This window comes from Sinohyriopsis cumingii, chromosome 15 (assembly GCF_028554795.1).
Source record: "Sinohyriopsis cumingii isolate HCF-2022 chromosome 15, ASM2855479v2, whole genome shotgun sequence".
Taxonomy (NCBI): Eukaryota; Metazoa; Mollusca; class Bivalvia; order Unionida; family Unionidae; genus Sinohyriopsis; species Sinohyriopsis cumingii.
Genome location: NC_142975.1, coordinates 47210100 through 47354278, shown reverse-complemented (window position 1 = coordinate 47354278; position 144179 = coordinate 47210100). Strand labels below are relative to the sequence as shown.

Sequence of the window (144179 nt, the reverse complement as noted above, 5' to 3'; positions counted from 1 at the left end):
GGATAGAGAATGTAAGTACAGATTAAAGTGATAGAGAATATAAGTACACATTAAAGAGGTAGAGAATGTAAGTACACATTAAAGTGATAGAGAATGTAAGTACACATTAAAGTGATATAGAATGTAAGTACACATTCAAGTGATAGAGAATATAAGTACACATTAAAGTGATATAGAATGTAAGTACACATTAAAGTGATAGAGAATGTAAGTACACATTAAAGTGATATAGAATGTAAGTACACGTCAAAGAGGTAGAGAATGTAAGTACACATTAAAGTGATATAGAATGTAAAAACACATTCAAAGGATAGAGAATATAAGTACACATTAAAGAGAATGTAAGTACACATTGAAGTGATAGAGAAGGTAAAAACACATTCAAAGGATAGAGAATGTAAGAACACAGTCAAGAGACAACTGGCACGATCTAAGTGTTTGTAAATGACTTTGAAAGAGGAGGAAGAGGTAGCAGAGACATTAGAGGTAGTCACAGTGCAGGGAATGTCACTTTTGACACGATGACAGACAAGACCAGAGTATCTATACTTTTTCATGACATGTTTATTGTTAAAATGGAACAACACGAAAGACAAAAATTAAATAAAAGACAAATGGTTAAGTACAATGATAAAAAAGTGGAATATAAACAAGTCTTTGTACAACATGACTTTTGTAACCAATGTGTCATAGGGACAGTGTGTAATGTTCTTAAAGTCTCTTCATTGGGTACATTTAAACAAGTGTCCTCCCGGAATGATCTTTCGGGAATGTCTTTGACAATTCTCTAATGAAGGGAGTGGTTGTCCTTGGTGACGGGTTCTTCTAGCACTGTCACTAACACAGGTTTTAAAGTTACTTTTTAAAATGGACGCTTGAATTGAGGTACACAAATCTTGGGCATAATTGGCCACTTCTTTGGCCCAAGCCTCAAAACCCCAACTTTTCCAGTCACGTACATCTGTCCAATGTGTGCGTAAGTCACAAACTACACATACATCGTCATACACATTTTCAGTACCTAAAAGTTGACGAATCTTTTTTGCCTGTAGAGGTCGAGAAATATCCAGATGAAAACGCAAGGCTTTGAACAAAATGAGTCTCGTGGACATTTAAAGCGGACACTTTCATGTTTTACTTGGTGGTAAGTACTGCTCGAAAAGGGTCCACAGTGAATTGGCTTGCAAACGACATCCCAGAAAATAAGACACTAAGACACACACCACACATGGATCACAATTCAATAGAGACAGTTCTCGTAATAAGTGTTTGTAATCCTCCACTGTCTGAATAGTGTCATTGATTTCTTTCCACGGAATTTGTTGCATCAAGAATGATAAAGGTTGTGGCATGGTGGCCTGTTTTTATACCATCTTTTGTCGGAGGTAATAAGTGTAACTTTTGCACAAAACTGATCGTACTCCATTAGCGAAACCAAATTGTTTAGCCACTATTTCACACACCACAAATCGCATAGAATTTTCCTCTAGAGACAAAATTTGATAGAGTAAAATATTTTGGTAATCCATTTACTCTTCCTATGGTACTCGTTGTAGTGTGGGCAACATGTAACCAGTAGAATGAGTAGACACCAAAGTCTTCTGGTCCTCGTTCAGTTGAATAATGTCATACCATTTGAACGTTTTCAAATGAATCAGTCCTCTTATAGCATACAGGTACCAGTGGTTTAAACATCGGTGACGTAACGGATGCAATTGTTCTTTGCGTTTAACTTGTTGTGAAGGGGCAAATTTCTGGTGATCTATGAAAATCACGTTAGTTTGAGCCCAGAGAACAATTAAGTAAATTTATAGAGACAGTCGCGTATCAAATCATCATACTCTCATGATAGGTAACATCTTTTCGATCTTTTTAATTAAGCATTCGTTTATTTAGCCAACAGCAGACTGGTGGAGACAAAGCTAAATTCGATTCCATAGTGTAAATATCAAGATTGAAAGATCTCAGTACACTGTTACTCAGACTACAAGATCAAGTTGACCCTGACTTTGGCGCCTCTGGAAAAAGGCGACATATGTATTTGATTCTGATTGGTTACGCTAAATACGGGGCGTGTTTCTATAATAAATTTCCTAGTTTTAATATCGCCACATCGAACCTTTTAATCAGTCTAAGAAAAACAATTGTAGAAGACCTCGAAGTAATTTGGGAGAAACTCTCTAGCAAAACTGTTGTAGAGAAAAACCGACGAACAAATTTGGCGGTAGAAGCGAGGAGCGCTGAAATCTCAAAGATATTTGTAACAATTCCATGTAATTGTTGATGCCATATATAATGCTTTGCTGAATTTATTTACTTATATTTGCATGAATTTGTTTACATTCGTATATCAATTTTCTTTATGAAGTATAACTGTGTTGAATTTATGCATAGGAAGTCGTACATTAATCTTCTTTAGATAAGTTTGACGAATTGTTTGACTTCGTCGTCTAGTTTGCATAAGAATTAGATTCAAAGAATTTCATGCATTACATTAGTTAATATGAGTTACGAGAATCTGTTTGAATTCACCGAATTTAGAAGATTTCACTTATGATTAAGGGATAGTGTGTATTGACTGAAATGACGTAGTAAGGCATATAATGTATCTCATTTATTCACTTGTGTAAATTGAGGCTGGCTCGGAACCGTTATGCCTCGTGTGGTGTTAATGTATGATATTAATGCGAGATGAGTTAGCCCTTAAATTAATTGGGGTCATTATAGAACATGTGGTGCCGACTGATAGCCTTAGCATCTGTTTAGCACCGATAGTAAGATCTGATAACGATGGGGAATAATGCAAAAGCCTCTGAATCATAAACAACAGAACATTTAGGTTGTCTCTATTTATATTTTTTAAAGGGGAGAAAACAACTCCTGCGACGTATCCTGTGATATATTAATTATGAGACGTATCTTGTGACGTATCTGTGAATATACGTGATACGCACAGAGTGAGGACCGAAAGAGGCAAGACCGACAAAAGTCGAAGGAACAGCTACAGTGGAAGTGGAGTAAACTGAAATGACGCAGTAAGCGATATAATCTATCTCGGAACCGTTATACCTCGTGTGGTGTTAATGCGTGATGAATTAGCCATTAAACTAACTAGGGTCATTATAGGACATGTGGAGCCGACTGATAGCCTTAGCATCTGTTTAACACCTATAGTAAGATATGATAACGAGAGGGGATAGTGCAAGTCCCTGTATAATAAACAACAGGAAATTTAGGTAGTCTCTATTTATATTTTTTTAAAGGGAGAAAATAGATCCTGCGACGTATGGTGCGACGTATTAATTCTGCGACGTATGAATTATGAGACGTATTCTGAGAGTATCTCTGATACGTATAGTGAAACGTACTTATCCTGAGATCCAGTTATCTGTGAATCTACGTGCTACGCACAGAGTGAGGACCGAAAGAGACAAGACCGAGGGAAGTCGAAGAAACAGCTACAGTGGAAGTGGAGTAAAGAAACAGGTTATGCAGTTGTACAAGGCATTGACTTCGAATGTTCACTCGATCCTATGATGAACTAAATCTATCAGTAAACAGATCGGCTACTTTATATAAATATATTTGTGTTCCTTGTAATTCTGTGAAAGTTTTATATCTAAAAACAGAGTATATTCCTGATGGAATTAATTCTGACAGTTGTTTTATGTAATTGATTAAATTGTTTGTTTACATGTACGGGGGCTCGTGTTGGTTTGTTCTATATATCTGCCCAAATCTCTATCTATTCCATCTATAAGTTTCACCACTTCTGTTTATATTTACTCGAACCGGGCAATAATATCGAGAGCGGTCAACCTCTAGATAAAGAAAACCAAATTAAGCGGACACCTTGAAAGAAGGTACAATCCGCCAACCCACACCTCTTGCAAGAAGAGGGGACTTTATGTAAGGTTTCTACAAAGTGGACAGTGGGTAGCTTGACACCAGCGCTTACACTTGTTTTTTGACCAGCTCTCGGTAAATGCGTTCTCTCAGCTCCACATGCAAACCACGAATGTTCTCTTGTAAAGTATCTATGATCATGTCAGTCAGTATTATTATATTTAAAATCTTCTCCTACAGCGAAAGTAATGGATATAGTGAATAATTTCTGACCACGACCATTCAGGGTAACGGTCGAGAGTTTCAATAAAATCGCGTTAACGGTATAGAGCGGACTAATCGAATGAACGCACACTTGATCCAGAGAAATCTGATACGTTTGTTGACTTTTTTCATTTTCCTCTTGTGAATTTCTCGACACAAAAGTTCTACAGTCACCAATTGAGATTTTGTTCTAGCAAGTCCCTGCCAAACTTCCTTGCAGATCTTCTCTTGCAGTTCGTTTGGTAATCCTTGAATATTATTTTTAAACAAGGTTTAAATACTTGTCTAGGTGCTGTCCAATGTTTGATTCATAAAAGAGCTGGTTTCTTAAACGACATGGTAAGCCACTTCAATGATTCGGTCCCACTAAAGGTATGTAGTGACATTCCAGAGAATATCGAGCATGTTTCAGACAAGCCGAGTCTTTCTGCTCCCACTGGTGTAGTGACACACCACAACTGAAGCACTTCCGTTTATCCCCCTTCACGCAAGTAGAAAATCCGGCTCTGGCTAATTCTTCGGGGGTAGGTCCTCCTAGATATTTAGGCCGTCTTCCTTGGAAGGTTTCGAATTGACTTTCAAAGCTGAAGTACTCAGACAAACGCACAGGGAACGAATACTCGTTTTTCACAAGTTCATTTCGATTAGGAAAGGGTGAAATCCGAAGAAGTTTGCTCAGTTTTGGATGATATCCGTATGGTGATAGCTGCCTGGTTTCACGTGGAGGATAATATTGACCATGAAAACCAGTAATGAGCCCACGATAACGAGTGGCATCGCTTTCGCATCCATCAAGTTTGACACGGACAACATCTCTTTTCATGGTAGGTGTAGTGGTAGTAGTAGTAGTAGTAGTAGTAGTAGTAGTTATAGCAAAGTTCCCATGCTGCTTTACTGCATCGCTGAGGTCACAGCTTACGACATCGCTCTCATCGCAAGGCACCGCATCGCACTCCACTTGAGAAACACCGAACTTGAATGATGACTGTTTACAAGGATTCGTCTTTCTCGCTTGGCCTTGGTAGTAACAATGAACTATCGGTCTTGGACTTTGTCCCTTTTTATATGCTGACCAATTTTGACGTGATTGTACGGCAAAGTGAAGTTGTTGGGAAGCCGCACTAGCTCCTGGTAGACAATTTGATAGTTTTTCCAAGGGTCGACTGACGATTTGGTGAGTGGGTAAACGTACAATTTTGTGCGGCTCGTAGGTGGTCACTTTAAAGTTTCCATCCTGTTCAGACTGCAAGGTTTCTTTCAAAACGCCAAAGTTCACCACTCGACTGTTGAGATAATTGAGAGTCAATCTTTTCACTTTACACTCCATGTGCACTTCTCCTTGATCGTCCCGGTATTCGTAGCCGTAATTTTAGGGCCACCACTAGCAAAAGTTAAAATCTTGTCGTCGGGGTGTTAGTCTGTCTAGGCTCCTAAACGGTATCCTTAGATGTCAGGGTGAAGTTCACCCAGGCGATCGATGTAGATGCAACTGTGCGTGTCAAAGTACAGGACACGATATCCTAACAGTTCTAAAGTTTCGTACAATTTTAAGCGAGCATGGGCTGTCACGTAAGCCGCAATGATGATATTTCCAAATTCGTCAGCTGCTACAAAGTCCAATTCTTCTTCGTAATTTACTAAGATCAAGTCCTCACGATTTACTTCCACGTGTTTCATGTATTTGATTTTGTCGTGAATCATCTGCAAGTAACGGAAAGATTCTGTCAAATACTCTGTCTTGGGTAAATACGGTCTTTGTGCCATTTGCCCCACAAGCAATTTAACATCACTTTGGCAAAGGATCACCTTCCTTCGTTTTCTCGACGTGAACTAAAGTGATGCCTTCCTGTTCCCAGTATTTCTCTTTGAATTTATTTTGGTATTCGGATGTGTGTCACCAAGAAGGATAGCCATTGTCTTCTTGTTTCAATTCATGCTTTTCTGAGTCTCTTCGCTCTTGTGGCACTGTTCTATCTTGGGAAAGTTGTAGATTTCTTACACTTCTAACAGTTGGTATCCCAGGTCCAGAGCCTTAAAGAATACCACGCTGACCAACATTCTCGTCAAGGCGCGTTCTTCCTGGGTGTGCTGATAAGGCCAGTCTTGGTTGCACGTTTCGGCACATGGGAAATATCAGTTATTCTTGGCAAGTGTGATGTAAAACGGGATGGTACAAGTCAGTGGGAGGCAAGATCACTTGATCAATCCTTCGTATTGTCGAATGGTGTCCAGGTCAACGATTTCCGTCATTAATTGCGAATGCCCTGAAGGAAAGCGACAATATTTGCACACGTATGGATACAGCGAACACAATTGAAGTATTTGATTTCCTATCCTTTCTCCTAGTCGACTTGGTAAAGCAAACAGGTAGCATTTGTCCTTCCGCCGTAGAAACTGTCCCGCTGGTTCGGTGGGTCCACCAACTTGTAACTTTCCACGATGCGTTTAAACTCAGGATCGGTTTTCAAACGGTGATCGTACTCGTGTTCCCACATTTCAACCAATTGGTATCCTTGCTGGCACAATCTCAAGAGTTAACAAGCACTTTTCAGCTGTGAACCTTGCATCTTTAGATGTTGATGTTAACAGGTTGGACTTACAAAAGTGCGCTGACAAGCAGAGCAATGCACTCGTTCTTGTCCTTTGACCAGACAGGCTTGAGGCGCCAAACATCCTGAGCATTTCGATCCACAACGCTTGTGTTGCTCTTGATTGTTGTAGCCATATTCACATTTTTCACAGTAATAACCTTGTCCCAGGAATCCGGTGATAAAGGTGATGGCATCGAAATGTTCATAGTGATAATAAACTTGAATGTATTTTCCGTCTTTGAAATATTTGCCTCAAAACAATAGAGGTCCACGCACTTCTTGAGGGTGTAGTTTCAAGATATAGCATGGAGCTAGGACATCTTGCAATTTTTGCATTTCAGGAATGCCACAGGGTGTGTTTTTGTTGAGCCCCGCTTTGTAACAGTTCTGCTTCACCCAGACTCTTTTCCATTCTACCGTGTCGTTCTTATCGGCATGTGTTCGTCCCATTACGATGGCCCTGGCTAAACACATCTTGTCTTGAGGTTTGTTAATTCGGACGAGACTCATTGTGATGCTACGAAGGTCGTCAACCAATAACACCTTATGCGACCGGTTCCTTGGGAAAGAGACACCTGGGTGATGAACAGTGTCGCTTTTCCATCGGTGATGTGAAACTTGTCGTTGCATTCTTGCATGTGTTAAAACTTTGGAAGGTGTTAATTCTTCTGGGCTGCTAAACTCGATCCAAACGGGGGACTGTTGTCGTTATGAATGGAAAGTCTCAAGCTATTGTCTTCTTTGGCTTCACATTGTCGTTTCAGTGTGGTTAACAAAGAATCCGACACCTCGGTGATGAAGCCGCATGCTTTCTCCAGTGGTAGTTGGACTTGAAATCTTTAAACTTCACCTTGTAAGTGTAAGCCGTCGTTCTAAATTTTCTAAAGGAGAGCTTTTTTTGTTACTCGAATGTGGTATTACGTTTCAGGGTTTACTAATGGTGGTCACCTTTGGCTGTGTGTAGGATATTTAGGTCTGGATTCTGGCTCACTCATGTCATCTTCAAAATCACTGGCATTAATTTGTTCCAAGACTTCAGGTACTGTACGAGGCAATAAATCACGTTTCTGCCTCCTACTTTCTTCTCCTTTGTCCAAGACATGATGCGATCGTTTCATCTTGACTGCGAAAAGTCAAATGGCTACATTTTAAACGCCATGGGTCACTTTATATCCATGTCAGACCAGCGTATATATAAAGGGTGTGTGCCTTCTCTTCCAATATTCATTTCACTCTCAAACCGAGCTGAACGATGGAAGAGTCCACACAGATCGAATTTCTGATCGGATCTTTGCGAGGTGTCATAAGAAAAGTTTCTTCAGACAAGCCGACGTACTACTCACCATCCTTTCGAGATAAAAGTCGATACTTGCTATATCTGTAAGAAGAAAGGGAATTGGACTGCTTCTTCTTCTTCTCGTTGTTGCTATTGAAGGAGAAAAGCTTGTTCTACTTCATTCTGCGGTTGTAAAAATTTCTCCAATTTTTCTGTCTGTCTCTGTTTAAAATCCTCGACGTGTGGTAAAGAATGAGAAGGTGGCGAAGGTATTGGTACCAGAACAAATTCTTGAGAAGAAGAAAGAAAGTCGACTAATTCCCAATTAAAATCTACCTCTTCTGGAAGCATGTCTGTGTTGACATTGGTAACCGCTGCTATGCCATCGCTTCTCGTCTCCACTGCTAGTGCCCCCCAATTCATCGTCTTCCTTGGTTCCATCATGTTTGAAAACTCTTTCGCATGGATTGACCTCACATACGCTAGCGCACCTATATATCGAATGTCACGTCACAGTCCGCTCTCTTCGGATTGAAAGACAGGCTCCGGCCTGTGACTGAATTTTGTAACGAGTCTATCTATCTATCTATCTATCTATCTATCTATCTATCTATCTATCTATCTATCCAGCCAGCCAGCCAGCCAGCCAGCCAGCCTGCCATCCGTCCGTCCGTCTGTCTGTCTGTCTTTCTATCTATCAGTCTATTTATCTATCTATCTATCTATATGGGGCCCCAAGTGGCCGAGTGGCCTAAAGCTCTCATCGTTACGGATCACTGCGATCTCACCTCTGTCTGCGTAGATTCGAGTCTCGGATTCGGCCTTTGTGGGTATGTGAGAAAGATTGCCAGTTGCTTCTCGTGGGTCGGTGTTTTTTCCCCGGGGTTTTCCCGGGTTCTTCCTCCACCATTAATACTGGCAGCCATGTATACCCTATCATGTGCTTAAAATAGCGTTAAACCCTACAATCTATCTACCTACCGATCTATCTACATATCGTACGTGCGTAGAACCTGAAAACGAGACAGAGGTCTCTGATAACGGGTGATACTTTAATGCAAGTTGTCTGAGCATCAAAAGTATCAAATACACAATCACATTATGTTGTCTCCTAGGACATGTGCTTTGACAACGGATTGACAATCTATATGTTTGTCTGTTCGCCTGTATATTTATGTGTAAGGGTACGTGTTCGAAAAGTGTTCTCATGATTTGTAAGCACATGAGATGTGTACGTTCATTTGTCTCGGTTATTTCCGGGAGAAAGTTGATATGCTTGACAAAATATACACGAGTCTGAAGACACTTTTTTAACCGACCAAACATAGACTTGCGATTCTGACGTTTCTTCACTTTCCTTTCTTCACAGTTTGATTTTCAAACATTTTTTTTATGGATCTACTTGTATGGTTACCTTGTAATTTCAAATTATTATTATTGTTATTATTATTAGTAGTAGTAGTAGCATTGTTCATGTTGATATTATTATTATTATGGGTGAATGAAGTTAGTTGTTCTTCACTCATGAGTTACTGGGGAAAATGTAACAACATGTTCATATTAGTAGTAGTAGTATTGTTGTTGTTAATTGTGGTTTATGCGGTTTGCTATTTGATAGTGAATTTCTTGGCAAAATGTAACATGTTTTCTTACATAAGCAATTATTTCCTTTTATATATTTTTTTTACCATGACCTTTATCATGTAATGTCGCAAATCTACGTAAATCATATTCAAAGAAATTTAACCGCAATGTTTGTCTTTCCGGAAATATCACAAACAACTTTTTTGACGTCATATATATATATATATATATATATATATATATATATATATATATATATATATATATATATATATATATATATATATATATATATATATATATAGATAGATAGATAGATAGATATATATATATATATATATATATATATATATATATATATATATATATATATATATATATATATATATATATATATAAATGTATTGTTATGTATATTTAATTTAATTGTTTGTTTGTTTGTTTTTTAAAATTTGATTCCATTACATGCTATTGTAATGTAACATTGTTTACTGGTCTTAACATAATCCAGAATTGATTGGGGGGGGGGGGCATTTTTGACATAAACAACTAATAATAGAAACACTATATCTAGTACCTGCCCTTGTTCCAAAATCAGTGACAGTTTTGGTAATCACGTTTTTAAAAAAAATTATTATCTTTCTCAGAGTAAGAATCTTTAAGCTGAGTCAAGGTTATACCTGGACTAGGTGTAATTAAGCATGTATCAATTGGTAAATAAACTTCTATTGTTTCCAGAAGGATGAACTTTTGATTCTCATCCGGGAATCTGTTTTGCGTCCTAGTTAGGTGTATAGCTGATACTCTCATAAAAGTTCTATCAGTCGTGCTTTAACATCTGACAAGTTAAGTTATATTATGTTGTAACCATTTTGTCTTTAAAAAAATTCTTCAAATTATGAAATTCAAGTGATTGTTTTCTCTGGAAATACAAAAGTGATCTGATATAATTCTTGGACAAAGGTATTCACTGGAATTTATACTAAATTCAAGAAAAGTGGAATAATATTTATCTGATTCAACAAGAGACTGTTGACAGGTTTGCACTTCGTAGGTTATTACAGACGTCATCGACTTCCATCTTGAATTTCATCGAGATTTGAACTGAGATTCACTTAGAACTTCTCATTGATAGAACTTGTGTTTTTTAATTCTTGGATTATTTTTGGATTTAATTCGCAAAATCGTAAGTTCATTTTTCTCATTTTTCACTTTGTATTCTTGGTAAATAAATTCTTTGTTAAAATTTACAAAGCTGGTTGTCTTCATTCTTTTATGTTACTTATTTTAAGACTGTAACAGAAAATTGGGCGCTTGTCCTTGGGATACGAATTTTGGCTTAAATATTTCAGAAAACTTTGTTTCTGAAATTTAAATTCCCCTACTTTCAGAATTTTTAAATCCCACGCATTATTTCACATTTTAGAAATCTTTAGTGAAAAATACCGGCTTTTTACAATGTCATAAACAGTGGAGATTTTTCTTTCAGATCCTAACCAGGCGCAGTTAGGCTGTTTGAAAAAAGATGCATTGATTCAGCTTGCCAGAAAATACGATCTTTCTGAGGCAAAAACTTCTTTAACGAAGCAAGAAATAAAAATATTTTGGTCCAGTATTTGGTGGAAAATAATGTTTTGGAGAAATGTGCTTTGGTTTTGATTAGTAAGTCTGTATCAGACTCTAACATAAAAGTAAAGGAATTAAAATTAAAATACAGATGGAATTAGAGTTAAGAAAGTTTGAACTTCAGCAAGAAAAAGAAGAAAAACAAATGCAAATGCAATCAGATAAGGAGGAGCGAGACAGCTGCAGTTATAATCGGAGAAAGAAGAGAGAGAGAGAGAAACAAATGCAGTTACAAAAAGACAAAAGCAGTTACAGAAAGAAGAGAAACAAATGCAGTTGCAATTGGAAAAAGAGGAGAGAGAAACAGATACAAATGCAAAGAGAGAAGGAAGAAAAGGAATATCAACTTAGAATAAGAGAATTAGAGCTGGTAAGTGAAAAGCACATTCCCACTTTACATACAAATTCAAGTTTTGATGTTACTAAGAATATTAGGTTAGCCCACCCCCCTTTAGAGATAAAAAGTAGACAGATATTTTCCTCATTTGCAAAAAAATATTGACGAAAATTTGAAATGGCCGAGGGAGCACTGGACTCTTAACAGAGTGCAACTTTTTGGCAAAGCCCGAGACATCTATGATCCCGGTCAGTACAGCAGAGTGCTGACTGTGATATGGTTAAGGAATGCATCTTAAAGGGTTATGAGTTAGTCCCTGAGGCTTATCGGCAAAAATTCAGAAACTATAAAAAAAGAACCCAAACAAACTCATCTCGAAATTGCAAGAGAAAAATGGCAGTTATTTGATAGGTGATGCTTAGCTAAGAAAGTTGATAAAGAATATGAAAATCTAAGACAACTCCTATTACTTGAAGAGATCAGGAGCTGTGTCCATAGTGACATTAAGATTTATCTTAATAAGCATAAGATCTAAACCTTGGAAAATGCTGCTCGTACTGCTGACGAGTATTCCTTAGCTCATAAAGTTTCTTTTGTAAGCAAGTCTTCCGCTCAACAGTCTTCTGAATGAACAGTATTTCGGCCTAATACGAGCTCTTCTACATTTCAATTTGGCACAACTTTTAGAAATCGAGTTTCTGATAAGAATGATCGGAAATCCTTATCTCTTCCTACGCTTACTTATTGCATGAAGTAAGGACACGATATTTCTGATTGCTACAAACTGAAAACTAAGCAACATAATAAAAACAGACCTATTCCAAATGCTCTTATTTCTAATATGTATATACTTTATAACTTACAAAATATATTTTATTTAATATAATAATAGAGAAAGTAAAACATTAAATTTTCCAATGAAACAAGGTTGCATTCAGCAATAGAAATAAGAAGTTAGACATTGTCAAAAATAAGCATTCTTGCAATCTCAGGTGAAACTGTTGAATTGAAACGTGTATCTATGCAACTGTCAGAGCAGGCGAAACTGTACAATTATTTGGAACACGTATTTATATAACTGTCAAAGGAGGTAAAACTGGACAATTATTTTGGAATACGTATTTATATAACTGTCAAAGGAGTTAAAGCTGTCGTTCAATTCTTCAAAACACGTATTTGTATAACTGTCAAAGGAGGCAAAACTGTACAGTTATTTTGGAACACGTATTTGTATAACTGTCAAAGGAGGTACAACTGGTCAATTTTTTGTAACACGTATTATAGATAACTATTGAAGCAGAATGCATTCAACCTGTAAAAAGCGGTCACCTCTGGAACATAAACAGACCCTTTTAAACAAGAGGTTTTTATGCTGTGTAACACCTAACCGCTTAAGATGAGACATAAAGGACGAAAAAAAGCAAGACATATAAAGCAAAAGGTAATGCAATACTTAGAAGAGTACAGAAATGGAAAATACGTTTGTTTCTATATATTTTGTACTAAAAGCAGTAAAATTAATTCTGAATTTTTAACACTTACGAAAAAAATAATATTTAAATTTAACCAGCATGAATGTAGTATACGGAAACCATTTGGGACCATATAACACGTTGACCATTTTGACCTATTCACCGCTGTGCACAAAACATTAACAGAGTACAAACGTATCGCACCAAGACAATCTGACTTACTAGCCATGACCTTTACGTGGATGCTTCCGATAAAATAGGTCGACTGTAATTGTCTTAAATAAGGGTTCTTCTAAACTCCACGAAGTTTAAAAAAAAAATGCTGATGTCATTTACATTGACGCTCTTTTAGGACAATAAAATACAGATCAGTGAATAAAACAGCGAAAAGATGACTTTTATTTGCATATGATTAATCGCTTATGTAGAATAACGTAGGTTTTCTTTTGTATGCAAAGAATACTTATCTGTATTCAAGCCTTATCTAACACCTGGAATAGGATGAAAGAAAACCAATCTGTCACACTTGACTCGTGCATCAATTCATGTCAATTTAGAGTTGTGTGCTTTTATCAACCTTTTAGTACCATTGCACAATGCAATCAGCACTTCTTCTAGTCACCCATCTAAATCACGACGGAATTTACAGTCCCAAACCTATATACCGTCTTAAGATCGTTTGTTGTTGTTGTTGTTGTTGTATCCTTGTGCAAGACTAATTTTCTCCTATTTAAAAAAATTGTACTTCTTTGCGTTGAAATGTAGCGATTTTTTTATAGAAATGAGTCGTTTAGAGTGGGAGTGTGAAAGTTCTGCAATGCGAAGTGTTTTCTCAAATACAAGGTTCCTACTCTACCAACCAATCCGTGACGACTATGCACGTGCCAGGAAAATATATACATTGCTCACAAGTCAATTAACAATATATACTAGTTACATTTCAAGATGAGGTACATTTGCATCTAAGGTTTGTGGTTTGCAGGGTTTAACACCATTTTTAGCATATTATAGGCTATACATGGTGACCACTATATTTGTGGAGGAAGAACCTATGAAGAACCACCGACCCTCAAGAAGCTACTCACATACATGCTTTGATCGTGTTCAGTCCGAGTTTCCTCTGACCCTTGCCACCCCATTTTTGATATTTGGACATTGATGTTGGGGTGTAGGGTCAGAGTTCACTGCCTATCGAAAAGTTGGAACTCGCCGGCACCATGTGGTGTCGGCATATGGTAGCTGCTTTCTAGCCGGCCTAGCAAATTTGAAGACCTTTCATCGAGATATACCTGTGGCATGAAATTGATAGGAATATGATTTATTTTCTCAGAAATTCCGAGCATAGCATTTGTTAGATGTTTAATCCGCTGACAGACAAGACGAAAGTACATCGTTGCTTAAATTTGACCTGGATCTCACCATTTGCATTCCGAGTCACATGACTATACAAATCTGGCAGCCTTCATGTCGATGTATGATCATGGCAGTCCGAAGTCTTGCATTTTTACAAAGTATGTATCATCATGGATCATTACATGCAATCTCCGTACCCATGGTTAATTGGAGGAATAGAGCGGTGGTTTCCAACCCCCGGGTCGCGAGAATGTCTGGAATGTCTTTTTTTTGGGGGGGGAGGGGTGTTTAATTTTTTTTTTCTTTATCTTTGTTTTGCGTGTTTGTTTTGCTTTTGGTTTCTTTTAGGGTGGCAATACTTATCAGAATGTGGAAACAGGTTAGTGCGGATCAGAATGTGGAAACAGGTTAGTGCGGATCAGAAAAATGTATTTTGTTGAGTGTCGGGAAAAAAAAGGGTTGAAAATCATTGGGCTAAAGCTTGATGTGAAATAATGCAGTCTGCTTTGGGAAACTGGTTATATAAACTGGATTAAAGTAGAGGAAGTATTTAGTACCTGACATACATACATACATACATACATACATACATACATACATACATACATACATACATACATACATACATCGGTATGTATGTTTAACGCTAAGTCGCTGTTTTAAGCTTTTAAGCTTTTATAACGGTTATGTAGACACAAGTTTCGTATTACCTATTTTTCATCTCAATATAACACTCCTCGTCGAGTGCTAAAACGAAATATGTTAACCAACATGAAACACGCATCAAATACGTTAAGAATGTAAGTTTGTAGATCCATATATCTATATTCCTATCTTGCGTACCACTAACTGCAAGCGCGACATGTGCATTTTTATTTATCTCTGTCTATAAAATGACTTTCTCTTCTCTAGCACTGAAGTGAGTTATAAATTGAATGTGTCCATGAGATAATCAATTTAACGCACTCATTTACTACACAATAAGATATAATAACAACTTTTATAGCATCAAGGTAATTTAAATATCTTTGGACTACTTTATTTCTGCATAGGTGACGTGGGCGTCACTTTCAATTTTAGCTTTCAAACCTAACTGAATAGTTTGGGCCCAACCTAACATTGCACGTGTCTAACCTTGTCTAAATTTATGCGAACTCACCCACACTAGTTGGTGTTTCATAATGTCGAGAAGATCAATAAAATTTCCCTCCAATTAATTTAATAAAATTAAAATGTTGCCGATCTGCACAAAGATATTACAAGTTTCTCCCAATAGTTAAATTCTTTTTTTAAATATAATATTTTTAAATTAATTTGTACATATTGAAATTCAAAAAGCGTTTTCAAGACATCATTTAAAGTTAACCAAACTTACTTTGTACGGGATTAACCTGTATTAATCTCTCTCCCTATATCGAACACAGTACAATTCTTCTTCAATGTGGGTATGTGAGAAAGCTTGCCAGTAGCTTCTCGTGGGTCGGTGGTTCTTCCTGAGGTTTTCCCTGGTTCTTCCTCCACCATTAATACTGGCCGCCATGCATAGCCTATCGTGTGCTAAAAAAATGGCGTTAAACCCCACAACAAACAAACAAACATTCTTCTTTCACATAGTGCTTCCACTGATAAAGGTATAGACTGTATTCAGTTTGGTGGTACTTTTACATTGGGAAATGCATTATATCACTTGCAATGTTTTGACTGTCAACCAAATTATTGTAGACATGTTTCATGTGGAGCACGTGTATTTCTTGAAAATTATTCAGTAATAAATCGTGGGAGCTAGCTTAAAAATACGCATTGTATGCAGGGTTTTGAATCTATGGTATACAGTCCACGGCTAGTTGTCATATATTCGCCTTTTGTGAGCATTTTGTGAGAAGGTTGACAACGCGTATTTGAAGCAAAGGCCACGAGAAATTAAAAAAAAAAATATGCTGCCATTTATTTCTCTTCAATTCCTACGTGATAAATCAGGGTCTGAGATCAAGCTGAATTTCAATTATATCAATTCTATTCCTGTAGCACTTAAATAAATAAAACTTTCTAAAATATCGTAAATTCACACAAATTAAATAACACCATATATCTCTTTTTTATTGACTTGTTCATGGCGAGGTGTATGATGCTGTGTATTCAGTCCATGTTGTAGTTCGTGTGTGTGTGTGTGTGTGTGTGTGTGTGTGTGTGTGTGTATGTTGGATGTCTGCAGTGTGGCAGTTTATGGTGATGTCTAGCACCAGACCGGCCAGTTCTTACACTAACCTCTTAATGTTGAGCGACAAGCGAGTTCTTCGTAGCATTTTTATAAGGCTTTGGTATGACTTGGCGCTGGTTCAAATCCAGCGACCTTCCTCATCCGAGGCGGACTCTCTAACCACTTAGGCCACCGATGCGGTCCTGATAGCTTGTAGTTTCAATGATTTAAAACAAGTTCTCTACTGCAATAAACTTTACGAAGTGTCATAGAAACTAAATCAGCTGTCATCTTGAGGTTAAATATTAAATATTATGTTTCTATCAAGTGACCTTGGTATATATTTTTGACTGATACCTAAAGTTAAACTGAATATAGCCTTCACCAGCCACTACAGATATATAACCCTTCATCAGCCACTACAGACAGAATACCCTTCACCAGCCACTACAGGTATGATACACTTAACCAGCCACTACAGATATGATACACTTATCAGCCACGACATATATAATACCCCTCAACAGCCATTACAATTATGATACACTTAACCAGCCACTACAGGTATGATACACTTAACCAGCCACTACAGATATGATACACTTAACCAGCCACTATAGATATGATACACTTAACCAGCCACTACAGATATGATACACTTAACCAGCCACTACAGATATGATACACTTAACCAGCCACTACAGATATGATACACTTAACCAGCCACTACAGATATGATACACCTAACCAGCCACTACAGATATGATACACTTAACCAGCCACTACAGATATGATACACTTAACCAGCTACTACAGATATGATACACTTAACCAGCCACTAAAGATATGATACACTTAACCAGCCACTACAGATATGATATACTTAACCAGCCACTACAGATATGATACACTTAACCAGCCACTACAGGTATGATACACCTAACCAGTCACTACAGATATGATACACCTAACCAGTCACTACAGATATGATACACTTAACCAGCCACTACAGATATGATACACTTAACCAGCCACTACAGATATGATACACTTAACCAGCCACTACAGATATGATACACTTAACCAGCCACTACAGATATGATACACTTAACCAGCCACTACAGGTATGATACACCTAACCAGCCACTACAGATATGATACATTTAACCAGCCACTACAGATATGATACACTTAACCAGCCACTACAGATATAATACACTTAACCAGCCACTACAGATATGATACACTTAACCAGCCACTACAGATATGATACACTTAACCAGCCACTACAGATATGATACACTTAACCAGCCACTACAGATACCATAAACTTAACCAAACACTACAGATATGATACCCTTCACCAGCCACTACAAATATGATACCCTTCACCAGCCACTACAGATATAATACCCTTCACCAGGCACTACAGATACGATACACTTCACCAGCCACTACAGATACGATAGCCTTTTGCAGCAATTACATATATATTAGCCTTCACCACCCACTAGAGATATGATACCCTTCATCAGCTACTGCAGATATTATAGCCTTCGCCAGTCACTATTGATACGATCCACTTTACCAGCCGCTACATATATGATCCACTTTTCCAGCCAATACAGACACGATAGCCTTCGCTAGCCGCTACATATATGATCCACTTTTCCAGCCAATACAGACACGATAGCTTTCACAAACCATTACAGATATAATAGCCTTCACCAGCTACAACAGATATAATTTCCTTCGGCAGCCATAACAAATGAGATAGACTTTACCAGCCACTATAAACATTACCAGCCGCTACAGATATGATGGCCTTCACCAGCTACTACATATTTGATAGCCTTCACCAGCCACTACATACATGATACACTCTACCAGCCACTATATATTTAATACCCTTCAGCAGCCACTATATGTATAATACCCTTCATCACCCACTACATATAAGATACACTTTACCAGCCACTACAGATCTGATGCACTTAACTAGTCATAACAAAAAGAATGCCCTTCACCAGCCACTACAGATATGATACCCTTCATCTGTCGCTGCAGATATAATACCCTTCACCTGTCACTACAGATATGATACCCTTCACCAGCCACTACAGACAGAATACCCTTCACCAGTCATTGCAGATATGATACACTTAACCAGCCACTATATCTTTAATACCTTTCACCAACCACTACAGATAAGACAGCCTTCACTATTCAACACAGATATGATACACTTTACCAGCCACTATAAATATGCTATCCATCACCATCTACATCAGATATAATGGTCACGAACGTAAAAAGAAGTTTCTTAAACACATTTGCCCTCATTGAGTTGAGAGCAACTGTCAAAAGGGTTTAGAACATTTGAATTGGTGTCATCAAACTTTCATCATATGTTACCAAGTTTAAGTATCTAAAAAGGAATCTGTAGTTTTTAAGCTTGCTTACTGCTGCAATCAGTCAATCTGCCCACAGCAATTCAGTCTTCTTCTCATAGTAAACAGTCATCGCTGGAACAAAGACTGGTCCCACTTTAAGTCGACAAACGTGTATGCTTTTATTATTTTCATGTTTCAGTACGATTTCTCCCAACTCATAAATTTACCGTCTTAAATAGAGACCAGAAAAATACAGTAACCTAAATTATTGGGGACAATGGACTAGTATATATTCCACCTGATTTCATTCTTATTCAAGAATCTTAATAATGTACCCCCATCATCATTATTTCGTAATTGCTTTTAACATATAATTCTGGTTTGATGTTATGTATATTTAATTTGCATTGTGTATTTGACCTTTGTCCATGATTGAGGGTAGAGAACTCATGGATTTGTGACCCACACCGTGATCATTTTGTTGTGCCTTAGGTCAGTGGAATTATTTTATAAAGTTGTCGTACACAAACTTATTCACTCCCGTTTTAAGTTCAGTCTGTGGAATCATTTACTAGTGTGTTCATATATAAATTGAGAGGAATCATTTATTTAAAAATTAGACATTGGAATTAAAATGTGCTCATTGACTTTTTGGGACTAAAACACTATTTTTAGGATTATTGTGAATTCATTCAAGGACATTATGGATTATATCATTGTGAATCATAAAGAATGTTGGTGCATCAATTATTCAAGGATACTGGTATACCAGCACATTCAATATTGGAATTCGTTCAGAAAACTGTACACCTTTGTACATGTGATAGAACTTTTAGAATTATTTGGGATTTAATTTACAATAGTGTTTCTTTTGTATTTTCATGTTGTAACTTACAGAAATAAATAAATTATTAATTTTAATAAACTTGCTGTTTTTTATTGTTTCTTTTATTTAGTTTATGACCTTAGATTCATACCATAAATTATGGGCTCGTACGGGATCTGAATTTCTTTAAAACATTTCAGAGATTAAAAAGACATTAAATTACAAAATTGTTTTTTTAAAATATTTAAATTGACCTTGTTTCTGAATGTTAGCTTATAGTAATGTCTAGCACTTGGGCATTAAGCCGCAGACATGTAGCATCATGTCCATCCAGTCACATTTATCCTGACACCAGGCTAACCATTCCTAGCACTAACCTCTTAATCTTGAGCGCAAAGCGAGACAGTTGCCAGTATCATTTTTATCAGTCTTTAGTGTCACTTGGCCGGGGTTCGAACCCGCGACCTCCCGCATCCGAAGCGGACGCTCTGAACACTAGGCCACCGATGCGGTAAAAAATTGTATTCATTGTAATTTCAAGACCTCTCTTGACCAGCACAAGATAGAAACATTGGAAAATGCTGCTCGAACAACTGTTGATTATTCCTTGACTCACAACGTTTAATTTGTCAACAAGTCTTCCTCTCAGCAGTTCTTTCGGTAAAAGAAACATCGGTCTTATACGAGTACTTTCAAATTTTATCCTAGCACAGCTATTAGAAATCAAACTTCTGATAAGGATGATAAAAAAAATCCCTTTCTCGTCCTACGTACACTTATTGGAAGGAGATCGGGCACGTTGTTTCTGATCGCTGCAGGCTGAAAAATAAGCAGCAGAATAAAAACAAGTCTATTCTAAATGCTCTTATTTCTTAGAGGTCAAGGCCATGGCAATATATTGAAAGCAATACATTGGTTGTGTAAAACAAACTCCATTCTGATTTTGATTATAGTATTTAGAAGTATGAACCTTTCATAATGAATTATTGTATTGGTTATCTTACCAAGACTATCCCAATTAAACTATTAAGGATCACTGAAGTTTCTTAGAGTCACTTTATATCAGGTAATTTACCTTTGTCTGAGAAGGTTTCTGTTAATTAAAGTGTTCTTATTGATGGTGTAAAATGCGGCTTTGTTAATGTTCCTCTCCACTGTGTCAAATTGATATCAGACTTAGCCGCTGAAGCCATGATTCTCAGAGCCTTCTTTACCTATTAAAGGTATTTCATTTAGTACATGCCAATTACCTAGCTGGAGATAAGAACATGATTAATCCACTTATAACTGACAAACCTTGTTTTGATCAAAAAGTTGATTCAATTGAGAATTAAATCCCTGATTTATATCCTGCTTGTGCAGTTATCATACCTATTATACTGAAAGTTCTTGAGAAAGATGTTGTTCAGGAAATTATTCCTGTAGCTGACATACTTATTGGTCAGTCTTTTGATGATATCACTTTTGCTAAAAGTATTGATCAATCAAAAGATACTGACCACAGTGGTCCTCTTTTTATTACTCATTTTCTTTATTCTAATCAGGGTGACAAGATACAAACATTCGTTGTCGACCTGGATCCGTATCCTGAGATCACCTGTTTGTCGCACAAAGTTATTAGCGAACTTGAAGTCCCAGTTTGTTATTTTGTGAAAATTGGGGTCCTGATTTGGAAATGGAGACCATCTGTGGCATCCGATGGTAACGAGTTTTCAGTGAGTTTTCAAATTTTAGTTCCAAAATCATATCGACAGGAAATTCTTAGTCTAGGCAATAAAACTTCCTTGGCTGCTCATTTAGGAGTCAGTAAGACTTATCACAAGATCTTACATAATTTTTATTGGCCAAAACTTAAAAGTGATGTTTCTAAAGACTAGATCTTGTCACACTTGTCATATGGAAGGAAAACCCACTCAGAATTTCTCAAGGCAATCAATTGCTGCATTTGACGAGCCATTTAGCAAGATAATGGTAGATTTTGTCGATCCCTTACTTAAAACCACATCAGGCAACCAATACGTGTTGACCTGTGCGCGTCCACAAAATGTCCAGAGGCAATTCCTTTGAAAAAATATTAAAACTAAAACCACAGTAACAGTCTTGATAATGTTTGTTTATATACGCTTTGGCCTTCCCAAATCCGCCCAGTCTGATCCAGAGTAAAAATTTTACGTCTGGAATTTTCTAACACATTATGCATGATATAGGCATCCGACAGTTTATCTCTTCAGCATATCACCCTGAAAGATAAGGTGCTTTGGAAGGATCTCATCAGGAATATGTTTCGGTCATATTGCTTCGATACAGAAAAAGATTGGGATGAGGGTGTACATTTGCTGCTTGCTGATAGGGAATCCGTTGAAAACTCATTAGGTTTTAATCCTTCTGAACTAGATTTTGGACCACCGAAGTTTTAAAACGAAATGCTTCTTTCAAATGAAGAGTGCAAACTTAATCTTCTTCACTATGTTTCTGGTTTCACATATAAATTGTCAAAGAAGAAATTTTTTTTATCCTGGTGATACTGTCGTGGCTTTCTTGTCCATACTTCAAAATCCTCTTCGGGCTAAATTTCATGGTCCTTGTATATTTGTAAAGAAACCAAATTACTTAAATTACTTCATTAATACTCCTGGAAGGTGGACACATTAAAAACTTTGTCATATAAATATGCCAACGGGGTACTCTGGTAGAGACTGCCCAGTTAATCAGTCCACACACACACACACACATAATATATATATATATATATATATATATATATATATATATATATATATATATATATATATATATATATATATATATATATATATATATATATATATATATATATATATATATATATATATATATATATATATGGCATGGGTGATTATTCAATAACCAACAAGTATTATCACTAGTTGTCTGACAAGAATCTCATATCTCCAATTTCATTTTAAATCTCCAATTCCAATACAACAGCAAGAGGCAAATGACTTGACACAAGGACATCACATACGAAGTATGGGCTGTAACATAGCTTGTTATGGCGGTAATCCCCCCTCCATATATGCGAACATCAATCAAACTGACAAAACTCTCGTTGATCTTCCAGATTTTAAACGAAAAGTTATTGTGGATAAAAGAAGTAACCTATAACCTGCCATCTTAGTAGTACAAATATTTTCATTCCAAATGTTATGTGTGGCATAGTAAACTTATCGTAAACTTACACGATGTGTTCACAAGATAGTCCCAAACAAAGGTGAATACGTATTATTGTTTAAAAGGAGATTTTTCTCTTTTGCAAATTATAAATCAAAGAACAAGTTTCCTTCCGGATAAACTGATCATTTAACACAGACAAAATCATTTGTCAACACAGAATGCAGAATGTGTGTGATGTCACATTGTTTGATACAGTACTGGTTAGAGTACAGTAAACGGTCCTTATTTACCCTAAAATGTCACTTTCACAACTAAACATTACACTGTTGCGATATTCATGTGAAAGGAGGATTACTGGATGCAGAAATTCCATACTTATTGTAATGTATTTGTGACCAAATATTTACATTAATTGATCGGGATAAGTAGACTACAGAAGATATAAACAAGTTTAATTTTTCAGTAGGAAATTGTATCATATTTACCGGGAAAATATGTTGTGGTTTGATGAAGTTATGTCAGCTCGGAAAACGGTTTATGTCCACAATCTTCAGTGAACAGAGGTAAGTATGTTTACCTCTATAAAATAATATTTAAAACACGCTTGAAATATAGGGTGGACTCCTTCTTACAGGTATAAAGCTCACTCGTACCCCCACACTCGCTATCAACAGAACAATACCCTTAGTTTTACTTGTTTTTGTTCTTTTCTTGGGGTTTTACGCCAATTTTCATAGCAATTTATGCTATACATGGTACAAGGAGCCCTTGTGGGCGTAAATTCGCCACATTCAGAAAGATGTGACCTTCTTTCCCAGTTCCCTTTGGTCAGTCGTTTCGAAAATGGCCGTCAAAATATTCATAGCAATAGTCGAAAGAAAAAAGTTCTATAAGGTGTGGTAAAGAAAATTTTCCCACGATCGCAGCCAACCAGAAAAGAGAATACTGCACACAAACTTCATGGGCTTCTTTGGGCCGATCAGAATCACATAAAGTGACATGTTACCGTTTAGCAATATCATCAAAATTAAACTGTACAAACTAAATATAAAGGGTACAGACTATATGATAAATATGTATTTTGTTTACCAAATGACGTCATACAATTTTACAGCGTCCATTGCGACGGCTTATAAATTCGAATACTTCCTCAGGGCCGAAATACTGCAAAGTTTAACTTTTTTCTTAACTTCTGCCAATTATTCCAAACAGAATTATTTTGGCATGATACAATTTTGCCTAACGTACTTCATCGTGTGAAAGAGTTCTGGGCCTTTCGATGGCAATTTAAACTTTTTACATTGTGTAATTTCATCGAAGTGTTTCAGAACTTTGATCAGCACCCGGTTTGAATTAGCAAGTCAGTAATATCATAGTCCGATAACTATTACATTTTCTGTCTCTTATTTGATTTATGAGGTCATTTTCACGAGTGACGTCATTCTCATCGCGGCTAGTCTGAAGTCTTGGAGTTCCCCCTGATATGTACAGAGTGGTTGGTTGCGGCACATTGGCGCGATGCATGATGGATAAGAAGTCTGAGTTTTCCATATGGACTCAGGTCACAAGTATTACTTCCGGTTCGATACCCACAAATGTTGTTCTATTCTATTTTAAGACTTTTTATTGTCTCATTTTGGTGGTTATATAAAAGTTAGATTTATGCATTCTTTGCGTTGATTTAAACATAATTCATTATGTTTTATAACATGAGCATTATTATGTGGTTGTCAGTGTGTATTTTGGTCAGTAATAAGGCACTGATGCTGATCTGGAAGTGAATTCTGAGGCCAATTGCATATTGCTTTGTTTACATTCCAGCCTCTTTTCAAAAAATGTCGGATAACTTATGCCAAGCACTTCATCGCGAGTTCATCTTTGAGAATATTTTAAATTAGCATAGCATTTATTAGGATTTGGACAAAGTAGAAATGTCTGTACTAAGAAACAAATGCAGAGACTATATAGGAAATATATTTTAAGAAATGGCGGATGATAGTATTTGCGGTCTCACGAATACCGGGATTATAACGCAGTAATCAGCGAATTTTAGAGGTCAATTTTAGTAGGAAGGTCACGAGGTGTTCTGAATGATATAAGGTCACTATAAATTAAAAGAAGAAAGAACAACTTTGACCTGATTAGTATGTAAAATATAGTAATTAAATCAATTACATAAACAAAATGAAATTGAACATGACATTTGAATGATACACATTCTCGTAGAAATAGAATTACAAAATCTATAAGAAATGCAATTAGCCGTTCTGTTATACCGACAAAACAAATTTTATCAAAGAATCGAGTGAACGATCAAACTTGCTCAGCATGCCTCCATAACCTGGTTGCTCCCGGTCCTTCCAAAATCAAAGTTGGTGACAGGCCAGCGTCGCTGTATTAATTTTCCTCTTCTTTCTATCCATCCAGCCTCTTTCGGATCATCATCTTGGTTGTCTGCTCTCATCCTGAAACATTTTTCTTCAAAATTCACTTAGTTACATTAATTGTGCCTCACGGCTGTATTTAGGATGGGTAATTGTTCCCCAAGTATTATTTTAGGGTAGATAATTATATCATATGTCTGTATTTAGGTTGAAAAATTGTACCCCATGCCTTTATTTAGGATAGGTAATTATACCCCATGTCTGTATTTATGACGGATGATTGTACCCCATGTCTGTATTTAGGATAGGTAATTATACCCGTGTCTGTATTTATGATGGATAATTGTACCACACGCCTCTGTTTAGGAAAGGTAATTATACCACACGTCTGTATTTAGAATAGGTAATTATACCCGATGTCTGTATTTAGGATGGATAATTGTACCCCATGCCTGTATTTAGGATAGGTAATTATACGCCATGTTGTATTTAGGATAAGTGTATAAGTCTGTATTTATCATGGATAATTGTCCCCCAAATGTTAAAATTACAACTTTATACTTTACTATTTCATTCAGACTTTCAGCTATAAATGCAAATTTCTTATTTTAATCCAGAATTTATTTGCAAAGAATCACTCTATACATATCTACTGGTAATTATTTTCCTACCCCACTTGGTCATACATAATACGATTGAAGGTGAAACTATTTCTGGCATACAATAACGCTGTGCTTTAACAAAGAACACGAGATGCATTCAAATTATAATGTATTCCTAATCCTATAAAGTTCAGTTAAAGGGAAAATGTCGTATAGTTTCTCATGTTAAGAATTTAAAGATTTTTTTCTTTCCTACTTATGTGTAGCCATTGTAGCCTTATTTTTCATCTGTCGTGTTTTTGGTTATTATAACATAAAATCGGCTCTTATTTTGATATGTTATTCGTACGTAGTACACAAACAGGTGTGGATCATTCCTCTCCTGACATCGCACCTCGATCATCCAGTCCACTCTCTTTCATCGCTATACAATGGAAAGCCAAACCACCGCATGGAGAAGAAGAAAAAACACAGCAAACAACCAACATGAGACGAAAACAAGACGACCCAAATTTTGGGTCACAAGACTGCGAAGTTAGCGATGACTAATATAAATTAAATTTATAGAATGCAAACAGCTAATGCAAATTCACGCTTTCATGGTAACAAATATTTAAATATTTATCATTTGTTGCTAGATCAATTAGGTTTAGTTGTATTGTGACGTAATTATATCGATGAAATAAACACACGCTTAATGGATGAGATCAGATTGAATGTTCTTAATGTAACCGATCCGAAAAGAGGCGTAGTTTTCATCGTATTTTCCCCAGACTAAGATCTGCAAATTCTGTACAAAACTAGCTTAAAATCGATTGTCATATTCATTTGGATATATTCGGCATTTCATGGTAATGAATCAACCGTGGCAATTTCCTAGTCATCCAAATTGAAAGGGAGTTTTAGAAGTCATTAGTCAAAGGTCTGTGAATTACAAATAATTCCTTTACAATTTAATCTTATTAGAAAAGTAACTTGTTCCATATTTATAGTCTAGGCACGGTGTCCATGAAATCTAGTTCTATTTTGGGCGCAGCTTCAGTGAATTAACTGCATTAAAATATAGCTCGTTCGGAGTTGATCTGTGGAGGTTTTATTTCATGCAGATGTCAGGTGTTTGCCTAAACGTTTGTTGTCAAAACAGTAACTACAATAAACATGTTCTGTTATCATTCAGATGATAAATAATATTAATGGGATGCGTGAGTGAGAGTAAAAATAATTTATTGCCGATAGTAAATATTCAAGAACGTTGTTGGGTGTATCTAAATAGACGATTGAAAATTACAGTAAGTCGACGCCAGACTGTCATTGACGGGTACACATACATAATTCTCCATGGCAAATGTCTTCGTAAGCCTAGTTTAATAAAGCCCCAAGTTCACAACGTAAACTCTACGTTTGAGGGTAACCTTGGCGCAATATCGACTTTTAATTAAGGCATAAGGATTTTCTATCCAAGTAATCTGCTCAGTTATACAAAACTATTGAAATGGTTCGGGTTACAACAAAAGGTTAATTCCGAATGCAAAGATATAATTAACTTTGCACTCTGCATCCTCGTCAGTTTCATGAACATTTTAATGATTACTGCCAGCATTTGAAAAACGAGTTTAATCTGCAATATAAAGCAAAAATCAAGTTGGCTGATTCACCAAAATGGGGACGTCCTCCGGTAAAGCTCAAGTCGCCCCAAAAAGGGACACGCCAGTAAAAACTGAAGTGAAAAATGTGGAACAAATTGATAATATTACAGAGATAACAAAAATGGACAATGAAGAACATAAAGAACAGGATAACAATATCAAAGAAAACTATCAGATAATAACAGACGGTAAGGCAAAGTGTCTCCCAAACGACAAAGAGGATGCGATCAGTGTTGACAGCAAAGATAGCGGGGACACTTACTCAATGTTCAAGAAATGTCAGGTTTATCCTGAAGTCCACAAAGAGACGAATTCAAAGGGACTTGTAATGAAATATGTGCGTGCCTCCTATACTAGTAATGATACAAAGGGACAACGCCCAAAAGACTCTAAACAGACCGCCAAAAAAAGTAGGAACAAAACCAAAGAAGGGAGTTTCAAAATGGCATCTTCTGAATACAGCAGTAACAACATAGGCGGTGTCAAATACCAAATGATATTTATCCCAAAAGGTAAGGTTCGGCTTGTAATGATCATTTTTTACGCGGTCATGGACGGCGGCGGCAGTTTTTACGACTTTTTGTTGCATTTACCTGATGTCGTGCGTGTATTGATTACTATACATTTAATTCTGCTGCTCGTATCGATAAGAGCTGTATCGATCGGAGCGACCTGTTCGGATAAAGAGCAGGAGATAGCACGTCCAACGATATTGGACGTACTGTCTTAATTGGGTGTCTTTTTACTGTTCTGACTCCGCTGTATTGGTAAAGGCATTATTCTGTCTGCACGCACCTCTTCCGAGATATCTACCCTTCTCATTTGGAAGTCATTTTCTATCTGTTCTGACGCACGAAGATAATGCAGAAATATGCCAACCATAAATGAAAATATTTCGAATTCATCGTTTACATTCACGCAGACCTTGGCTCAGGTGTTATTGCTGTACAGATGTAACAGTAAATAGAAAGTCAGCATGCCATTCGTTCAAAATCTTCCTAACGTCATCATAAATTCTGCATCTCAATCACTCGCAAACACCAGTCATGATGGGATATTTTGTGCAAAATAGATAAAACTCACGTTTACCTATAGTTCATGGGCATGTGCAGTGCTTCGTTTTAAATAATCGTAAATTCGAAGTATAGTGGGCGCCAAAACTAATATAGCTGAAACATCTTAGTATAAACTACAACTTTCCCTAAAGTACGCCACATTGCGTTCCAACCAAGAGATTAATTTTCACGTTTTTCACTATAGGCTGGTCCCCTTATAGATTTTTTGTGTGGCTAAAGCAGCTGCTTGTGTAATAGCTACAGCGGACCAAGTTATGTTTATTACTAAATTTTCAATTTTACGCCTGTCATTAGTGCTGGATACCACGAAAAATGTTGTACCACCGTATCTCTGAACATACCCTTATGTACCATGGTAGACCAGTAATTCAATGTTCGTGGGCAGGGGTGTGTGTTTAATTTCCTTTTGTCAATAGCTGGAAAAATATCTTCATCTCATTAAAACCAAAATATTTCCAACAAATCCTTACAGACGGATACTGCAAACGTACCGGTACAGTGAAAAAAGTACCGTAGTACGTAGAACCGGGAATAATATCATAGTAAACCTGTATATTGTAATACTGTGTCAAAGTCCCGTTTCTGGTAAGTGAAAGCGTTCAGTTGCTCAGCTCTTCTCCACGGTCTGGTATTAATATAATATATATTTTTTATTTCTTATTTATTTCAAATAAATTTTACAGAAACACGAGAGCTTAAAGTTGTATTGCTGACTAGGACATATATTACACGTAAAGGACACCCAGAGGTGTTTTACCGTTAACTCTGTCTTTAAAGTTAGATAAACTTTGAGGATAAACACTGAACCTATCACCTCTTCAAATGAGGCAATATCGGTTTCCAAGTAGTGTCTCACAGGGGTGAATTCGACATGGAAAATACTTATTCCCGCAGACAAGCTCATCTCGTCAATAGATTCACTCGATGTTTTTTTTTACCACAGCAATATTTTGAACGGACTCGATGTCTTGTACCTTAGTGATATCCTGGTGAACTGATTCGATGTTTCGTATCTTAGTGACAGTCTTTTGAACTGACGCGACCTCACCTTTCTGGCCCCTCTTTCATTACACTTTCCTGGACTTAAGAATTTAATCGAATTTATTCGATCAATCAAACAGCTGTATTTTTACATTTGTAGCAAGATTTCCAGGTCTGGATTAACATTTACTAATCAAAATGTTGAGTATTGTTGTATGGACACTGGTTCTACCATGTAAACTGTTAATATCTAAAATAATATGACGATGACCACATATATCTATCTTTTCACATACCGGGGATTTTAGTTCCATTTGCGAATTTTCCGAGAATAAGCCAATCTACTGTTTCAATTAAATAAATAATAATGCCCTCATGAATGCCTGGGTGTCTCAGTAAAGCTGTAACAAGTAGATTAAACGCTGCAATTCGTGTATTATTTATAGAATGAAAGCCTCTTTCTCTTCATAAGCAGATTGTTTATCTATCTCTGCATATTCTAATTTGCAGGGTTTTTCTAAAATTTTATGTTTCCTAAAGCTTCTTTCCGCATTCTTTATCTGACCCAGTTGGGAATGATACTATAAACTAGCAACAGCGTATTAACTTAAATATCAGATAGGAACGTACATAACCACTGATATCAGATACATTTAATAGAGTTGCAGACAGTGTAAGGCTAGAGGACATTTCAACATGTTAATTTATCTCGCGTGAAAATACGGAAAAGCGTTTAGAAGGTGGGAGGATGATGTCAGATCCCCCACTCCTTATGGTTTTTGGTTATTGCTATCTAGGAGATCATCGCCCACGGAATTACTGGATTAACAGGGACTTGAGCAAAGATATAGAATAGAACAACGCAAGAACCCGCATCTAAAATATAAAATATTAATCGATTACATAAACAAAATAAAATTGAACATGACAATTGAATGATCCACTTTCCCTTAGAAATAGAATGACAACATTTATAAGAAAGTTAATTAGCCGTTCCGTTATATAATTATATCTCATCATAGAATGAGTGAACGATCGAACTCAAATTGCTGCATGTCAGTATCACCTGGTTACTTCCGGTCTTTTCCAAATCACTGTTGGTGATAGGTAGGCGTTGCCGTATTTCTTCTTCTACTTCTTCTCCTTCTTCTCTCTCTCTCTCTCTCTCTCTCTCTCGCCTCTTCAGGTAATCAAACTTCTTGGCTTGCGCTCTTTTCCACTAACATTACAGGTATGAAACCAGTATTTCCTTCAATCAAAGAAATAATACACATCCTAAATACGTGTCAGGTTTTTTTTTCTTCCTCTGCGATCAAACAATAATTCCACTCATTTTTACGTTAGACATCTTCTATCATAATTTAACAGAACTAAGCTATGGACAGTTCGTCACCTGATGCTGGTACACAATCCTATTCACGAGAATTTATGTCTTTTCTAGCAGCAACTCGCATTCTTAACTGGAACCATGACATAATTAGCCCTCTTAGATAAACCATCACACCGTGCTGTGGCTATGAATTACTGCCTGAACTATGCCTGTCGACACACGTTCCTAATGCTAACACCATCGATTCTCCGTTGAAGAAAAACATCACAACTTAATGACACATATACATTCATAGACTTCATTCCTTATCCTAACGATATTACGTTGCTAATTAGCTATTCATTGACATACATTTCCAGACACAGAAAAAAAAAGTTCTCAGCATACATGATACAAGTCATTTGGGAAAGATAATTTGCTTCTCACAATCCGTATAAGAAGAAAGTCATACGAAACCACTAAATCCACACACAGCCATATAATGCATGAGATATATAACATTTTAGACAAAAGCATGACAACCCTTAGCTTCTGAAATCAATGAAAAAATGTATGCAACTGAGACTAAATTTGTGCTTTATTAAGACTATATGTTACTATGAAGCTGTATCTCCCACCTCCTACCTCCCTCCCTCCCCCCCCCCCTCTCCGTATCCTCATTTACGAGACATGTCCCTTGGACAATCTAACGAGAAATACTAAAGTCTTGCTTGCCTCAGAAACTTTGTCTACTTTCGTGATCGAGATCACTTTAAAACCTTGAATTTCGTCTGGCAAACACACACCCTCGTTTACCTTAGCCAATCAGGATTACTTTCTATAACCGCTCCAAAATTGTGTCAGAATAATCCTATTAATAACGATTCTGGAAAATATTATTTTATAATACTTGTTTCAAATTGTCCCGAATTTTTTAAAATTTTTATCTGTATTTTCTCAATTGGTTATTCCTTACACTTAACCCTACACTGACATATCTATCGAACTGTTATCGAACGGACTCTAATTAAAATTCAGTTCATGACCCAAACAGGGCAGATGCCATCCATTGCAGGCCCATAGGTCAAACTTAATGGTTATGTGTCACGCTGACCATGACATAATGTACTGCGAAATTATCTCTACAAAATTTGCACCATTACACGTATTAATAAGCAATATATACATATACAACAATCGAGTTGCTTACACCGTTTGAGTCGTTAAAAGAAACCCGCCAATAGGACATAATCTTTCTTAAATGAAAGAAAAATTATGATCAAGTTTTATATCGTATTTAGCCTCCGTAATGCGAAATATTCGATTGCTACTTGAAGTCTGAAATCCGGTCAAAATTTGACTACCTTATTACAAAATGGATTCTCTTCTCCGCAAATAATGCTGGTGATAATTTTTTTATCCTGAGCGAAGGCAAACATGGATTCGATAAAATGTAGTTTAGAGAACTTCTGTACATACATACATACATGCATGCATGCATGCATACATACATACATACATACATACATACATACATACATACATACATGCATGCATGCATGCATGCATGCATGCATATATACATACATACATACATACATACATACATACATACATACATACATACATACATACATATCGCTCTAAAAGAAAGTCTGATTTAGAGCATTAAAAATGATTGGCATCCTAAGCAAATAAAATAGATCACTTTGATACATATATTTTGAATATAAACATGTTGATCTTTGTCGAGGTATAAATGTTGAAATCCTCTGTGTCAAACTTTAAACTCTGCAACTAATAAATTGAGTGTGGTGGGGTACAATAGTTGCCTACGGTGCAATTTGTTATAATATAGTAATGAAACCTACATGATTGGCGCCATATTGATGTATGATTCAGTGAATCTACAGTTCTTTTTCTTTTTCCTTTTAAGATCTTCCCACGCATATATTGCAGAGATAGATCGGGATGAAGAAAAAAAAAAGATTATTTCACATTGCTATGCACCGTTTGGCATGTATAGGCAGCAAATGAGTCATTTTACTTCGGCTACGTGCGTTAGTTTTATGAGCAAACATTAGCGTTCATTTACGAAGTCCTGGTGATGCCTGTCATTGTATATTCAGATAAATGTCGACCTATCATTACGTTAAAATAGATTTTATCTTGAATTTTCCATGCGTTTCATCAAAGTTGATGCAGTCGTTTTATCTGCACTAATTTCAGTTGAAGCAGACACACAAATAACAAACATACATCCATCGGAATATCACACATGACCGCTCTGGTGCATGGACGTACGCAGGTTTTTAAAGGGGGGTGGGAGGCAGTCAGTAACGGCCGGCCCGGGACGGTAGTATTAGTATAGTAAGCAGTCTGAAACTAAAGCTAATATTTACTAATTTACTAAGCGTTTGGAACAGAATCTTGTGACGTAGTTTCTGCTTCATTTGCATGCTTAAACTTGTCGGAATATATATATATATATATATATATATATATATATATATATATATATATATATATATATATATATATATATATATATATATATATATATATATTTGCAGTATGATTTCGGGGGGGGGGAGTGACACCACTTGACCTATGTTACGGGCGCCCATGCTCCGGTGGCCTAAGTAGTAGAGCGTTAGCCCGGGATGCGGGAGGTCGCTGGTTCGAATACCGGCCGAATCATACCAAAGACTAATAAAACGGGTACTAGCAAGTGCCTCGCTTGGCGCACAGCATTAAGAGATTAGTGTTGCGACTGGTCAGCATGGTGTCAGGATAATGTAACTGGGTGGGACATCATGCTACATGTCTGCGGCATGATGCCCCAGTGCTTGACTTAAAAGTTTGATGATGTTCCGATTGACACACACTCGGAAATCGTAGATTCCTTGCATGGAGGCATCATGGCTCAGTGGTTAGCGTATCAGACTCATAATAGCTGGTTGCGGTTTGAATCCAGACCAAACCAAAATGAGTTGGATTCCATGATACGGTTTTCGGAGAGAAAAAAACAAACAATATTTTTCCCATTGGCTCGGCACTATCCAGTCGTTCGTGTATTGATTTACCACTAAACATGAGACTGAGCTTAAAGGAGGAATTAATAATTTTGTTTACCGGAGCCTTATATCAAAACGCGAGACACCATAAAATGACCAGGATGTGGGTCACAAGTTCTCTGCCAGAACATTCAAAGTTTCTAAATAAGGCTAGGCCTTGAATTCAGATATCTCTAAACAACTTATTTATAACTTACACACATGACAACATGATAATAGCCAGATATGCCATACTCTGCCCTTAATTACGGATAAAAGTCAAGCACACAATACAACTTTAACATACATGAAACAATTTTAATTGCATCATTAAATATTTGTTTAAAATAAATAATTTCTCCCTATCCCATGTAAGTGTGGCCTTTTATTTAGTCATTGCAACACTTTCTTTCGGAAAAGTTGATGGTTTGCATCAATGTGTTCTTGTATGGAATTCAATAATCCGTATGAATTGTGACGCGGATCGGAAGTAAACATTTACTTTCAGTCACAAGGTTTAAAAAAAAATTCATATACACGTGCAGTACATTACTATTGTGATATACCGGACGGGAGAGACAGAGACAGACAGAGAGACAAACAGAGAGATGAAATTATTTGCTTACGTTTATTACATATTGGTTATATTGACTGCACCTACTCAGTAAGAATTAATATGACGCAACAACTGCCAGATCAGTGAATCGTGAGTTCTTTGACACGTAGTCATCTTTCCACGCAAATTTATGCAGCAACATTTCATTTTTGGAACGAGAAAATTTTAATCTGATTTGAGGTAAGTTATTTTCCTTATAATAAAAATAGTAATCACGGGGAAACGAGTGCTCTGAAATGAAGTAGTACATTGATACCATTACACAGACGTGCAATCATTTGAGTTAATGCAAGGTATTGGAGTGTATTCCCTTTTCTCATAAATATATTACTTTTATAACCAATAATAAAGAAATAATCTGACTTGAAATATGCAAATTTCCGGAAAGCTTTTCGAGTCGATTTTTTTTATATTGTTTCCTTCATGATTCGAATAATCTTTGGAAAAAATAATCTAACGGGTTGAGTGATTCTCTTCACAAGCGACTTAATATTTCGCACTGGTTTCATTCCATGAGTCAACGAAAACCAAAAGCCTGCTGGCAAAACACTCTAATAGATGGCCAAACCCAACCAGATTGTTCCAGATGTTGGGAACCTAAGTCTTCTCCCCAAAATCTCCAGCTTAACATAGCTAAAGAATGGAGAGGGGTCCACAAGTATACCATCCAGAGCCGTTGTTGCAAATGACACACAATGATAACACCTTGAAAGCTCCTTGAATTTTAAATAAGTTTGACAAAATGTCTTATCTTTCAAATGTCAATACACTTTCTTTAAAAAGTCTTGAATTTTGCTAAAAGTTCTTTGAATTTGTCTGAAGGAACTCATTGTTTACACTTGCTAAAATATATCTAATATTAGATTCAGAATTTTGTTTCTGTTTGAGTATTTACCAAATCTATTTCAACAGAATAATATGAGTTAAAACTGCGAGACTCAAAAGACCCACGACAGTGGAAATTATCACGTGTGTATCGTCCCTATGCTGTAGTGTTCCAGCTGCGAGAAGTTCTTGGACGTGTTGCTTCTACTTTTGTGCCTGTGTATGCAGTGATAAAGTAACATGTGGAGAAAGTTCAAGTTCCGTAAGAATAAATAATCCTTGTAAACTTTTATGTCCTTGAAGAAAAGAAAAAGTTTTGTACATTCAGATGAGAAAACTTGATATTTACATGGTGTTTCAAGATGACCGCTATCGCATAACCGGCTCGAAGCAGCTGTTCCTATTTTTGTGCCGTTTTCATGATATATGTGCTTGTTGCCTGTCTTCGTCTACGTTATTGTGTTCATCATTTATTGGCTGTTCTGTTCGTATGTGTTTCTTCATTTCCTTGTTTTGGAAACGAGAACAATTAGACTTTTTCTCAGCTGTCTTGCTCCACTGCTACAACTTCCTTTGTTATTGAACAAACCGCGTCACGTGATACTCACCAGTCAGCCCGTTTATGCTATGATGGACCCCTATTAGTTGCTTTAAACGACCACTCCTTGGCTCTCATCACTACATTGTGCTCTAGACTAAACGAACTGGGGCTACATTCGTCATTACCTGAATGTAAACAGAAGCCAAAAAAGAAACGTTGTTTCAAAGCTGGCCGGCGTAGAACAGGAATAAGAATTCCAGTTATCTCCCTTATGCCCTTTCCGGCTCAACAATTTAAAAATTCGACCGTTAATTTAGATAACCTAATTTAAATCCCTTTTAAATTAACAATATTTGTGTCAACTATCCAAGAGATACCTCTGCGTATTGCATTATTCAATGCCCAATCAGTAGGACCACCGGAAAAGCGCACAGAAATAGTTAATTTTATCAACGACCAGCATATCAACGTCTTTTTCCTGACAGAAACATGGCTAAAAGCATCAGGCGATGAGCCCAAGTGCGCGGATTTAACACCCACTGGTCACTCAATCAAGTCGTTCCCCCGTAATTCTCAAAAAGAACTCCATGATCAAACGTCTTAACCACACCACAACATTCAGTTTCGACCATACATCGTTTGAACTAGTCCAAACTACACTCACACTGGAGCAAAGGTCAGTCCATTTTTTCTGCCAATACCGCCCTCCTCCTAGTAGAAAAAACAAGCTGACTGAATCTCTCTTTTTGGAGCAGTTTCCGAATCTCCTGGAGTATGGAAATTCGATAGGTGGCAACCTGATTATTCTTGGAGATTTCAACTTTGACTTTGACTGTCCCGGAAACCCAAACACATCAAAATTCCTAGATTCCATTAATGTTTTCAACCTCAAAAGGTCAGTTAACCAACCCACCCATAAACATGGTCACATTTTAGATTGGATTCTTGATAGACCTGATGATAACATTCTTCGGTCCTCCATGGTATCCCATGAACTTGAATCAGATCACCTCTGCATTATATGCCATCTTGACCTAACCCTCCACTTGTATCTGCTACTAAGAGAAATCTACATATGATAAATAGAACTAAATTACTCGTATGATTGTTCTTTTTTCAAAATCATGCTCGCGTCAAGCACCTGTGATGCAGTCTAAAGTTTTTCCTCTTGGTCTTTGGGCACTTCTGGACAAAATATTTCGGAGATCCTTCTGTTTTTCAGACTAATGCATTAAAAGGTAAATTATGAATCAGTGTTGTTGTTGTGGGTTTTACGCCCATTTCCAACACATGCGAGGCTATACGTGGTAGCCAGTAATGTTAGCATAGGAAGAAGCCGGGAAGACACCTGCACGAACATCCGATACACGTGGACTTCAGATACTAGCAATCTTTCTCAACATACCCATATTGGCTGACCCCGAGACTAGAACCAACGCGGACTGAAGTGAGTTGGCAGTGATCGCTAGAGGCAAGCACTATAGCCCACTCGGCCACCAGGGGCCCCTATGCAATTTCAGACCAGTGTTTATTGATATTGCGATATATTTGCAATAGGAGAGGAACTTATAGCTCATCTGAAATGTCAACATCCTAAAAGAAAGAATGTATTGTTATTATGTTTTGGTTTTATTTGGTGTCCGTGTATATATATATATATATATATATATATATATATATATATATATATATATATATATATATATATATATATATATATATATATATATATATATATATATATATATATATATATATATATATATGTGTGTGTGTGTGTGTGTGTGTGTGTGTAAGAATTGTGTGGAAAATCACACTATTTGTAGTTCAATTGGTAAAGCGCTACATTCGCAATCCAAAGGTAGCGGGTTCGATACCAGCCCAGGACATCCCGAGTCGGCTATATTGGTGTTGCCTTGAAAAAGATACTTAGCTCCCGTTTGGATAGCCAATCATGTGTTGAAACCGCCGCTCCGAACCAGTTTCCACTTACATTTATGAGAATCCAACAATGCAAGGTAACCGAAGCTCTCGAATCGAGAGGATAAATTCAAACAAAAAACCGAACCAACTGTACCTTATTACATTTTGGCATTTACGGTGACATAATAACCGTACCCTAGATTTTGGCATTTACTGTGACATAGTAATAAATGTAATAGCTATGCAAAATGCAAGAAATGTAATTTCCTTGTTGTTTTTCGTGGTCTTTGATGTGCCAAAACGGACTTTATCAATATGGAGGATATCTGATGGTAAATTGTTACTGATGTGATCAAAGAGAACACTGCTCTAATGTGACAAAGCATATCTTAATAGTGTCTTGCATGATTATTAATATAGTAATTAGCAAAGGAAAAACTAAATCAGTCATTTAAGGCAGTCTAAATGTTCTGGCAACATAAAAGCATGGTAAATAGCTTCATACAGCGGCAATATATATATATATATATATATATATATATATATATATATATATATATATATATATATATATATATATATATATATATATATATAGTGGACTAATCGCTAGCGGAGGCGTATGTTGCGAGGCACTGTAAGTCTTTAACCGTCCAGTTGTAAAACTTACTCTGGGAAATGTTCCTGTTGTCTCGCTCTAAACGTTTTGAGGATGGCGGCACCGGCGTAGTGTTGTTTTGATGTTCTGAGTTTTGTAGGTGTTGCATTTGCAGTCCATATTGCTTGTCAGCTTTAGAGTTGGTACAATTTATAGCTAGAGGGTGATTAAACTCCACAGCTTTAGAGTTGGTACAAGTTATGATTATGAGTGTGGGGAAACTCCACAGCTTTACAGTTGGTACAATTTATAGCTAGATGGATAGTGGAACTCCACAACTTTAGAGTTGGTACAAAATTATGGCTAGGATGAAACTCCACAGCTTTATAGCTGGTACAAGTTATGGCTAGGAGAAGGGGAAACTCATCTGAGCTGCAACATTACAACTGTTTTCTTAAGTATACCAATGAATATATCTGATCAGATTCTCCGTACGTAGCAATTCACATCAAAAGAAGTAGATATGGACGCGGCCTTAGGTTAGAAATCGACATGCGATAAGCTGTTAGTGGTTGATGGGTTCTGATAAAGATTGGATAAAGTATTCTGTTTTATAAAAAGTACTACATCACAATTTTAAAATGAAGTATATACGTTAAGATATATATGTAATGATAAGCTCTAAACAGGAACACACACGTGTGTGTGTGTGTTTGTGTGTGTGTGTGTGTGTGTGCGAGCGCGCGCGCGCCAGTCAGCCAAGTGTGAAATTGAAAAAGAAAAAAGAAAAAAGTTAGAAATTACATAATTTCTCTAGAACAAAAATTAGTAGCGATGCTTAATAGAAATATTCCTTCTTTACCATGGGTACAATTTGGTAACTGATTTACACGAGGTACGTTGTATGGTACGAGGGTATATTCTGGTAACTGATTTGCACAGGTTAAATTCAATGGTATAAATGTAGAACTTATAAAAATCTTAGGCATAAGTGATTCAATGAAACTCGTCCATTATAGAAAACTTAAGAGCACAGGTTATTCATTCAACGTTTATCTCTTCAAGCATATGTCCTATTTGAATGAAATAGTTAGTTCGTCCTTTTTGATAAACGTGTTTTTTGCATAAAAATATTTCACGTTGGGTTTGCCACACTGCCGAGCAACCGCCCAAACAACCAATGGGGGCCCATAATTCCCATCAGGCAACTTTTATTGGGCGGGGACATATACCTTGCCACGCTACTGATTTGAAGATTCTGTTAAACTTTGGCAGTTATTTACTAGGTTTTCTAGTATCGGTATTTAAGCGGGAATTTGAGATGGGCGTTTACATGTCTTTATCGACGATAATTCCGTTTGGATCGGAACCGAGGAATTAAATATGATACATTTATTATACTTTTTCATTTTTCTTTTCTTTAACCGGGTACAATGTTTGAAGTGTAGTAAGGGAAAAAAAGTCACACAATTCATTTAAATTCGATAAAAAAAAACTCCCAAGTGACTTTGATACATCTTTGTATAAACGTTTAACACACACACACACACACACACACACACACACACACACACACACACTATATATATATATATATATATATATATATATATATATATATATATATATATATATATATATATATATATATATATATATATATATATATATATATATATATATATATATATATACATACATACATACATACATACATACATACATACATATATATATACATATATATATACATATATATATATATATATATATATATATATATATATATATATATATATATATATATATATATATATATATATATATATATATATATATATATATATATATATATATCAGAGGCGGTGTTAGGAGTACGCGGGGCCTAGGGCCGACCATGACCGAGTGGGGCCAGAGTATCGGTATCTCGATTGGTATGCTACTGAATACACTGATTATGTCTAGACTAGATCAACTATCGCGATTTGACGCAACTTTGCGTGCATTACGTGCGGCCTGTGTCAGCGTTTCCAATTTATCGGAAATATAGCTTGACAAACTCATAAGGATGACCTTCGGCCTGAAGCACGGGGGCCCCATCAAGAGCGGGACCTGGGGTGGTCGCCCCACCTGCCACCCCCAAATGCCGTTCATTATATATATATATATATATATATATATATATATATATATATATATATATATATATATATATATATATATATATATATTACTTTCATGATTAATACGATTTTATTTTTAATTTGTCTACAAACGTCATGTATTTTCAGCTTGAGAATGGAATCAACATGAAAAATTGCTGAAATATTGTCCAGTGTATGCCGTATAATGTAATTTACCCGGTGTAAGGCCTTTTTTCAGCTTACGCTTTGTCACTCTCTAGCATGATGTGTCTTACAGAGAATTGATTAATAATAAAAGATTAAACAACCTGATATAAAACCTCTTATCTGTCGCTTTCATCGGGATACATCTTGGCTAATTACACCACAAGAGATAATTGATTAGGTTGGTACTAAAATATTTAGCGTTTCCTTGGAGAGAATCGCATGTTGTCCTTGGATCAGACAATATCCGAGATTCGTCAACACTTTAAATCGTACACCGTAACGTGCATCAGGTTGACTTAGGTCAATGTACGAATAATAAACTTTGCATTCCTGTCAAGTTCAGGGTAAAAATTTCGATATGTACAAATGTAGATATATAATGGGAACGCCTGCTTAGATAGCAGATTGCCCAGATACGTAAAATTAAATTGTAAGTTAACTTGTAGTAAGGAAAACCTGTTGGTATTTGATGAGAACGGCAGTTCCTGTTTCAATGTTACAAGAAACTTATTTGTATGTTAACTTCGTGGTCTTCTTTGTGATAAAATCCTAAAACAAAATATTATTAATTGATGATTATGTCCAAATTAAATTAAAAGAGCTAGTCTGTGAATCAACGATAACTTGCTGCATATAAAACACAGTTCTATGTTCCATTGTTTCAATGTGCCGAACGCTCATCATGTATTTCTTACAAAAAGCAAATAGCCTAAGTTTTCTGGCCACTCCTATTTTCGTGTCATTTGATAATGGATGCTTTTAATATGTAAACATGTGTGCGTGCTTTAGCATGATTTTATAATATATACTTATTAACTTTTAAAGACAAAAAATTACCATATTTAGTTTTCAAGTTACAAAGTTCACCTCCAGAGAAAACACCATGTAGCAGACGTCACCATATCTTGCGTAAAGCAAAGGAACCAATCCAGTTTGGCGGTACTGTGAATATTTAACACATCAAAAACCAGCTGGTGACATTTTTGCTACTACTACTACTACTACTACTACTACTAATAATAATAATAATAATAATAATAATAATAATATTTTTATTATTATCGTTATTATCATCATCATCATCGTAGATCGTCATCATAATCGTCGTCATCATCATCATCATCATCATCATTATTATTATTATTATTATTGCTATTATTATTATTATTATTATTATTATTATTATTATTATTATTTAACTAGTTCTCAAGTTTTGGGAGATTTTGATCTAAGGGAATCGTAAAAACTAAATTAGGTTAATAAATCAACTTATATTAATTTAAACTGTAAATGGATTAAATCAATGTCAAAAACAAGATATTACCATAAAATTAGTTTCTCACTTTTTAAGTTCCTTACATCATATTTAACATAAAATTTAAATGTTCCATTTTATATTGCTTCTTTTATTTGTGCCAGGTAAATGTTACATGAGAATGTATTAACATCATCTACAAATGTACCTTTTCTATCCAATGTGATCGCTCCCAGCCTTTCTTAATGTACTTTGTTGATGTTGTCATCAAATTTAGAAAAAGTATCTACTTTTTGTTTGGTTTATCTGCGTCATATCGTCGATACTTTTTAGGTTTTGTATCATAAAAAGAAGATCGATTTGGTCCGCACACCAATACTACCGAGACAGGAGTGATAAGCAGACAGAAAGATATATCATTTCTGGCGAATGCATTGATCATACAGACAGAGAGTTAGATTCACGTTGATAAGACACAGATATAGTTTTTATAACATGAATGTATTACTTAAATCTGTATAAAGCCTTAAAAGCCTGAAAATAGACTTATTTTATTACATATTGGAAATAAAAACAGTAAATAACCCGTTAATATTCCGCATTTCGTTCTCCGATGGGACAGTTATCAAACTATACGTGAATCACGTGATCAGAGCACAGCTGACGCAAGCAATGGAAGCAGACGATGGGACACTTATGTGATGAGGGTTATTATGAATATTCTGGTTCATTTTGTGGAGGGGGTATTGAAGGGGAAAAGACGAAAACTTCAAGTAATAGGCTAATACACTTGGTTTTGTTTTCATTATCTGTCCAGGGGACGAATTCTTCTGCTACTTAGAACTTGCACGACATGCATTATGTGTTAAGTGACTATTGCAGCAAAGGAAGCGGAAGTACGAAATATGCAGCTGCTTCTGATTATCGCGAATTTAGGCAGTACGCGAAATTATGAATGGAGAGGATGTGCCTGATTGTTTTAATTATTTGTTTGATGGGAATTTTTAATCCCCACTGGGCTGCTTGGGTGGTTGCTACAACACTGTGAGCATTCTCATTCCTTACTGAAATGAAACTTCACGATTTACCTACATGATCGAAATGTATATCTCTTGTCGAAGATTTTAAAGATGGCTGGCTGTTTTCAAGCGACTTTATTTGAAATGAATTATATTTTTGAATGTAAGATAAAACCTGTTTCCATGAATGCTGATATATTTGCATTGCGGAGTATTTAGTCTTGGGATGACGTGGGTTTGGTGCGGATAAACATCAACCATTGAACTTGCATAAATGATTTAACTTGAATTCGAATATTTTCTTAAATAAATAGACGATATATATTCGTGAAAATATAAAATGTTTCAACTTCACTCGTGAAATATTTCCTTACATCTACTAAAACAAAAAACGTTGACTTTTCTTTCATTATGTATTATTTCAAGGCAGGAACCTTCTATTTGCATGGTTTTGATTCTCAGTTCTGTGTCAAGGCGATTAACGGCTGCGTTACTACTTCGATAAAAGAAGTTCAGACATTTTATAACAACTTTAGCAGAGATACATTTTATTAATTTAAGCTTTACATACAGAGTCTTAAATTGTGCATTTTGTCACTTTTTTATACCAAAATGAAGAGATTTTTATTTTCGTTAACACATTGCGCGGATTGATATAGTGGACATTGTTGAGATGGGGATGCTGTAGCAACATGACAGAATCTCCAACAGACTTCAGAGTGCAACATCACTAAACATCATATTTTAACGGTTTGTGGGTTCAGGTGTATGGGATTTTGGTTTCTGTGGGGTTTTTTAATAAATTTATTTCTGCATTCAGTAGTGATTTTTGTGTTATCAAGGTTACAGTCTATTTCGATAACAGACGATGCACGCATATTTTGATTGTCACTTAATTTCGGTTTGCAAACAACGCTAATACCTTATGTCTCCGTCGTTTTAAGACATGCTATGATTGTAATGACAGTTACAATCGCTACTTGAACAAGTTTATTACTATATGTAATTAAGAATTTTTCTTACAATGAGTACCGTTTGTCGTTGAGTGTAAATGTATGCGATGCTGTTTGCGTGACAGAAGAATCACGAATAGCAACAAGTCTTGTATGTTCAGTCACTGACAATTTGCATGATTCAGGTGGAAAAACTGATTATAAAAAAGTTAATACGTGAAGTCTGCTTTTTGTTGTTTGGGGTTCATTTCACGTATTATTCATGTCGCCTTCTCATTTATTATATAAAAGTATAGATTTTCAACAGTATTGACACATTTTGAAATTTATTTGTACTAAAGGGGAGAGAGAGGACTGGATAGAGAGAGAAAAAAGGTCTACAATTGTTTTATAATATTTTTTTGTAACTTCATTTGCTTTAAACTTACACAAGTGACATTTTAAGTTTATTACTTAACGTTATGACGTTAGATACAATCAATGACGTCATTACCATTGTATTCTGCTGTTTTTTTTATACAGAAAATGTAAACAGTTACATAATTTTCCTTCCCAATTCAAAGTAAAATAGTACATTAAGAAAAAAGTTAATCGCGCATCGTTGGATTCAAACTAGACTCGGTTGTATCGCGAGAGAGCCAATTTACTACCCGGTCACGGGAGCATGCAAGAACAGCTTTGAATTTCACGCTTATCTTGACATCCACGCGGCAGTGAAATGTTTCTTGTAAGTCACTCCAGTAAATTATTATTTTTATTTAACTTGGAAAATTCAGTAATAAACGGCCTAGCATATAATAATAATAATAATAATAATAATAATAATAATCATCATCATTATTATTATTATTATTATTATTATTATTATTATTATTATAATACATTTTGTTCTAAATCAAACAACCACTCATACATGTAGTCCCAATAATAGAATATTAAAACTACAATGTCTGACACTCATACATAATCATAAAATGTACATGTACACATCCATTAGATTAAACGATAAGTAATATATACATGTAGAGTTGGAAGTTAGAATTGGTTGGGTGGGGTATCCAAGTTAAATTCTCAATATTTTTAGATTTTGGCATAATCAGAAAAAAAAATACATTTGTGAAGCACTAACTAGAAAGAATATTTCGTTGGTGTTTTTTTAATATCATTGTGAACGATGTTCCACGGAACTTCTGTTGAATGTGTAAAAAATGATTTCACACAGGAATCATGTAATAAATAAAGTTTATTAACTGACTATTGAAGCATAGTAGATCCAAGGTTATGTGGAACAAATGCACAGGCTTGATAGGGCATTTGCACCATTTGACCGCGGACTCGGGTATTCAAATATCTTCACTTACACGCCTGATTTTATAAGGTCATATAAAGTATAGATTCAATGTCCTTTGCTTTCGGATGTACTTCAAGGTCATTTTGCTTTTGGATGTACTTCAAGGTCAATTTGTTTCGAATGAACTTCAATGTTAATTTGCTATTTCATTTTTGGTTTCTGTTGAATAACATGAATGGCATTTATTATGTCCAAAATATAATCTTGCATGATCGCTGATTAAAAATGAAGTTTTAATCACATTGAATAACTTAAATATCTCTTTTTCAAAGACTCTCACAGGATGAAATTTGTATGATACAATAAGGGACGACTACACCTGTCCAGAACCAGCAATAACCTATAAATACAAACTAGAAAAACTAGATGGTTCAGACAAATATAAAAGTTTAAACTTTCTCATCAGTGAGTGCAGTTAAATAAGAAATGAGTATTTAAAGCTAATGATACCAAGTACAATGTAAGACAATATGATTGTAAGAACAACTTCATATGGGTAGAAGTTCAACGTACGACATTAGGAGTGTAAAAACAACTACATATCAGTATAAATACTAGTTAAGACATTATGATTGTAAGACCAACTACATTTGGGTATCAATACAAGGAAAGACATTATAATTGTAAGAACAACTACATATGGGTATCAATACTAATTAAGACTTTATGAGTGTAAGAACAACTACATATGGGTATCAATACAAGGTAAGACATTATAATTGTACGAACAACTACATATGGGTATAAATACTAGTTAAGACATTATAATTGTAAGAACAACTACATATGGGTATCAATACAAGGTAAGACATTATAATTGTAAGAACAACTACATATGGGTATAAATACAAGGTAAGACATTATAATTGTAAGATCAACTATATATGGGTATAAATACAAGTTTGGACCTTAGGATTGTAAGAACAACTTCATATCGATATAAATACTAGTTAAGACATTATGATTGTAAGACCAACTACATATGGGTATCAATACAAGGAAAGACATTATAATTGTAAGAACAACTACATATGGGTATCAATACAAGGTAAGACATTATGATTGAAAGAACAACGACATATGAGCATCAATACAAGGTAAGACATTATGATTGTAAGAACAACTACATATGGGTATCAATACAAGGTAAGACATTATAATTGTAAGAACAACTACATATGGGTATAAATACAAGGTAAGACATTATAATTGTAAGAACAACTACATATGGGTATAAATACTAGTTAAGACATTATGATTCTAAGAACAACTACATATGGGTATCAATACAAGGTAAGACATTATGATTGTAAGAACAACTACATATGGGTATCAATACAAGGTAAGACATTATAATTGTAAGAACAACTACATATGGGTATCAATACTAGTTAAGACTTTATGAGTGTAAGAACAACTACATATGGGTATCAATACAAGGTAAGACATTATAATTGTACGAACAACTACATATGGGTATAAATACTAGTTAAGACTTTATGAGTGTAAGAACAACTACATATGGGTATCAATACAAGGTAAGACATTATAATTGTACGAACAACTACATATGGGTATCAATACAAGTTAAGACATTATAATTGTAAGATCAACTATATATGGGTATCAATACAAGGTAAGACATTATGATTGTAAGAACAACTACATATGGGTATAAATACTAGTTAAGACATTATGATTGTAAGAACAACTACGTATTGTTATAAATACAAGGTAAGACATTAGGACTGTAAGAACAACTACGTATTGTTATAAATACAAGGTAAGACATTAGGACTGTAAGAACAACTACGTATTGTTATAAATACAAGGTAAGACATTAGGACTGTAAGAACAACTACGTATTGTTATAAATACAAGGTAAGACATTAGGACTGTAAGAACAACTTGGTCAAAGGCATATCCAGTTATTGCTTCTTTTCATCATTTGGTGTTCATCTTGTTCATTTCGGTTATCTTTTCTGTTTGACATCAACGAAATATGTAATATGTACACAAATTATAAATATAAACTCATTGAGCATATCCGAGCCAATGCTTCTCGCTCTATTAATAGTATGGAAGAAAAGCAATTTGATAAAGAAGAAAAAAATCGTTATCAAGCAGTTTTCAGACAGAAATGTTGAACACGTGGAAAATATATTGCCTGGATGCAGTCATTGATCAATCTCGAAACGAATGCGATTTTTCGCTGTTATTTAACAAATTCGGAAAGTGTTTACCATGCCCGATTGCTTTGCCATCACGTCATGGAAGAGATATTCTTCAATGAATTTTTGTCTGATTTACCTATCTATGAAACTCATTAAAACACTATATTTTAAGCCCACTCCCATTTCTTCCCCACGCGGTACTGATGCGACAAATGGGTCAGAGTTAGGTGATCTGATTTTATTCGTATATTATGAAAATGTTGACAGTTTCATACATTTTTATCATTAATGTATAGATGTACAAACACTTTCGGTAAAAATAATTATGAATTTGTTAGATACATACAATTAGCAAAATAGTAAAAATGTGTGTCCTTTTCTTGACCTTTGATAAATTGCCCTTATTGAATCAACACTGTTAGCAGATCATATTTGTATGGAAGAAAACATCCTTGTGCTAATTCGAAATTTGTAGACTTCAAAACCAATGGGATCGTGTTTATATGACTACGATTCATTAGCTCTGGAGATACTAAAGGTGCATATTGAACATTCCAAACACTTCTATTAGAAACAATAACAGAGAAAGAGGATTCGATTGTCACACATATACACACAAATAAAACTCTCACACACAAAGAGTCACAAGGGCTTTATTGGTCCTTACATTACAGTGATCAGTGTTCAATCAATTTTACATGACTGAGAATTGCACGAATCTCCAAAGTCAAAGAAAAACTTGTGAATTTGGTATACTTTGAAATGTATTCAGGTGAAATTCGCAGGAAACCATTTTCATTTTGTATAAAATATAAGTGGAAGGCTAAATGTACCGTTGCATGAACCGAGTGAAATTTTGGCCAGACGAATGTTGTGTTCGATTTGCAATGACGTCAGCAGATTGCCATGGACCTCAAAGTGTCATATGATTCAAGATGAAATTTTGAATATCCTAGAGACTCTGGAGCATAATTCCATTAAAAACAACAAGTTTTTAGAAAGTGTTTGCAAAGATCATTTACCATTATCGTTTATAGGAAATTGAAAGTGTGCATTTACAAGTTGAATAATAGATATATGTATTCATTAGTTAAAAATGTGTCGTCTCCTTTGTGTGCGTGTGTGTGTGTGTGTGTGTGTGTGTGCGTATTATTTGTGGTGATATTTTAGTTTAATTTGTCCAATTTGTTATCAATTAGTTTTGCCTCATACATGATAATATACGATTAAGTATATTATTCGGATATGATATTTGGCGTAAGTAAAAAATATATAATAGCATAATAATGTTAAGAATAAGCTCAGAAATGCAGTATGTGTTCCAGGAATCGTTTATTTTATTGCGTTTATCTATTTCTGTGTCTTTTGCAGCACTGTACTACTGTTAAAAGTAACCATTCTTTCCAGCTTACTGCAATCCCCCCCCCCAAAAAAAAAAAAAAAAAACAAACAAACAAACAAACATGTAACGGCTTGAAGTTGTAATGTCTGCTCATTTGTACAGATTCATTAATAATAAACTACAAGGTGCCACGTAACACTTGTCAATATTTATACATATTTCAGGGTGATGTTAATTAGAAACGTCCTGTATATTAAATTTCACAGACTGGTTCTAAAAAACACTCCCTATTGCCGCTAAGCAGTTAGATCAGAGATATGAATCACATAATATTAATTCTGTGGAAATAATGTGCTTAGCGTTATTTTAATGGAGTAGCAAAAATGAAAAAAAAAAATTTTATATCTCATAACAAGCATTTTTATCTTGTGTTAAAAATAGAAGAAAAAAATAATGAAGCAGGAAATCCGAAATTCCACAATACGAATGTCATTTTTTATAAATTAAGTGCCAGGCATTGGTTTTTGTTTGTTATCACCAAAGGCCGACTGAAATTTTCTATTCTCCCCAAAAGTAATGTGTTTCTGTGTATTAATTAAATGCTATCTGGTAAATTCCTAAAGGACTTAAATCATATTATAAATATTGTCTATTGAAGGTATTGTTGCCCTTTTATGTTGTGAAGATAAAACGTTCATACTTATTTTAAATTTATGATACACATATTTATTGTCCTATATTGAAATGAAAGATTATGTTAATGGGTTGAAACAATTGACAAGCAATATGGTTTTCAGAAGAAAATGACCACTGGATATGAAGATGTGAATCGCTGACTGGTGCAGAACAGAAGCATTTAACGTGTAGTTTTTGTCGACACTAATAGGGCGTGTTACCTGGCAAGCGTATTTACGAGTCCATATCATGTCTAACATTTCCGAACATTCTAAACTTGCCAAAAGTCTTATAAAACATAAGTGTTAGTTACACTCAGTTTACAGGATCTGCATCAAAGGAATTTCGGAAATAACTTTAATGGCATGGCATTAGACAAGATCTGTACCAAAAAAAATTCGGAAATAATTTTAATGATATGGTACTAGACAGAAATCTGTATCAAGGGAATTTCGGAAATAACTTTGATGGCATATCATCAGACAGGATCTGTATGAAAAAATTTTCGGAAATAACGTAAATGGCATGGCATTAGACATTTAATATTTCGACTGTTTCCGTTGGACATGAGGTAATTAGACATGAAAGAAACCGAACATAAGATAGTACTGCCCTATCCAGCCTGCATACAACTTATTCTGAAAAAAAAAATGCATACATTATAGCAAAGCATAGCAAACTCGCCCATATGCTCAAATTACAAGACTATTCATGCTTTAAATAGACTAATTTACCTAGTTCTGTTCTTTGTCACTTATTATATGTAAGGATTTTTCTTTGCAAACCAAATACGACTTAAACAAAGAGGAGCCTTTACGGAAAGTTATTGTTTTTTTTTTTTATTTTATATACCTTATCTAAATCCCCTTCTGTAAATGTATGGAAAATAAAGTAAAACTTTTTTATACTTTCGTTGGATCTGTGCTTAAATATCAATCAGAACTTTGATGTTTCCACTCAGGGCATGATGTTGAAGCAATTTAGGCCATTGTAGAAGTGTATTAGGCGTGAAGGAAACAAATCAGCTATTTTGGATATTCTTACGGTGAACTGACGAAATACAAGCTGATGTGAATTAGCGAAACATACGTCATTTAAAACTTTGGATTCGAGTTATACGATATAAGTCTTGATAATACGAATGTTTACTATATTCAACAAATGAAGCTGAAAACGTTAATTCTTAAAATGTGAAAAGTGGGTTTTACATGTTAAATACCTATCATACGTATAGAATAATCAGTCAGAGTATGTCATTCCTTTCAGTGAAATAAGAGAGTTTCAGATTGGTATAAGGACAACTGGACAGCTTCTGTATAGTCATAAAATAAGTTCGAGTATTATTAAGTTGTAATATTTAGTAGTTGGGTGTGATGAATGAACCTCATTTTAGAATTACTGCATCTAGATTTATTGCGTAACTTTAATATAGTTGTCAGAAAAAACTACAAAGGCAAGAGCGGCAATTCGCTGATGAAATAAGCTATTTTTCTTACTTTTTACCTTATGTGCAAAGTTTAAAAACACCTAAGATACTTATAAAATTTTGTCTGAATTTGAACCATAATGGATTTAACTGTTTTTATATTCGACCATGAACAAAGAAGACGTGGTAAATATTTTCGTTTAAAATAATGATTCTCGATTTTTGACTGCTAGATAATTTTGTAAAGCTAATTATTAATTAAATTGCATTCCACAACTATTGTGATTAATTATAATCTCGTCTTTACATTTTATGTAAATTTGTTATGTTATTTTTCTTATGAAATAAAATGCGTATTATACCCCGTAGAGTGATGTTCCGTATTATTGTAGCATGACAGTTTTCATCCTTGTGTTTATGGTCATAATGTTTGTACGAAATGTAAATGTTAAAACAGTGTGTTTTGTTCTGTTTTATCTTGGACAGTCTGGATTGTGTTTCGAGAAGAATTTTAGGAATTTTACTCGAAAATTTAAATGAGTTTTGATTCCGTTTGGCATACGACTTGACTGGTCTCTAAGTCTTAGATTAACTGAATTCCAAGCCCCTTTCACATATAACTGAAAATATTCGAACCAGCCAGCATAGTGAACTTGTAGATTTCGAGTAAGATTTTCAAGTCCGGAATAACGTACTCAAAGTAATGAGTACAAGTTTATAGCGAATGGGCGAAGAGCTGTGCAGTATGTGAAAATGAATAGTGTGAGCATAAAATCGTTAAAAAGAACCAGACAACCGTAGAAATTTAACTTTGATGATGAAGCAACATCTGTCTAAAATCTTGTGACTGAAGTATTGTAATTTATTGACACTGTATCCATGGCATGATATGGCTGTACAGCTGGTAACAAACGATGCATAACTACGCTAGCTATCCGAAACCATCCATCTGGAACCATTATTTTAAATCTGGGAAATCCTTTGTTTAACTTTATATCATGTGAAGTAAACTTCTACCTGTATTTGTCCAACTGGGAAACCAGGGTTTATAAATATTATGCAGAAGTAATATGAAGTTTGCTTTGTCGCTATGGTGACGTAAGTGTATAAGATGGAAGCGTAATGTTAGAATCTGATTTGTGCGGAACAATGGCCTTGTATCGCTTCGTTATGTCGAAATTGAAACAAAGGAAAAAGCATATACTGGTCGTATAACAAAGACAATTCGGATGAAGTGTGTCTCAGGGTCTTGAATGCTTTAAAAGTGGAAATTGAGGTAAGTAGATTATGTTTAGTTTATTACATATATTAGTCACATTTTATTCCAATATAAAATATTTAATGATAATATTTTTATTTTTACATTTAAAAACTGTTTCTTTTATGCAGTAGTATGTTCGTTAATAGTTATTTCTTAATAATTATTTGTGACTGTTGAAAGTTTTTTTGAAGACAAATGCACGAAAAACCCCTACAAAATTGGACCATATTCATCAAAATTGTATACCTTCAATTAATTGTATTGGTCATGTGTGTGTGTGTGTGTGTGTGTGTGTGATTTCTACTCAGCATATGACAATGAGAAATTGCAATTATTTGTTATATGTATTCTAACAGAATGTAAATGCTTATGATAGTAAAAACCTATTGAATTTACTTGAATTACGTCTATCGAAGAATGAGGTAAATGTTATGTTTCTCATGTATGTCGTGCAAGTAACTAAAATATGCATTTAATGAACATTTATGATAGCCACATTAAAACGCCTTTGTAACCGTATGAAACTCTGCTCGATGGATATTTCCCGCTAAGACGTTTCAATGCGACGTTAACACATTTTTATCTGTCCAACACAAAGAGCAAAAAATACACACAAGTAAAAATTAATGTGTAGAATTCATTTAAATCAGTAATCATCATATAAATGTTCACTGTCTATCAAGAAAGTTTTATAATTATAGTCTCCACTTATCCATATACACTTGGATAATTTGTATTTACTTTAATTTTAATTTATTTCATTTTCATGTCATCGTTGGTTTTGAATGAAAACCTTTACACTGCTATTCATTATCTTCGTCTAATTCTCTATTTACAGATATAATAGAATAATGACTTCCTGCCCATGAAAAGATGCTAAAATTGTTATTTTATAAGGAAAACGCTGGTTTTTCATAAACTATAAATCTATTTATTCACACTTGTCCACAATATTAATTTTCTCTTTTACAGACTATGTTCTGACTTTCAACTTACAAATTGGTGGAATTTCAGATTTCTAACTTTAGAAAAATTAGTATTCATATGAACTGTAGGACTTTTAAAAAGGGACTTTATGATTCATGGTATGACTTTAAAGAAAGGGACTTTATGATTCATTGTAGGACTTTAAAGATAATGACTTTAAATGTTCTTTTTCACAATAGACAGGAGAGCAGCATGGCTAGGCAATAGCAACGGATGAATCAAATTTCTCATAATATTGTCAAATCTGCTCGCTTATAATTTGACTTTTAACAAATTCTTGAAAATGACATTTCAAAAATGTTGTGCTGCAATAAAATACGGATAGGTCAGTCATTTCATGAAATGAAAATTTTCTTATCTAGGCTGAGCAAATTATCGGTATAAAAGATCGATTCCTGAGAAAGGATAACATTAATATTCAGTGTTATTTGGAATAAAGGCTGATTGAAACGCATGTATCTAATTAAAGCTTAATTAACAGGCAGGTGGTTTGGGGAAGAAATGTGATGCCACTTCACTGTGAAGAAAGACGGATGGGACAATCAAGAGAATTGGTGTTAAGAAGTATGAAAAACGCCACCAAGATGCCATCCAAAAATGATATACACTTGCTAACTTCGCGTGGACATCTTGTCCATGTACACGATGGACAGTCCAGACGTAATGACTTTGGCACAATATCCAATATGCAGTCGGTTTATGAACGCCATCCAAAAAGCACAGCCATGTCTACGCAGTAGTTTTGCCTTAGCTAGTGGCCTAACGGTCAGTCCATCGCAAGACATGCACGTCGTTAACTGGTTGGATGGACTCTGAAAAAGGTAGGTAATAATTTTTATTCACAATGATTAACAGTATCTTGATTTTTTGTGAAGAAACAAAACTTTTTCCATGAAATCCCCCACAGGAACTTATGAAATTCCGAACGTGCAAGATTTTGCTGGCTGTTTTGTAGTTACAAATTTCGACGTATGGTAGTACTAATCATTCGATACCTACATTTTGTAAGTAAGTATGGTATTTTACAGTTATGGACAAAGACACTATTTAATAAGGACGTTATTTTTACAGGTCCATACAGTGAATTGCATTCTTCTGGAAAACAAAAATAAGAATGTTTGAATGAATCCCACTTAGTTCGCGTATAACAAACACTATCTACAAGAAAGAAAAACAATTCACACATTTAGATGTGTTAATTTTCTAACAGTATGTCTTTGCCCGATCGATCGATGCTTAAATGTAAATATATTTAATTTAGTGGAAATTATTGTTGAATTGTTTTCACGTTGAATTTCAATATTTCATAATAGATTTACAGAAATAACTCAGAGTTGAAGAAGGATTCAACTTTTCCTTATCATGTATACCATTGTTTTGTTGTTTTTATTGTTTGTTTTTTTTTCAGAAATGAAAATGACTCTCTTTCATATCTTATTTTTGTAAGTGCAAAGCAAAAGTGTGGAAAAGACATTTTGTATATTCCAGCTATATAAAACATTTACAATAGTTGAAGTATACAATATGTCCATGTAACACTATTTGTTTTTTTGGTTTGTTTTTTTTTTCTTTTGTTATTTGCGTTGTACATTCAAAATAAATGAAACAGAGTCATTTCGGAAATAATTGCGTAAATAAATTCTCCGTATTAAAAAAAGAAAAGAAGAAATTTTTCCATGGAAACTTCATGTCCAGATTATTTTAAAGCTGACGTCAGCTTATAATTATATGGAGACGATAATAAGGACATTAGAGAATTAAATGAAATACACCAGTCCCCCAAAAATTAAAAAGATCTGAGAAAATTAGAGATTTAAGTTCTAACTGTTTCTAAGTATAAATTGGAATCATACAAAGAATTATAAACAGTGGATTAATTTCTTCGTTTCATTAGAATCTTAATAGTTTTTATTGAGCGTATAAACATATTGTTGCATGTTTCGTGTCAGTCTTGTTTGTTAATATTTTAAACTTTGCACAAACGAAAATCCTAACTGTGATCACATACATATACACATATGTATGATACGAATCCACACACTTTCAAACTGGTAGAAATGTCATATCTACGCTTTTATTTCTTGATTAATGTACAGATTTCGATTTGAATTTTAATTTTCCAATTCTGAAGGCAACTACAGACCAACAAACTTTTCTTGTAGACATTTGAAATAACAAATTCATTACAAATATATCCTTGATAACATCACTGTCGATATAATATACCAATACAAAAATATATATACCAATACAAAAATATATATCTAATACGAAGACGTTGTAATGAGTATGATTTATACTATAATAACGCTGGCTATCATAAATTGCCGTTAATATTGTGTGCTTTTAGATCTAATGATTTGCTGTTAAAACTCTGAAAAACTTCGCCATGTTTTTTTTATGTTTGTAAGGACGGTGGATTCCAAATAGTTACAAAAACGTTTATTCACGACATGCTGCTGTTTGTGCTCGTTTCCATAACAATTGCACAGTCTAATAGCTTTCAAGATCCTTATCTCGTGGATGTTTTCCTGTTTGTACTGCGATGTTTGTTTTTATATATGGCAATATTTGAGTTGCCTGGCCAATTTTCTTTACTGAAATCGACAGAGGACTTTTGTAAGTAGTTAAATTATTCAGTTCGTATACCTTACAAAGATGATAGTGGTATAATTGGTATAATAATAATAATAATAATAATAATAATAATAATAATAATAATAATAATAATAATAAATTATTATTATTATTATTATTATTATTATTATTATTATTATTATTATTATTATTATTATTATTATGTTTATGTTAAGAAATGTAACGTTTCCTATAAGTATAGGTAGGTATAAAAATATCGCAGTGTTGAAAGACGGGCTTTTTATGCAGATATAGAAAATTAAATTCACTTTGCTGTTAAATGTCCCAATATGATAATTTTTAAAAAATGCTTATTTACATACAGGCATTCATTGTATTGCATATAACATGAAGTTGTACAAATGTATGCTGAGAACCAATTCTAACATGAATACCCCGCGTAACGTTGCTCGTTATCTAGCAAAATCATTGAAAATTAGATAGTCATTGTGTTGATCCTAGGATTATTATGTTTCGTTTCGTGTTTTTTGTGTGTGGGTTTTTTGTGGGTTTTTTTTACATTTGAGCCGGTTGCCTGTGTTACAAGAAATAACGACGACGACGATGATGATGATTAGCAGTAGTAGTAATTTTAGAGGAAATATAGTTTTGTCCAAGATATTAAAAATAATCACCTGAAACAGTCTTAAATTATCCTTATTTTTGTTAAAAGAAATGAAAAGACAGTTCACTACACAGTGATTTTTATTCAGATATCTTTGAAATCTGATTTAAATTAACAACTTTTCGGGGAACTAAAAGTTGTATTTGGACTTTTGAGATACAGACAGTTATTTTGGAAAGACAAAAACAACATTACTTTGAATAGACACGCGATATTCGGAGTGCCTGTAATTTCATGCTTCAAAATTTTTGTACCAATTTGAATCAATCATTAAAAAGTGAATTACGGTAAGGTGGGGTATTATTTATTGTAATGTCAAGAAGGTATCTTCTGGAAAGTTTAAACTCGATTTACAAGCCAACGAGACAAACAAACGAAACTATATTTCCTACATAATTTGATCCAAAATTTGTTTCCATGTTTGTTGTCGCACCAAAAGGAGAATCTGGTCAGATAAAGCGTTTTTCTTTGAAATTTACTTGTGATAGTTTAAGCTCATTGCATCACGGTTTTAGAACACTATTTTTCCGTTTCTAATTCAATATCCAGTCCACGTCATCTCTTATAAAAGAGTGAACACACTTGCAGATTTTGTTTTGTTTTGTAAATTGGCCAATCTTTACAGAGTTTGCGGTGAGCTGGCAATGAATGGAAATTGTTCTTACTCCACATTTTGAGTACAACTGTCGAATAGTAAATGAATGGAAATTCTTAAAAATGCACGATTTGTGTGCATCTGTCCCGTTTGTTTTTAATGTTGGATTCTGGACCAGACGCTGTTGATCAGAGACGATTTTTTGTCTCAGCATTTATTTGTGTGTTTCGTTAAAACGTTTCAATTGTACAAATATTTACGTCTGGTGACATAATGTGCATGTTTTGTGTCAGTTTGTTCGTATATGATAAAGACTTGTGTGACAATTACAATGGCAACGTAGAATGTCAATAATTCGAGGCGAGTATTTGCTGATACAAGGTAAGGTTGACGAAGCACACATTCGCAATGATTTCTTGTTTTTTTGGGTATTTAGTTAGGACTATGGATTTCAAATCTTTATCAAAATTTTGTATACTTGCTTTGTTAGTTCACGTCTCAATCACAGTGGAAATGTTTAACACCGCAAATGTTCTTGGTAGTCATCTCATTAATCATCTGCCTAACTTGTATTTACAAATGTCAATGTTTGAGTTGCCTTGTACATTTTGTGTATTTACATTAACGGGGAATGGTTTTTCAGTAAATTAATTTATCAATTGGTGTAATAATAATAATAATAATAATAATAATAATAATAATAATAATAATAATAATAATGATAATAATAATAATAATAATAATAATAATAATAATAATAATAATAATAATGATAACAATAATTTTAAAATAATAATAATAATAATAATAATAATAATGATAATAATTATTATTATTATTATTATTATTATTATTATTATTATTACGTATCTTTTATTTAGATTTAACTTTTAAATTTTAAACTTCCAAGGAAAACAAGTGTTGAGGTTAGACTTTTGGAGATATTTTTTCTAAAAAGAAAAATTGAAAGACATAAATATTTTGAAAAATAAAGGATAATCGAAGGTAGTTTTCGGCTTCAGAACTCACACATCTTGAACAAGAGTACTATCAATGAGTTGGAAATTAAACTTAGGAAGAGTTCGGGGCAAAAACATTATATCAACGAATCATGCATGTAATGTCACGAAATGTCCTAAAAACTTCATTAAAGTCTGAATACAAGCCAAAGAAAACACGACAAAGAACAATATTGTACTTGGGGACATGGACATAAAATTTGTCTTCCAGTAAAACGATCTGATAAATTTTACAAAATGGATGATAAATTCTATTTATTCACGTTTTGAAGCCCGTAACAAAACTTAGCTCATTGCTGGATAATAGGGACATAAATAGAATATAAATACCTAATAATTTGCCTTTAGTGCTGATGTTGAAACGATACTTTTTCTATGTTCGTTGTCGCGCTCCCAGAGTCGATAAACGCTTCTCTGTCGCCATCTAGGATAATCTAAAATAAATATACTGTAACTATTATCGTGAACCTTGTTTGCACGAAATATTTTGTGGAATTTTTGCAAAGTCAAAGGATCGCCCGTACTCTCCGTACAGATGTATTGGTAATTAAAATTGGCTAGATCGACCATTTGTCCAATTGTTTAGTACTTAAAGTTACTCGTATCCCATGACGAACATTGATCTTTGTTCTTATTAAGAACAAAATATAAATGTTAAATAGTACTCTGTTCCTAAGAAGAATTAAAACAAATGTATTTATTAAAGCAATTATTGTGAGAATTTCTGGAAGAATTTTACTTCTTGAGATAGTCTGAACACAGAGCAGAATAGCTTTATGTCACTAAATTTTTCCTCTTCAAAGTCAATATTAGTACCAGGTCCTGCTTAAAAGTCAATATTAGGGCCAGATCCTGCTTGAAGGTCAATATTAGGGCCAGGTTCTGCTTCAAGGTCAATATTAAAACCAGGTCCTGCTTCAGAGTCAATATTAGGGCCAGATCTGCTTTAATGGGGGTACAAACTCTCACGACTGAGTGCCTTTTCCCGGCACTCGATATTAAACATACATGGATAGCGGCGCAGACTTACTATGGTTCATAAATTATATACAAATATATACCATTCACGAGAGAGAGAGAGAGAGAGAGAGAGAGAGAGAGAGAGAGAGATTATATGAATTAAATTATAAATGAAGAAATTAATTATGAGAGTAGATATCGAACAAAAGCACATTCACCAAAATGTACCCCACAAGGCGGTGAAGAGGTAAAATACGAAGAGCATCATGTCTTTATCAATATGGCCGTAATTAACGTAGTAAAGAGGTCACATTTTGAATACTCCAGAGTTATATAAATTAATCGTATAGTGCAGCTGCTTTAGGGTCTTGGGTATATGTTTGTAAAGATCAAGTAAACAAGTGTTAATATTTGCACTAAAACCGGATGATGAATATAACAACAAATATTTATTGTCGTTGGTATGTAGAAATGATTGAGATTCTAAAGCAATTTTCTAACACGGTACAAGATGCAAGTAAATATGTGCTAATCACAACTACGCAGTGGATATATATGTCAAATAGAATATAAGCCTTTATCTAGATCACTACAGTTATTTCTAATTCTAGTTTGTAGAATAGATTATTTCCTATTACCAGCTAATAAATTCGCCCGCTTTATAATAGGGTGATCACACTTGTGTTTTATTTCTTCTGATAATTTTTACAATTTTCACGGAGCCTGCGGAGCCGCAGTGGACATGGCTATTTGGCTATTTGGCGCATCTTTCATCTGTATTCTGAATTTAGTGTACATTTTTCAGACCATATACAATCTCCCCGTGCCTCTGTACAATATTGCAAAAATAATATTAGATCTTGGAACATGTTCATCTGTTCAGAGATGCATTGGTGTCATAGTTGCCTTAACGCTGTTGATTATTTGTATTCCTTATTTCACTAATTTGACTCGGAATGCCTGTTGATTATATGTATTCCTTATTTCACTAATTTGACTCGGAATGCCTGTTGATTATGCGTATTCCTTATTTCACTAATTTCACTCGGAATGCCTTGCCTGTTGATTATGCATATTCCTTATTTCACTAATTTGACTCGGAATGCCTGTTGATTATGTGTATTCCTTATTTCACAAATTTGACTCGGAATGCCTGTTGATTATGCATATTCTTTATTTCACTAATTTCACTCGGAATGCCTTGCCTGTTGATTATGCGTATTCCTTATTTCACTAATTTGACTCGGAATGCCTGTTGATTATGTGTATTCCTTATTTCACTAATTTGACTCGGAATGCCTGTTGATTATGCGTATTCCTTATTTCACTAATTTCACTCGGAATGCCTGTTGATTATGTGTATTCCTTATTTCACTAATTTGACTCGGAATGCCTGTTGATTATGCGTATTCCTTATTTCACTAATTTCACTCGGAATGTATTGCCTGTTGATTACGCGTATTCCTTATTTCACTAATTTCGCTAGGAATGCCTTGCCTGTTGATTATGCGTATTCCTTATTTCACTAATTTCGCTAGGAATGCCTTGCCTGTTGATTATGCGTATTCCTTGTTTCACTAATTTCACTCGGAATGCTTGTTGATTATGAATATTCCTTATATCACTAATTTCACTCTGAATGACGGTTGATTATGGGTATTCCTTAGTCGCACAGACAAGTAATGTGAAATTAGGCTAACGAAGAGAAAGCGTTGCAGTACACTGTAATTGTTTCACTATTGGAATTTATACGGTCAAATCCGTGATTGTTTTACTGCTGGAATTTGTACAATCAAATCTGTAATTGTTTTACTGTTGAAATTTGTACAATCAAATCTGTAATTGTTTTACTGCTGGAATTTGTTAAGACAAGTAAATCTTAAGCAACCACCTTTGCCAAAATGGACTCTTAACAAATGTGAACTTTCAGAAGAACACCTCTCGAACTTCGTTTTGAAATAAATATCATGCACTAACTACTACTACTACTACTACTACTAATAATAATAATAATACAATCATCATTATCATCATCATCTGAAGTAGTAGTAGCAGTGGTCTTTGAATTATTCTTGTCTAGCTCACGTCATGGATATTCTTACCAAGGTGTTCATGTTTTATACAGTGACGAAATCAAACTATCCATGTGAGGAGATTTTAATTTGCATTTCTCAGAAATTAGCGACAAGGGATAATATCTGGACTATATCTGCATATCGAGCCTAGGGTTTTGTCGTTACTCGTCAGTAGGACTGTTTTCTCTTCACGGTTTTATTTGACCATCTTGTGCATCTGATGCACTAATACAGTCGCACAATTCAAGATCGGACATGGTGTGACTCGTTTGTTAACATGTCTGATTCCTGTAACTCGTTCGTTAGAGTGTCGGATTCGTATGATTCGTTTGTTCACGTGTCGTACTCGCAACCAGAATTGTGCGGACTCACGTCCTTTCCAGACCAAACCTTGTCAGCCGCCATGATCCATCTCTTGGTGGAGGGGTGGTGGATCAAACACTGTACCCAATTACCACAGAAAGAACAAACTTTCGTGTGTCGATGTGTCGGTACACATCATACAGTCAAGATTTCAGCTGACAAGGCTGGCTTATGACGAAGGAAAATGTTATTATCAAGCGTTGTCATTATATATATTTTAATGGAACCCACTTGTACATAAAAGAGACATTTTCCGGATGTATGGCTAGTTCTCATATAATGTCAAAGGGTTTGACATTTTCTAATGAAAGTAATGTTCGTTGTGTCCTTGTCGCATAACCGATATACGGAGAAAATGATTCCATAAAGTTCTTTCAAACTGGCGGGCGTGCCTTGAAAGAAATGATAAGTCGTCTACATCTGTAACAAAAAATACAGTATTGTCTCTAATTTGCATGGACATTTTATTCATTATTTTGTGTAGCTGGCAAATTATTATAAGTAAAAAGATCGATAAAAAATTTCTTACGTAAATACAATTTGTCCATTTTATAATAGCATGCGAAAAGAGGGTACTAAGAATGACAGGCAATGCATTACATGTATATGCAAATTATAATAAAATGTGCAGTAAGTCAGGAACCCATTTCGTGTACTATTAGTACATAACACCCTATGTTAAATGTTAAATCCTTTTAATGTAAAGTTTTGGATACGCAAACAAAAGGAAGATATCAGAAGTTATACTTATCTTTGCATATATGTTTAAAAACGTACAAATGGCTGTTGCATTTTCAACTCGCTTCACGCAGAATGCCTATAATGGTTCTGCTAAATGTATCGTACATTGACAAAATACAGTGGCGTAGCAACTGCTCAAGCCACCATAACAGCTGCAGAGAAACGGGAAAAGTCAAACTTCTCAAGAAACATGCGAAATTTTATTAGATACCCCAGAATTAAGTTTTGCATTGGGAGGGGGGGGGGAAGGAGACTTTCTTGCTCCGCCATTGATTGGATAGTACAGGAGTATCAGTCGAAGTATGTCCAAATAACCGTACCTATTGGTCAATGCCTAAGAAAGGTTGACCCAGAGAATGGGCTTTTCGGGAGGTGACATACATGACAGGAACCCAAACATGGGAACTGCATATACCCGTGTAAAATCTGCCCCCAAACGTCATGGAATGAGATCTGCCGTCGAATAATGCGCTGTCAGAGTTTGGTCTAGGCACCTTTTGATGACTGACCAGTACAAACAAACAACGTAGACCCTGATATTCCATTACTTAAATGGTAGATCTATGGTCTGTGTTGTTTTCAGTTGGATCGATGTTCAATAATAACACTAAAACACGCTTTGAATGATGGTCTTGTTATTTCCAAACATACCTGCATATGAAAAATTGTTTGAAACTAAATTGTGGTTAAACGCTGTATTTTGTTTCCTACAGATTTTTAAGACCGCTCTGGTGGTCTAGTGGTTAGAGCGTCCACCTCATATGTAGAAGGTGGTGGGTTTTTCGATCACCGACTGAGTCATACCAAAGACTTACAAAAAATGGTACTAACAGCTGCCTCGCCTGGTGCTCAGCATTAAGAGGTTAGTGTTAGGACTGGTCGGCCTGGTGTCAGGATAATGTGACTTGGTGGGACATCATGCTACATGTCTGCGCCATGATGCCTCAGTGCTAGACATCACTATAAACTGCCACACTGCAGACATCGTAGGGATATGACTGAAAAATTATTAAAGCTACTTTAAAAATCCAAATCACACACACACACACACACACACACACACACACACATTTTTTTAAAGGGCTGGTGTTCTTAAACGCAGATAACAAGGGTTGGTGCATACGTTCATATGATTATAAATACTGTCGTTTAAAAAATCTTTTACACGTTGATCACCTGTTCGTATTAGCTCTTTGACCACGTTCTATATAAAGAAAAAATAAAAGCAGCTATTATTTCTAATGGAAAAATCTGACATTTGGATTGTAAGATGAATATGTTTCTAATTTCAACTCGTTTCTCTTATTCATCAAAAAATCCTTTACAGTTGTGCGTTTTAGTACATGTCTCTTCCATGCCATTGTAAGACGAAAATGAATGTATTGATGCCTTAAATAATCTTTTCATCTACAAATAAACTCGGAGAAAGGCAATCGTCCTTTGATGTCAAAGCTAAAATATAAGATTCTATCATAATTATAAAAGAGCTCTCTCTCACACGGGTTTGATTTTATCTGGTTCCTGTTCACGTGATTTGGTTTTTATTTATCTTCTCGCATAGGCTTGATAAAATCATTTCTGTGTAACTCAGTAGCTATGACTGTCACCTAGGCGACCAATGGCGTGTTGCGGCGGATTTGGACAGTTAATACACAAGGTTCGGAAAGTGTATATCGTGCTGCAATATTTTGTTACAAGACTACCTTCTTCTCTGTATGAATGTAGCTAGCACTAGCAGTAAAATACTGTCAAGCTAAACAATAACAGTAAAGCATGGCTAAGTCTACATATTCTCGATTTCGACATTCGGAAATCACGCAGAAAATTATATCTCGTTTCCACGAGATTTCAAATGGTGGGGTGAATGTAAAATACTTATTAAGCTTGTACTTGCTAGCAATAATGTATATTATTTAAGTTTAGTTTTCAATAAGTTGTGTAAATATGGATGTTATCTCTCCAAATTTAAACCGATAACTATAGTTAACCGGCGCAGCAATACGAACCAAGAATTATAACTCTAAAATGGGTTTAACTCTATTCATCAATGCATATATCTGCTGATGTTATTTCGTCATTTCTATCATTTAATTGGCTTTTTAATAAATATTCATTCATATATTATAATATACTTCGTTAAGTTTTTAATATAATTTTTTAAAAATTCTTTAGCATTGCATATTATCAAAAGATATTGATTGGATATTATGGTAGACTTTAAAATTTAATTTTGGTTCCCATATTTTAGATTGAATATTGATAGAATCATGGTGATAAATTGAATTGGAACCAATTATCTTTCAAAGCATAATTGTAATCAACCACAAGCAATATCATCTTGCATGATATAAATTTTTTTAAATAAGCAGAATGTTTTCTAGTACTAAAAGATAATATCCGCGGACTGTGAAAGTAACGAAAAGTGACATTCAACATAAAAACATACAAATCAAACTTTTAGTTTGTATTGTTCATCTCATAAAATCGATATTTTTGCACAGCGATCAATATACTCCTGTTGGGGCCTTGATGAAAACGGCCCCTTCAAGGTCATCATGTGTAATATATATATATATATATATATATATATATATATATATATATATATATATATATATATATATATATATATATATATATATATATATATATATAGAGAGAGAGAGAGAGAGAGAGAGAGAGAGAGAGAGATACATACATATATATATAGATTATATAGATACATACAACCATATATATATATATATATATATATATATATATATATATATATATATATATATATATATATATATATATATATATATAATTCGTCTGATTTACTCTGCAGATACAATAATATTTATAGTTTATTGACTGTATTGTTTTGTTAATAATTACAATGAGTCCGAAGACTCGGTCCAAATATATTTTAGTGTCTTAATTGGTAATTGATTCAAGGATTACTTTGATGGACCCCAAAAAATAATGCCCAACATTTTGGCCAGATGAAGTGAAAACTTTTACATATATTTTAGAGAATGTCTATAATACCACAATATCTGTACAGCATTGCAGAAGAAAATACATAAAAACAATGCAACATTAAGAAAACGATTGGTCATTTTAAAATTTAAAGGGTCGTCAAGAAAATTGTATTGACTGAATATCTCAACAAATGCCAGTTGGTAATAGAGGGGACCCATTTATAAATTAAATCAGCTTAACTCATCTGCAACACTTTTACCTGCACATTAATGCCTTTTCAAAGAGATCAAAGATTTCCTATCTTTTGCAATAATAATAATAATAATAACGTCCTTTTGATTGCGAGATTCGAGTTTAAAGTAACCTTTCAATGGAAAAATATCGAGCCGAAAATCAACTCAAAATAACATCCCAAAACACAGAAAACTGCAAATTTATCTGTAAAAAATACAAAGAATGACATGAATGTAAAATAATACAAGAAAGGAACCACAAAAATAAATAATTCTACAGTTGAACACAATGGAAATGCAATATTCTCGAAAACATAAGTAAACATAATTCATGGCTGTTATCATTTACTAACAATAAAGTAGATTCAAATCGGTAACGCGGCAATTGGCTATATTATCCTTCTGACTTAAAAGTCTCGTGATCTAACGCGGTTCACAAGAGCATAATTTCGTAATGTTGAAATGGTCAATATATATGTATCTATCTGTTAAGAACAATCCAATGTGGCTTTAGCAGCCAACGCCAGAAAAGAATAAAGTAGCAATACATGGGATCTTCAAGTGAGACATCTGTTACTGAATAAATTAAAATAATGATCTAACAAATAAAATCACACAGCGTACTAATTGTGTCACCGGCTATACTCGCATATTAGAAGAGAACAATTGCACACAATATAGACTATGATCGGCCGTTGCATAATGCGCCAGCAGATCAGGGTCCATGTTGTTAGTTCCAATTATCACTCTTAAGTAAGTGCATCGACCCATATTTGCCAGCGCATTGAGCATAGGTGGACCTAGATCATTGTGGTATAATGCTGGTGCCGTCTTATAAGTAAGTATATACGGTTATAATTGTCAAAAGTTTCTTCAGCAGCCGTCTCTGGCGATTTAAAAGGTGCATTCCTAAGACAGGTGGTCGTATAGTAGCGTTTTTGTTGTTGCAAGAGTAATATAGTACAGTGTCCATTAAAATATTTGTTCAGGAAAGGTGGTCGTTTAGCAAAGGTTCATTTCAAGAGCAATATAGTAATAGTGTCCTGTACAATGTCTGCTTTAGACAGGCGGTTGATTGCAGTTATGACCTTTAAGAAAAGGTTTGATGAATACTTTTGCCAGTAAGTACAAATGACATGCTGTGAAATTGCGAGGAAAACAAACTATGGCAGTTTTCAAGAATCTTTTTTGGCGTCCCTTTTCCTTTTGATCAGGTGTTTGACTTACAATTGTCGTAAATAGAGGACATTATCAAATTCGGGGTGGGGACTGTTAATGAAGTTCATTAATGTTCGGATCTAATATTACAAACAGCTTATACTGTGAAAAGTGATTTATATATAAAATTGCTTTCTTCCTTTCTTTTTTTGAGTGGTTCTTAAATTTGGAGAGAAATTCCTTATAAGAGTTATTAAAAATGGAAAGATTTGTTTTGAATGTTTTTCCTTCATGCAGAATAAAAAGTACTTTGGGTTGTTTGAGAAACCTTTTTTGGGGACTGTGCAAATATGAAACAGTTTTTGATTGATTAGCCAGTAGATTAGAAATAACACTAATTTCTTCCATAGCGGTACACTTATATGAATAATTGTAGGTGTATTACAAGCAGGCAATGTTATTATTATTATATAGCTGATATATATATATATATATATATATATATATATATATATATATATATATATATATATATATATATATATATATATATATATATATATATATATATATATATATATATATATGATGCGCCAGGAAGTAGAATAAAAAGGTTTTTAATACTGCTCATACCTATGTGTAAGTGTGTCTAGATGTGCATGCATATATATATATATATATATATATATATATATATATATATATATATATATATATATATATATATATATATATATATATATGTGTGTGTGTGTGTGTGTGTGTGTGTGTGTGTGTATCTATATGTGTGTGTGTGCGTGCGTGTGCGCGCATGTGTGTGTCTGTCTGTCTGTAGCATGGGTTTAGGAGCATCATGTTCGCTTTGTAGCTGACAGAAACGCATACATACTGTATTTTTTATTTTGATAATAAAACCATTATCAGTTGTGCCCAACTTCGAATCTTGTTTATATTTTGTTGTAATTGTCAATCAGTTATGTGCATATGTTTGGATCGATACCATATTAGCAAATCATTAACACATAGTAAGCAATCAACACCAGGTTGTCAAAGACTTGGTAATTTTATTTTGAAGTTAAGAAAGCGTAACAGATAAATTGCTACCGTGAGACACACCCATCTCTTGTTCGTACATATACAAAAAGGCGGAGCCCAAACGTACTTTGAATTCCCTATCTGAAAGAAAGTTCGATATAAAGTGGGTAGACCCAGACTGTGCAGGTCATTAGTTATGCCATACTTCCATGTTGTACCATAGACCTTTTCCAGGTAAAAGAAGACGGTTACATCATGATCTTTCTTGAGAAAGAAAAAAAGCATCACGAATGAATGTTTTAAGTAGTTGGTACTACAGCCATATCGGAAGCCACATTAGAATGGAAATATTCAATTGTTAGTTTCCAAATACGAAACGACTCTTGCATTAATCATTCATTCCATGAGAGTAAAAAAAAAAAATATCGGATACTATTCTATGTAGTTTTGCTAATACTTTTGAATTTCCTTATGACATGCAAGCTTCATCGAACATCTGTATCAAAGCTTACAGGTAAGTTTACAAAACTATCCTTAAAATGCATAACGCGGCAAACCTAGTGTTCCATTCAGTGATAAAGGATCTCTACAATCTTAAAATACATTCAACTAAAGTATTTTTCATACAATTCCAACAAGCCTTTTCCCATGAAACGACCTTTAAACCGCCCGGAAAAATGAATTATCCACTATATTAGCATTTAAGGAGTTATTTAGTCTCCCTATCGAGTTCCATTGCACATGTTCATTTGTCCGTAAGAATCGTCTACGTTCTATTTTAATATAATCAAATTAGACGCAATTCAGTCAAATTCATCCGCTCCAGCTTGCTACAAGTTAACTCAAGTTGAACTATTCAACTACCGTACCAGGATCTATACGCACAACTCAAGCGTAACGCTATTCAAATACGGCAGTGGGGAAGGGTAAATTCGTCGTTTTTCACTGGCATATCCTGTAAATTATCACTTTTTATATGAATATTCAATCTACATACCGGTTAAATAACTATTCTTTACATAACAACAACCCCCATAAATAAATTAAAAAAATACAACAGCAAAAAAAAAAAAAAGAAAAAAGGAAAAAAAGAGAAGCCCAACACAGAGTAAAAAGACAATAGATGAGAGACGAAAATATTCCGATCACGAATTGGCTTGAAAGCATAATATAAATAGCACTAGACGTCAAGCTACATCCATTAAAAGTACGATATAATAATATATTTGATAAACAACGTAATTAGTTTTAACCCTGTTGCTGTTACACTATCTCCAGCGATGTTGACCGTAGTTGCATATTCACCGCTTTCGTACCTGATAAAGACGTTGCGGCAAAATTGCGACAGCAACGTTGAAAACTGACTACGTCCTAAATATGGACATATTTTTTAAGCTAATTATATAGCATTAATGCCTCGTTAACACATATAAGTATATTTATGTGGTTTTATTCGTTTGTGACACGCAACCACTAAGAATCTGAAATTTGAATGTGCCAGCTGGGTATTAATTCAAAACAAATGACTTTCACTTTAAAGCAGGTCTTGTAATTCTGAAAGAAAAATGTTTACCGCAGAAGAAGGATGCCTTCGTTTTGCTAAGACGAGTAAAGATAAGGACTTCCGTCTTGGAAACACTGTACACGAGTTTTGTCTATATTGAATCGAGTGCGAATCCACTTTTACCCATGTCCAGACAGTGGGTTATAAACTAGCAGCAAAAGCATTGTCATGGTTAAAGGACAGAAATTAGCCACAATTAAAGGAGATGGGGGGGGGGGGATTTTAAACCTATTTCAGAAAAAAAAAACTGCTAGTCATTGTCATTAATGGTATATTTATTTGTTAAATGTTTCTTTTTTGAAGGGACATATTACTGGGTAAGAGTTGTGACATTAAAAAACGGTAATGCCCTTATTGGAATGGTTATACATCCCTCTATTTTCCTTTTCTTTATGTCATTTCCTTTTTCATGAACATATATATATAGGGTAAAAAGGGTAAAGCGCAATAGACAGGTTCACATGTTCCTTTTCATGATCGCAACATCTAAGATGGGAAAGAAAGAAAGAAAGAAAGAAAGAAAGAAAGAAAGAAAGAAATCCAAAAAGGAGGAACATTATTTGCAAACGAATATATCATACATATTTGGTACATAGCCAGGCCGGTTGCAGTTCACTCAGCCATTCAGTCTGTGCTAGATATATGAATAATGTTGGACAATGTTATTGGCAATAATTATTCTTCAAATAAAACTTTATAAATTCACTTGCAATCATCAACGATGATTCATTTGTATGAATAACCGACATGAAATGTTCATTAAGTTCAGACATTTGCCTGAACGCGGTGGGTTTGGGGTGGGCTGATTGTACCATTTACGAATCCGGTCTTCCAGGCACCAGGACACATCTCGGGCACTGTTCAGATAACGACCCTAATATCCGGTGGGAAAAAAAAAGCTTAAGTACCCTCACAGCCTCAGCATCGCGCTGGGGACCCCTCGTGAAATCCTGCTAAGCCATTCTGACCCAGTATCAATGAAGTGTTGCGTCAAACGTCGGAACCTAATATACCGTGCGTACAAAATCTTTGTTTTCAAATTATAATACGAGGTTCCTCAGTTTTATACACAAAACAGAAGATATCGAGATCGTGGTTTACAACCTGATCTTAAATGTTATTGACTCTTGTAAGGAACCATTCCTTTAATTATCCGGGTGGGGATTCTTCGAGAGACGACCCCCCCCCCCCTTTTATCTCAAGATGAATTATTTTTAACTGATAAAGGATATAGTACATTCTGTGTATTATATAATCAAAGCAAGATTTATTAGTTATTCGAGAGTTGCAAAAATATCCAAGTTTTTCCCAACCAATTACCCACCCTTCAATATTAAATGTTCCCCAACCTAGAAAACATATGAAATCACCGAGTATTATGTTTGATGACCTATGGCCGCTCAAATCTCAAACAGTATTTATTTCATCGTTATGTAGAAACATAAAATTTTCTCACGATAGTAATATGGGTGAAGGGATATAAAGATTCCCTTCAGGTTTCATTGCCCATGCTCCCTCATCCGTGAGAACTGTTGACATTTTAATCCAGTTGGGCTGTAAAAATACCCATCCATCATGTTCCAAATGGCTACATTTTTTAATTGGCTTTTGCTATTAAACCATGTAGAATAGTTTTTTTTATTATTTAAAAAAACAATTTAAAAAAAACAGTTTCTATACATACAACTCTGATGTATGTGTACCCTATAAATGCCACGTCTTGTTGGTGCCGGGCAATACTATTTCTGGCAGATCACGTGTATGGCAAGCCATGAATATTTTATTGAGGTATTGACTTTTTGTTATATTTTGGGGCACAAATTTAGTTATGGCCCTTTGATTTGAACATTATCATTTATTATTTTACACGTATTGTATTGTTATTTTAGTGACACGTGTTTATGGCATCCAAATGTTCGTTTCTTTATGTCTGTTGTCCAGACCGACCTGTGTCACATTATACATTTTCTTCACTTGTATATAATTGGGATTGTAATAAATAAAAACAAGGAGTGAGGAAAGAAATATCTATCGATTAACCATACATGGTTTATATCTTATATTACTGTTGTTTCCTCTTACCCTCGATACGAATTTAATCAACTGAGACACGAGTCTAATTATCTCTCAGCTAATACTTTGGCAGGTGGAGGCCGACAAATTTTTTCTAAAAAATAGCAGATTCATTTGATGTCCCTGCCGTATCGATATGGGCCCATGATCATGCAAACCGTTTGCTGGGTTTGTCTTTGCCTTGCAACTGAAATGTGTGAATTTTTTCTTCTTTTAATTTTCTCATTTTTGTTCAAATTTCCGAGTGAGCAGAGAAAACGTCGACGTTGTGTCGCAAGCTCGTTAATTTTTTTTGAAACATATGCAGCCCTTTCAGTGGCTGCATATGTTTCAGAAAGGAGAGAAGACCTTGAATAATGGATATTAAAACATGTATATTGGCGACATATAATATCTGACGGTGTCAGTTGATAGCGTTTGCTTTATTACCTGTTATGCATATTGCCACATGCCTCTTCTTTGGCGATCGTAGTTAACCAATTTCAAGAAAATAATTTAAAATTATCTCGTTCTAACGGCAGGTAGAGTCTCACTTAAATTATTCCCTAGGGGGTCCGTAAAACTGGTAAATTAGAATTGGCCCGTGGCTTATCAAAAACCTGATCCATCATTTATATGCAGGTCAGGAAATCATTTTACATACCGATAGATGAGAGAGAGAGAGAGAGAGAGAGAGAGAGAGAGAGACGGGGGGGGGGGGGGGGGGAAGGAGAGAGAGAGAGATGCGCGGTATTAGAAGTTTACCGGTTTATTTGTTATTTCTATGTTGGTACTTACAACGGTACTTTTTCACTGTACCTACAATTCGGTAGTTTCTCTTAGTAATGAATGTACGGAAATCCAGGAGTAATCTTGTTACGTATTATGATATTAACATCATATTTTTATTTACCATTACAAAATAATTCCCCCAATTACTATTGTTGTATTTGTCACAATTATTTTTTGAAGATTACAATTATAATTATATGCATGATCACTTAATCACATGTTTGTCACATGTCATGTATGCCAAAGCGCGGTGACCTAATGGGATGCTGTGCCAAATCCAGAATACAAAAATTATGTACATATTCTTTTAAAATTTTTTACCAGCGTGTGCTAATCTGTTAAGTACATGCATTTCTTTTTAATACAGCGTATCGGCATTAGATTGTTGTTTGAACTTGATTTGGTTTATTTAGTCCACTCATTTGTTGTGTAAGTTTATTTTCTGTTTACTGGCCCTGTCTGATAAATATCTTGCCCGGATATTGGCATCCCACTCAAAGTTTCTGTGTTTATTACTAGTATATCAATAATGTAGGGAGTAAATTGTAGTCGTCAGTGGAAATGCTCTGTATTTTACAAGGTTTTTGCATCGCACATCTCTCTCTCTCTCTCTCTCTCTCTCTCTCTCTCTCTCTCTCTCTCTCTCCGAAAATTAGAATATCCAATTTATAGATGGTGTCGCAATGTTTATATTTCTTCGTACAAGTAAGATTGAAATTTTCTTCATTTTTGGAAACATTTATTTCCAATAATTGTATGTCGGAGCTGTCATATTATAAATAAATCAACATTAATAATTTTTATTACCTGTAAGTTATCTCTCACCTGAAAATAAAATTAAATAAAGCTATAAATCTCTGAGTAATGCATCCATGCCTTCACATTAATTTATCATCGATTGATTTACTTGAATACTGAAGCCGTCCAATAGCCGAATCTGTCTAAAGTGTATTAAACTTCTAAAGATAGATTTTTATCTGCTTCTGACTAAAATATTATTATAATCTGATTGATCATAAGCAAATTTAAAAAAAAGTTATATCTGGATTATCGGAGAAATTTTGAGAATTTGCTTGAAACCGGTTCCAGCCATGAACTAGGCAAATGTGTTTAATAATCATTACACCAGCGATCATTTATAAAGTCGGATATTGATTGGCTGATGCAGTTGATTCTGACCAATCCAAACTATCATAACAAAAGACGGTATGTTTGGAAATATCCAAGGCGCTATCTTCAAAACACTGCAAACAACAAAGGTAACTAATGTTCAGCTGGGATCGAAATACAGTAATGCGTAACTTACTTAGCGCCGAACTTGATTAAATATAGAAATTAGCCTGGGCAGTACGTAACGCAAGCCAAATGATGCGGCAAGGAATGGTACAATCACTTGAGTGATCGCGAATGTAAACAAGATGGCCGACTGCCAGCCTACTGTAAACGATACGATAGACAAACCGAAAATAAAACACACAACATTTGTATGCGGAATAACCTTAAATGACAGCAAAAAGACGACATTACAGGAGGCGTTTTTGCGATATAGGAAGGCAAGACAGGTAGGACAGGTGTTAATTATTACATTAACCGTATTAATAAAACGGTAAAGTAGAAGCTAAAAACGACCGAGCCCTACTGAGGTACCTTTCACGCAGAATTACATAGGCTTAGTGTAGACAAACGTTATTATTGCCAAAAGTTATATATATATATATATATATATATATATATATATATATATATATATATATATATATATATATATATATAACAACATGATTTTATGATTCTTTATTAGGTTGAAGTACAACAGTAACATTATAATTCGATTAAACCATAACAGATGAGTGAAAATTTGCATAATGTTTGATTGCAGAGTTTAAGCCATCACTGTCCATTACAGTTCCCATAGCTCTTACCATCCCAGTGGCAGCACTGTGGTATCAATCGCAAAAGCCCAATTCAGTGCTAGGTGCTGCTGATATAACTTGAATAAGTTATGAAACTCAAAATACATTTGTTATGCCTGGATATAGTTAGATTTTTGTGGGGTCAAGGACAGTTGTTTGTTACCATCTTTATGAGGATGTGAAGTGGAGTTGGGAAATATTGATTAGAGTATTAGTGTTACCTACAGATTTCGAAAATGACATGGCACAGAGAATGGCACCTGAAATGCATTATGACAGCATGAAGTGCTTTTACAGTGTATATTGATTAATAAAATGAGAAAGACAACACACAAACAATGCACAACTAAAAATGTTTTGCATCAGCAATTGTAAGGATAAGAAAGAAGAAATTTTTAGTTTAAATGGAACAGTAATTTGAAGGATATAATGGCTATTTATTAAATATGTAGTCAGCTTTTAAAATAATAAAAAGAATCTATATCACTGTGCTTATGGCAGTAGCAATAAACAGCTTTTTACTAAATCCAGAAAATGAAACTTTTGTATCATTTGAATAAAAAAAAAATCTATACTCAGTCTGCATAAAATGTGCTGCATTTGTAGAATGCTTTTTACTCCTGTTTTTTTTTTTTAAAGCTCTATTGATTCACATTAAATACCTTTTCACATTTTGAGGCAATCCTATTAATTTCTTAAGTATGTTTGTAGTTTGTGTGCATTTTATTTAATTTAAATTCACTTGTATAATAACAAGACGTACACCTCCACTCCCATTGCCAAGATTTCAATTTAGCTATGAAAAACAAGAAGTGTCAATGATAAAAGTTAAATTAAACTATTGCCAAAGGTGGTGGTGGTACTTTGGTAGGCAATGAATGCATGGCAAATTGAGCATTATGCTTCAAGGTACATAGACCCTTATATAATATTATTTTTTAAAATGTAGCCACCAACACGAATTTTAAAACCAGTGCAATATGAAATATTTTTGGGGGGGACTTACATCCACATGAACTTTAATACTTTCCTTTGAAATATCATCACTCAGCATACTTCTAATATAGTGTATTTTGAATCTTTTCGACAATGTTTGGAACAAATGCATTTTATCACATAACATATTTCTAAAAATAGTCACAACATACAGAAAGTTTCAAACTTGTGTTTGTCAGAGGAATTCAGACTCACATGTTAAGAATCATAAATTGTTTTTCTGTCATGTATGGGTAAACTTTTGTTTTTGAGTGATTATCACATGTTCTCTTCTGATGCCAACTTTAAATAATTTTGAGCGTGCAAAATGCAATGCTACAGTAGAGCCTGATTCTTGCAATCATGGGTTGTAAAGGTATATGAGGAACAGCCTATAATATTTGCAGCATTATTCAGAGTGAAATGATTAACTGATAATATTGTTGTTGTTGTTCTATGGTTTAACGCCATTTTTCAGCACTAGATAGGCTATACATGGCGGCCAGTATAACTGGTGGAGGAAGAACCCTGGAAAACCCAGGGAAGAATCACCGACCCACGAGAAGCTACTGGCAGGCTTGCCCACGTACCCACGTTAGCCGAGCCTTGGACTCGAACCCACGCAGACAGAGGTGAGATGGCAGTGTTCCGGAACAGTGAGCGCTTTAGACCACTCGGCCACTTGGGGCCCCAACTGATAATATCAGTGCATGAGTAATTTAAATGTTTTGATATACACTTAGATACAAAAGATGGAGAATAAATGTAAATCAATTCTCATCTTATCCAAGTTCCATTTAGTCTTTGTGTGTTGTATGTGATTAGGATTTTTAACGTAGCTTTAACAATTTTTCAGTCATATCGCTGCAGTGTGGCAGTTTATAATGATGTCTAGCACTGGGGCATAATGCCACATACATGTAGCACGAGTCCCACCCAGTCACATTATCCTGACACCAGGATGATCAGTCCTAACACTAACCTCTTAATGCTGAATGCCTAGCGAGGCAGCTGTTAGTACCATTTTTGTAAGTCTTTGGTATGACTTGGCCAGGGTTCGAACCCACGAACTCCCACATCCGAGGTGGACGCTCTAACCACTAGGCCACCAGAGCAGTACATTTAATCTTTAATGGCCATGAGTAAATATTAGTTCTTTGTCTCAGTTTTTTTCGTGTTGTATCAATATATATCATATAATCAGTTTTGGATCAAGATACATGTATACATGGTTCATATGTATTGTTTTGCCCTTAGTATGCAAAAATCATTTGTAACCTATGAATGTCTTAAGTGGAGCATGGTGACAGAATTTTGAGTTTTATATTATTTGTTTATTCTTCGCTACTTTTTTATTTTTATTATGGATAAAATTTGATAACATAGGAATTCGTGGTGTACATCAGGTGCAATATACAATAAAACTAAATTTCAAGCTTTATGCTTGTCACATATTGCAGATTCTCACAGGGCAGAAAAACTTGGTGAACAATGTGTAATGAAGGACGTAAAAAGCTAAATGTTTCTTATTAATTGGCAACTTTTAATTCTTTTACAAATACTTGCCCAAACAATTTTCAGTTTGTCATCCCTTGATGATGTAATTAAATGTTATTACTCGGTTAGATGAGATGCTAAGCATAAATGAAATTCGACACTGTAATGGATTCCACACATGGTTTTCTGTAATCCAAAAAACATTCTTTTTTTATGCCTTGAAAATGTTAGTTTTTTTCTCCATGCAGGACATGTGATGAATAAATGATGCACACATATATCCAAACTTTGGTCTAGAGATACATATTTGATATGATTATGATTCTTTATTAAGAAGTTGTCTCTTGGCAAAGCATTGTGGCTACCCAGCAAGATAAAAGGGTGGAAAAATGTAAATAAATTTTAGCATCAGGCTGCCATACTTCAAAAACTTGAAAGCCTGATGGGGTGACTAAATTTTGATGGCTATAATCAGGTCAGTGACTTGAATGTAGTTAATAAAAAGCTGCCTAGAGGCTTTTATACATGCCAGGTAAGTTAAGGTTATACATGTTGTTCATATATGAATGATGAATTTAATGTAGAAAAATATATACAGGTTCAGATTCTTTTAAAGAGCGTTGTATTCCAACAGTTTAAAAAGAAATTATTCTACCATCTGCCTAAATAATTTGTATATTAAATATTTTTTTAGAGAAAAAAATTAAGACATTTGACAAACTGTTGGGCCTAATTTGATATGTTGATAGAAGAAAGCACAAGTGAAAATATGATTTAGTGTTGTATGCATTTATTTTCATTCAAATCACATGAAGGTATTTTTGGTTTGACAACCAGTTGGTTTTGATAGGCAACCAGATATTTCAGCCTGAATGCATTTTGAAAGCATTCTCAGTTAGAACTGCTGGATTTCAGACATCTAATTACCCAGTTAGTTTTGAATGTTTACCTAATCACATTTTGAATTCCTGTGTTTGGGATGTCACCTGGTCAGACAGGAGTCCAGTTGGTTACCATTGAAGCTTTTAATTTATTACAAATATAGAATTACAAATCTTAATAAATTCAACATTTCTCATCCAGTTTTCATGAAATTTTCAATGCTTAATTTTTTTTAAAATCAGAAAATCCCTAGTTTTACGGAAGTGGTATGCAGATTTGTGGGCAAAGGTCAGATTGTGAAGATATGGTTGTTGCCAAGTAGCAGAACAGTGTTTTGAGCAAGTTACTTAAACTGTCCTTCATGTACTTAAAGATACAGGGCGAAATTTGTTCAACCAGTTTGCAAAGGCTGCCCTGATTACCATTATATCAAATTACAAGTTCTTGTTCAAGGGAATATTTTAGTGGGACAGAAATGACAGAATAGCTGCCTTGTATAGAGTGATTACAGCAATTGGCATAATTATTCATAGTTTTTGGACAATTATTTATTATGTGTGGCCCTTTTGAAAGTTTCCAATTTCACTGTTTCCATTCCATGCTGTTTTATGCTGAAGTCATACTTTTTTCTTATGTGGTACATTGTAGTTTTGGATTTAAATATGTCACTGTGTAAAATGTATGGTTAATTTTTCATCTGTTTCAATGGGTAGATTGTTGGTTTTAATGGCACTTTTAGTGCATCATTGACTTTATCATGCAGAGGAAATAGGAGCTAAATACAGTGGCATGGCAAGAAATTCCAGCCCGACCCTAGAATTAATTCTGGGGACTCCCTTCCTATATCAAATAAAAGAAGCTGTTTTATGGTTTTCTGACCACCACCACTGTAGTTGTAGGGGTTGCATGGGCAGTTGCCATGCCACTGAGTAACTGCTTTCCATAGGACACACTGAAGCACATAGGCAGGCCTGGATGGGTAGTGAACCTGTGACCCTTGCATTAGAGTTCAATGCTCTACCGCCTGAGCTAGGTTGTTTTTCATTGCAAAGAAGAACCTAGAGTACATATGTGCACATCAGCATTATTATTATGTATTTACCTAGTAACATTTCATGATGTGACATATTTGTAACTAATATTTTCAAGCAGGAAAGGATGAATACATATTTCCTGTGTAAAGTAGGTAAAATTAGGAGAAGGGTAAATAAATTGGGCTGGATAAGGGATTGTGACTTCTAAGGAAGGTTGTACAGGTTGAGAAATATTTAGATATGCTAGCTCGTTTTTATTCAGAAAAATTAAATATTTTTTATTGTTGCACGCACAAGCCAGCTACACAGCTGAAATTATTGATGATTATTTTGTATTAAAAAAAAGCATTGAACTGTCTCACTAAGCATATACTGCAGCACCAAAGATGATATGCATGGCTACATTAAATATGTGACATGGTAATGCAATGTAAATTTTATTGACATGCATCCTATTTCTATAGCCAACATCAAACAGAATGTCTGATTGGTTCATAATATCAGAATACAGGCAGCAACATGTGTTCAGATGCTATAGTTTAAATGATTAAAAGATGTGGAGGCAAAGACTGTTTGTTGGCAGCCATTTTTTAAATATATTATGATTGCATTAGATGTTGCTTATTGACACAAAATCACCATCGTTTGTCAGGTTAATTTATTCTGGTAAACATTTTTTGCATTGAGGACTGGTTCTGGCATTAATTTCTTGGAGCAGATTATGTGTATAATTCTTTGAAGTGAGTCTTACTCCAGATAAACCTTTGAAGTAATTTTTTTCAGCCTTGTGAAGAATTACATGTTCAGCTGTACAGACATTTAATTTCATTAATTGGACAAACAATACATTTTTCAAAAATTATTAGTGTCTCAAGAAAAATAGCAAATTCACAGTAATTGTTAATCGTTCTGATAGGGTGGAAACCAAAGTATTTGGATTAGAATGGGGGTGGGGGTTCATTACTGTTGCTTGGCAGAAGGAGCTGGGTTCAGACTTTAGTCTATTTGAAGTCCCAGCAAAATATGAATATTGCCATTTTTTTTCTTTCTCTTATCTGTATACAATTTTCATGACTTTGTTTTTCTAGCATATACTGTTACAGCAATTGCTATTGTTTCTTCCAGCTTTTTAAATGATCATACATATCCTGGCTTCCATCTACTTTCAGTCTTTGATCAGGCCTGTTGCCCAGACACCACTGATATTTTTGGTTGATATTGCTTTCTCTTTCATCTCAGAAATATGTTTCTCACTTTCAAATAATTTTGAAAATGGAAGTTTAAAATCAACCAACCAGCAACAGCCATCTTTATTAACAAGTTTGTTTCTTTGTTATATTAGTTTCCCCATGGGTAGCCTCTACTATTGTCAGGTTTACCTTGAGGCCTTTCATATGATATGAGAGATACCTCTTGAACTAGTTCAGTATTGAAGACAGGTATGCAGATGACAGGGCCAGTATTGAGTGTACAGGTCATCAGAATCATGTGGAGGACTGATAAAAAACAGATGCTGTTTAACCCAGGTAATTAGAAGTTTTGAAACATATTCAGTGATGGGTAACATGGAATTGACCAGTGGATTGGCAGTATGATTGGGACATTTTAAAGATTGTATATATCCTATTTTATAAATAGCATAAAGAGCTGGATGTGATTTTGTGAATAATAAAAAATGCGAGTTATCTTTAATTTTGGAGGAAAATGTGGTCAGAAACGTAATTAGGCTAAAGTAGTTAGTTATTTTTACATTTTATGTCTCATGTCGGTTGATGAAAAAATTCCTCAAGACAGGAATTAAATTAATTAAAGCAAATCAGGATTATAAAGTTGGTAATTCATTTAATCTTGGATTACCTTAGATATTGCTCAGTTTCATAAATTGTAATGATGACATGCAAAGAATGTTGATAGATCCTCAGCTAGTGTACTCCAAAGTGTCACTTTTTTCCAGAACTGTTTTCTGGTTCATTGTGTGTATAATATGCATTACTTTTCCTAATTGGAAGGAATATGAATGGAAAAAGAGTCTTTTTGCAAGTTAAATGTATATTTGGTGAAAATACAAAATAAGTTAGAAAAACATGACTTGAGAGGATACTGTACTTTTCATGTAGTTGGAGATGTAGAGGGGAATCATTAATTGCAAATTAATGTAAACGTTTTTCCATGTTGGTCCTCACTTGTTAAAGGAAAATGAACTTTAATATGTACATTGAATTAATATACATATACTATGTGTTCAAAAAAATATTTTTCAAATCCACTGAACAGTTGTAAAGATATTACATTGATTGTCTGGGCTATGAAAGATGCCATGCTGGATATATAGTTGTGACAATTGCAGCCAGTTTAATGGTGATACATTAGTTGATTGATTTGTCTGGGCTATGAAAGTTACCATGCTGGATATAGTGACACATTTAAGTTGAAGTAAGTCTATTGGTGATACATTAGCCTGTTGATTTCATTTTAGAAACATTAGAAATCAGAGTGGTGATGTTACACTACATAGTGAATAATGAAGATGATTTGATTGTATGGAGATACACAAGGAATCTATTTATAGGCCCTTCAGAATTCTGCAGCATACTCTGAGAATTCACAGCTTTTCATTATTGTAAGATAACTGTGAACAATTTATATTTACTCAAAATTTTCTTATGTTACTCTGAAATACTGTTAATCTGTATACCTTATCATATGGACTCAAAGTATATCGAGAATTGAAACCAAACTTTCTAACAGCTAACATAACTTTCAGTCACTTTCAGTTGACAGTCACCTTCTCACATAACTGGAGTAGGCAAAATAGTGTCACATAATTGGAATAGGCTAAAGTGTGTCACATAACTGGAGTAGGCAAAATAGTGTCACATAACTGGAATAGGCTAAAGTGTGTCGCATAACTGGAATAGGCTAAATAGTGTCACATAACTGGAATAGGCTAAATAGTGTCACATAACTGGAATTGGCTAAAGTGTGTCACATAACTAGAATAGGCTTTTCAGTGCCACAGGTATGGATAGCTTTTACAGGTGAAGAACTTAAAATATGGCAACATCCTTTGCATTGTAAAAGTTATTAATTGAGGAGAGAAAATGCATGAAATTATTCCTCGCAAAAGTGCTAAAAGCAAAACTTTGGTAAGTACTAAATTTTCTGCACATTTTAATAAAATTGGTTTGTCACAAGCAGAGTGTTTACATGCTGATGGAGCCTTAAACAGCCTCATCTGGTGCATAAAGGATCAGTATAGTTTGCTTGACTGTAATGTCAGTGCTGTTGGTAGGTATTTTGATTTCCACTTTCTGTACTGTAATGTGAATGCTATTTGTAAGGTATTTTTATTGCCAGTTTCTATAGTAAGCAAGTTGTACATATAGATCAGGTGTAAAGATAGGAAAATCAAGTTGAAATAATTGAAGGTCATTTCCCATATCAGTTATTGTATGAAGGTTATTTTCACATGCCAGTTATTGTGTGCATGCTATGTTACATCGTAAAGTAGTTTAAATGCTAAATTCAGTACAAGTTTGCCAGCCATAACTCATTCTCACTTTACCGCCTTGGTAAAATCTATTGTTCTCTCAGTCCATTAAAAAACATGTACATATTAAAGTATAATATCTGTTTGCACATTTATATTGGTGTATTTATCTAAGGTAACAAGTTTTGATTTTATAAAACATTAATAATTTCATTGTGGTTGAAAGAAATCTAAAGAAAAGGGATCAGACTCAAGTCACTGAAATCCAGTCAATGGTGGCAATAAGTTTTGAAATTTACCACAGCGCTTCTGTTGCCATAAAGCATTCTAGGAAAAGACATGCTTTTTGGTCAGATTTTTTTAATGATAAATTTATACCAATTTCAGCTTGCAGCAATGTATAGTCATTTAAATTTCTTTTTAAAATGTTGACCATTTATGAAGGTACGTCTGGCCTATTCAGCATCCTTGAGCCTGCAGGGGGAAATTTGTTTTCTTTTTTTTACAGTATTTTACATCCATAAATGGGCAAAACGTCTGATTTGTGTTTGTCATAAACTTGCAGTACTGTAGTTGATAGATACCCAATTTTAGTCATATTAATGGCAATTTTAAAAGTACATCTCAGTGCAGAATGTTTTCTGTTCCTTTGTATGCCTTTGGTCTAACTTGCTGATATTGCAATATCATCTGTCTTTGGATGTAATGACTCATAATGTACCCAAATTTAAACCTTCTGTTAATTAGATACAAAATTTAGGTAAAAATCTGAGCCTGCTTTTAATTATAGCGTCCCTTTGTAGTTCTTATAATTGCACACCTATCACCAGTGAGCTTGAATTATGGAAATTCTCTGCAACCATTTGATGGCATTAGTGCAAGCTTTTTAATACTAAATCACACATTATGAGAGATTAGCTAATGAGGGCCATACTTCAAATTGAGTTCATAACAGTGTTTAAGCTCTTGGAGATTTTGTTGCCATAGCAACAAAAAATATGGATCAGCTGCCTAATGCATATAATGTAAGTTTATTTTAGTTACTAGGTAACACTGTGGGGTAAACACTATCAAGTTTACAAGTTTCATTGGTATTGCCATGGTTTTATTCTTGTTCAAGTACTCTAACAGTAACTGACTTGTCAGTGGAACAAAGATATGGTGGACTGTCATTGACTGCACTATTGTTAATTTCATTCTTAGAAGACGGGGATTGTTTGAACAAGAGATATATGCAAACCATGGTACAGAGACACCAGGCTGAGATAAGTACTTCTCCAAACACAAGTACCTTATAAAACCTACAGATCGATGGGCTTTTGAAATGCATCTCATAACAGGGGGTGAGCTTATTGTTCATAGTTAGAGGGGACAGCATGGGTCTAAAAATAATAATTTAAAAAATGACAAAACTATCATTCAGGACTTTGGCTTAACATTTTCTAAGTGTTCTTGTTTATTGGAATGGAATTGGTACATGTACATGATATTGGAAGATAACAAAGGTAAAAGGTTTCAAATATAATGAGTAATTGTTTTATTAGTTGTTTGAACATGTCAGTAGTAGCTAGAATGTGTTCTAAACAATGGAAGATTTGTAGTAACTTTTGCAACGGAGACAGATTTTTTTTATATTGCTTCATCAAACTCTTAAAATACATCTCTCTGTAGTACCCCTGTTTTTAAAAGTCAAAAGGTTACAGGCAACTAATTCTGTTATGAACTATGGAACCAGCCTGTGTGTGAAGGGCAAAAAAAGCTTTGGCCATTTAAATGAAGTATTAAGACAAAAATTCATTCACAAATCACACAAACCATTTTATTTGTGTGAATTTTAGTTTATCATTCCACACCTTTGTCACTTTAAATCTGGGGGGTTGGGGTGGGGGGATGCCAGCTTTGACTTTACATGAAATAATTAGAGGATTTTGTAATACAATTTCATAGGAACAATTGATATAGGGTTTTGAAAGTTTTGAGGTCACAATATAAGTGCATACAGAAACCTTTTGTGTTTGACCATTATTGTAATATTTAGGTATTTGTTTCATTGATCGATTTTTGTCTCAACTGTAAGATAATTGGGATCACTTTTCCATGGGTGTTAGCATCCATGAAAGTTTTTTAATTTGGCTCAGTTTAAGTGATGGAATTTGAAGTTCATCATGGATTATTAGACACAACATTCTGCAGAATATTTTTAAAGAAAATGTATCAGTTTGATGGTAAAATATGGGTTTTCATAATTTGTAAATGTTTAATTTTATCAAGATTTATGAAAATATGTACAAAATTCGTACTACTTTGAGATAAATTACTCTATTTTGTGGGAAAAAAAATCACTAATTTCATTGTAACTTATCTTAATAAAGGTTTCCTCGTGTTAGTTTTCCTTTACAAGGAGTTTATGCACTGTGTCACATTCCTTTTGAAATGTAGTGAACTTTTCTTGGCTGTTGAGAGTACAAAGTTTGCTTCTTAGGATATTGAAAGTGGACTTAGTTATGTCAATTTGATTTTTAATCAGGTGATTAATGGGGCAAATGCCATTACAGACATGGAACCTAAAGCTTTATCTTATTACCTACTTGATGTTTCTTCGTGTTGGGTTTCAAACAGGATCCAAGAAGAATGCCCTAATAGTAGTCTTTGATTGAAGCTGTTTTAAAAGAGAGCATTTTTTTATAGATAAGTAGCTCAAGGGTAATCCATACTAGATAAGAAGATAGTTGAGTAGGGAGTTAAGATTATTCATGTGAGGGTGGGAATCTATGTTTCGTTGATGTAATAATTTCATACAGTTATGAGTATTGCCTTACTGTATTACCTCACCTATTACTCTACTTCTTCAACAAGCTTTGTTTATAGAGGATGACACAGTTTTTTTGAATTGATATATTTGTTTCTTACATATAGCATCCCAAAAATTATCATTTGGAACATCTTTATCATTACTCCTCCTGAGTGAGTGATCATATCTATATAGGGTTTCACTTAAAGACTTGAAATGAAAAAGGTGCCAATTTGACATTCAACATGGCTGCCACAGCAGCCATCTTTCTTATTATTGTCAGTTCCCTGGAATACGGTAGATGGTCATATTAGTATGGGATTTTCATTAAAAGACTTCTTATGATGTCTAGTTGGTCCTAAATGAGAATGGTACTGATCTATTATCCAGTATAGCCACCATGGCAGCCATCTTGTTATCACTACATCTTATGGGCAGATAGTCTACCAAGTCCTAAATAAATATGGTGTCAATCTGTATGGCAACCATATTGAAAATATTGTTGTTTTGCTACTACTTCTCAGTATAGAGTAATATTGACATGGGGAAGATTCCTTACATCTGGTTCTTATTGAAAGTGGTGACAATCTTACATCCAATATGACTGCCATGTTGGTCATTTTGAAAAGCTTTTTATTACTATTCTTCTTAGATGGATTATCATGTTGACATGGATTTTTTGCCATTGAACTTGATGTTTAGCTGCTTCTAAATGAATATGGTGCTGTCTGACATCCAGTATGGCTACCATAGCAGCCATCTTGAAAATCTTGTTATTCTTACTCCTTCTGAATGGATTATCTTACTGACAGGAGGTTTTCTAAATGAAAGTGGTACCCATCTTGCTGCCAATTACTATGACTATCACAACAGCTGATTTTAAAATATTTTTATTTGCTAAAAAATATGAGACATCAGCAGTTTTATAAAATGGTGTGGTCTTATCTTGAATTCCTTAAAATTCATGTTGTCATTAGAGCATTAGCACTTAAAGGGAATCTGGATATTATTAATATATAATATAAAGTTTTTTAAAAATCTTTTAATGTTTGCATTGTTTTCTTCAGGTCATTTGCACTGATAAACTTGCTCCCTATTGTCAGCTATAAAGGATAATGTAATTGGGAGAATTTGTGATGTCTGACAGGACCACCTCTCAGTACTATCTGTTTGATTGCACACCCCCCCCCCCAACATAACTGTTAATGTATGTATTATCAGATAATTCATTTTTGCGACTCAAAACATGTTTTTTTGGTGTTAAGCATAGTATAGTAATTTGTAGCAGTGTCAAATTTGTATATAACCCTTCCAAAGTAATCAGATAGTTGTGTCCTGCCTATTGCTACTGGTGGTGTTCCATCATTTAGCATGCCTTCATTATTTTGACAACCAACCTCAATGTTTGCCTTGAATAGATAATATGCTGTAAATCCTGTAATGTTGGTGTAGGCATCTGTGAGGGCCTTCTTGCTGTTTATATAAAGTGAATATATACTTTGACAGAATTTGGTAGCAATATAAATGGAAAAAGTACCTGTCACTCTCAGATTTGTATAAAAAGTAACACCGCAGTGTTAAAGGGCACTGTTCTTTGTAGCCTTCTCTTTATTAATGAGGACTAATTTGAGGATATAGACAAAGTTGCAAAAATGCATTTTTTAAATTTGCTTTGTTTTGAAATTTAATACAGAATGTAAAAAAAATATATATATTTTTTGATTCCTGCACAAATGGTTAAGCTCAGTATTATTTCCTTTTCATTAATTTTCAATTAATTTGCTTGTTGGTTCAGTGAACTTGGACTAAATTGTTGTCTTTTAGTTTAAAAACATTTTCAGAAAGAGATCTTTGTGATTAAAATATAATGTCATATATCTTCATTGTCATTTATTGTATGCATAAGTTTATATCCAATAGCTCATCTCGGGATCTATTCTGAGATGTTTGATTTATCCACTACTTCATCACAAGGTCTACCTAAGATACATGAATAATCTAGTACCTCATCTCAGGATCTATGCTAGGATGTTTGATTTATCCACTACCTCATCTCAGGGTCCACCTAAGATATGTGAATAATCTTGTACCTCATCTCAGGGTCTATTCTAGAATATTTGATTGATCTGGTAAGATCACAGGGTCTATCTAAGATGTGTGATTGATCCAATATATCTCTTCTTGGGGTCTCCTCCATGTTGTGTGATTCTGGAATTTATGATTATTTCTTGTGCTATCATGGCAGGGGGCCCTGAGTGGCCAAGTGGTCTAAAGTGCTCACTGTTATGGATCACTACCATCTCACTTCTGTCTGCATGGGTTCAAGTCTCAGGCTCAGTCAATGTGGGTATGTGAGAAAGCTTGCCAGTAGCTTCTTTGGGTCAGTGTTTCTTTGTTTTTTTTCTTCCCTGGTTCTTCCTCCACCATTTATACTGGCCGTCATGTATAGCCTATCTTGTGCACACACAGCTTTCATCATGACATTACAACTTGCAATATTTAATCTGGTTTGTACTGGATTACACATTTAGGGTGACATCATCCATGCATCAGCATACTTAAACATTGATTTTGCCATATGTATTTTTAGGAGCTATTATTGTAAAGTATTAGGACTGAAATTAATTGAATAATTGCCATTTAAAGGTATGTGGTCAAATTCTGACAATTAACACATTGCTGAAATTTGATGGTACCATATGACATATGCTGTTGCCACATATGACAAAAGTCAGTGTTGGACTGAACCATAGCAAGAGTTTTAGCTTTTTTAAACTATCTCAGCAATTTACCTCACTTCGCCCCCTACTCGACCAAATACATATAGAAATGTAATGGTTGTTTACACCATCTCTCTCAGTTATCAGGGACAAAGCCTTGTTATCAATTGCATGTGCCCTCACAGTGCCTTATCAGGACCAAATAAGCAGAGCCTTTGATGGGATTTCCCTTTTCACTGCCTAGTATCAAGCAGATAGGATTCAGTTAAAAAGAAGTATCTGTCACATACATTTTTTGATTTCTCAAAGAAATGAGAAATTATTTAACACCCAGTTGGATGTATATGTTCAAGACTTCATGATGCCACTCTTTTTACCTGATCTCAGGTGTTTAACTAAAATATTGTTCTTACAGGATTTTCTGTAATTGACTGGAAAACTGTGGAACTGAGTTGGTGGAAATAATACTAGGGTTTTTGGAAATGATTTTGCTTTCAATTGCTTCAGTATTTGTCAAGCAGATTTGTCACAGTTTATATTCATCTCTGTAACTCAAAGCTGCAATTTGTAAGTGTTTAAAGTTTTAAATTGGAACTCCTTGAACATTTTCAGTCTGTCATTGTGCTAAAAAACTTTATTGCGTGTAATCATTGTGTTTTCTCAACATTTGGGCTAGGGTTTGTTAGGTAATTTTGTAGATTTTTTTTGCATCTCAGAATAAAAGTTGATGCATATAATAATTTTTAGAAAACTTGTTTTGTTTTGGGGGGTTTACTTTTTAAGTTTGAAGGTTCATTGATGATTTGTGGATTTATGTTACACGTTAAAAGAACATTGTTTCAGTATTAGTTGGATGTTCCACTTGTTTGTATAAATTCATATTTTGGGAAGGAAGTTATGCTTATTTTACTCTTTTTTAATTTGCAGTTCTTTGCCTTAAAAAACAAAAACTTTGTAAGACCTTAAATAAGAAAGATTTAAAATGATTATCGGTAAAGTGAAAATATCTTTGATTTCTAAAAATTCTTGAAAAGGTGTAATTAAAGGAAAATTTCTTCATAGATGCATGTTTAATTGAAAACGGCCCTCAATATTACCCCAGTAGTCCCTTCTTTTACTGCCCCAGACCAATAAGGCTTTTGAGAGAGAGACTGGACTAGAGCATAAGCTTCAGAAGCCCAAAATAATAATGATGAAGATTGATTGATGGGTACAGAGCTATGACCTGTCCTAAGCAAGGAATTCATTTACCCATTGCTGTCCAACCTTTAGGATGCACTCTTTTGATATTTTGATTAGTCACAGAACAAAGGAAGTTTTTATATCATCATGTCCAATGACTCCTAGCTTCATGAATAATGTACATGAATACCTGTTTTGTTTGCTGCACAATCTTGAAACCTTGAAGACTTTGAATAGGGAAATACAAGCATATAAATGTAGAAGTACTGGTGCAGGGATGCTCGAAGTCTGCTGTACCATATGTAGTCCAACTGCACACTACACAGACCCAGATCTGCCATCACGTAATGCTCTGGCAGATCTTGGTATGTGCAGTTTGTTAGGAGTAATCTGTAGAACTAACAGATAGACCCTGATCTGCCAGCAGATTGTGTAATGGCAAATCATGATCAGTGTTATTTTCAGTTAGACTCTATTCACGTGCCAGAACACATGGTACATTTGTATATACAAACTAAAACTCTTAAGTATCAGATTATTTGCATGACATCTGTCAGACATATGAACAGCATAAATCATTCTTTTATTTATTTTAATATGTATCTTCTTACTTTTAGGGGGAAAAAAGTTCATTTGACAAGATATATGTATTCAAATCTCTGTACGAGTTGACCAGTGTGGAGTACTTACAAATTGACGACCATGGAGTAAATGTAGTCAAAGCTTTGTACAAATCAACCACCTAGGAAAACTAAAAGCATTTGATCAAGCAAGCCTTTTCTGTAAAGGTAATTATTATTTAGTTATGAATATATGGGAATTTGTGTCCTTGGCCTAAAGGCATAATAGTGTACAGTAGCTACCAGACATGAGATCCACTTTCATCAGTAGTAATATTTCTTCATTTTTTTCTTCTTGATCATTCTGTTTTTAAAATTGAATTGATAACTGGAAGAAAATCTAGAAGACACATTCTAGTTTATATCTATGAAAACATTTTGTTTTGAGAATTAAAAAACCTCCCACTATTAATGTCTGACTTTTCAGAAGCAAATATAGAAAAACTGAGAAATAGGTCTTTTGACATCACATTCGTCATGTTTTGTGATACATGTAATTAGCCTTATTTAAACAGACATGATTACAAAAGGTTTAGTAAGAATCATGCGAGGTACACAAATTAATTTTTTTATATACATATTTGGATGCTTATTTAGATGGCCTGATTTGATTTTATTGTAATTCTAGCAATTTGTTTGTCTGTTTTGGGGGAACACATACTCAATATGCTCACAAATCAGTTTGACTGCAGATAACATAGACTCTGACCTGCCATCAGATAATGCACCAAAGATCAGGGTCAGTGTTTGTTCTGCTGATTACTCCTAATTCCATAGACCCAGATCTGTCAGTTCATTATGTGATGTGTATATGGGTCTGTGTAGCTTGTAGTTGGACTTTTTAGTGAGCTTTCATGTTATTTTACCAACAGAAGTACTGTATCTACATACATTCCATTTAAATTGCGATATCTTTTCCGTAAAATGTGTATATACTATGAGGATATAAAATTTACATTTAGCTAAAGGGGATGGCCACCTAAATCATAGTGAATTTTTATTCACCCATCAGTGCATCACATTCCCTTTTCAAAATGCTTTATAAATGACATTATAAATTCTGTAGGAAGTATTGCTTTAGTAAATGGAAACGTTTTATAGAAGTATGTTACTATTTATTACTTAAACTTAAGGTTTAGTTGATTGATGAAAATTGTACTTTATGTTGTTACATTCCCATATCACATGATCATTAGTGAGTCATTAAAAAAAAGCAAGGCCTACATCAATGTCTGAATTCGATGATGTTCATAACACCCACATTCATAATTTAGATGAGGCAGCTCAGACCCTTTTATGGACTGGTTTTACAGGATGTAAGGCTTATTAAAATTAGATAATGGAGAAGATATCTTAATGGCATTGCGCTTTTCACTTCACTGGTGCGTGCCATGTGTAGTTGAGTATCTTTCAGATATTTGACTCCACCCATTTTTTTAAGGACATCAGGTGGAGGATATGGGATCTGTTACTCACCACATGTTGGCTAGCTTTTTATATTCACTCAGTATGTAGCTACCTTCTACTGTTTGATTGATTATACCATGTTATACGAGCCTCTTTGTCGGAGGCTAATTTGTAGGCATTTGATTGGCTCTTGTAGGTCAGTGTAGTCAAGATAGGTGGAAAATCACAGGTAGCGCTCAGGTAGTAGGAAGATCTCTGCATTTTATACTTAGTTTGTGGATAGATAGTGTGCAATTGTGTGTTGTGTCTACAGCTTCATTGAACCATTGAGAGGGAGAGTCCAGTTAATGTGAGAATGTCAGGTACTTAAACTTCACACAGGGTCTTCAGTGACTTGGCAAAGAAAAGGGAGCATAGACTTGAGATAAAATGTAGTGGCACATAGATAAATTTCTCACACCTATACCTGCACTGCTGGAGGGAGTTACTTATACATAACAGATGGACACACAGGTACACAATATTCACTGCAGGGTTTTGATAAGTGTGATTAAGTTATTGTAATGAAGCTTAGTAGATTGGCAAATGAAAGTTTGTGCCCAGGAAAGAGTATTGGATGATTTCCTAGCACTCACATGTATAGCCATTCAGATCCACTGAAATGTAAAGGGATTTTCAATTTAGCTTGCTGGGTACTAGCTCACACCTGGAGCCTGGAAAAGCTTTTGATAAATATATAGAAGGTGAATATGTGTAGTTGTTCAACAAGCTTTATTTGGATGACTCAGAAAGCCACTTCAACAGGCTGTGTGCATTAGTAAGAACATTCTATTGCAGATATTATCTTGCTGTACTAACAAAGCTTTCATCTTCAAAGAGAGAATGTTCTGGATTTTGCCTGAAATGCTTGTTGGATTCACATGGGTGGGTTTGTTCAGTGGCTTATGACAAGAAATTTGTCTCTACAAATCAAAGTTGCTGGCAGTCAGGTTTGGGATTGGATCATATAAGGATGTGTCTGACTTAAGTTCATCTTGAAACCAGAAAAAAACTAAACAAGACATGAATAGCTATTTTATCCACGCCATGGCCATAGTTTAATTGGATGACAACTGATCTACTCCCAACACCTTTGCTATGCTGAAAATGTTTACCTGTCGACTTAGGAATGTTCATCTCATGTGACTTTTGAAAAGGAATAGTAAAAACTGAGCAATGTATTTGTTTTTGTCTTTGATGACCAAATCCAGGATAAAAAAATTCCTTGTTTTCATGCACTGTTATTTTATTTTAAAAATTCTTTTATTGAGGTAATGTAATACAAAATCTTATTTTTGTGCGGATTAGATAATTTTCTCATGAAAATTGACTGACACTGGAGCATTTGTGATATCAGTGGAAAGAGGTGAAACTGAGGAGAAATGATTTTGTGAATTTATAAAAAAAATTACCTTTCCTGTCTGTAATACTATATATACTTAAAAAGACAAAAATATTGTTCCATGTTGGGACAGTGCTAGATTGTTTTCCAAATATGCAGTTTTGATTCTTGGAGATGCATCATGTGTCGATTGTGAGACAGATAACATTTTTTGTTTCATTTTCTTTTCATGTTGTGATTCACCTGCTTGTTTTTAATGCTGCACCCGCACAGTGAATGAGCTCCATGACTCAAACGTTTTACAACAATTTTTATTTAAAAGTGTGAGCTGTCATTTAATTTGCTTACTCACACTGTTACCACTATGCTGCTTCTGTTTTTTGCTGAAGTTCACCAGTGTGCCATAGCTGTTTGCATTCTGTCACATTCTGCATGGCCATGACACGTTTTGCATAACTTTACCTGCAATCAATGCCTTGGATCAACTGCATGCTACCTGTAGACGCCTGCGCATCAGAGTTCTTCAGCATCAAAGCCAAGCCAAGCACTTATAGTATAGCACGACTATTTCCATCACCACCACCTCTACAGAGGAAGTGTACCTGACATTTCTTCGGATTAATTCGTACGGGTATTGTTTTACGCAAGTTCCAGAGGCATCTTACTTAACAGCATTAGATGTGTGCATACATTTTCTAATACTGTCAGGTAAAGATGTCTGTAGAGCTGGCACCAACATCTGGACGACAAGGAATTCAACGATGGTACACCATGACCTGTAGTGGTCTGCACTGTTATTCTTCATTCTCCTTGTTATTTCCAATTAGTGCCCTATTCATTCTTTAATATTTGCATACTTTATGGACCATTGTAATCCTTTTATTTGAATTTGTAGCATTGGTATTTGGATAGCTTTTTTATTTTAATATATGTTTTTAATTTCTGATAATTGCATAATAATTCAGGTATCATTATTGACCTAATTGGTTGTTGTTGTAGGGTTTAATGCCATTTTTCAGCACAAGATGGCGGCCAGTATGAATGGTGGAGGAAGAACCCGGGAAAACTCCGGAAAGAACCACCGACCTACAAGAAGCTACTGGCAAGCTTTTTCACGTACCCACATTCTCTGAGTCTGAGACTCGAACCCACACAGACAGAGATGAGACAGCAGTGATCCATAACATTGAGTGCTTTACACCACTCTGCCACTTGGGGCCCCAGATCCGATTGGTAATTAACAGGCTAATTTTTACACTCCTAGTGAATATATATCTTTTGACCTTGCTTCCTAATCATGTCAAGCATGGATCAGCATTATCCAGATTGTTAATAAAACTGTTCTGTAAGCCTTTCAGTTTCATTGGACCAATTACTGAACTAAAAGGGTATGGGAATGAAATTTATTATAGGCTCAGTATAAGGCAGTTTACTTTGGCTGTCATTGATGGTGTTATAATGAGGGAATTCTGTAATTCCAAAGATCAAGTACAGTAATAAATCAGAAAACAAGTACCTGTAGTAAATTCTAGAACTAATTGTCCTGGATAGAATAAAACTATCATGTTAATGTATATAACTTGATAGAAAATTTGGCTGCTTCATATTTGATACTAATGCATGTTTATACAGAGTGAGCATAAACCCACTGAAACTGAAAGGGACAGTATACTTAAACTATACTTTTATCTTTCCAGAAAACTGAAGGTAAGTTTCTGTCTTTCTTGGAAATCAGTACATGCAGGGAGTAGAAAAATGTGACTGGACTAGGAAGTACAGACATTAGAATTCAATCTGTACTATAGGCGACTTCTGAGAATTTGTTCTTACTTTCTTGGTAAAGTTGAAATTTGTGATAGCGAATCACAATGATTGAATCTTTTTATGGTTGTGTGTGTGTGATTTGGATTTTTAATGTAGCTTTAAAAAAAATTTCAGTCTTATGGCTGCGATGTCTGCAGTGTGGCAGTTTAAAGTGATGTCTAGCACTGGGGCAACATGCCACAGACATGTAGCATGATGTCCCACCCAGTCACATTATCCTGACGCCAGGCCAACCAGTCCTAACACTGACCTCTTAATGCTGAGCGACAAGCAAGGTACCTGTTAGTACCAGTTTTGTAAGTCTTTGGTATGACTCAGTTGGGGATTGAACCCACGACCTCCCGCATCCAAGGTGGATGCTCTAACCACTAGCCCACTGGAGCGGTTTTTCATGGTTGTGTTACAATCTGATAACATTATAGGCTATGCTTATGAAGTTAATATTTTTGCAACATATTTTAAAAATATTTTGTAATAAACTTTACAATATCACCTGAAGAAGAGATTTACATGTAATTATTTCACAAATATAGAATGTTTAGAATTCAATAACTGGTTGATTTTATGGAAGATTTAATTTATATGAATTTGTTTCAAAGAAAATTAATTTCTTTTATTAAGATTTTCTTTCTTTCTTTTAAAAAAATGTCTTTATTTGTTCCAAAAATAGAAATTTGCTACGCGAAATAAAAGTTTTATAATTGTTCTTATTGATTGGTCTTGCAACCATAATCACTGGATTTTATTCCTAATTAGATGTTATAGTATCTGTATTGGCACAGTCTATAGACTGGATCAATATTTCCTATATTTGATTTGGATACTGAGTGCAACAGCTATAAAAAAAATAATTTGCTGGATACAATTGTATGCCTTAGTTGCCCAGTGGGAATCATTCCATCATTCATAATGGCAGTTCCTCTAGGCTTCCCTTTTTATCTCTGATAATTATTGAAAGACTGCTTTGGATGAGTATGAAATGTTCGATAGGAATTTTAGGTGGAAAACAAACTGCTATCAGTTTTCTCCATTTTTCATATGGTCTTATAGTTATTTCAGATCTTTTGAACTTTATTTCTTGAATATGCAAGTACAGCATTTAAATTGTGGTTCACTTTTGTTCTTTCAAGAGGATAGATACTATAAAATTGATAGTTTAATAATAATATTTTGATTGTCTTTAGCAAGGATTGCTATTTAACAAAATTACAGATATTCAGGCTGATAAATTTAATTTTGTACAAAATCACAAATTTAAAAACATGTATAAAGAATTTAAGTTTTGCCCTTACCTGGCAAAATGTTTTGCAAACAATAATTTTTTAATATTTTCATTGTGTAAATTGTTAAAATATAAATTAAAAAAAAAATCCAAATCATTTTACAGATTCCATCCGTTTACATTTATTTTGAGATGTGAATTAATTTTTATTTATTAAAAATGTAATTGTTGTGTAGGAAGTGCTTAATTAGATCATGTGATTGATTATTATAAAATAAACACAGGATTTCTTGTTGTGGCAATTCTGTCTGTTCACCACTATTGACACATCTGTAAAGTAGACTTTACTTTTGTCTTAGATGAAGTGGACATTGTAAAAAAATGGTAAAAATTTTTGTGTACAGAAAGTCAAATGTTGAAACTAGAACACCAAAAATGACATTATGATTGGTTTTCTGGATTTTAGCACCTTTTCAGCATGTGTTAGGTTATACATGGTGGTCAGTATATTGGTAGGAAAAACTGACCGACCCACTAGAGGCTACTAGCAAGCTTTCTCACATACACATGTTGGTGAAGCTGAGACGTTAACTGGCACAGACAGGCGTTATTTGTGAGTGCCAATGGGACATAAAGAACAATGATTATAAGGGTTATCTTCCTTGAGGATGTTACTAATAAACATTTAGATCTCTCAATAATACCAGTTACCCTAAAGAGAAAAAAGCCATAAAATGATTGCCTCCATTACTTGCCAGGTATGATATGCAAAAGGGTACATTGTTCCTACATCTACATTCCTTAGCCCACAGGATTTGGGAAGGAGATCTAGCATGAAAGCTTTTTTTTTTTCTCTCTATGGGATACTTAAGATAACTTCACAACAACTATGTTGCCAGTGGCATTATGTATATATTTGTCTACCTGACAACCATATTGTAGCAGCTGTAGGGTAAAGGGTGTGTCTTGTTACTTGTGAGGGTTGAAATTAATACCATTGATATGTTGAACTCCACCCATTCATAAAGGGGCTTTATTTGGGAGAATTATTACAACCATTATTTTGCTATTGCTGTCAGAATGGAAAGTAATCAGGAATTGTGGTGTTTTTTTTTTTTTTTGTTTTTTTTGTGGTGTGGTGGTGGGGAGATAAATAATGGTTTAAGACATACAGCTGTTCATATTTGAATGCTTTTCTTTTACTTTACAAAGTAAATTCTACAATTGATTCATCATATAGAACATGATTAATGACTGGACTTGACAAAATTACTTTACTGCAGTTAAAATAATTAAATTCTAAATTGCTGCAGTAAAGAGTATTACATTGTAATTGTTGTATGAAATATAAATAGCCACACTAAACGTAGTTGACAGGAACTAAGAGCGGCAGTATTGTATTACTTTATGAAAAGAAATCACAAAAATCTGCTTTGATTTTTTTTGTGGTGAAAATATTAAGTAGATGTTAATATGCTATGTAAAATAACTTTCAAAGTTTCCTGTCTGCTAATGAAGTGAAAAGAACTACATGGCAACACCTACAATGAATAAATTCAATGCAGTGAAAACAACTATATGGCAACACCTACAATTAATAAATTCAGTGCAGTGAAAACAACTATATGGCAACTTCTACAATGAATAAATTGAATGCAGTTTTGAAATAGAGAGATTAGTAAGTACAGGGTATGAGGAATGGACTTCAGTATTAATGAAAAGATGAAAAGAACTAAAGATCACCAACCTGCTCATTTTGGACTCTCATTTCTTGAGCTTCAGAGGCAATTCATAACTTTTACTTTTGAGCAAAAAATGAATTCCATCTGTGTTAATACACCCCCAACAAAGTACCATGTTCTTGGTGCCTGTTAACTTGTTTGATGTGCAGTTGTTGCCTTGCCCACAGCTGAATGCTTAATTATTTTTCTCTCTTTTACTCACAGCATATTTTTACTTTGTCAGACTCAAAGGCAGCAACATAGAGTGAACTGGACTAGTTAATGGAGGTTTTGGTCTTTGCCGTAAGCTAGACAGGCTTTCACTCTCAGAAGAAAGAAACTGCTATGCTGTAATTAATTCTTTTCTTTCAGGTGTGCAGATAATTATATATAAATAAAAATAATAAAAAAAAAGTAACGTACTGGCACCTAAAGGTAAATGTTCACAATATCAAAAACTGATAAAAAAAATTATAATTGCAATTTGTTGGGATATATAATCTTTGAAAACTAAAGGGGAAATGAAAAATTACTGTAAAAAGAGAGGCACTCTTAAAATAATAGCTAATTTATATCATTAAAACTGTAGGATACATTGCAATTAATGCATAATGCTTGGAAGCTCTAAACATACAAGGAAATATTGAATAGAATTTTGCTAATACTGGATTAATCTTGTTTTGCCAATAATGTAGTTAGTATTGCATTATTTGTTGCAATTCTTTTGTTTACAGTATTTCATTATTTTCCATTCTGATTTTTCAAATTTTCATTTTCTTTTATATAAGAAGGAAAATGTGGCAAGATGAATAAACAATATAAGCAGTTTGTCAAATAATTCAGATATGACAACTTGTACTTAAACAAAAGTGTATTTATTTATTTGGAATTAGTGTCTGGCTTTCGTCAAATTGGAGGCAGTTTTCTTAGTTTTCTTCTTGTGGCCTGTGTGTGACATTTTGATATCTGTAGCTAATGATGGGACTGGTTCATGTTCTATAGTAACTTTAATGGTGGCTAAATTTCATTATTGATGCCTTTGAAGTGTGAAAAATGGGCATTTGGGAAGCTACATGCTGTATTTTACCATTAGACTGAACACTTATTTGCACCTGAATGATTGACCTATGTTATTGAGGACATTCATATTCATGATTCCCAAGACCTGGGCATCAGTGCAACCCATTTGGTTCCAGAGACAGCATCCTTACCGTTTTTTTGGTGGTGGAGGTGTTGGGGGCAAGGTATGTGTGTGTATCCCACCTCTAAAGGCAATCACTGTCAAAAGGGAGATGTGGCTGTGGATGCCATATTTGGTGATTCTGTTAGTATTATATGGCCCCATATGGTTTTATGGTTTGATAGATACTAGCTAAATAGGTCACTCACAGGCCAATGCAATAAAAAGGTGACTACAGGTGACCAGGAACTCTTTCTTGGTGTGAAATGAGTTGAAAACTGAGTCATAGGCCAAAAATAACTCTCTGGACATCAGGTGAACCCTGGTTTGTTTAATCTAAAATTTATACCTGTGAGATGTGTTAGCATCACCAAGGTAGTGGAGTTAGCCTATTGTAATTTTATGCTACATGTAAAGGAAGGGTGTGTAGGCTCATCACATAAACTTGGGTGAAGGTTGGTCGGGTATATAATATATGTATTCTTTGATATGTATCTTAAATGGCAACTCCAGAATTGACTGAAGTGATTGTCTTTTGAGAAAAGGAGAAATAAGACAAATTCGAAAGAATAAATTAAACTGTTTAACAGATTTTTTAAACTTCCTAATGATACCTGTTGAGGAAATTATTTCTTGCTTGGTAATTTTTTTTCAGGAATTGTTTTCTAGGATTTTTCTTACTCAGCATTAATCTTTCACTGAGAAGGTGAATTTTCAACCAGTTAAAAACTTTTATTTATCTTTTTTGCCAGATACTATTCTCTTTTGACCCCCAGAGAGAAATAAATTAGGACATGGTAGGCATGAAAACACTTGACGTGTATTGAAACTTGATAAGTATTCAGGCTTTAATCCATTAAATTCCATGACCCATATAAGATTTTCCGTAATTAAATGGCAACAATTACTCCATAATTTCTTTCAATGAATTTCTTTTTCTTTTGGAAGGGAAAAAATCTTGTATTGATAATGCAACCCTTGGTACTGAATGCTCATGCCTGGGTAAAGTCACGAAGTGTATCCTACTATTTTTCTGCATCTAACCTTCCTTTAAAAGTATGTTAGTTGAGTGCTTGCCCTGGTTTTGACACTTGCAGACATATTGGGGGGTGGATTTGTCACTTCTATGGTTGTAGTATTTGCCTTATATATAGAATGTCTTTATATGGATCTAATGGTGAATCAACATGTTAACAATAAAAAGCCTTAAATGAGTTAAGAGTGACATACAAAATTACCTTTAGTTATACTCTGCCTTGAGCAAAATGTGTGTCATCTCAATTTTTTGTGTGGTTTGATGGGTTTAATGGCATTTTTCAGCACATGATACACTATTCATGGTGGCTAGTATATTTGGTGGAGGAAGAACCTGGGAAAACCCTGGGAAGTTCCACCAATGCACAGGACACAACTGGCATGCTTTCCAACATACCCATGCTGGTTGACCTGTGACTTAAACCTATGCTCACAGGGGTGAGATATTGGTGATCTGTAAAGGTGAGAACCTGACACATGGCCAGCAGGGGCTCTATCATCTGGAAGTGTGTACTGCAGGTTTGTAGGAAGATAAACTGCCTCTTGTCTAATTTTGTTATGAAGTCTGAAGAAAAAAATTAACAGCCCATGCTTGGCTTACAAGTAAGGTTGCTATATTCTTATAATTGCATAAAAGCATGAATCATATAAATGCATAGACTTGTTAGATTTTTTATAAAATTAATATGATTACTGAATATTTACCATATAAAAAATATTAATTAATCCATAGAAAAGGTTAAGAGCAGTGTTTTTATTGTGAAATTTTTTACCTTCATATCTTTTCTTAATCAACATACATATAAATTTTTCTTTATAAGAAATTTCCAAATAATTTTGTGTTTTTTTTAAAGGATAGTATAAATATTTGTCCAGTTCTGACACAGAAGATTTTACACAAAAGAACCATTTTAATTATATGGTCAATTTTACACTTTACTCTTAAACATGTTTTGATTGATTGATCCATTGATCAAATTGATTGAGTGATTGTTAGACCATGCATGTAGATTTTATCATCTTATTAGATAATTTTGGTTCAGTGAAGTAAATTTCAAAGTTTGGTCATAAAAGGGTTAGGAAAAAAGATCTTACCTCACTTTATGATCAGTTAAATAATTTAAATGAATGGGTTGATCCTTAGTGTAAGAACTAATTCAGCATATTAAATAACTTCTTTTTAGAAATGTAATTAGTTTTTTTCAAAGTGTTCAGTTGCCTTTTGAATTGGTAAGTGTCATGTATCCTGACACGATTTTAGTAAAGATTGGGATAATTGAATGTCAGAACTTAAAGAAGGGGAGATTGAATGTCAGAACTTAAAGAAGTCTTTATATGGTTGTGTTAAAAACTTTCACAGTATTTTGTAAAAGTTTAGAGAATCAAAATTTTTTCTTGAAGATACCTTAAACTAGGCTTCAGTACTACATGTGATAATGGCTTTCTTTTATAGTGCCAAAACTTAATTAAACATGTTCATTTAGAAAGTAAATAAATTCTGTTGTAAACAGAATTATGATAATTAATCTCTCCATTTTACGAAGGAATCATTGCCATTATATATTTAAATAATTTGCATGCTGATTTTGATTTTCTTGTTGCTGTGACCATTTTTACATACATTATATTTATTTCTGTTACAGGTACTGTACATTAATTATTGACTTTTGCTTATAGCATTTCATTCAAATTCATGTTGTCTACTTGTTCATTGCTATGTTTATATTCATTACCTTGTAGATGATCAGTAAATTTATCTGGTCAATATAAATTGAATGCTGATTTTTGCTTGTTATTTTAAGACATGTATCGAATGCTGATTCATGCTTATTATTATAAGACATGTATCGAATGCTGATTCACGCTTATTATTATAAGACATTTATTGAATGCTGATTCATGCTTGTCATTGTGCCTATAAAAAAAGCACTCGATTTAATGTATACACTGAGAAGCCAAATACAAATTCCCGGCAAATCTCTTGAGTATGAGCAAAACAATGAAATACATTTGATGAAGTAGCAGTAGTTGGTAGGATAGATAGAGAGACTGGATGCATTAAAATGATTTTTTTTTACATGTTATATGATTACAACAATCTCAGAGTCTATCTAGAAAAGAGACTTGTCAAAGGTTATCAATTTAATTGTCTCCCCCCACTTTTTTATACTAAATTGGGAACATTAAATTGGTTCTATCCATTTAAACTTTGATCTTTTCTTCCATCTGACCATCACACACTTTTGTTTCCAGACAATAATTGCATTTATTAATATTAAAATTCAACCAAAATTGGTATGCATCTTGATTGTGATGATATCTAGGCTGAGTTCTGTTGTCAGCTTGATCTTTTAGCAGAGTTATAGCCCCTGGTTTTCAAACCCACCTACATTTACTTCTGGATTTGATCCAGATTTGGTGTGCAGCTTGGTATTTGTGATAACTATGTTAGAGTTTTTTGTCAGTCTTCTACATCATCATTTGGCACAGTTATAGCCCCTGATTGTTGGACTGACCCACTTTTCTTATCCACACAGAAAATTCCATGATTAATTTTTTTGGCCACCTGCAGTTTTTGCCTTGGTATTTGGTGTATAGCTTCATATTGATGAGACCTTAGCTGGTTTCGATTATCAACCTTCTGTGTCATTGTTTAGGAGAGTTATAGCCCCTGGTTTTCAAGGCCATTCAATTCAATTCCTGCACAGTTTTCATTGGATTTCAGTCTCATTTTGTATGGAACTTGATGAGATTTTGGCAGATTTTGATTCTTATTGTTGCTTTCATGTCCATCATGCAACAGAATTTTGTAGTTGAGGTATGACCTTGCATTGTCAGACTTGCAAACTTTTATGTACATTAACACTGTTATACAGCTTGATGTTCATTCCACCTTGTCATAATTTGACTTTTTAGCATTTTATATGCATCATCGTTTAGCAGAGTTGTGGCCCCTGGTTCTTGGACCCACCCATGCTTTTGTGCATGCGGTAATTTCCCTAATTATTTTTGTTGGATTTAAGTAAAACCTTTATATGTAGCTCTGTATTGATATGACATGCAATTTTTTTTAATTAGCTTCCAGTATCATTTAGTGAAATTATGGCTGCTGAATGTTGGATCCACATTTGGTATGCAGCTTGATATTCAACAGACTTCGCCTCCCTTGTCAGTATTCTGTATCATCAGTATTTTGTTCCTTTACAAATATACCTTATCCAGTTAACTAGATCACCATTGTTACTTTGTCTTTTTCTCTACAAAACTACACTCCCCAAGTTCCAGTGAAAAGCAGGAACATCAGTATCTGGAACTTTACTTCTTTGAAATAAAATTAAAAAAATGGAAGCCAGAGCAATGGCATCAATTAGGAGGATACCATTATACAGAGATAGGTTCAGTCAGTACTGAGAATTCTACGTGCTGCATGTTGCTTAATTATAGCATCAGTATGTGTGGTGTCTCGTACAGCTGAACTTTCAGCAACAGATGAAATAAAGATGATGGAAAACAAGAAGGAAAACCATTATTTAATTGCACAGGTTTTGATTCCTTATGCTTTTGATGTGCCTAAATTTTTAGTGTAATTAGAATGTGTGTTTGCAGTAGTCGGCAAATTCTACCTTGAAATTAGTCATCTCAGGTGTAGTAGTTCTTATGGATGGAAGTATCAGATGTTAATTAGTTTGTGACAGAATGATCATGTTATTTTTATTTTCAGCTTGTTGCTTAATAAAATCAATATTTTCATTTGTTCTAATGTATATGCATAAAAACTATCACGATGTCACTGCTTTACATAAGTAATTGATGTCTTAAGTCATCACTGTATTTTTCATGGCACAAGTAATCAATGTTTTCTATTGAAAAATGTTATTGATTTTATGGAAGGTCAACAGACTGCAGTGGACTTGTATATACAGTGGAACCTGTCTTGAAAGACCACCCCTTCTGCCAAAACATAATGGTCTCTCATGACAGGTGGTCTCTCATAACAGGTTATAACAATATATAATCTCTAAATCTGTACATGGAGAATCTGGTCTCTCAAGACAGGCGGTCTCTCATAGCAGTGGTCTCTCAAGACAGGTTTTACTGTAGCAGATCTGCAGTTCCTTTCCTAGTCTTCTCCCCTTGCTCCCAATATCACTTAATGTATGCTACACCAATATTTGCAAGTGTTAAGTGCATTTTGTTAATGGAAAGTGAATTATAAAAAATTTGCATTCATGTCATAGTAAGTGAGACTACTATGTCAGTAATGTAGTCTTGAAGATTTTTTTTGGTAGTGATGCTTGATGGAGTTATCAGTACCAGAATCAGGCCCATTCAATTTTGTTTCCATTTAATAACTTCCTTGACTCTTTTTTTTTTACTTCAACCAGATTTGTTATGCTGCCTAATAAAGATGATGTCTTGACTGATTTCAGGAATCAGCCACATTATCCTTTTGTGTAATGATGAGGCCTTAGCTAAATTCTCTAGTCAGCCTTCAGTTGTTTGTTTTCTGTCACAGTGAGGCCTTAGCTGGATTTAGTTGTCAGCCTTTCTCATGATGAGGCCTTAGCTGGATTCATTCATCAGCCTTCTTTGTCATGTTGTGGTCTTAACTGAATTAATTTGTCAGCCTTCTGTGCCATCAGCCAAGTTCAGCCATCTGTGTCTTGACAAGACTTTATTTGAACTCATTTGACAAATTTCTGATTCTTGACAAGGCTTTATTTGAACTCAATTGTCACCCTTCTGTGTCTTGACAAGGCTTTATTTGAACTCAGTTGTCACCCTTCTGTGTCTTGACAAGGCTTTATTTGAACTCAGTTGTCAGCCTTCTGTGTCATTGTTTAAAAAGTTATTAATTCATAGAGTTAATTGTTTTTGTAGCAGCTTGCCATATGGCATCACTTGACATCTGTAAACCAGAATAAAATTGCAAAGTGTTAATTCCCAGTTTCAGTTTAACCAGCTGTTTATTATCATTGATTCTAATGCAGATATACATTTGTGTTAGCTGCATTTAAGATTAAAATTTGGCCTTCAATGTACATGAGTGGCTGCCCATTTTCACTTTTGTGAGTGTTTGATTTGGATTTTTAACGTAGCTTTAACAAATTTTCAGTCATATCACTATGATGTCTGCACTTTGACAGTTTATAGTGATGTCTAGCACTGGGGCATCATGCTGCAGACATGTAACATCATGTCCCGCTCATTCACAGTAACCTGACACCAGGCCAACCAGTCCCTGCAGTAGTGTCTTAATGCTGAGTGCCAAGTGAGGCAGCTGCTGGTACCATTTTTGTGTCTTTGGTATGGTATGACTCAGGTGAGGGTTGGAACCCACAACCTCCTGCATCTGAAAAGGATGCTTTAACCACTAGGCCAATGCTCTAACCACTAGGTCACTGGAATTGTCCCATTTTAACCTAGCTGTATTTATATTTGTTTTTGATTTTCACCTAGCTCTTTTTTTATGTGGTTTTTGGAAATATTGAGTGATATTGTGGGAAATCAGTGCATTCATGATCCAGTTTCATCCTTAATGTATCAATTAACTGTATGTGAAATATATTTGACTTTGTTCAGTATACATATAGGTTCTTTTATGGGGATGAAAATGATTTAAAAAAAAAGGATTTGTACATGTTGTGATAAGATGGGTTTGTTGTGACTATAAAGGGGGTAATCATAAAAGGGTGAACTTGGCACTGCCATTCTTTTGTACTGATTTGCTTTATTGATTCTCTAATGAGTTTGGTTGTTCTTGTTGTTGTGGGGTGTAATGCCATTTTCAGCACACGATAAGCTATACATGGCAGCCAGTATTAATGGTGGAGGAAGAACCCGGGAAAACCTGGGAAAGAACCGCCGACCCATGAGAAGCTACCGGCAACCTTTCTCACATACCCACATTGGCTGAATCCGAGAATCAAACTGGCACAGACAGAGGTGAGATGGCATTGATCTGTAATGAGTTTGAAATGTATTTATGTTGATTGTTCATGTAAATTTATTTTGGTACTAGGTGCTTCACAAATTCTTTATGCTTTCTCACCATGGTACCCAATTAATCCCTTGGAAAAATTGAGAATGATCTGCATGCTTGTCTGCATATTTAATACATTACAATTTGTATTTTTGTCTTTGAAATTTCTCCGTGATCAAAATGAAATAAATAATATAGAAGATTTTGACTCTCTTGTTTGAAATTAGATTTGCTTCCAGCCATGACAGTGTTATCATCAGTGATGGAGGAAATCATGATAATAAATCATAATAAATCACACATGCCACAAATTACCCCCCCCCCCACTAATGACAAAATCTCAGGTACTGGACTAATTACATATACTTGACCTGATCTAGATGCTACCGTGAAAGCAAAAGATACGATAATTAAAGGGTAAAAGGGGAACTAAAGCTTCACAAATTTTCACATATTTTTTTAATTATATTATCAAATAAAAATGTAGCAGTATATCAGTCCACTAAAGAATTATAACAATTTCATTGGTTTTGATAAATTTAAGCAGTAATACATATTGTCTGCATTTAATCTATTTGATCTTACCACCCAGGGTGGAGATTGAATGACACTTCACATGACAGTGTTAGGTAGTGCATGACAGGGCTAATAGGTCATTAACTGTATGCAAACAGGTGTGGACAGCATTTGCCCTTTAAGAGTGAGGTTAGGAAGGGTTCTTAGGAGTTGTTAGGGGAAGACCAAAGGACAAGTGCAGCTTTGTTTAGGAGTGTTCTGTTTGCAATTTCATGCTTGCTGAAAAGTATAAGACAGCCTACCTTTTTGATTAACCTACAGAATGGAATAATTTTGACTTTTTAAAATAGATAGGTGCTATTGTATTTCTTTGCTTCACTATTTAACAACATTGCTGATGATTTCAGATGATAGTTTTTAAAGGTCAGGATGGAATATAATTCACATGCAATATGGTTTTAACATCTCGTTGCAGATAGAATGTAAGCACATTTTTATGCAAAATCCCTACTAGTTATTGTTGTTCATTTGCATTTAGGACATTTTTCTGTGTGTGTGTGTGTGTGTATATATGAGAGAGAGAGAGAGAGAGAGAGAGAGAGAGAGAGAGAGAGAGAGAGAGACAGAGAGAGAGAGAGAGAGAGAGAGTTGATTTAAGGCCAAATAAAAAAGTTTGTGTGGTTCTGGTTAATAGTTTATACTTCATTTAAATTCATCCAGACCAATAAAAAATGAAAATATTGACATACTGACAGTTATTTTTTTCTTCAGTGTAACCATAACCATGCATTTTTTAATTTTAAGTTCCCTTTAAGGACATTTGTTTGTGAAGTGTCTGCAGAATTGACATTGTGTGATTGTGATGTGTAAAAAAAAAATATTCAATAAAGATTTTAATGAATACAGATATTTGTTTTGTAAAAAATAAACCCAAATGATTATCCATATATATCTGTATAATGTTGCATTCAACAGTGAATAACAGAAACTCTAATCTGCTGGCACATAATGCATTGGCAGATAAGGGTTTATATTGGTTTTTTTTACATACTGCTGCTCACAAACTTTATAGACCCAGATGTGCAGGTGCATTGTGCAATGGCAGATCTTAGACTGCAATTTTCTGTTGGACTCAAGTTATAAGCAGATGTTTACAGTATGGTAGATTTTCATCTGTACTTAAAGCTACTTATTAGAGAATGTCCAGGTACAATAGATTCCTCACTTGACATACTGTTTGTTGGATCTATAAATTTGTCTTTAATAACAACCATTAAATGCACTAAAATTGGGACCACATTATACTGGCAGACAATCAGTTCTCGCCATGTACCAGTTGTCACCATGGTGATAATATCCCCTGAACAGACATCAATTTTTACTTATGCAAACCTTTAAAAGTACATTAACTTTTTTTTAATTATGCATAAAAATAAAATATTTTTACATATGTTTGTTAGAGATATTAGCCCTTTGATAGCCTGAGTTTGTATGTGGCAAGAAATGGTCCTCAACTAGTAATGAATTCATTATACTGTATTATTATTTTTAATACTCAGAACGTTTTCATACACCCAGAATTTTCATGCATGAGAAATTTTTTATACTCTTAGTTTCATACATTCTAAATTTTCATGTACCACCAGTTAATAAAAATTATTTAAAAAATTTGTTCTCAAAATGTTGATACAGAATTTTTTTATTTTTATAAATAAAATTGGCTAACTTCTGTGTACCAAAGAAGGTGATAATTAAGTTTTGTAATTATTTTTAATGCATGAAATTTAATTACTAAAAACCAACACAAACATGCATTGAGACATATAGACACCCATTTATGAAGCCATAACCTTTACAATTACATCCATACAGTAGTTGTTACTTATGTCCATCCATTTATCTTGCAATACCAAGCCATAACCGTTACTATTACATCCATACAGTTGCTGTTACTCATGTCCATCCATTTATCCTGCAATACCAAGCCATAACCATTACTATTACATCCATACAGTTGCTGTTACTCATGTCCATTCATTTATCTTGCAATACCAAGCCATAACCGTTACTATTACATCCATACAGTAGCTGTTACTCATGTCCATCCATTTATCCTGCAATACCAAGCCATAACTGTTACTATTACATCCATACAGTAGCTGTTACTCATGCCCATCCATTTATCCTGCAATACCAAGCCATAACCGTTACTATTACATCCATACAGTTGCTGTTACTCATGTCCATCCATTTATCCTGCAATACCAAGCCATAACCGTTACTATTACATCCATACAGTTGCTGTTACTCATGTCCATCCATTTATCCTGCAATACCAAGCCATAACCATTACTATTACATCCATACAGTTGCTGTTACTCATGTCCATTCATTTATCTTGCAATACCAAGCCATAACCGTTACTATTACATCCATACAGTTGCTGTTACTCATGTCCATCCATTTATCCTGCAATACCAAGCCATAACCGTTACTATTACATCCATACAGTTGCTGTTACTCATGTCCATCCATTTATCCTGCAGTACCAAGCCATAACCGTTACTATTACATCCATACAGTTGCTGTTACTCATGTCCATTCATTTATCTTGCAATACCAAGCCATAACCGTTACTATTACATCCATACAGTTGCTGTTACTCATGTCCATTCATTTATCTTGCAATACCAAGCCATAACCGTTACTGTTACATCCATACGGTAGCTGTTACTAATGTCCATTCATTTATCCTGCACTACCAAGCCATAACCATTATATGTTGCCACTAAAAGTGGACAGGGCCCATAGTATTACACCTGTCCATCCTTCCTGTCTTTTTCCAGCCAGTGATAATTTTGTTTTCTCTGACTTACTGTTTAAAGACTTAATGGAATTAAATCAAATTAATTTTGAGACTTTTACATGAAATTGGTCTAGATCAATATAATTATCACAATTTTCCAGCAAAATTTAAGAGAGTTGTGACCTCTGTTGGACTTGAACGTGTCCATTTTATTACATTATAGTTAATTTATGATCTTTTGAAGGACTTCAGAGATTAAAAATAAATTGAATATGATGTTTTACATTAAGGTCCAGATCAGCTGTAATTTTCACCATTTTTCAACTAAGCTGAATGGAATTATGACCTCTTATTTTTACTTGGCATATTACCTTAAATTGCAATTTCGTTTTTGCAGAGTAACTTTTCAGGAACTTCATGGATTCAGACAAAATATTTTATGATGCTTGACATTCAAAAGATCTTGTTCAGGTTTGATTTCCACAATTTTCAAACAAAATTTAAAGGAGTTGGGCCCCTGTTTGACATGGAAAGTTTGCCCTTCACTAGCATCAAGATCTTTTTGTTGCTTAATATAAGGACTTCATATACCAGAATCTAAATATGGTATGAGCTTTACATTAACAAGACCTAAATAAAGTTTGATTTTCACATTAATCTTAATGCTACAGAATTATAGCCCATGATTTTAGCTTAAAACATTGTCCTTGACCTTTCATTGGAATAATATGTTAAGTGGCATCCTTGTAAATTTTAATAATAATAATAATAATAATAATAGTCATAATAATAACAATACTACTTATACTACTGCTACTACTACTAATAAAAAAAAATTTATTCAGAGAGGATTACACAAATATTTTTATGCACTTCCAGCTGGGAATGTCTTGGACATTTTAAAATAGCATGGTTTCTTTGAAAAAAATAAAAACAATAAAGCCCCACCCCATCCCCCACAGTTGACTCTGTGTTTAAAGGATTTTATCCTTTGTGTATCTTTGTTTTTTATAATGCTTTTTTCGATTACCTAAACTTACTATGAACTGTATGGCCAGGGTTGTGCTGATGTGCCACAAAGCTCAAGACATGTTAATATAAAAGTCAGACATGCATGAAATGTACAGGGTATATTAGGACCAAGACCAAGGTAAACTCACACAGTTGATGTAAGGGATGCTGGGATTTATGTCCAACTCTCTGGTCCAGTTGCAGTAAAATTCTTTAATTTTTTCCTGAAATAGAGGTTTTACATTATCTTTCTTCTGATACATCTGAGATTACTGTCATTTTTGTTACAGGTAGAGATAGGAGACAGATGTTTGTACTAAGAGTTCAACAGCGTATGATCACAATAGTGACTATAGTGCCGACAAAAAAGGAACGTTCTAAACGTGCAAAAATGAATGGCCCCCAAATCTAGTGTAGATAAATTCAGAATATGAACAGACATGAAGTAATTTGGGATAAAATGGTAAAGATGTCAAAGTCTGTAAACAGTATATAAAATAAAAGAATGTTAAAAATTATAAAATCATGGGTTAAAATTTGATACATAAACCACATTCCCATAATGAGTCCATGATTTTCTCTTGTGGTACATCTAAGTCAATATATAAAAAATTTGTCTCACAGAAACAAAACAAAAACACTAATAGAACTTATGTAACTTGAAGATAAAATGTTTTGTTAATTTTCTTTTGGTTGTTTGTGTTTACCAACATCACAGTCATGGGTGTTTTTACCTGGGAATGGCGACTGTCAGTTTGGTGAAATGTAATACTCAAGTGGTTAATCTTTGAGGCATCTATGATTTACCATAAATAGTTCAGAATTTTTTTGCCATTGAATCTTTTTAATTCTTGAAAGAAAAGGGTAACTATTCTCTTCACACTGTTAATTGCAATCTTTTGACAAAACTGTGTAGAAGTTCATATTGTCAATACACTATATAAGTAATGAAAGAAACATAAGCTTCATGAAAAAAGCATCCCAGGACAAAAAGAAAGACTCCATTGGTTACCTCCTAGACATGCAGGGGGTGCAGTGGGCTAGTTCTACATCCTAACAACTTGCAAAGGGTACAGTGGGCCAGTTCTACATCCTAAGAACTTAGAGGGGATGCAGTGAGCCAGTTCTACCTCCCAACAACATGCAGGGGTGTGCATTGGGCCAGTTTTACATCTCAACAACATGGAGGAGAAGACATGTTGAGAAATAGAATAGAAAAATCATAATAATAAAATCATAATGAAAAAAGAGAGATAAAATTAGGAAAGTCATGAGAAGATAATTTTATTTTATGGATTTACATCTGACATAAAAGTGGAAAACCTGTCTATGGATTACAGTTGGGTTTATTATTTCTACTCAATTTGATAAAAGTATTTGACACATTTGACCCATGGGACATGCAAATCAACCATAATTAGCACCTTTTTTAATATCTAATTACCTATGGTCAATTCCAGGGCTGTTAGCATAGGCCTGGGGCATAATGTGCCAGCAAATCAGGGCCTATGTTGTTTGTTTTACTGATTACTCAATCTGTACAGAGCTAGATCTGTGGGTACATGATATTGGTCTGGGTCTTTGCAGTTTGCCATTGGATCTGACTTGATGTAGCTACTTCATATAGATATATACTGTACTCATTGTAATCCTTCACTGATGAATACTGTTAAGTAGAATACCATCCCAAGTTCAAGCTTGTGGCCTCGATTCACTAAAATTTACTACAACTTTCTTCAGTTTACAATGAGATTTTAAGTTATCTTGCTTTCTTTTCTTCAAACAACATTTTGTTTTTGGCTCTACTAGTTATACACCAGAAGACCTTATGGGATGGCCTGTTGTCTATTGTTCATTGTCTGTCCATCTGATAGCACTAGTATGGGATGGCCTGTAGTCTATTGTTCATTGTCTGTCCATCTGATAGTACTAGTATGGGATGGCCTGTAGTCTATTGTTCATTGTCTGTCCATCTGATAGTACTAGTATGGGATGGCCTGTGGTCTATTGTTCATTGTCTGTCCGTCTGATAGTACTAGTATGGGATGGCCTGTGGTCTATTGTTCATTGTCTGTCTGTCTGATATTACTAGTATGGGATGGCCTGTGGTCTATTGTTCATTGTCTGTCCATCTGATAGTACTAGTATGGGATGGCCTATGGTCTATTGTTCATTGTCTTTCTGTCTGATAGTACTAGTATGGGATGGCCTTTGGTCTATTGTTCATTGTCCATCTGATAGTACTAGTATGGGATGGCCTGTGGTCTATTGTTCATTGTCTGTCCATCTGATAGTACTAGTATGGGATGGCCTGTGGTCTATTGTTCATTGTCTGTCCATCTGAAAGTACTAGTATGGGATGGCCTGTGGTCTATTGTTCATTGTCTGTCCATCTGATAGTACTAGTATGGGATGGCCTTTGGTCTATTGTTCATTGTCCATCTGAAAGTACTAGTATGGGATGGCCTGTGGTCTATTGTTCATTGTCTTTCCATCTGATAGTACTACTATGGGATGGCCTGTGATCTATTAGATAGTACTATTCCTCCTGAACTACTTGGACGATTGCCATGAAACGTTCTGAACACATACATATAGTCTAGTTGATCCTAAATGAAAATGGTACCATTTAGACATTCAATCTGGTCTCCACAGTGGCCATCTTGAATATATTCTTATTGCTACACTTCTGGATGGTCATATCATTGTGGTCTTTTCACTGAAAGATTTCTTATGATATCTGGTTGGTTCTGAATGAAGATAGTGCCAATCTGTTGTGCAATATGGCCATCACAGTTGCCAGCTGGGAAACCTTTTCATTGTTACTACTCCTGAATGGAAAGACATTCAGGTTTTCACCAGTTGAGATCTATAATATGGCCACCACAGTGGCTATCTTGAAAATCTTAATATTGCCTTATGAAAAGTCATGCAGACCTGGAGTTTTCACCAGAAGACTTCTTACGATGTCTAGCTGGTTCTAGATAAAAATGGTATTGATCTGTTTTCTGATATGGTAACCACAGTAGGAATCTTAAAATCTTGTTATTGTTGATCCTCTAAAATAAAAAAGTCATACCACCAGAATGATACCTTGTTAAGCCTAAATGAAAATTGTTCCAAGTTGACATCCAATATGTCCACCAGAGCAGCTAATTTGAAAATCTTGTTTTGGTTGACGAATATCAAAGATGGGTTTTATACTTCACAGTTAAAGAAATAAATGGTCACATCTTTAATTCCTGGAAATTCCTTTCAGTCACTAGAACATTAGTCTATTTCATTGATGCTTGTTTGTTACGTGTAGAGATGAATAGAAAAGATAAAAAGATACCTAATACTTCTAACATTATATATGTCAGAGTCTTTTATGTTTTTTATTCAGCCAAAAATGAAGCTATTTCTTGAATTTGATTTTTCCACAGTGATAAAGAAGACATTTTTCAGAAAACTAGATATTATGACCTAATAGTGATCCTTGATGCATGCTGAATCTTTGATGTGAAAGTAATTCTTGCTGACCAAGTGGTGCAAAAGATATTTTAAAACCTCCCTTGGAAGAAGAAAATTTGAGCTGCTGAATGACAGTGACATAATATCAATGTATGCTTTTTATCTACTAGTCCAGCATCTATGAATAGTTGAATAAGTGCATTTTAATAAGATTAATTTTCACCAGTTCAGGACTTAAAAAACACAATTTTCTGAATTTAGGGAGAGAAAATTAAACAATTTTCTGAATTTACAGAGAGATCCAAATGTAGCATGAAATCTTATTCACATTGAAAGTAGCATATTTGCATGTCATGTGATATGCATACATTGTCAGTGAGAAACTTGGCTCATGCTGAAAGTAATCATTAATTTGCAAAACTTGTGTATTTGTTTGATGTTAAATGGCACATCAGCACATTAATGGTTATAATGTGACAAGGCAGTTGGAACAAAAAGCTTTGTCCAGGAATACACCAGTGTCCAACCCAAGCTCGGTCTTGTCAGGGTTTCTAAAATCATCTTTCTAGTTGCATCTCTGCCATGCTATCCACCTAGCTACTTTGATTCCCAGAAAAAAAAACTGAATCTGGGGAAACCATTTTGATTTATATTACATTAGTTTATTTCTACATTACACAAATAATATTTGCTAATCATGGTTACATTGTTTGATAGCTCTTTTCTGCATGAAAAATTCCCATATTATTATTTATATTAAATTATATAGTTAGTGTTATGCAAGGAACTTGGCTAATCTTCAGTAAAATACAAAAATGTACACAAAAATATGCAGCAAAATAATTAATATTTATATATTTGAGCACTAGTTAGTTTCACTGGAGACTCCTCATTCAAATCAGCCAATGACAACTTGTTTAAAGCATGTTTCTTTTCTGTGCCCTAGGCTAGTGAAATTGTCCCAGTCATGCAGCCTAATTTATCTAATACATTCAGTACAAAAAATCAGATTGCCAGTAATCAAAATGTTTACCATATATCACCTTTATAAAGCGGTGACTGATGTGTTAATGACAAGTAATTTCTAAACAATTAATTGCACTTTTTAAACAAATAATTGGCCATATTATGCTTAGAAAATGGGAGCTACTGGTAGATGCCTTTCCCAAAGACACAGAGACAGCCAACCAAGGGTAGTCTGGGCAGTTGTTGAACCCACAACCTATGGATGGATAATGTAGGATTCTTCATTGTTCCATGGATGAATAATGTAGGAGTTTTCACTGCTCCAATTGGCCCATTGCTTTTAGGCTAGATATGGTTTTCTTGATGCAAGTTTTTTTTAACATTTTTATTATGATTAAGAAGTTCTTTGTGTGGTAGGTTTTGACAATAATTGATCACTTCCAATGAGAAAGAAACTTATTTGAAATTAAACATTGAGGCCTTGTTTTGATTGCTGTTTATGTATTGTTTGTATGTATGTATTTATTAGATGTGTCGTACTTTGAACTGATGACAGTAATTTACTGAACTTGCTCATCTTTATTTTACCTTGTGTGAGCAATGAATTGAATCTTGCTATCCACAATGGTGACTTTTCGTTGGCAGCCATCTCTCTCAGTAAGTTTTTGGTTTCTAACCCATGGCTAGCAACAGAGATGTGTGGAGACAAAAAAAGGTTTTACCTAGATATTACTGAAAACATACCAAATGCAATGAATGATACTAAAATGTTAACAGAAAGTAAACAAATGTTTTTGAAAAAAGCTAGATTTGTGCACAAAGTTTCAAAAATATACCCCATTATATCTCTTGTAACTACTTCATGCTAGAAATCAAGGCAACACTCTCAATTTAAGAGCAATTTCAGCTAACCAATTTTCCATTCCAAAAAGAAACAGCTCATTAAGAAAAGGTTTCAACATTTGGGGTAACCAAGCTGGAACAGAATCCTAAAGGAAAATAGAGAAAGCACAAATATAAATGCATTTAATTATAATATAATTCAGTGGATGAGAAGTGGGATCTGTGACATTTGGAAAATAAATTGCAACTTACAGTATGAATTCTCAAATATTCCACTTTGTTGTCTATTTTTCTAATACTATATATACATACATAATGTACCTAATTGGAACATGTTCTTACAGAAATTTTTGTTTAATACATCTGTATATAAATGTTGCTTTTATCAGCACTGTGTGTGGGTGTGTGTGTGTGGGTGTGGGTGTGTCCATGTACCCAATATGCAAATATGGATGTACATGTAATAGAAAGCTACAACTGATTTTGTCATCCTTTTTATAGTTATTATTATTATCATTAGTATTTGTTCACATAGTTACTGTGGCTAATTGAACATGGTTGCAAAAAAAAATGCCTTGTGCAACACCCTATCGTCTCTGCCATTTGGTTCATACTGTAACATCACAATGCCCTTTAACTACCAAAGAATCTGGGTAAAAAATTTGAACTTTGCTAAAGCTTTACAAAATTTTATCTTTTATAGCATTGCTCTCAGAAAGTACAGAAGAAAAAATGTTTTGAGATTTTCTTATTGTATATACACATTCATGCCAAGTTATAGGGATTGAGTAACACTGAGGATGATTTTTAATTGGGAGTTTTGTGTACAAAGTGCTCATACACTTTCATGACCATGAGGCCTAGCTTTAGAGCTGATCAGTCTTATCAAACCCTACAATTCACTTGGATATATATGAGCACATCAAAATGGACAAACTTTATATACTGATTACATTTGTCCTAAAGTGCTTTCCGGTTCATCCAAATGGTACTGACCTGCCTTTTAATGTGACTACCCTTATTAAAAATATAGAAACCTTGAATCAACTTAATGGACCCATCATTTTCGTATGGAGACCACTCTTTATTCCAAATGCCCACCTTATCCTAGTTTTTGCAAAGGTTCACCTGTCTGTGTGCAGTTCAGACTGGCCTGCCTTAGATCTGAGACCAAAAGGTTTAAAATCCTGACACAAAATTAGATTCTGACCATGAGTGAATTTTGAGTGGAAAAAAAGACAGGTCCAAAAAGTTAGGTTTTTCCCTCTGTATTTTGTAGTGCAGCTAGAACGTCCAGATTATTTGGTATCATTGTAGAGCAGTGAAATCAAGCACATCAATACATAACACACAGAAAGCTCAGTTGAAAGCTGTATTCAGATTTTATGATCAAAGTCATTTGAGTATTGCAATAAAAAGCATTTGTTGATGTGGAGAAGAGCCCCCACTTAGAGTCATTTACAATGCATAATTGTTTTCAGCATGGAAAACTTTTCATATCTTATTCCTACCTTCTGCTTCATTTCATGCCAACAATATTATCTTGTGGCCATCTGAAATGTTCTGTGCATTACTGGAGGAATGCCTTCATTTAAAAGGCTGTAGTGGAATATCTTAGTCTATTAGAAAAATAGTGTACATGATAAAAAGTTATTGGCATGTACTTGATGTGCACCTTGGGATAATTATACAAAGGCATTGAATCTACAAACTAGTGGTGTTTAACCCATGTTTACTTTTTCCAAAACTGACAGTGCTCAGTATTATATTTTAACTGCTGTTCTTAAATGACTCTTTGTGGCACTTGCTTTTTTGTCAATGCATTTTCACACACAGGATTATAAGTATAGTCTGAATTAGGTTCTTCGTTATATAAAAGGGCAGGAATAGGTATGTGATTGAACCTATTTTAATAACTCTAATCATGGCATACAGGTATGCCAACAGTCTACCCCTTGTGCTTGTTATAAATTTAACACAGGTTCACTTTATACCATTCCTGCTTCAGAAGTACTTAATAACTGTAGGGCCAAACCTTGATATCCAGTTTTGACCAGATTGGAAATTGTTCTACAGAAACATACAGTGGCTTTCTTGAAAATATTGTATGATCACTTCTGATGATGAATAGATACTGATATCGATATGGGGTTTTCCCCAAAACACTTTTCATAATGTTTGGTTGGTTCAGAACGAAAATTGTGCTGATCTGATTTGGCCACAATGGCAGACATCTTGAAAATCTTGATATTGTGACTCCTGAACTGAAAGTCTTACTGGCATGAGTTTTTGACCAGAAGATATCGAGTTGGTTCTAAATCAAAATAATAATAGTGCTGCTCGGACATCCAATATGTTGACCATAGTGACCAGCTTGAAAATGTTGTTATTGCTACTCTACCTGAATGATCGGTCATATCAACATGAGGTTTTCACCTAAAACCTTATTATGATGTATAATTGGTTTTAATGAAAATGGATGGCATTAATCAGACATTTAATATGCACACCACATCAGCTTGTTTAAAATCTTGTTACAGTGCTTTTTCTGAATGGAAAGTCATCAGCATGGGATTTTCACCAGATGGCTTCTTATGTTGTATAGTTGGTCTTAAATAAAAATTGCACTGATCTAATATCCAATATGGATGCCACAGCAGTCATCTTGAAAGTCTTATTGCTACTACTTATAGATCGAAAATCTTATCAACATTGAGTTTTCATCAGATGACTTTTTTTAATTCTAGTTGGTACTATAATAAAATGGTGATGATGTTGCATTCATTATGGCCACAATAATAGTTATATTGAAAATCATTATTGCCATGCCTAATCGAAAGTCATATCAACATTGGGTTTTCACAACACGAGATTTTCACCAAAAGTCATTCTAATTGTGTGTAGTTTGTTTTAAATGCAGCATGGCTGCCACAGCATCAAAGCTGAAAATCTTATCATTCAAGAATATCGGAGATAATTTCAACACTGGACAGCTTAAATGAAGAAATGGTCTTATCTTGATCTCATGGAAATTCCTTATGGCTGAGCAGAGCTTTGGTCCCATCGAAGGAAATTCTCAGAAATTGTGCATTCAGAAATTCAGCCTGCACCATAGGAAGGTTTAAACAACATTTCATTTGATACAAATATTGAATTAATTGTTTGGGTTTTTATAGATAAGAGTTATTGTATGTTTCCATTCAACAGTTTCCTCGTCTTGTACCAGTTGCATTTAGATACACCACTGCATGACCATGAATATATAAATAGTATTTAACATGACTACAAAATCACTTTATCAGAACAGAATATTTTCATCTATTATAATCTATCTTTTAGGTTTACTTTACATCAGCCATGATAGACTTGATAACATTGGCAAAATTCAGTGTTTATTGGGGGGGGGGGAGTAGAAGCATTCATTGTTACATACAAGCAATGAATAACTATTTGATGGGGTCTTTAACAGGGTCATCCCCCTATATGGTGATAACTTAAAGTTCATCATACAGAACAATACAATATTTTACTCCATATTGAAATTGTGTTTTCAAAAATGAAATTTGCACTGATCATTAAACAGAGAGTTGAACAAGTGAATAAAAGTTAAAACGAGTATTTGGTCTATGCCATAATGACTAATAGAGCATTTAATGACTTTGATTAACTGCCCTTTTTTCAGGATGAAATTCGTAACTCAAAGCAGATGAAAGAGAGGGAGCTGTCTTGTCGTAAAGATTCATCCCAAATGGAGGCACTACGACAAAGATTCATTGAGCAGGCCAAGAAATATATGGGGGTTCCCTATTCACGGAAATATTGGCCACCAGATTGTAAGTCCATGTCTTAAATTTGTATGCCAGCACCATATTCCATTTAATAGACTGTTATTCATGTTTATTTTTCTTTGTCCATTGGTATGTTCTGTCTCTCCTTACATTAAAGTCATTTTCATGGCTGGAAATAAAATTATGTGTAAGGTACTTTAGTAAAATGATCTAGATAAAGTTGGATTTTAACATTTTATTCCCCATCAGATTTGAGTTATGAGCCCTGCTTTACTGTTAAATTATCCCCTACAACATAAATTGTTTCACTTGGTCAGTGTTTTTTCTTACAAAAATGATTTAATGGGTTGAAACAAATTTGATTTAAGGTTTAATATCATGACTGTATACTGGAAGGTTTGGTTTCATTTTTGTCTGTTTCTTCAGACTTTGACAGAGTTGTAACCTCTGTTTAACCAAGCATATCACTGCTGCATATTAAATTAAGGTGTCTTCAATTTCACCATATTGGATGGGTTATTGTGTTGTACAGACACCTTATGAATATCTTTCTCTTCTGCTGTTTGCTTGTCCGCCAATGTGTTGGTACTTAACTACCATCAGTCATATGCTGGAGATGGCATTCTATTAAATTGCCATGCCTTGCTCCTCCTGATGTATTTTTGTAATAATGAAGCAGTCTTGTAATTGCACTAATTTTGGTTTTTGTTATGTCAGAAAATGTTGCCCTTTTGTAAATCATTATATAGTAATGTTTCAGCAATTCTATGTTCAGGGTGACTTTCGTCCAGGCATTGATACTCTGTGTTGTCTCTTGTTCTCAACAGTCAATTTCTGCAGTATTGTATTTCTTTTGCATTATCACAGGATCTGTGTATGTAGATCTCTGTGTAAATGTTATCTTCCAGAGATATTCCAATTTTTAATCTGGTATGCTTTGTTGTTTATCTGTGTTTATGCTCTATTCTGTGGCACAGTCCTAAGCAACAGGGGGCATCATTTGTGGCTGATTAATTTTCTCATTAACAAATGAAACACAGAAATGTTGACACAGAACTAAGCCTGAGGTTTGATCCATGAAAAATGGTTAAAGTTAGCATGAATAATCTAACTATGTGTCCAGGGACAAATATTTGCTTGGCAAATTACTAGCCTGGTTATTGCCCATGGCTATTGTTATCTTTCTTTGAGCAAGGTGACTCAAAGTCTACTATTGTATGGGGACACGCCTTTATTCCATGAGCCTGGACAGAAGGTGGAATTTGTAATGTTGACTTAAACTGGAGAGGTTCCTTTTATGTACACTCTTTACATTTCATGTCAGGAGAAAAAATTCTACAATTCATCAGTTAACCATCAAGCTAGTCTTTCATCTTGCATTTATGTCACATGACAGTTTTTAAGACCTAACCTCAATATCACTAGCACAAGTTTAAATTAAGTTTAGACTTAAGACATTTGATTAGTCAGTTTTAAGCCAATTAGATCACTTGATTCTAAACTTCCCTTTAAGCCTAGTCTTATGTTCTGGTGGTGAAAAGTGAGGTCTTGGTTCACAAGCCCTGTTGGTTACAATAAATGAATAATCTGTGGTCCAGTTATTATTACTGTTTGAAAGGTATTTTGTGATTCTCTACAAGACTTGGCAGTCATGTTTCATTTAAATACCAGAACAGGAAATCATAAAGCTATTGAGCTTGAGCTTTGCTTTTACCAACCAAAAACATTGTTACATTTGAAAGCTAAATTTTGATTGGTTGATAGATGAAACTCATCTTTAAATCAGGCTTAGAGTTTTATGAGCTTCAGCTCCAGTTTAACTATAAGTATGAAAATATTTCCTCAGACTGAGATTTGGTATTATCTTGATGATGATACGTCTGATAATACTCGTACTTTGTGAGAGGAAGATGTAGTTCAGAGGATGAAAAACATTTCTTTTTTTTATAATTGTACACCTGGGAGTTCTTTTATCCCTGAAAATTGGGTTGAGTGATTCCTTTAATTGGAGAAACTCTTCACCTTTTCCTCAGAGATAAAGCAAGACTTATTTCAGGAAAATGAAAGATAGTATGTTTGTATTTTACACTTTTAATGCCTGCTTAATGTTCAGGGAAAATATTTCCTCAGGTGATAAGACCATGGAGCCAGTGTAATATTGATTTTCAGAAAGGGGGAGATTTTCTTGTATATTACCATGTCAGATCAGAGTCAAATCACAGAAAGTTGAGTGTACTAAAACTTTGTGATAAGTGAGCATGTCAAAACAGTGAGTTAAGTGAGCATGTCAAAACAGTGAGTTAAGTGAGCATGTCAAAACAGTGAGTTAAGTGAGGATCCCATTCACAGTTTAGAAATAATAACAAGCTGATACATTTTGAAATTAATTGTTATTAGTAACAGATTTTAATAGAGCCAGTGAAATTCATCTAAATAAACAAGATTGGTAACTGTTTTTGGAATAATTTATTGCATGACATTTTCCATGCTACTGGAAGTATAAAACTAAGGGAGAAAAGTTTATTCTTTTACAAAACATTATACTTTGCAGACATTTTTGTTTATCTCTGAGTCAAAAACTTTGAGTTAGAAATGAGACGAGGATAGGCTCACTTAGGGTGACACTATTCCCCCCTGCCACAGGTTTCTTAGAGTGGATGAGGGGTTTAATGTGAGATGTTTAGTAAAACCAGGTTATGTCTTGTAGTTGTATGCTCGTGTACTGTATAGAAACTTCTTGCTTGTTCCAGAGTTGTCCACTTTTGACCATATGACATTTGCTTTATGTTTTAATTTCACACTTGTATCCTTTTTGACATTATATCCTTGAGTTATATTTGTAATATTTCACCTTTTATAAAATTTTTGTGGCTGTTTCATTTCTTTGGAGACAAATGGATTGAAATATTCTAACCCCTCCCCCAGAATAGTATACTATATGCATGTAGTTACAAGACATGCAGACATTTACCGACAAATGTCCAGAAGTAAGAAATGTGAATTTCAGGTCTTTTTATGGCTAGTTTTAATTTTTTGGGATACAAACAAGCATTTTGTATTATTGGAAAGAAAATATACTGCTTTGACATGAGAATAATGGGTTAAACATGCATAGGCAAAGGACCTTTAAATTGTTGAAGGAGAAAAGTTAGACTTAAATAATTTAAACATTTGTATTATGTCCTTTAAAGTTCTTTCAGTGAGTTTGAGTAATTACATAAATTTGGTTTGTCTAATTGTGGTGTTTTAAGACACAGAAGACAAGTAGGTTATTTACTTCAGAGACAATTGAAGTAAAGTACCATGCCGAATGACACACCGTGGAAGCCAGCTTGGCTTGATCCATTTGTTGGATTTGAAAACGGACATTTTCAATCATTATTCTGGCACTTAACCACCGAGGAACTGTGCAGTTCCTGCCTCCATTAGTTACCTTTTATGAGAGGTGGGAAGGTACATCAGTTCTGTTCTAAATCCCAGAATCCACAGGTGGACCTTGATTACATCAGACATATTCTAAATCCCAGAATCTACATGGGGACCTTGATTACATCAGGCCTATTCTACATCCCTGAATCCACATGGGAAACTTATTTACATCAGGCCTATTCTACATCCCTGAATCCACATGGGAAACTTATTTACATCAGGCCTATTTTACATCCCTGAATCCACATGTTAAACTTATTTACATCAGGCTTATTCTACATCCCTGAATCCACATGGGAAACTTATTTACATCAGGCCTATTCTACATCCCTGAATCCACATGGGAAACTTATTTACATCAGGCCTATTCTACATCCTGAATCCACATGGGAAACTTATTTACATCAGGCCTATTTTACATCCCTGAATCCACATGTTAAACTTATTTACATCAGGCTTATTCTACATCCCTGAATCCACATGGGAAACTTATTTACATCAGGCCTATTCTACATCCCTGAATCCACATGGGAAACTTATTTACATCAGGCCTATTCTACATCCTGAATCCACATGGGAAACTTATTTACATCAGGCCTATTCTACATCCTGAATCCACATGGGGTCCTTTATTACATCAGGTCTATTCTTCTTCCCAGAATCCACAGGGGGACCTTGATTACAGTAAAAACAATAAGTATATTTTGGTGTAACAGCTCTATACGTGTTAAATTATAGTCAGTAGAATATAAATAAGTTTATGTTATCTCTGTAAACATTTTATTATTTTCACCGTATATCTGTCAAATATATAATTTGATAGGCATACAGTTTCAAATTTTTAGCATTATGAATGTCAACTACTGTCTTAGGCCTTTCATGGTCAGCCATTAAGTCTGCACAGCCTTATCTCAGTCGATTGCAAAATGCATGCAAGATGTAAAGGACAGTGTAAAAATAATTAAAAAGCTGCACAAAGTTTTGCATGTTTATTATCATAACATCACATTAGAAACTTGCACCAGTTAAAGAATTAGCATTTCCAGAAAAAAAAGCAAATATTGCCTGGTTCAGCATGTATATATTATACATGTAGTGCAATTGAGTTGATGATCCAAATGACTAGTCATATAACCATAGTGTATGAAAGAACTAATTATTTTTTGCAAGGGTGTTTAAACCAGGGTAACATGATTGGCATGACCTCCATGTTTACAACAATATGGCTGTCCACTCAATTTACAGAATTTCACTTGTCCACTTAAATATTGGTCTAATTCCTATGCCAGCTTTGTGTCCTGTCCATACTCTGAACATGGCATGTTATATGTACATAAATAGTGACCATATGGTTAAGAAATATTTGTTCATATAGGCGATATTTAATAAAGATTTAATAATTTGCAGCCAAGCTCTTTAACATCAGCCAATGCAAGTCACGCATTCTTCTTTCTCACAATACAATAATTATTTGACAATAAGGATTTGTATTACAGTAAAGGAACTGAAGTACAATAAAGTGTGGACATATACAGTATACATGTAGCTATATCTGTTTAAACTGTTACAACGTTGAGAAAAGTTTATACCTGATAAGGATCTATGTATTTGTACTATATATATTGTGTCTTCAGCTGTTATGGACTTCTGTCAACACTATAGCTTCCAGCCTGCAGTGTAGGAAGTATATCATGCATTCATTTTTCTACATTTAATAATGTGGAATGTGGAGTTACTTCATGGCTATGTACTGAACAGACTAAACTATTTGCCCTGAAGTGCTGGGGAGAAACAGGTGTTCTGTTGCCCAAGGCTACAGGCCAGGGACAGTATAATACCTGGTTGTCCCACAGCAATATAGAGCAAATAGTTTGATCTGTTCCCTACATATAGCAACCAGGTAAATATTTTTAATAACCTAGTGATTGGCCACAAGAGTCTGATGTTTTATCAATAAAATATGACAAAAATTTGTGGCAACATGAAATAACCATACCTGTACTATAAATTCAAGCATGGACCCATAGCTTTACTAGAAAATATCCAAAAAATTGTCCCTATTTGCTGAATGTGAAGAAAATTATGATGTAAACTGTCTAACGAAACCTTGATATAATGCTTGTTTTATCATAAAAATGGTGGTTAGTACCTGCAAATTTGAATATCATGAAATTCTCAACTTTTAATAAGAAATATATTTTAAAATTTCCTTCCAAACAACGTTCTTAGTACAATGCAAATAACAATTTTTTAAAAATTGTGATCAATAAAAATGTCACTGATTCCTACACTTTAATAAATAAATACCAATTAAATAAGTTATTTTCTAGGGAAATTTGTGTTTTAATCTATCTTTTTAATGCAGTTGCAGTGTAATCATTATAAATGCAAATGCTCTATTGTATTCAAGCATGAAAAATGTCAGTCTGCCATCTCAGCTGTGTCCAAGAGCATTTCTTTGAGAACCTAATTAATTGCCAATTAATTGTTTGCTCCCTGCTTTGCGCTTCTCAATTCGTATAGCAGAGTGCAAGCAGGGAACCTACGAAACAAAGAACCAGACTAGGATAGGCAATGTTATGATGGAGTAGCTTCCCCATATCTTGCGAGCTCTCACACGATTTCCATCAAGCTCAGCAAGCTGTCATCTAGATGTTTAACCTCAAAGCTTGTTGCACTAGAAAGTGATCTCCAGATTAAAACATTGTGCATTAAAAATCATTAGCGAAGAAAGTGAAAGAAGCAGAACACAAAAGAGTAACTCTGGATCTAACTTTAATGAAAAATGGAGAAAATAATGCCCTTGACTGGAATACGGCACATCCATTAGGATTACCGGTGTGACTTCTGATCGTGTAATTGCGAAGTGAATAATCCTTTCGTGACAGGGTTTAGAATTTTTAAAAATCTGCCCTTGTTCACCACAAGATATCTTTAGAACACATTATAATAACATAAGACATTCTTTCACAACAAAGAAATCACTAAACTTGCAGAGACAAATGTGTTATTTGGATTACAAAGTCAGTGAGTCATTGCAGATTTTGTTGGTTTTTAACTTTGATGCAATAAAAAAAAGATCTTAAAATTCAAGTGTAACTTCATAATGAGAAGATGAATCATTACTAAGCCTCCTTGATATTTTGATAAATCTGTTCTAGGACGAAGTAGAATGAAACCGATGATAGTACACATTTTATGAAAGGCAGTAAATTAACTGCCATTTGGTTAAAAAGATTTATTTGGATTTTTGTATTGGCTTGTATGTACTGTGTTAGGCTATAATATTGCTTCATACTGATTATAAGGAGACTGTTAAAAGTACGACTTTAAAAGAAAAATGAACTTATAAAATTATTCTTTGAATATGGACAATGCATTTGTTTGTTTATTGTGCATGTTGGTTTATATTGTATGTTGAGAGAGAGTGAGTATGTTGTGCAAGTTGCAATATCCTATTTCAGGCTGAAAAAGTACGAGTCATATGAAAATTTGTCAGTATATTTTTTTTATTTCACCCCCAGTTCTGACACCAAAGTTGTTTTTTTTTACCCTCAATTTTACACCCATGGGGGATACATTGAATTAAAAGCAGAACTGTGAAGAAAAAAAGAATAGTTAAAAGACATGCAAATCCAACATGTGTAAGAGCTAGCAGTCAGTACACAGTCATATGTCAGGTCAACTCATTTGAAAATCGTTATAAATATTATTATGTAAGTAATTTATTAAAATTATATGTAAGTAATTTAATTGTAAAATTTGATCATAGATAGCAAGGCATCTAAGCAAAATGAGTTCTTGGTGAATACAATTTGTTTCACAGATATGGTTCATTATGGAGAAGTGTGTGTGTGTGTTGGATTTTTAACTTAGCTTTAACAATTTTCCAGTCATATCGCTACAATGTCTGCTGTGTGACAGTAGTAATGTCTAGCACTGGGGCATCATGTCAATGAATGTTAAAGTTTAGCATCTTTACCTCATAGTCAGGATGTGGCATAAGGTTGCAAATGATAAAGACAGTGAATTTTTGTTTGCTTGTTATAATGCGTTGTAGGTGTTTATGTGTACCCTTTCCATTTTTACTGTGCTCTTGTTTTTGTGTACCCTTTCCATTGTTACTGTGTGAAAAAGCACAATGGCAGAGTAAAACACCATCACTCTCTGTTTTGCTAAAATGGTAAATTGGAATCATTACAAGTGAAAATATTATGGTATGTTTTCTTTCCACAGTAACTGCAAAATATTTGTAAGAACCCCAAAAATACGTTTCCAGTCCTCTGACTGTTCCTGTTTTTCAGTGTCAACCCTAGTACTTTTTCCCTACCCACAGGGTAAAAAAAATAAAATAAAATAAAAAATAATGATAATAAAAACAATTATTTTTAAAAACAAATTCCCAAAAATTGATTTGTGCATCTAATAATTGAGCCGGCTTAGCCCAGTACTTGACAGGTTTAGTACATTATATACTAGTATACTAATCATTAAAAAATATGTCATATTTTGAAAAAAAGGGAAATAAACCTACCTGCCAGCTCTAATTTTAAAACCAGTGCAATAGGAAATACACATATTATTTCATGCCAAATGTTAAAAGATGCAAAAGTACCTGAAGTTTTTTAAAATAAAATGGTTGAACATTTTTGAAATGCTGACCATTCAAATGAGATATGTAGTGACAGTGTATCTATTGGATATAAACTATGAAAAGCTTTTAGTGTGCCTGTCATGCAAATTGTGGTATGTCCTTTTGCAAGCCTTAGTACTGGTTGGCTTTTAGGAGGTGGGGACATACCTTAAATTAGACTGACAGTGTTGGGTTAATTAAAGGCAGAGTGGAGGTATACAAATAGTGGGGGCATATCTTAAGTTAGACTGACAGTGTTGGGTTAATTAAAGGCAGAGTAGAGGTATACAAATAGTGGGGGCATATCTTAAATTTGACTGACAGTGTTAGGTTAATTAAAGGCAGGTTTCAGGTATAAAATTAGGATTAACTGATGTATAATGACAATCATATGACCTAAGTTGGGAATGTCTTACAAGTTTGTATGGTGCATGTAGGTACATACTGTAATGGCATGCACCTTTGCAAGCCTTAGTATTCTTTTGCTGTTCCTTATGTGTGGGGGTGTATTTTAAAGTTTGGCTCACATGTGTATAGATTAATTAATGTGTGTGTGTGGGGTATAACAAGAGGATTGGCAGAGCTGTGTCAGTTTCTGACTAACAGGAAGGTGAACAAACCACTAAAAGAATGGATCTTATTGGTCTGATATATGCCTTGATTGTTGGGATGGATTGATCAATTGTCACAATTGCATGTGTCCTGCCAGCCATGAAGGTCATACAGCTTAGAATTTTCTCTTTAGCCAGTCAAAAGTTACTTTTCAGATGTAAAGTTCATTGTGATTGGTTGATCATGTCTCAAGCTTATACCCGGAGATTAATCAAATTAACCCTGAGCAATAGAAATGTCACTTTTTAGAAGTAAAACCCTATGTGATTGGTTGGCATAAAATCTTTACTAATATTAGTGTAGGTGGTTTGATAACCCCATCTTGAAATGAAAGAAAAGACTTATTAAAATTAGTATTGGTCCCCAAAAATGCTGCTTTTAGTTCTGTGTTTTAACATGAGCTTGCCAACTCACCCAAATAAATCAGTATTGTTTTGTTTTCATTTTTTGGGGGGGAGAGGGGAAATACAACTAAATGCATGACAATAATCCTTTGAAATTAGAGAATATCAATTGAGATTCAGTCAAAAGCAGACAAATATATTTGCATGTGTTTTGTCTTGTATAATTACTAGTAAATGAACAGGATTATTGAGGTTTGCAGAAAATTTAAAAAATATGCATCAGTTGAAAAATTTAAATGACTGACAATTTGGGGGTATTATTATCACCATTATGATAATCTGATAGACCTCTAGTATGATATCACATATATATATCATAGATTGAAAATTGCAGGTATGATTCAGGAATTGGGTGGTGGGGCCTTATGGATCAATAAATAGGCTCCAATCCATTGCAAAATATGTCAAAATCATGCAGATTGTGCAATTTCAGTAATTCACTCCTGAAAACTGTATTTCCAATTGATAAAATTTCGTTCCTAAATCAATGGAATTTCCATTTGCTCAGAAAAAATGTGTAGCTGATTTGTCTTGGAGCTGTGCATTTACTGTACTGGAGCTGATACATTCAAGGCTCAGAAATGCTTCAAATTGCAAACTGACTTGATATTGTGTATAGATGGTACATTTAATATCATAATTCAGGACAGCAATAATAATCAATACAATTATTGGCATATTTTTACACAAGATAATGTTTTATTCTCTGCTTAAAACTGATATTGGATGAATTATGGATCGTTGTGGCAATTGATTATGCAGCCAAATTGAAAGGAAGTTCTTTTGTGTAACTCAGTTTTGAATTGCATAACCTTTAGATTCCTTAGGAAACAATTTTGAAGCTAAAGCTGTTTGAGTAATTTATATATGTTAGAGTTTCTGTCAGGTATGTTGGTACTTTTGTGTATTTATGGACAAGTCAGCGTTATTTGAGTCTGTCAGTAATTTTAATCTAGTTTAATTTTTTAAAAGTGGATTGGATGCAGATGGAGCATTAACCTCCAGGAATTGCCTGAATGCTCATTTGTGCAATTTGAGGATGTGATCAAATTCAAGGTTTATTATCAGGGGCAACCATTTTGTCTTGACCTGTTTCTGTTTGCAGAGGCAATCATTTTGTATTTATCCATTTCTATGTGCAGGGGCATCCATTTTGTATTGACATGTTTTGATTTAAGGCAATTTTTTTAAATGCAAGTCATTAATTAGAGCCAATGTGAAAACTGATATTTCATATAGAAGACCAATTACTGTGAAGGCAATAAAAAAACATGCGGTTGAGATAGTCCAGATAGCACATTTTATACAATGCATAGTTACCATAAATTTTACATTCATTTCCTCCTGTGCAGTCACTTTTATGATTGCCTGTATTGTTGAAGAAGGCTTTATTCTGCAATTCTGAGAGTCTGTTATTATTATTTATGACAACAAAGATCAGATTGCAGTTACCATTAAAAGGAGGTATTTTTAGTTTGGAAAGAATGCACAAGAGTTTAGACTGCTAGATTTCAAATACATCATATATAAATGCTGTTGTCGGGTTTAATGCCATTTTTCAGCACATGATAGGCTATACATGGCAGCCAGGAAGAACCCGGGAAAGCCTGGGAAAGAACCACCGACCCATGCAAAGCTACTGGCAAGCTTTCTCATGTACCCACATTGGCCGAATTCAAGACTAGAAGCCACACAGACAGATTGAGATGGCACTGATCGGTAACAGAGAGTATTTTGACCACTTGGCCACTCGGGGGCCCCTAAATTAAATATACAAGAGATATACGAGAGATGTGCCTTCTTCTAAAAGGCTTCCTCTGGTGTTAATGTGATAAAATAGATGCAATAATGAGATATTAAGTACAAATCCAAGAATTAACAAATGTATTCCTCCTATCATTAAACTCATGTTTGATGATAAATTTGTTTCCCAAATTTTTTCTGAAATTTGTTAAAAGAAAGATGTTAATAATGATAGCATCCCTCTTTTGATGTCAAGACACATACAAGTAGCAAGTTACCAACTTGTGTATTAAAACATAATAGTGTCATTTTACATGAATTTAGGGAGGGTCTCACTTTGACATAATAACACTCTTTTGCTACTACAGAATTTGTTAACCTACAAATAAGACTGTCTCTTGTTGTTGTATTTGTATATCTTAATTAAAATCGTGTCATTTGTCAGTATTTATGGCATGTATAAGATGATAAAATAAGTAAGGAAAAATCAATCAAACTATTCATTAATTTACAAAGTTTGCTGGGTGGAAAAGGGAGTTACATTTTCAAATCCTTTTTAAATTTCATTTTCAAATTTTCTTTATTGTTATGTATTGCAATCATAAAAATGAACTAGAACAACATTTTTAACTGTGTTAGATACTCACTTGATCTTCTTTGATGGAACATTAAATATTGGTGTTCATTGTGTATTACATACATAATTATTGTTTGATAAGACATTAAATAATGGTGTTCATTACATTCCTAAACTTGTTTGATGGGGTATTAAATATTGGTGTTCATTTCATACATAATCTTGATTGATGGGGCATTCAATACTGGTGTTTATTACATGCCTATTCTTGTTTCATGGGACTTTAAATGCTGGTGTTCATGACATACCTAATTATGTTTGATGGAAAATTAAATCCAGATGTTCATTACATGCCTAATCTTACTTGAAGGAAATTAAATACTGGTGTTCATTATATGCCTAATCTTGCTTGAAGGAACATTAAATACTGGTGTTCACTATATGCCTAATCTTGCTTGATGGGACATTAAATACTGGTGTTCATTATATGCCTAAACTTGTTTGATGGGACGTTAAATACTGGTGTTCATGACATACCTAATTCTGTTTGATGGGAAATCAAATACTGGTGTTCATTACATGCCTAAACTTGTTTGATGGGACATTAAATCTTGGTATTCATTATATGCCTAAACTTGTTTGATGGGACATTAAATCCTGGTGTTCATTATATGCCTAATCGTTTTTGATGGGACATTAAATCCTTGTGTTCATTATATGCTTAATCCTTTTTGATGGGACATTAAATCTTGGTATTCATTATATGCCTAAACTTGTTTGATGGGACATTAAATACTGGTGTTCATTATATGCCTAAACTTGTTTGATGGGACATTAAATCCTGGTGTTCATTATATGCCTAATCCTGTTTGATGGGACATTAAATCCTGGTGTTCATTATATGCCTAATCCTTTTTGATGGGACATTAAATACTGGTGTTCAGTATATGCCTAAACTTGTTTGATGGGACATTAAATCCTGGTGTTCATTATATGCCTAATCCTTTTTGATGGGACATTAAATCTTAGTATTCATTATATGCCTAATCCTGTTTGATGGGACATTAAATCATGATGTTCATCACATGCCTAATCTTGCTTGATGGAACATTCAATCCTGGTATTCATTATATGCCTAAACTTGTTTGATGGGACATTAAATACTGGTGTTCTTTATATGCCTAAACCTGTTTGATGGGACATTAAATCCTGGTGTTAATTATATGCCTAATTTTGCTTGATGGAACATTAAATCCTGGTATTCATTATATGCCTAAACTTGTTTGATGGAACATTAAATACTGATGTTCATCACATGCCTAATCCTGTTTGATGAGACATTAAATCCTTATGTTCATCACATGCCTAATCCTGTTTGATGGGACATGTCTAATCCTGTTTAATGGGACATTAAATCCTGATGTTCATCACATGCCTAATCCTGTTTGATGGGACATTAAATCCTGATGTTCATTACATGCCTAATCCTGTTTGATGGGACATTAAATCCTGTTTGATGGGACATTAAATCCTGATGTTCATTACATGCCTAATCCTGTTTGATGGGACATTAAATCCTGATGTTCATTACATGCCTAATCCTGTTTGATGGGACATGTCTAATCCTGTTTGATGGGACATTAAATCCTGATGTTCATCACATGTCTAATCCTGTTTGATGGGACATTAAATCCTGATGTTCATTACATGCCTAATCCTGTTTGATGGGACATTAAATCCTGTTTGATGGGACATTAAATCCTGATGTTCATTACATGCCTAATCCTGTTTGATGGGACATGTCTAATCCTGTTTGATGGGACATTAAATCCTGATGTTCATCACATGTCTAATCCTGTTTGATGGGACATTAAATCCTGATGTTCATTACATGTCTAATCCTGTTTAATGGGACATTAAATCCTGATGTTCATTACATGCCTAATCCTGTTTGATGGGACATGTCTAATCCTGTTTGATGGGACATTAAATCCTGATGTTCATTACATGCCTAAACGTGTTTGATCAGACATTAAATACAGGTGTTTGTGACATACCTAATAACTGCTTCAGTGGCCTAGTGGTTAGAGCATCTGCCTTGGATGCGTGAGGTTGCGGTTTCGAACCCTGGCCAAGTCATAAAAAAAAAAATGAAAAAGGTACTAACAGCTGCCTTGCTAGGTACTCAGCATTAAGAGGTTAGTGTTAGGACTGGTTGGCCTGGTGTCAAGATAATGTTACTGAGTGGGACATCATGCTACATGTCTGCAACATGATGCCCCAGTGCTAGACATCGCTATAAACTGGCACACTTTAGACATCGTAGCAATATAACTGAAAAATTGTTAAAGCTATGTTAAAAATCCAAATCACACACACACACATACATACCTAAACGTGCTTAATGGGACATTAAATATTGGTATTAGATAAACCCACTCGATCTTGTTTGATGGGACATTCAGTACTGGTGTTTAGTCTGTATTTTTAAATTAGATACTTGTTTAATCTTGTCTGATGGCTCATTTATAGTAGCCTTCAGTCTGTATTAGATTATTAGATACCAACTTGATTATGTTTGATAGGACATTAAATACAGGCATCAATTCAGTCTGTATTTCTGTATGTAAAACCTAAATGGAGCTCTTTAGATGATTCCATATATTTCAGTATGTTGATATTTTAGATGCACTAAATTAAAGCTTTTGAAATATCAGCATTCTTTGAATTCCATTAAGACTATGTTTCTGCCAAGATGTGTAAATCGTAAAAATGGTACATGTAAAAAAAATACAAATATAATTTGCATGTTGTTTTTTTTTTTGCCGTGTCGGAGAATAACAATTATTTGATAGAATGTGGGAATGTGTATCTGATTGCCATATCTAGTATATTCCTATGGCTGACACATATGTAATTTTGTATAAATAGGATTGTTGAATCTAAAAGATTTTTATTTATTTTTCAGCTGATGAGTACAATTCCTCTTTGTTTCTTGACTGTTGCGGATTGGTGAGACAAGTTCTTAGAGATCTGGCAGATGATTTTGGTTTCCAGATTGGTTCATGGAACCAAGCCTACATGTATGATACCCTGCCAATCACAGTAGAGCGGGAGGAAGATATGAAACCGGGGGATCTTGTCTTTATTTCTGCAACATACTACAATACAAAGTGTTAGTTGAATTTATTTATCAGATTTTTTTTTTTTTATGGCTGATGGTTGGTTTACTCCAAGAAAGATATTCTGTTTTTGTATTATTTGTATTTGCACCAATATTGAGATCCTGGAGATTCTTTAAAAGTTAAAAAAATTTCTTCATAATTTTGATAAGTTTGTCCATTATATAGACAAAACTATATATGTTTTGTTCCGAGTGTGCAGAAAGAATGAGATTTAGCATATGAACATTGAGACTGTCAGGCTGAGATGTATGTTCCTATACTATTTCATGTGTCTTCTGTTTCCCTCCCCCCCCCCCCCCTTTCCTGACTTGGAACAAAGCACTTATGTGTTTTTGTGTTATTACATATCCCTTTTTTTATTCACACATTCTCTTTCACCTTTTTAAATGTATAGTTTCAGAAAAATGAATTAGACATTAGGCTTTTTCTGAAAAATATTGTACAACTTTTAGAACAGTCCCCATGTATGTAATCAGGGTAAGACCTAGATGTATACTTTGCAGATTCATCATTGGTCTGTCTGCACTGAAGATATGGTTATATACTCTAGCTTTGAATTTTCAGAAATGTTGTATGGAACATATAAATGGATTTAAGCTGCGGTCATAGGCAAGTGTATTTTTCCGTTCTCAAATGCAACATAGGTTTTGGACCATTTTATTTTCAACCTATTTACTCAGTAGATACTGCTTCCACAGTATGTTTAGCCCCGATTACATAGATAAGGCTTGTACAAGGTCTTTCATACAAAAATGCCAAATGTCTAATTCATGTTTTTGTGAAGTATACATTTTAATAAATTTAAATGAATGTATTTTGTTTGGGGGGGGGGACTTGTTTGATATGGCATACGAATGTATGTATGGACCTAACAGCCTTGACATTCCTATACCATATTAAATTTGTTCTTTCTTTCCACATGAAACAATATTCATGTGTAGTTTTGTCTATTAATTGGATATGGGAAATGGTTTTTAAGGTAGTGAATGTTATGGGTAGCTTCATTGTCATATTACAAAATGCTTTAGTTATTGATTGGATGTGGGAAATGGTTTTTAGCACATTAACCCCTGGAGCTTTTTGTCATTTTCGCCTGAGTAGGAAACACATTTTGAAAGGTATTTCTGAATAGACTCGAAAACACCAAATTCTTGGTCATCTTTCAATAACATACTGCCTAGTTGTGTTAGAAACATCGTTTTTCGTTGGCTGACTCGCACATGAGCAGAAGGGTAAAAGGTGGAGTAATTTTTTTAAAAATTTTTTTTTTTGCTAAACGAAGCCATTATTTTTGTATGGAGACCACTCTTTATTCCAAATGCCCATCTAATCCTACTTTTTGCAAAGGCTCATCTGTCTGTTTGCAGTTCATACTGGCTTGCCTTAGATCTGAGACCAAAAAGTTTAAAATCCGAACACAAAATTGGATTCCGACCACGGGCGAATTTTGGATTTAGAAACATTGTGTCCAAAAAATGAGGTTTTTTCTATCTGTATTTTGTAGTGCAACTAGATATTCTAGATTATTTGGTATCATTGTAGAGCTACATCTGTCTACCTTTCTATAATGCCAACCACTTTAGTGTATTTTGCATGACCATCTCGCTACAGAGCTTGGAAGTAGGCTACTATCTCCTGCCCCGTAAAGTAGTCGCTAGGGGTTAATGTGTTAAGGCAGTGAATGTTATGGGTAGCTTCATTGTCATATTACTAAGTGCTTTAGTTATTGATTGAATATGGGAAATGGTTTATAAGGCAGTGAATGTTATGGGTAGCTTCATTGTCACATTACTATGTGCTTTAGGTGGCGCTCACCAGATAATATGTACTTTTGAGAGAGTGACGTATGTAAGGTGAAGTAGTTCACATTTAAAACATGCACAGTGGAGAGAATGTTTGCATACCTCTATGCTACATTAATGTAATGTGGATGATATTTCTTTTGGATATTGTACTTTTGGAAATTTTACATGATTTAAGCACACTGCTAACTAAAATGACTGCTCCCTTGTGTTAAAAAATCAGTCTGAATTAGTCTAAAGTACACTATACATAGCAGCTATTAAAATAGGGAAAATGAATTTTGCCAGACTAGACAATACCAGCTTCTGAAAGTGCAATGAATGAATTACCAAATATATAAAATGTAAAAAAAGTTATCGGCTCTTTTTTATACAATTTACCTCTGAAGTTCAGGAAGTGAAAATGACCAAGTAGAGCTAGCACTTTTTTGAAAGGTGCACATTTGAAGTAAGGCCAAGCTGTATACTCTATAACCCATAGTACACCCATCAATCATACACCAAAATAAAGGGAATTAAAGGTTCTTTGCATTATACCTAAGATATACAAGGTCTTTTTTAAATAGCCAGTATAACCAGTGAGGAAAGCCGGGGACATTCTTTTTCTTTAAAATCCTAACCCTATGCAAAATGCGAAACTGTATAGCGCCACCTTAGTTATTGATTGAATATGGGAAATGGTTGTAAAGGCAGTGAATGTTATTTGTAGCTTCACTGCTATATTACAGCGTTTTAGTCATGGCTTCACTGCTATATTACAGCATTTTAGTCATGGCTTCACTGCTATATTACAGCATTTTAGTCATGGCTTCACTGCTATATTGCAGCATTTTAGTCATGGCTTCACTGCTATATTACAGTGTTTTAGTCATGGCTTCACTGCTGTATTACAGCGTTTTAGTCATGGCTTTACCGCTATATTACATTTTTAGTCCTGGCTTCACTGCTATATTACAGCGTTTTAGTCCTGGCTTCACTGCTATATTACAGCATTTTAGTCATGGCTTAGGTTAACAACTAAAGCAAATCTTAGTGTCATTACATTTGATAACTTTTGTAGAGCCTGATTTGGCAGGGGCTGACAAAGTGATCACTTTGGCTCATGTACTGGTCCATACATCCGTAAATCTATCCGTACCATTGAGTTAGGTCAGTGTTAAGTCTTTTTAATCAGCTCAGTATGAAATAATTTTACTTACTAGGTAAATGTAAGATGGACATGATAAGAAGGGAGATTATTGAAGCATCGGTTGAAATGTCAGATATTTGCTAAGTTGTCGATGGGCAAAAATAAACATTTTGTGATAGAGTTACTCTGCGTAATGAAAAGTAATATGTGGTTGTATGCTAGCTGCGTCAACACAGACAAATTCAAGTTTGATCCTTTTATTCCAGCATGAGGTATTATCAAATCACTGATAACATCAATTCCTGTCAATAATTGTAATGATAAACTTACAGACAAAATATCAATCAGAGTATTTCTTTGACGTAACATCGACAAGTCCAAGGAGGTGAAATAACTCAGTGGTTAGTGTGCATTAGCTAAAAGGATAATGAGTTCACATCGTATGCTAGGATCAGCCCAGGTCAACCCTGTGATGTGTCCTTTTACAAGGCAGAAATTTGGGTATGATTGCCAGATGCCTTTGCACTAACTTGCTTGTGTTGCTCTATCATCAATCACCACATGAAACCAAATCCATTATGTCTGTCTGTTCACTCATAGGCATTACATCCTTAGCCAGGGGTGGGGGACAGTTCCAGTTTTGACCTACTAGTTCATCAGGACCATATGCTGTTGAAATTACAACTTTTTTTCTTATTTTTTTTTGTACAAGTTGAGCTAGTTATAGGAAAATTCTCCTGTCCAACACAGAGTTTTAGTTGGCCTGGCTAGTTGGTCTTGGAAATAATTGTCCTTTGCCTTTTATACATGTTACATTATGACTTTGCCTTTTGTACATGTTGCATTATGACTTTGCCTTTTATACATGTTACATTATGATTTTACCTTTTATACATATTACATTATGACTTCGCCTTTTGTACATGTTACATTATGACTTTGCCTTTTATACATGTTACATTATGATTTTACCTTTTATACATGTTACATTATGACTTTGCCTTTTATACATGTTACATTATGACTTTGCCTTTTATACATTTTACATTATGACTTTGCCTTTTATACATGTTACATTATGACTTTGCCTTTTATACATGTTGCATTATGACTGCCTTTTGTACATGTTACATTATGACTTTGCCTTTTGCACATGTTACATTATGACTTTGCCTTTTGTACATGTTACATTATGATTTTACCTTTTGTACATGTTGCATTATGACTTTGCCTTTTGTACATGTTGACTTATGAAAAGTTCACAACTAATATCCATATTTTGTGCTACAATTGTTTAAAAATATCGGTACTGTTTGGATGCTGACAATTCTAACAGAAATTTTTTTTCATCATAATTTAGTGAAAATAAAATTTGAATGAAAATTATTTTTGTCCACTTAATTTGCTAAATTTTGTGTTTGCTAAAATTCTGTGATTGCAATATTTCAGTAGGTTCTGCCCATTTAGCAATTTGCTTTTAGTTGTTTAATCAGACTGGACTGTTTTAACATCCAGATAAATCTCTCATTTCAGCAAAGAGACAACGTCATGACATGACTCACGTGGAAATCTGGGCAGGGGAAGGACCAAAAACTATAGGTGCTCGTTGGAATAATGGCAAAGTGCAGATATGGGATCATTACAAGTTTGTCGCAAGGAGTTTTCATAGTGAAACCTACCACTTCAAATCCATTGACACATGGCTTATGGGAATATGCAAGAGGTGAATTGAATAGAAGAGCCTTGGCGAGATCTTATGACTGAAACTTTGAGATTATAATGAGAAATAAATTGAAAAACACCGTTAGCATCCATATCTGTGATCATATGCCTAAATAAACAAAACTTGATACTACCATGATTAGTAAGTTAAAAGCAAATAAATAAATAAAAGAAACATATGTTTTTAATGTTTGCAATAAATAAACTAAGAATATGTGACTGAGGTTAGAAGAAAATCGTAGTTCAAAATTTTCTTGTATGTCTTAAATAATTATTTGTTGGAAAAATAGACTGTTTGATTGGTGGTAACAAATATTATTTTTATGGCAGTAGTTGATAATTCACTTACTGAACTAGAAATGGTATGGGAACATTTCTGCTGGTCAAGTTAATGTTTCATTCACTCAGGGCAAGTGTTGACTGAACTCAGACCAGTGGTTATTTTTTATTAACAATGATGTTCTGTGGAAAATAATGCTGACTTTGTTTATTTGTTTATTAAAAGATCATACTTTCAACCTGAAATTTATTTTCCATTTGTTTTGCTCAGGTACATTCAAGTGCTTCATTCTCACACTTTAAAACTAATAAAAACCAACAACAGAAAGAGTTTCAGCTTGTAATTACTTACAGCTGGTGTTAGAAGTGTCACAGAATAAATTTTGGAAAATAACCTTTCACATGATCAAATGTAGATCATAAGCACTGTCAACTTTGCTATTTCTGTAATAGCTCTATGAGTAAGAGTTCGTTCTGGGTGAGTGCAAAATTTTGTACTTCCTAGACTGGGGGAGTGGTTATTCAGAGATTTTTAAACTCCTTCATAGAGAATTTTGATTCTAATTAGAGTTATTGATAGCGAGAGTCCCTGCATTCATGAATAACTTATTTCTGATCTTGTACCTTGTTGTTCAGCATCTAATTTGAACGTTTTCTACATATAATGGACTCCCAGCTTTTCGACAGATTTGACCCCAAACTTGTGTTTTCACATTTGTAAAGGGAGTAATGCATATGAAGATGAAACACAATATATGGTTTAAAGATAAATGCTATCTTCTTTCAGCTTTTGCAACGAACATTCATGGAGGAGATCTCCTTATGATCCTGTCAAGAAGTCCATCTTTGCTCTTCCTGAGGACAACAGTGAAGATGAAGAAGCAGGAGATGAGGACAACATTTGTGATGATAAGGTGATTATCCAGGCAATACAACGTACCATTGATGAAGTCAAGGCAGAGATTGGGAACTTTGTCAAGCCTAGTCATCAGTTGGTTGCTGGTTGTATGGGTCAGTATTACGAAGACGAATGGAAATATTCAGGCGCTGAAGGGGAGAACAAAGAGAAGAAGAAAACCGAATCTTTACCTGATAGCATAAACAACTCGCATCCAAGTTCAGTCAATGGGAATTCTGTTTCAACAGGACAGTTGGCTGTGAATGATGCAACATTAGTAATAAATGAAGAGCAAACTGTTGATGATAATGATGGTGCTAATTTATCTATAAATAATGGAAGAACCATGCCATCAGAAAAACTGTTTGCCATTACTGAGGAATCCCAGATAGGACAGTTTGTGATTTGTAAAAAGGATAGGAAAGAGAACTACTGTACACAGAGAGGAGACTCGAATTGTTTTGGTGCTGACAATAAATCACTTGAGTTTAGGTTAGAAGGTAATGTGCCTGGTGCTAAAAACATATATGGGCTTGGAATAGATATGGATGCCTCTAAAAATAGCCAAGAAGAGGTAACCAGCACCTTTCCTTCAGATATGTGCCAGTTATTTTACAAGGCCAACCTATCTTGCCCTGACCATGTTGAATCTTTAGCAATACCAAAAGAGGAAGAAATTTCTCAAGATCAGTCCTTGAATAATCATCACTATTCCTTGAGGCATAAATCTAATTACGATGGAGAATCTGTGTCTGACCAATTCGATTCCTTTTTATGCCAATGCAACTTCAATTCAAATTCAATTGGGGACAGCGATGAGACTGAAACCAAAGGCCAGTGCTGTTGTAAGAAATGCAGTGCAGAAAATAACACAGCCCAGTCTGGTGTTGGACAGAATTCATGTGATGAGAAATTACACGAAGAGTCTCAGAATCCAGCATGTGACGTACAAGGTCTCTAACACATTTTAAGGCATTTAATGTTTTCTTTAACAGTTTTTGCATGTATTGTTGAGATTTCCTGTTCAAGTTTGTTTTGTTCTGATTTATTTTTACTGAGCTTTGTAATGTTTATGAAACGATATTTATTGTAGACTTCTTGTTGACAATTTGTCTATCAGAATTTTTGCACGCTCATCCATTGTCATGATTAGGCAGTGGGAATGAGTCAGATCACATGAACAATGACAACTTTTTCTTTTTTGAAACTTTTTCGGCCTTGATAAAGTGCTTTCTTATGTATAATGCTGTTCAGGTGAGATAAAAATACAGTGTTTGCTTACTTATGATGTCATTTGGTGTAATAAAAAATACGCAGTGTTCTCTTACCTATAATGCTGTTCAGGTGAGATATTCAAATATACTGTGTTCTCTTTCTTCATAATGCTGTTAAGGTGAGATATATAGTGTTCTCTTATAATGCCCATAATGTGAGATATATATAAAATACAGTGTTCTCTTCCTTATAATGCTGTTATGGGGAGCTATAAAAAATATACTGTTCTCTTATAATGCTGTTCTGGTGATGTATAAAAACATAGCGTTCCCTTGTTTATAATGCTGATCAGATGAAATATAAAAATATACAGTGTTCTGAGGTCACCTTATACTGATTTAGGCTTATTATCAAAAGTACACTGATCTCATAAATGGTGTCGATGACCATGTGTCATATGAAAGATATACTATATGAGGCCTTTCTGTTCCACTATACAGTATGTCAGTAACCATGTGTCATATGAAAGATATACTATGTGAAGCCTTTCTGTTCCACTATACACTATGTCGATGACCATGTGTCATACGAAAGATATACTATGTGAGACCTTTCTGTTCCACTATACACTATGTCAGTGACCATGTGTCATATGAAAGATATACTATATGAGGCCTTTCTGTTCCATATACACTTATGTCAATGACCATGTGTCATATGAAAGATACACTGTGTGAAACCTTTCTGTTCCACTATGCAGTTTTGTACTTTGCATAGGGTTTGATTTGTTTAGAAAATTGACTTACCAGATTTTCCTCACTCATAATCCTGGTTATTTAAAATGGACCTTGCATATCTTCTTTCTTGTTAATTTGCTGTATGATTGATTGGTGTAATTTGGGTTGGAGAATCTAGTTTGACCCTGCTTCATATGTGCATCTTTCAAAAGACTGATAGTTTATTTTCACTCACTTGACTTTAGAGGTAAATTCGATGAAAACGAGTCAATAACATCAATTTTTTAATATATTTTATGATTCATTTATTGCACTGCCAGAAGTTGAATAATGTCTACCTTGAGAAAATTATTTTTCCTTATTGTAATAATTGCTAATATTTAGGTGAAATTTTGGACCAGTTCAAGTCCATTTCTTGATCTCATGGAAGCAACCATTTTGAATAAAGCTGAAGTTGACATCAGTTCATTTTGGTCAGTCATTTGTTTTAGACAGTGTGTTGTTTTCCTAATAAACACATATAAAGACATGTCAGTCACAGTGACATGAAAATAACATAGAGGTATGCTAGCATTCTTACCATTATGATTGTTGCTGATGCACATAGCCTTCAACCAGTTGTTCGTTTAGAAGTACCTAATAATGTGAAGCAAAACCACATGTAATAAAAGACCAATGTATGTAGCAAACAAGTTATTTGTAAAGGAAAATATGCTGAATAGAAAACAGTAATTCTATAAAACCTTATTGAAACATGTTCTCATTCATTCTGGCATTATTGTACAGCTTGTTACTGCTGTAAGAAGTCTGTCACATGATGCATTTATAGGGAGCATTTTCTTTTCTCAACATGAAAGGAATGAGAAGGAATATAGAATAATGTCAACAGTAAGGTCTAATTCTGTGTGCCCAAATTCACTGACACTATTTCATAGCATAGAGCTGGTTTGTAACAAAACCTTTCTTTATTGTGTACTAAAGTGTGAATTAAAACCTTGTCAAAGAGAGACACATCTGTGAGATGAAAGGAAAATATTTTATTATTATTTGGGTCAAAAACCATGGGAACATCCCTTATGAATCAGTATCATTCTTGTCTACTATTATATTAAATAATGCAAAATAAGGAGAAATCGGTGCTGTTTTAAAGATTTAGGGGGTCTTCAAGAAAATTTGATGGGCCAAACAGCTCTAAGTGCCACCCTTGGAGCAAAAGAAAATGCTTTATTTAAATTGGTCATGTTGGGGGACAGCACATCAACACAATCTGGTTATATGGTGCAGATTAAGTTGAGCTATCCCCTACAAGGCTTTCAGAATAAAGATAAAGGCAAAAGAGGGTAAAATCCCCCAAAGAGGTATACAGATAAAGATAAGTGCAAATCCCTTTAATTACAGCTTGTTTAATATTAAACCAGGCTTGTTTAAAAAGATACAAGGCCTTCAACACCTGGTTATCATCACAGAATACATTTCAAGGCAGAGAGGTAGTCTCCATTTATAGTTCTTAAGACATGCACATAGAGCCCACATGGTATTTTACACTCATTTCAAGATTACATTGCCGATGTGTTGAATAATAGTGTTTATTTACGATGATTGGTTACAAATTTAAGTTAGTCAAATAATAGATTAACTGCAATAAATACAATAATGTTATTAAAAATTTTGTTTATTCTGTGGATGGTGCTGTCTGTTCTTGTTATTTCATTTTATTTACTTCACCAGAGCTTGCTCACAGTACATAAAACGGTTTAAAAAAGAATTGTATTAATTGAATGTACTCAGAGATTGCAGAGAATTTCTTTTCTTGGCCCTTTGTTCACTAATAACATTAATGAGCTAATGAGAGTGCTTATGTTCAATGGAACGTGGGGTGCATGCATTTATTGCATTCATTTATAGTGAATGATTAAATAATCAAAAGAATCAGCTACTGGCTTCATTCATAATAAATGATCCAGGTAAGTAGTATGGATAATACATATATTTTATCAACTATTTGGAAAATACCTTGATTTTGTAAAAATAAAATGAAAGATAATGATTGTTCATTTTCATTTATTGGTCAATTATAGTAACATACATGTATAAATCATTGTTAATATTTTGCATACCATACAATTACTAATACAATTTCATTTTATTATTACAAGTTTAAAACCAAATTTGTATGCTCCTTTCCTTGTTAGTGTAAGGTTAGTAGAATTTAGACCACATTTCTCATGCCCAAAAGTTGATATTCATAAAACATTTAAAAAGCATAGATGAAAGACCTACAAATATTGCAGATTTGTAATTTTAATAGAAAATTTAAAGAATGATATAGGAACAAAGCTTAATTTGGTGCATTAAATTTATCTTGAATTTTGGCATTTTATGGTGAAAATATGTGTATAGAATATTTACCTTGTGTTGAAGTAGGTATCAGCGAAGTCATTGCTTCACCTTTTTTGGAATGATGGATATAAATGACTATTGATTATGGTTGAAGATTTATTATATAGGAAAGAAATTGTTGGCCCCACCCCCCATGTTTTGAGTGGTTCTGGTAATATGGTATTAACCAAATCTCTTTACCACATACACCCCTCCCCAAAAAATTAAGTCTGACCATGCCCTGTTTTTCTGCTCCAAACCAGTAACTCTTTCCACAGAAGAAGGATGTGATAATAGAGTTGTTTTTAGTTTATGACAATGTTTTTAGACCAATATAATTTTAAAAAGTAACAAAAAGGAATTAGCTGCTTCCCTTCCCTCCCTCCAACTATTACCAGTTTTTTCTTCCCTAATCATTTGAGTAATATGTCCCTGTGTTGAATTATGGAATCCGACATTTCATTTTTAGGTAAATTACCATGTATTTCTTTTGTTTGCAGAGAATATTTTTGATCTTTCAACAAATGTTGAAATGTTTTGATGAATATTTTTAATAAATACTTTTACATATTCACACATTTGTATACTACTGTACACAATATTTTCATCAGTATGACGAAAGATCCTTTTTGGTGTATCTGTGATATAAAATAATTTTGGCATTCATGTCCTTTTGGTTTATCTGTGATATTAGGTCATTTGTGATTTTCTGTTTTAGTTATATATATATATATCATAATGTTTTTCAGAAAGAAAGTATATTTTTGGCAAAGCAGATTTAAAAAAAAATTAAATGGAGTAAAACAATCTTGATTTTTTTGTTTGTTTTTGCCATGCTTATGTGACATTGAATGCAAGTACATGTACCAGAAATGGTATGGTTCATGTAAAGCATGCAGAATATTTTATAGTAAATTACAGGATTTTCAGCTTATACATTTATTTCATTTGCATTTACAGTCAGTATAAAATAAAAAATTAAGGATTATAACAAAAGCTTTGTTTCTTCTCCTTTAAATACTGTCTGTACTTACTTATTAGTTACATCTAACTGCAAACAACATAGACTTTGATCTGCTGTTGCATAATGTGCCAACAGATCAGGGTTTA

The 144179-nt window shown here is 34.3% G+C and overlaps 1 protein-coding gene and 1 long non-coding RNA gene across 8 annotated transcripts; both read left to right on the top strand.

Annotated features, from left to right (window-relative positions):
• Positions 1-53732: 53732 nt before the first annotated feature.
• Positions 53733-143876, top strand: LOC149781743 (uncharacterized). 7 transcript variants are annotated; one of them, XM_089935859.1, is made up of 5 exons: positions 53733-54090; positions 118220-118370; positions 132692-132898; positions 137373-137562; positions 138628-143876. In XM_089935859.1, exons 2-5 carry the CDS (start codon positions 118244-118246, stop codon positions 139697-139699), a joined length of 1596 nt encoding a protein of 531 aa, XP_089791985.1. In that variant the 5' UTR covers positions 53733-54090; positions 118220-118243; the 3' UTR covers positions 139700-143876. The 7 variants fall into 7 exon arrangements, with proteins under 7 accessions (XP_089791985.1, XP_089791982.1, XP_089791981.1 ...); XM_089935856.1 differs by lacking the exon at positions 53733-54090 and adding an exon at positions 73290-73344; XM_089935855.1 differs by lacking the exon at positions 53733-54090 and adding an exon at positions 73352-73647.
• LOC149781744 (uncharacterized) lies at positions 91121-106363 on the top strand. The gene is made up of 2 exons (XR_016414778.1): positions 91121-103717; positions 103761-106363. It is a non-coding gene; the product is annotated as an uncharacterized LOC149781744 (long non-coding RNA).
• Positions 143877-144179: the final 303 nt, after the last annotated feature.

Coding starts and splice junctions, on each gene's coding strand:
- LOC149781743 (XM_089935855.1), top strand. CDS start 73,504: ATGGCCGACTGCCAGCCTACTGTAAACGATACGATAGACAAACCGAAA. Junction 118,371..132,691: donor GAAATATTGGCCACCAGATT/GTAAGTCCATGT, acceptor TTTATTTTTCAG/CTGATGAGTACAATTCCTCT. Junction 137,563..138,627: donor CTTATGGGAATATGCAAGAG/GTGAATTGAATA, acceptor ATCTTCTTTCAG/CTTTTGCAACGAACATTCAT.